This window comes from Hypanus sabinus, chromosome 25 (genome assembly GCF_030144855.1).
Source record: "Hypanus sabinus isolate sHypSab1 chromosome 25, sHypSab1.hap1, whole genome shotgun sequence".
Classification (NCBI taxonomy): domain Eukaryota; kingdom Metazoa; phylum Chordata; class Chondrichthyes; order Myliobatiformes; family Dasyatidae; genus Hypanus; species Hypanus sabinus.
The window spans coordinates 23,691,428-23,835,606 of NC_082730.1; positions in this window are offsets into that span (position 1 = coordinate 23,691,428).

The following is a 144,179-nucleotide window of genomic DNA, read 5'->3' on the forward strand; positions in this document are numbered from 1 at the left end:
CCAAAAATGTTTACAGAAGAGGACAATAGGGAATTTGTGTGAGTAAATAACTTGATTGTTTCAACCATTCTGGGCAGCTATTAAGCTTGAGTGATATCAGTCTCTTTATATTTTCCCGCACCATGTGTCACTTGGATGAATCTGCGGGTATTCAGCCAAGGCTGTCACTACACAGCCAACAAAACAGGCAGGCACACAAAAGTAGACTTATAAACAAAACCTGATGACAACTTTGTCCTCTTTTTCTAAGTCTAGACAAGGTACAATATTTCACCAACCAATCTGCTGTCACCAAGTATTGAAATGAGATGGAGGGACTTGTGATCTTGTCAACAGGGTCCAAGGCCTGAGTGACAGCAAATCAATAGCTGAGATCTTGTTGACAAACTAATCTTGTTTTATTAGACAGATCAGCAAGGAGCGAGGCACTGCCAAGCATTCTGCGCTAAAACTTTCCTTGTCGAAAAGCAGGAGCAATTGAAATGTGTTTAATTGGCTTCAGTCAGAGTCAATGGGGAGACAGAAAAAGAAATAAGCCTCTTCACCTGTCTTCTGTAGTCTTTAAAAATCTTTACTCAACAACACTCTTTCCATTTTAATATTTAATTCATTATTTTACCTCGAGCCTCAACAATAGGGCAGCATGGTAAATGTAGCTGTTAGCGTAACACTATTACAGCACTAGGAACCCGTGTTCAATTCCCACTTCCCTTTGTAAGTAGCTTGCATGTTCTCCTTACAACCACATGCATTTCTTCTGGGTACTGCCAATTCCTCCAACATCCCAAAGACATACAGGTTAGTAGGTTAATTGGTCACATGGGTGTAATTGGATGGTACGGTCTCATTGGGCCCGAAAGGCCTATTGGCACACTGTATCTCTAAAGTATATTAAAAAATAAACTTGTTGGTGGACAGGGTTATAAATTGTGTGAGAAGATGCTACCTGACATCATTCCTGCTATAATTTTAAGAATATGACCAAACATTCGTGAGTGTAAAATTGGATTTCCTTTTCTATTTTATCATATCCATTTTAACATTTTAAACTCTATCATCAGATCTCCCATCAGTCTCCTACCCTGAAAATAAATTATTGTGACTAAATCTGATCATCACACTATAGGAAAGAATTTGCAGCAATAGAGAGAATGCAGAACAAGAAAAAGATATTCAGAGTCCTTTTCCCCGTGCTCAGGAATCTAGAACTAGAGGCCGTCGCTTTAAGGTGAGTTGGGGAGGATTTTAAGGGTTACTCAAGCTGTTTGTTTGCATAGAGAAGGTGGTGAATATCTGGAATGAGCTGCTAGAGGTTAAGGTAAAGTACCACAATATTTTACCACAAAAATACCAGAATATTTTAAGGAGTGAGTCTATCATTGATACATACGGTAACGAGCGTCGTTTTGTGTCAACGATCAACGAGGTCCGATGATGTGGTGTATTTAGACAAGTACTTGTGTAGGAAAGTAGAGGGACATGGATCTGATGTGAGCAAATGGAATTCACATGTATATACGTTTGTACATCATGGTCAGCAGGGACAAGGTAGGCAGCATGTATCTATTTCTATGATCAGTTCTTCTAGGAGTTTGAGGTGGAAGAGCATGATAAGAATAGTTTTGTGTTCAAATTAATACAGTTTATTTAGCTAACTTGTACTTCCAGTTCGAGCCCTGTTTTATTCTGTGAATCAGTCCTGCAATCGTTCTTTATAGAGGTTCAGAGCCTCTGGAAAAGTAAAGGGTATTTTTCCTTGTGAACCTTTTTACTTAGAGTTGCAATACCTGATTAACAATTTTTAAAATATTTGTGTCCTCTCCCCCTTCTATCACTGTAACCCTCCATGTTCCAATTCTGCGCGTTTACAGTTTACTCCGTCATTGGTAGCTATGTCCGCTAAACTGTAAACTCTGAATTAGGTTCTCTAAATCCTTTCACCACTTCACCCTTTTTTTTTTGCATGCTCCTTAAAACCAGCTTCTTTGTTGATTATTTTCATGTAGCTTGGAGCTGAATTTTATTCAACACCGGTCCTATGAAGCATCCAGAGAGGCATTTTATTAAGGTAAAGGTGCTAAATAAATGCAACTTGCTTTTGTAATAAAACTGGAAATGCTGATGATATTAACCACAGCCATGAGTGAAACACTGCAGTTACACCCACAGTGGCTGAATAATAAAATATTGCACTGCTATATTTAAACAAATATAGAAAAGGTTGAATTTAAATAAAAGGTGTGAACAGAGGGGTGTGAAATACTCACTGTACAGAGGAAATGTTAAACTGCATATAAATAGTATTTTTCTTTAAATTCTGCCTCCTGGAGCTGTGAGAGAGGATGGACAGTGACATCATCTTGAAATGCTGTAATCCTCACAAATACATCTGAATATTTTAACTCTTTGTCTTTGTTTAGTATTTTTACACACAAAAAAGATTCATTTGGAACATATAAGAAACTCTTAGGCTGATAGAAAATGGTGCGCTCCGTAGGAGGGAAAGGTTAGAATGATCTTTGGTAGATTAAAAGGTCTGCACAACTTCCTGGGCTGAAGGGTGTGTACTGTGTTGCAAAGTTCTATGTTACATGTTTTAAAACATCCTGAGGAGCTTTGACACAATACAGAGCTAAACTACAAGAAAATTATCAGAGCAGATTCCCGATCTAAGTACACAGATTTAATTAAGCAAAAAAATCAACTAATAAAGGTTCATAATGTTTGTGAAAATGGGGAGAGATGCAAAGATTTAGGCAGGGAGCTTGCAGGGAATGGAATTTGTAGATACAGTCACAATCTCAATTTTTTTCTTGCAATTTCTATTCTGGGATGAGGGTAGCACGGCCAAGGTCAATGTCTCTCATTTAGAAGGTGATGATAAGCTACCATGGACCTTTTGACGATGTTACTCACACAGTGCCCTGGAGTAAGAAGTTCCAGGATTTAGACTCAGCAACAGTGAAGAACTTGAAATATATTTCCAAGTCGTGATAGTGTTTATCTTAGATCCAAACTTGCAGATTGTGATGTTCCTGGATCTGGTAAATTGTGAAGATTAGGAAATGGGGAAGGACAGAAGGTACAGAAAAGTTGGATAAAGTTGACAATCATGAAAATAAGGACAGGAGAATGAAACCGAAATAAGGGCAAATTGAGTCAGAAGGAAAATAGAGTGTATGAGATGGAGTGATGGTTAGAATACTTTAATGAACATAGTGAATGAAAGGAAAAAAAGGGTATGTTTGAGAAAGTGTGTTTTGTTTAGTAACTTCAAAAAATAATCAAAAGAAAAACATGGGAGCCCAGGATACATATACGTTTAGTGTTACTTTCAGTGAGACCTCACATATGACATGGTGGTATAATGATATATACCATTCACATAGTTTTACATAAAATTTGTAATGAATTATGTAAACAAGAAACAATTGAGCAATAGATCAACAATATTATTCAAATATAACTGAAATATTTGATACATTACTCTCCTCCCTTTTTAACTAAAAACTCTAACTCAATACACAGTACAATACAGCTACAACACAGACATTCAAAGTACAGTAAATTTTAAATCGTACCATTCAGGCTAAGGATTTAATTGTTGTGGAGGATTTATCACTCTTCTGGGGTAACATTTTTCCTGACTGGTGAGGAGGGTGGGGTGGTCACTCTGCTTGGCAGGACAGAATTGTGACTGTGAAACAATTTTACGTTCTTCATGGTGGTTGTAGGAGTTGACTCTGGGACTCTGGGCAAATCTTTCTACCAATCAAATTGTAGCTGCGGTGGAGATATATGATGTGTCTTATTTCATTCATTTTCAGGAATGACTGAAACTGCTTGACAATAAACTGTGGCCTATTGTCACTGATTAAGTTTTCTGGAGCACCAGTCCTTGAGAACAAGTTTCTCGACACATCAACAGTGAGTGAGGCTGTAGTGGAGGCTATTGGCAACACTTCCGTCCACTTTGTTGCTGCATCCACTACTACCAGATATTTGTGCCCAGCAAAATCCACATAAGTCCTCTGCCAGGGTAATGCAGACATTTCCAGGGATGGAAAGTCATTGCTCTAGGCTTTTTTTGCATTTGTTGCCATCCTGCACAGTGTATGGGGCAAGCTGCTTGATCCGCTGATCCAACCCATGCCACCAAACAAACCTTCAAGCCAATATTTTCATTTTGACCAAGGCTAGATGACTGATACATGGCTCCTCCAACACTTCAGCTCTCAGCTTGGATTGTACCGCAACTCACAATTCCCATATAAGGCAAAACCATCAAGGACAAGTGGGAGAACTGTAGTTTCTGCTGCATATTCCAGCCATTTTGCATTACCATGTAGACCTGAAACAGTATGGGGTCTTTTCTGGTTTCTCTTTGTATTATGTCTGCCATAACAGAGAGCCTTCTGATTTGCTTTAGGGAGAATATGTCAAGAAAATAGTCTTATTTTGTAAATTTTTCAGGTATTTCCTTTTCCAAGGGTTAACTGGACAATCCATCAATATTTCCATGATTAGTTGTCCTCTTGAATTCAACCTTGTAATTGTGTTCTCCAAGAAACAGATTCCATCTCTGCATTCATGCTGCTGCCGTTAGTGAGAAACACTTCTGTGGATTGAGAATGAAGACCCGTGGTTGATGATCAGTAATGAGGGTAAGCTCAGTACTGGTTGAAATATTTAACACCACAAACCATAATGAGGGTCCCTCTATGAATCCGTGAGTAATTTTTCTCTGCAGTATGTGATGCAAAGGCTAGCTCACTTCCGTCACTTGTAACATGTCACATTCCAAAAGGAGAGGTGTCAAGGCAAACTTCACTAGGCAATGTGAATCATAATGTATGAGACGGTATTTGGCATTACCGTTTCCTTTGTCTTGTGGAAGGCCACCACACACTGCTTTGTCCATTGCCATTTCTCTCCAGTTCTGAGAAGTGAGTTCAAAGGGTGAAGCACAGTAGTCAGGTTTAGCAAGGATCTCTTATAGTAGTCAACAAATCCACAAAGACCACAGCTGTGATAACCTATTAGCTTTGGGGCATTCACCACTGCTTGAATTTTCTCAGCACACTTGTATAAATCTTGTGCAACAGTGGTGTGACCACAGTAAGTGATGCTTGATTTAGAGAATTAACTCTTGATATGTCTTGTTCTAAGACCTTAATCTTCTAATCTTTTTAATAATGTTTTGAGATTGTGGAGACATTCCTTGTCATCCTTACTGGTAACAATGATATCATCCAGGTAACATGAGTGCCTAGACACCCTTGGAACATCTGGTCCATAGCTTTCTGCAAGAGTGAAGGTGAAGATACTACTCCTAAAATAAGCCTATAATAATGATAAAGCCCTTTGTGAATGTTTATATTGAGAAACACTTTAGACTCTTCATCCATTTCCATCTGTAGGCAGGTCTTGGCTAATTCTACTTTGCTGAAGTGTTTTCCTCCAGGGAGGTTTGCAAAGAGAACCTCTATCCTGGGCAGAGGTTATTGATCTACTTTCAGTATTGGGTTGACAATGACCTTAAAACCACCACAGATCTTGACAATCCCATTCTTTTTTGTCACTGGGACCACTGGTGTTGGCTATGGGCTCCACTCAACCTTGGAAAGAATTCCTTCAGCCTCTAGTCGATCTAGCTCACTGGCTATATTGTCATACATGGTATGAAGAAATGGACATACTTTGTAAAACACAGTGTGGCATTTTCATTTAACAGTATTTTACCCTTGATATGTTTGAGTTTTCCAATGTGATCCTTGAACACTGCTGTGGCATCATCCAGTACCTTCCATAATCCCCTTTGAGTTGACTATGTTGCAGGGGATGTGACATGCAAATTGTAAATGAATCTCCAATCAAATTTTAGTTATCTCAGCCAAGCAGATCCACACAATACTGGCCCTCCTGTTTTTACCACATACAAGCTCAATGTGACTTGTTGGTTGTTGTATTTCACTGTTATGAATATCATTCCCACAGGAGTTATCTCTTCTCCAGTATAAGTTACATATCAGCAGGCTTCAGTTCAGTGTCTTTGAAATGCTGTTCAAACTCCTTTTGTGGAGTGAATGAAACATCCAAGCCAGTGTCCAATTTCATTCTAATTAAGTTGCTGTTTACTTCTGGTGTAAGCCATATTGCTTGTTTATTGTTAGTTTTCATATTGTAAATCTCAAGGCTGCCAGTCCTGAGTCATTCTCATCGTTATGAGATTGTTCATCAACAGCATAGAGATTAGTGCTCTTTTTGAAACTGCAACTTCAAATTTTTATCCTTTTCTCTTCCTCCTGCTGACTATTTACTTTTGTCTGCCAGCATGCACTTCATACGTGACCTACTTTGTTGCATTGTTTGCAAGTTTTGCCTTTAAACCTGCACTGGTCTAGTGTATGTGAGCCCCGGCCACAATGGTAATACAATTTGTTCAGCCAGGCAGGATTCTGTTTAGACATTGTAATTTTGCTTACACTCACTTTCATTCCTGACTGCAACTCAATTTCTTCTCTGTCTGCTGTTTCCACGGATGCAGCAGTTTTAACTGTGCTTTTAAATGTGAGTTGTGCTTCAGTATGGAGGCATAGTGTAAGATTTCACAAAATAAGTGAGCTCTCAGTACATCATTAAGCCCATTACTGAACTGACAATCCTCAGACAATCTCTTTAATTAGGCCACATAAGTAAAAATGGACTCCCTTTTGAGTCCGATAATGAAACCTAAAGTGTACTGCAATGAACAATGGTGTCAATTCCTAAATTATTTTCATAATACAGCAAAGCTTATATCAGCTGGTTTGGTTGGACCAGTTAAACTTCTCAGCAAATTGTATGCCTTTCCAACAATTGCACTCACTTTTCATTGGTTATTCCATTTGTTTCAAAATACTCATCAATTTGTTCAGTATACATCATCTAGTTATCTGTTGTGCAATTGAAAGCATCTATCTTTTAAGCCAACCATTTTGCTTTGTTTTCTACTGTTAATGAACCTGCAAATTTTGTCAGTTTTAAAACTTGACCATCTTTCTCCCCTCGCAAAGAAAAAACCTGCATTTTTTAAACTCAAACATCTCCCTCTCTCCTTGTAAAGAAAAAAAAATGTGCTGTGCTTCAACAGAAAGGCAGTCACCTTAGTTTCATTTTAAACCTTTCCCATCACCACTGTTATGTTTTGTAATTCCAGAAATCAAAAGGAAAATATGGGATGCCATGATAAGACCATAAGACATAGGAGCAGAATTAAGTTATTCAATCATGTCTGAATCTTTTTGTCCCTTCCCCAGTGCCACACCCCGGCCTTCTCCCCATAACCTTTGATGCTGTGTCCAATCAAGAACCTTTCAAGCTCTGCCTTAAATATGCCCAACAACCTGGCCTCCACAGCTGCCTGAGGTAATAAATTTCACAAGTTTACCACCTTGTGGCTAAAGAAAGTTCTCTGCATATCTGTTTTAAACGAACAACCCTCTTTCCTGAGGCTGTGCCCACTTATCCTAGACTCCCCCGCCAGGGAGACATCCTTTCCACATCTACCATGTCTAGGCCTTTCAACATTTGAAAGGTTTCAATAAGGTCTCCCCTCATCCTTCTAAATTCCAGTGAGTACAGGCCCAGAGCCATCAAAAGTTCCTCATATGATAACCCTTTCAATTTTGAAATCAACCTGCTGAGCATCTGCTGAACCCTTTCCAATGGCAGCACATCTTTTCTTAGATGAGGAGCTTTAGGGTGTTCTGTACAAGGACTTCCAAGTCCTTCTTTATCTCAGATTTCTGCCCATTTAGAAAATATGTATTTCTACTATCAAAGAGCATGGCCATGCAATTTCCAACATTGTATTTCATTTGCCACTTTATTACCCATTCTTCTAATCTGTCTAAGTCCTTCTGCAGCCTACCTGTTTACTCAACAGTACCTGCCCTTCCACAAATCTTCATATCATCTGTAAACTTGGCAACAACGTCATCTATTCCATTATCTAAATCATTGATAGACAGCATAACAAGAAGCAATCCCAACACCAACCCCTGCAGAGCACCACTAGTCAATGACAGCCAACCAGAAGAGGATCCTTTTATTCCCATTCGCTGCCTCCTACTGATCAGTCAATGCTCTAATCATGCTAGTAACTTCCCTGTAATACCATAGGCTCTTAACTTGGTAAGCAGCCTCATGTGTGGCACCTTGTCAAAGGCCTTCTGAAAATCTAAATATACAACATCCACTGCATTTTCCTTATCTAGCCCAATTGTAATCTCCCCAAAGAATTCAGGTTCATCAGACAAGATTTTCCTTTAAGGAAATCATGGTGACTTTGTCCTAGCTTGCCCTGTGTCACCAAGTAATCCATAATCTCATCCTTAACAATTGACTCCAACATCTTCCCAACCACTGAGGTCAGGCTAACTGATCTATAATTTCCTTTCTGCTGCTTTCCTCCTTTTTTAAAGAGTGGAGTGACATTTGCAATATTCCTGTCCTCTGGCACCATACCAGCATCCATTGATTTTTGAAAGGTCATTACTAATGCCTCCACAATCTCTACTGCTACCTCCTTCAGAACCCTATCTGGTCCAGGTGACTTATGTACCCTTAGGTCTTTCAGCTTCATGAGTGCCTTCTTCCTTGTAATAATAACTGCATTCATTTCTCTTTCCTCACACTCTTCAACACCTGGCACACTGCTAAAATCTTCCGCAATGATGCAAAAAGCTCATTTAGTTCATCTACCATCACTTTGTCCCCCATTATTATTTCTCTGGCCTCATTTTCTAGTGGTCCTATATCCACTCTTATCTCTCTTTTATTTTTTATATACTTGAAGAAGCTTTCACTGTCCACGTTGACATTATTTGTTAGCTTGCTTTGACTTCCCCTGTCAGCCACGGTTGTACTATATTGTCATTTGAGTATTTATTCATTTTTGTAATACATTTATTCTGCACCTTCCCTATTTTTCTCAGAAATTCAATCCATTGCCGATCCGTTGTCATCCCTGCCAGCATCTCCTTCCAATTTACTTTGGCCAACTCCTCTCTCATACCAGTGTGACTTCCTTTACTCCACTGAAACACTGCTATGTCAGACTTTACTTTCTTCCTATCAAATTTCAAGTTGAACTCAATCATATTGCGACCATTGGCTCCTAAGGGCTCTTTCACCTTAAGCTCCCTAATCGCCTCCGGTTCATTACATAACATCAAATCCAGTATAGCTGATCCCTGAGTGGGCTCAATGACAAACTGCTCTAAAAAGCCATCTCATAGGAATTCAACAAACTCACTCTCTTGAGATCCATTACTAACCTGATTTGGCCGATTGACCTGCATGTTGAAATCTCCTATGACTATCATAACATTGCCATTTTTACATGCCTTTTCTATTTCCCATTGTAATCTCTGGTCCACATCGCAGCTGCTGTTGGGAGGCCTGTATGTAACTGCCATCAGGGTCCTTTTACCCTTGCAGTTTCTTAACTCAACCCACAATGATTCAACATCTTCTGATCCTATGTCACCTATTTCTATAGATTTGATGCCATTCTTTACCAGCGGAGCCATGCCAACCCCCACATACCTTCCTATCTCTATCAACTCCATGCAAGCTTCGACATTCTGCTCTCAACTACAACCACGATTCAGTGATGGCCACAACATCATACGTGATAATCTGTAATAGTGCAAGAAGATCATTCACCTTATTTCTTATACTCCGCCCATTGAGATATGACACTTTGAGTACTGTGTTTGCTACCCTTTTTGATTCTGCATCCCTGATGCACTGATCCTCACCCTGCTGGCTGCAGTTTTGTCCTATCGTTTTCCTGATAGTCTGATTGCACACTGTCTTTCCTTTTTTTACCATCCGTCATATCCTGAGATCTCTTCCCTCCCGTTTCCAACCTCACTGCCAAATTAGTTTGAACCGTACCCAACAGCTCTAACAAACCTACCCGTGAGAATATTTGTCCCCCTTGGATTCAAGTGCAATCAGTTACTTTTGTACAGGTCATACCTCCCCCAGAAGAGATCCCAATGTTCCAAGAACTTGAAGCCATGCCCCCTACACCAGCTTCTCAGCCACACATTTACCTGCCAAAGCATCCTATTTCTACCCTCACTGGTACAGGTAAAAATCCAGAAATTGAAAATTTTCAACCTGTAATTGATCATTATCTTACTGAACGTTCATTCGATTGACACCAAAGTACAGATTTATAAACTCATAATATTCTGAAACAGGGTCTTTGACTAATCAAGTTCATACTGACCATTAACCACTCATGTACACTAATCTCATTTTATTCTCCTCACGACCCATCAATTACGACTCATTAGCTACCCCTAGATTTTACCACTCACACTTTAGGAGGAATTTAGAGGGGCAAATTAACCTACCAAGCTTTGGACTAAGGGAGGAAATCTGAGTGCCCTGAGGAAACTCGACAGATCATAGTAAGAACATGCAAACTTTATACAGAGAGAACTGGAGGTCAGGATTGAATGGAGGTTACTGGAGATGTGAAGCAGTGATAATCTGCCACAGTTAATATCTGGTGAAATCTAGGTTCTGGAGTAAAGCTGCTACATACAAATACAGCAGGATATTTCTCATGGATATATTAGCAACTCCATTTCAAAAATAATTCATTTGCTGCAAATCTCTGAGCTTATGAGAAACACTGCAAAAGTGTAGCTCTTTCACTGCTGTTTCTTCTTCAGTGCTTACCCCAGTGCTTCCAACTCTGGTCAGCCTGGGCTGCATGAGCAGGAAATTTTTTTACTAAGTAACCAATGTTTAACCAATCTATTTTTTCGAAGAGGTTACCAGGAAAGTGGATGAAGGAAAGGCAGTGGATGTTGTCTACATGGACTTCAGTAAGGCCTTTGACAAGGTCCTGCATGGGAGGTTAGTTAGGAAGATTCAGTCATTAGGTATACATGGTGAGGTAGTAAGTTGGATTAAACATTGGCTCAGTGGGAGAAGCCAGAGAGTGGTAGTGGAGGATTGCTTCTCTGAGTGGAGGTCTGTGACTAGTGGTGTGCCACAGGGATCAGTGCTGGGTCCATTGTTACTTGTTATCTATATCAATGATCTGGATGATAATGTGGTAAATTGGATCAGCAAATTTGCTGATGATACAACGATTGAAGGTATAGTGGACAGTGAGGAAGGTTTTCAAAGCTTGCAAAGGGATTTAGACCAGCTGGAAAAATGGGCTGACAAATGGCGGATGGAGTTTATTGCAGACAAGTGTGAGGTATTACACTTTGGTGTCTGGAACGGGGGTCAAATGGTCCCAAACGCAGGACGCAGACAATGATGTACTAGGGGGAGGACAGGATGGGGATGCCATGGCATTTAAGGGTCAATGCAGGCGGGGCTGGATCCAAGAGTTCAGACAAGGCAGGCAGGCAGGAGGATCCCGCAGTTCGGGGCAGGCAGGCGGACAGATCCCTCATGGCGGGCCTCATGGATCCAGGGCAGGGCCGCCTCCCAGGCAGAAAGCACAGAGGCCTGGGCCAGTCGCGGACACCTGGGCAGGTGCGGGGCACAACCCTTGGGAAACAAGAGGAAGAAAAGGCAGAACCCCCGCCGGGCAGCGGCAGTCCGGCCAGATCTGCCCGACAGAGGCAACAGGTAGGAGGGGGCAGAGCCCCCACCGGGCAGCGGCAGTCTGGCCAGATCTGCCCGACAGAGGCAACAGGTAGGAGGGAGCAGAGCCCCCGCCGGACAGCGGCAGTCCAGCCGGAACTGCTGGACGGAAGCAACAAGTTAAAGGGGGCAGAACCTCCGCCAGGCAGCGGCAGTCCGGCTGGACCCGCCCGACGGAGGCAACAGGTAGGAGGGGGCAGAGCCTCCGCCAGGCAGCGGCAGTCCGGCTGGAACTGCCCAACGGAGGCAACAGGTAGGAAGCTGGGTCCAGGGTAAGCAGCAGAAATACAGTGATCCACCGGGTACTTTGCTAAAGGCAACCGAAAGCACAGGTAAGACGAATAAGACTGAACGGCAGGGCCAGCGCACCCGAGAGGAGCAGGCAAAGCATGACAAACCAGGTAAAACAGGTTAAACTGACTTTGGCGCAGACAAGAAATGGACAAACCAGGTATAGAGCTGGTTAAACCAGCTTCAGAGCTAACAGGATGCAAAACAACCACCCACCAGGTCTCTGTCCCACGGCCCCTTATAAACACCTGCAGCCGAATTGGCCACAGCTGTGTCTCCTTGATACAGGATGATCTTAACAGGCTCAAAGGGGCCGGGAGGGACAGCTGTAAGACCCAGAGTCCAGAGCACTAGTACCGGATCGAGACCCGGAATGCAGATTCTGGACCGGACTGAACCCTGACATTTGGAAGGACATACCAAGGTAGAACATACAAGGTAAATGGTAGGACCCTGAGGAGTGCAGTAGAGTAGGGGGATCTGGGAATACAGACACATAATTCCCTAAAAGTGGCATCACAGGTAGATAGGGTCGTAAAGAGAGCTTTTGGCACATTGGCCTTTATAAATCAAAGTATTGAGTATAAGAGTTGGAATGTTATGCTGAGGATGTATAAGACATTGGTGAGGCCGAATCTGGAGTATTGTGTGCAGTTTTGGTCACCTACTTACAGGAAGGATATTAATAAGGTTGAAAGAGTGCAGAGAAGGTTTACAAGGATGTTGCCGGGACTTGAGAAACTGAGTTACGGAGAAAGGCTGAAAAGGTTAGGACTTTATTCCCTGGAGCGTAGAAGAATGAGGAGAGATTTGATAGAGGTGTATAAAATTATGATGGGTTTAGATAGAGTGAATACAAGCAGGCTTTTTCCACTGAGGCTAGGGGAGAAATAAACCATAGGACATGGATTAAGGGTGAAAGGGGAAAAGTTAAAAGGGAACATTAGGGGGAGCTTCTTCACACAGAGTAGAGGGAGTGTGGAATGAGCTGCCAGTTGAAGTGGTGAATGCAGGCTCACTTTTAACATTTAAGAAAAACTTGGACAGGTACACAGATGAGAGGTGCATGGAGGAATATGGTCTAGGTGCAGGTCAGTGGGACTAGGCAGAAAAATGGTTCGGCACAGCCAAAAAGGGCCAAAAGGCCTGTTTCTGTGCTGTAATGTTCTATGGTTCTATGGTTCTAAAAAAATCCATCAACCTTAATTGACAAAACAAATTTTGGAACAGAAATTAAGTCAGGGAATCATAAATAAGGCATGTTCTAATTACCATACATTGACCCTCCAAGAAGTAGGTCTGAGCAGATGTTACTGCCTCCTCTGAGTAGAGAATAAATGCTAATATCATCAGTATGGTGGTATGAAGATGATAAATCACAAGATATGACAATAAAATTAAAGTCAGCTGAAAGAGAAGGGTCTAACTATCTAAAATTCCCTTACAGGTCATTTAGCATTCCATAGTAAAATCAGAAAAATAATATTTATTTAAATGAAATTCTGCCTGCCAAATCTAAGTCCCCAAACTCTAGGTTAATTTGATGCATGTTGTGTGAAGCTTTGCATAAAGCATGCATTTCAAACTTATAGTCTAAAAAAGCTCTGACTCCCTTCCCATTTTTTACTCAACACTGTGAATTACTGTGATTCAAAATAGTTACTCAGTGTGTAACTTTGTTTGAAATAAATAGAACGGTTAAGATTAGATCATACAGAAAGACTGATATCGTGCTCTAAACAGCAGTAACATTGAAGTTGGGGAGACTTCAGAATTCAGCAAAACCTGATCTGGCTGATAATGAAAGGGAAAATAGAACAATCTAATGAGAATAATAAAAACAGACTGTAAGCACTTCCATAATTATGGAAAAAGGATAAGATTAGCAAAAGTCAATGGGGCTCTCTTACAGATTAAGACAAGAGAAATCATACAGGGGAACAGCAAAATAGCAAAAAAAAAGGATAGAACATTTGGAAAATGCAGAATTCTTGGAGAAAAGGATCAAAAGAGAACAAAATTCTGAAAGAAATTAGCATTACCAAAATAAAATAATGTATATCGGAGAAACTGAGGACTAAAAGCTAATAAATCCACAGGAGGTGATGATTTGGATCCCAACGGTTTGAAAGAGGAGGATTAGGAAATCGTGGATGCACTGGTTGTCATCTCTAATTGTCCATAGATTCTATAATGGTTCCCACAGATCAGAAAGCTGCAAATGTAGCTGCATTATTTTAAAAAAGAGGCAATGTAGAATCACAAACAAGTTCGGCTGACATCAGCAGTAGGGAAATTGATGGAATCCATTATTAAGAAAGTGGTAATGGGATACTTAGAAAATAATTATAAGATTGGTCAGAGTCAGCATGGATTTATGAATGGGAAATGATGTTTGACAAAGCTATTAGAGTTTCTTGAGGTTGCAGCTCACAGAGTGGATAAAGGAGAACCAGTGGCTGTATATATAGCATTAGGAAAGATGTTTGGCAATTGGACAGAATACAGAGAGTAGGAAAAAAACAGATGATTTTCAAGCTGGTGGGGGTAGCTAGCATGATGCCACAGAGCTCAGTCTGGGGTCTCGGCTGTTCAAAGATTCGAAGTACATTTATTATCAAAGTATGTATGCAGTATTCAAAGCTAAGATCCGTATCCCTGCAGACAGTCACCAAACAAAGAAACACCATGGAACCTGTTTAAAGAACACATCAAACTCTCAATGCGCCAAAAAAAGAACAAATCACTCAAATGGCAAAAATGAGCAAATAACACACAGAATATTAAACATCAAACTGTAGAGTCCTTGAAACAGTCTAGGAATGTTCAGTTCAATTCAATTTAGCACCGTGTTATTTGTTGACTGCAGGCCGCAGAGCCAATCTGCCCCGATTAAAATCATGCAAAACGTTAATTAACGAAAAAGAGTAACCTGAAAGCAGAAACACATATAATGTGAACTGCAGAGTCCTCTAAAAATGAGTTTAATCCACAAACCACGCAGATCAAGCCTTGCCCAAGACCCAAGACTCCTGCACCTTCCTCCAGCAGCAGCAAGTGAGTGGGAGAGAGAGAGAGGGACCGGTCAAATGTAGACAGACAGCACTGAACACCTGCTCGCCTTCCCTTCTCATCCTCACCGATTTCAATCTTTGCCTACGCTTTAATCGGTGTGATGGTCGACAGTTGGAGCTAATCATGGGTTCTCACTCTGCCATTAGGCTGCACACCCCATTCCCAACCATGCCAAATTCCCTCAGAGACAGCAATTGCACCAATTTGCTCAGTCAGCCCGAGAACACAGTACAGGCTCCAACTGCACGCCTATTAGTAGTAGATTTAAAAGAAGGAAAAGAAGAAATAGGTTCATGAACTGCCTGCAGGATGCTGCTCTTAGTCATTGTTGCTGGCTGCATCTTGTTCATCTTTTTCACAATCTATATCAAGGATTTGGGTGAGGGGGCCTAGTGGAATATATCCAAGTTTGCTAATGATGTAAAGCTAAGTTGATACATATATTGCAATAAATTTGTAGAAAGGCTTCTGGACTACATGTGTGGAAGAAGACATAACGGGTGAAATACAATATAACAGAAATGAGAAGATAATTATTTTTGTTCAAACAAATAAACAGGAAGGCAGTGCATGTTTTGAAAGGAAGTAAGTTGGAAAGTGTTAGTCTTCAGATGGACCTGGGTATCCTTGTGCACAATTTGGTATTGGTTTATGGTTGTCACATGTATCAAGATACAGTGACAAACTTGTCTTGCCTACTGCTTATATAGTGCATTGAGCTAGAATAAGGTAAAACATTAAATGCAGAATAAAGCTACCAAAAAGCGCAGTGCAAGTAAATGATGAAGTGCAAGACTTACGAGGTAGATTGTGAGGCCAGGAGTCCATCTTATTGTGCAAGATGTCTGTTTAAGAGACTGAGAAACAGAGGGATGGAAGCTGTCCTCGAGTCTGATGATACATGTTTTCAGGGTTTTGTAATCACTGTTCGATGGAAGAGGAGAAAAGAAAGAAAGTCCGGAGTAGGTGGGGTCTTTATTTATGCTGGCTGCTTTACTGAAGCAGCAATAAGTATTGGTAAAGTCCATAGAGGGGAGGGCAATTCCTGTGAAGTGCTGAGCTGTGTCCATATTTCTCTGTAGTTGCTTGTAGTCACGTGCAGAGAAGTTGCCATAACAGGCCATTATGCCTCCAGACAGACGCTCTCTATGGTGCAATGACCAAAATTGTATAGAGTCATCGAGGACATATCAAATATCTTCAGCCTCCTGAAGAAGTAGAGGTGTTAGTGAACTTCCTTGGTCATGACATCAGCGTGGTTAGACAGGTTGTGAAATTTAGAACAAAGAAATGGACTCAGAATATGGGAGAAAGCAGTCTAGGACTAAGATGAAGAAATAATTCTTCACTCTAAGGTTAGAGAATCTTTGGCATTTTCTACTCAAGAATGCTGTGGAGGTTCAGTTGCTGAGTGCATTAAAGAGAGAGGTTGATAGATCAGATATAAAGAGAATCAAGAATATGAGGGTTGTGCTAGAAAAGGGCATTAAGGTAAAAGATGAAGAATTATTTTTTTGAATGGTGGAGCATTCAATGAGGGGTAAAATGACCTAGTCATGGTTTGACTTAAATCCTACAAGCTTTCAAAAAAGATGTCTATTCTAGCACAATTTCTTGCTAAATATGGAGTTAGCTATATATTGTATTTAGTATCAGCTGTTAAAGGTGTCTGAATCCTTAATGCTGCTCCATTATTAAATAAAAGGTCAGGTGATCTTCTGCATTCCAGGTGCAGATGGTAGCATTTGGCTGTCATAAAATGTTGAAATTGTTGAAAGAGCCTCTTGGAATAACAGTCATGTTCTGCCTAGCCGTTGGTTGGGAGTTTGTTCAGTTCCTCGCCTTTGAGGTTATAGAAAGAACCCGGATAGTCTGCAGGTTGGTGTAGTCATTGGCATAATGCTGCCTGGCCTGCTAAGTTCCTTTCAACTTTTTGTGTGTGAACATTGTTATTGAGTCAAGGGGTACCACAGCAGAGAAACAGGCCCTTCAGCCCATCTTGTCTGTGTTGAACTATTATAATGCCTAGTCCTATCGACCTGCACCCAGACCACACCTCTTCATGCCCCAGCGCATGCATCCAAATTTCTCTTAAATTCTGAAATCGATCCCATAACTATTAATTCTGCTGGCAGCTCGTTCCACACGCTCACCACCCTCTGAGTGAAGAAGATCCCCCTTATGTTCCCCTTAAACCTTTCACCCTTCATCCTTAATCATGACCTCTAGTCTCAGTGAAAAAAAAACTGCTTGCATTTCACCTATCTATACCCCTTTGTTGGGTAATAGCTCCTTCATCTCTGATCCCAAAACTTTGAAGGTCTCACCCCATACCAGGAGCTGAGCACGTGATCCAGGCTGACAGCCCAAGCATTGCTAAGGACACCAAGAGAAAATGCACTTACCTATTGCTTTCTACATCTTAAGTGCGATATTGAACTCTCTGCTGGCAATGAAGGACATTTGAAAGGCACTCCATGTTGTAATGCAATGAAACCAAATTACATGCAGCCTGCTCCCACAGACACCTATGAGACAATTGACCCAATAATCTCTTTTTAGTGGTGTTGATTGAGGGATAAGTACTAGTCAGGACCCTCGGGAGAACCTTTCTGCTCTTCTTACTTGGATTACCTTGGCTGGGCAGTTTGTCATCTGACCCCTCTTAGACTTTCCCTGCAAGAAAATCAATAATCAATAATTTCAAGGTTAAAAGAACTGAGAGAACCAAACACCAAAGACACAGAAAGAGGCCAAACAACCAACATGCCCATGACAGTTAAAAAGTTCAAAGTTCAAAGTAATTTTTTTATTAGAGAGCTACCCAGCTCAATCCAGCTCAATTCCATCTTCTGTCTCTAGGTCTGTAGATCTGCAGGTTTTATCTCATGAGAAGGCCTTCCAATTTCACTAAATGTTTATTTGACTTTGTGACATAAATAAATGTTGCCCTTTTCCTTCATTTATTTCCAGCTGACCACACTAGTTGATAAATATATTTACTTCCTTTGACAGTTCTTGAAGTTAAGTGAACACTAACCTCAGTAGTATCCAGGACATCTTCAAGGAGCGATGCTTCAAAAAGGCAGTGTCCATCATAAGGACCCCCATCACACAGGTTGTGCCATGTTCTTATTGTTGCCATTCAGGAAGGAGGTACAGAAGCCTGAAGGCACACACTCAATGATTCAGGAACAGCTTCTTCCCCTCTGCCATCCGATTCCTGAATGGACATTGAACCCAAGAACACTACCTCACTACTTTTTAATTTCTATTTTTGCACCACTTATTTAATTCAGTTATTATGTATAAATATTTACTGTAATTCATAGTTTATTTTCTATTACGTAATACATTGTACTGCCGCCGCAAAGTCAACAAATCTCATGCATATGCCGCCGATATTAAGCCTGATTCTAATTCTGATTTTGAGGTAGATTATACTAGTTAGAAAGAGTATAAAGCTTCTACACAGTCCCAGCAAACACTCATAATAGGTACAACATAGATTTGACATAAAGTAAAGCTTTCCACATTTTCCATTTGCTCTTTCAGCCCAGCAATAGCACATTAAATATTAAATAAACCTCCTTTACACTGTCACTGCAAATATTCTCAGGATGGGCACAGTTTGACAAAGTTACAAGATAAATCATTTTATACTGAACTAACAAACACTCTTACCTCAATGCAGCTCGGGTAAATACAGTACTGTGTCTTAGACACCCTAGCTATATATTTGTGCCTAAGAATTTTGCACAGTACTGTGGTAATTTTATGAATTGCACTGTATTGTACTGCGACTGCAAAAAAAAAAGACACATGAGTGATTGTAAACCTGATTCTGATATCAGTCTCCATTGTGGACTGAGAGTGGTAAGGGGGCAGGGAGAGGGGAATCATGTTTGAAAAAAGGGGAAGGGAGATGGGCGGGAGTGGGAAGCACTGGAGAGACGTTCTGTAATAACCAATAAACCAATTGTTTGGAATCAAATTACCTTGCCAGGTATCTCAGGGTTGGGTGCATCTGCACCCACACCACTCCCCACCCCCGGCACCCCTTCTCTGCCACCTGTCCCACACCCCTCCTGCGGCACCTCACCCTTGGCATTCCCAATATCCTTTGCTCCCACCAGATTTACAAACTCGCTCCCTGCTCTACATTGAGAAATACAGTACTGTGCAAAGATCTTGGGCACTCTAACAATATATATGTACCTAAGGCTTCTGCACAAGATGTACTAGGTAATGTTCTTTTTCTACTTTTTTTTTAAAGACTCCCATGCCCAATATGGGTTAGGTGCTGAATAAAGCCTTACAACAGCTCAGGTAACATAGAAAGTATTGCTCCCTCCACACCAGGGGTTCCCAATCTGGGATCCACTGATTCCTCGGTTAAAAACAGGGGTTTATGGCATTAAAAATATTGGAAATCCCTGCTTTATACTGCACCCAAACCTCTCATTCATGCCTTCCAGTTGAATGAAGTTGCTAATTTAACACCAAGCATCAATTTCACTCCATGATTCATTTTGAGTAGCAAATATCTATCTAAAGGAATGTCAGAATTACACTTCATCTTCTGACACCCAATTTAAACTCCTGTACCTGAAGCAACCAAAGCTAGTTTTTATCCTCATCATCAATATTGCGTATTTTCATTTTACAGCCAGTTTTCCTCTTATATTTACTTGAGACAGTCAAACTCATCAAACTCAAAGATTCAGGTTAGCACTTGAGGTCCAGTGTCGTGAAAAGAGTTGAAGTCTACCAAGTGAAGCTGGAAAATGATATCAAGCAGCTTCTACAGGAAGTGAAGTGAAGGATTTGAGATTCAATGTGGTCGATCATTAGCCCTTTGTGTTCCAAAGGGTCTGAAAGTGGGAAGAGTGCAGGAGAATGAGGCTGAGAGGGATAATAAATCAGCCATGATAGAATGGCAGAGCAGACTTGATGAGCCAAATAGCCTAATTCTGCTCCTTTTGGTCTTATGGTCACATGGTATCCAATAGTGTACAATTTTGCAAAGTAGGAAATAAGGCAGCCTGATTGTGAATGTCAAATGTCAACAAGCAGAAGTGTGAAAGTGACCAGATATTTTATTGATTGATATTGATTGAGCAACTTTCTTTTTCTGAGGCATGACTTGCTTACATTCCTGTTTTAGATCATAAGAGATAGGAGCAGAATTAAGCCATTTAGTCCATTGAGTCTGATCTGCCATTTCATCATGGCTGATTTATCTTCCCTCATAATCCCAACCTCCTGCCTTCTCCCCACAGCTTTTGATGCCATTGCTAATTAAGTGCCTCTCAACTTCTGCTTTAAATATACCCAATGACTTAGCCTCCACAGTTAAGTCTATAGATTCATGACCCTCTGGAAGAAAAAATTCCTCCTCATCTCTGTTCTAAATAGACATTTGTCTATTCTGATGTTGTATCTTCTGGTCCTAGATTCTCCTGCTATTGAAAACATCATCTGCATGTTCTAGTCCTTTTGATATTTGGTATGTGGCAATGAGATCACCCTCATTCTTCTAAATTCCAGCAGGTATGGGCCCAAAACCTGTGTTTTGTTGCTTCTGATGTAGTTTATGAGGTTAATTGGGTAAACACAAGATGAGGCAAGAAGTAACTAAACGAGCAGGAAAGTGAGTGATTTATGAGGTGGTGTACTGATTTCACCACTTATGCAGAGTATGTTGCTGATGCATACATTTGTAGATCTTAATACCATCCCAAATGCTGCTTCCCCCCTTTGAAGAGTCCCAGGAGTCCTTGGGAAGTTATGTTTCTAAAGGAGGCTTTAAGCAGGTGACATGGTCTGCTCAACATAAGCTCAAGGTTGGGGATGTTGAACAGGGAAGGACATACCTGTCTATTCATTTTTCCTCCTGGTGAATTTGGAGGACTGATGAAGAGGACATTAGTAGTCCCCTTCTTGTGGCTTGAGATTGCTGTTGTAAGTAGTTTGAGTCTCTGGTGCATATGGGTGGGTAGGAATCACTGATGAACCAGTAGGACATGAATTTTGAACCAGATCTGGCAACTTGGCCTTCAAATGACTTACAGCCCCTTATGCTGCAGGTGTTCAGGGATTCCTTCATCATGTCAGTCGCTTCTTCTCAGTTTTCACTACCGTCAGTCATGCAGGTCCAGGGTGCAGACTCTGAAATACCGTCACACTCAGATGCAGAAGGATTCTTCATTGCTGTTTCCATAACAACTGTTTTATCAGTCAGGGTTCTTAGCCAGAGCTGAACCCCCGAACCTGGAGGACTGGGGATCACTCTTAGTCTGTCCTCTACCCTTTGACCTGTTTGGCTCCTGGTAAGGTCACCCATGCCAAAGCACAAAGCCCTGGCTCCAGCCAACATAGCTGTCTGGGTCACTGAAGCACGCAAGCCTCCAAACCACAAACAGGTTGTGGTCCTCTTGCAAGAAGCCTTCAAGTAACCTTTATCTTAACTGACTAAACGTGTTCTGAAGCAAGGAGCACCAATGGTTGCTTTCCAAGTCATTGTTAACTTGTTCACTGAAGTATAAATGCGGATGGGCTTTCACTCATGCAAAAGAAAAATGGTCTGCCAGAAAGCCCCCGCTGCACCACAGCGCTTTCCAATGACAATGGTTCATGACAAGGCTCTGGAAAAGGCTGACCACCTCCCACGTCTCAGCTGCCACCTGTTGGCGAAGGCAGGTGTCAATAGTTGAGGAATAGATAGTAATGAGAGCATTTTGCCCTTAGGGTCATATTCATAAGACAATGTGGCACGGCAACTGGACCTTTGGCCTAACTCATTCATACCAACCAAGTTGCCTTTCTAAGCCAGTCCCATTTGCTTGCATTTGGCTCATATTCCTCTACACCTTTCCTATCCATATAGATCTCAGGTAAAATAATAACAATAACCACCCAGAGATAATATTTCAAGATAAACAAGCAAGAAAACTTATTTAATAGATACACATAGCTATTCCAAACACAATAACTTACAGAAATCAGTAAGTGAAAAACACCAGAAATATGCTGAATTAGAAGACTTTGGAACATGAACAGGGTATATATATACATTGTCCCAATATTAGTACCTACAACTGGTATCGTCCCAAATTCACTACACAATAACATTAAACTATTAGGGCTACAAAGCAATATTTATGTAACTCTCCAGAAAGCCACAATACTAAGCACCACTAGAATAGTCCAAAAGTTCCTAGCAATTGAGAAATGAGTGTGCTTGGCTATGCCTGTATCTCAAGTTTTACCAGCTTGAGCTGAGAATAAATAAATAAATAATAACAATTATAATAATGTATTTATAAATACCTTTCATACAGGTGATATAGTTCAAAGTTCTTTACATGAAGTACAAACATGAAAATAAAATACAAAAAGATGTTAGTAAAAAGCAGGGTGAAATAGAGGGTGTCTTTTAAGTGTTGTACTGGCCTTAACTACTTCCTCTGAAATTTGTTCCATATTATGCACCACCTTCTGCAGGAAGAAGTTACCTCTTAGATCCCTTCTAAATCTTTCCCCTCTCATCTTAAACTTAAACCCTGTAGTTCTTGATTCCCTTTCCCAGGGGATAAAAGTGTGCATTCACTCTATCAATGGTCCTCATGAGTTCCCCTTCAAAAGTAGTGCTGGGCTATGTATACATGAGTGTTTTGCTATAAAAATATTAGACAAAAATCTGAACAATTCCAAGTGACACTTTAACTCTTTGTGAGCTCGCAGCATGTAGGTGTCTGTACAAGTTAAACATTTTAGGGTTGTTAAATGTTTGCTAATAGCAGCTGTATTCTTACTGGCCTCAGGCACAGTAGCATGAGTACAACAGATCAAATAGTTTGTCTTCTCTGAAGGGTCTTGACAATGGGTCTCAGCCTGAAACGATGAATGGACTTCTCCCTATAGATGCTGCCTGGCCTGCTGCGTTCCACCAGCATTTTGTGTGTGTTGCTTGAATTTCCACCATCTGCAGATTTCCTCGTGTTTGAGTTTGCCTTCTCTGTGTGTATCGCTGTGCTTTTGGATTAAATCCCTATTTACTGAGGCGCCTACCGCTCAGTTCTTGGGACTTCACCTAGAGTGAGGAATAGTGATCGATCGGTGTCTGGGACAGACCCAGGGTGATTTCATGAGTTGGAATTCGGAGTTCCCCTGGCAAGAGGGACAATCAAGCCACCCCAACGTCAACCACAATTAAGTGGAAACTAAGAATTGTGAGCACTGAAATCTTTGTGGAAATCTTTGTAACTTACTACATAGTATTTTGTGTGTTTTATTTGAGCTTTCTGTTTTATGCTAATAAATTGGACTGAAGTTACTTTGTTGTACTTGTACACTTATTACATCTCCTGGCCACTTCAAATGTTTGGGTCTCCTGGGTCTGATCAATCCAGCCCATTACAACATGCACTGAAAAAATAGACATGCTGCCAAGAAAAGCAGCTCTCCCTTCTGGTTTTCCTAAAAGTTCCCTGAAATCTCAATTTCTCTCAAAGTCTAACTGTTCGACGTAGCTCAAATCACCTGTCAAGCTATCTACTTATAAGGGCTGCTATTACATTTCGCTTGATAATGTACCTGAGAGGAGACATTGTACTTTCAGTTTTGTAAAACGTGCTATATAAATGCAAGGTGTTGTTATGGCACCAGCTTACAGCTTCATCCTAATCGGCAGCATTATTAAGAAGCCATACACCATAATTCTGAAGAATGTTTTTTGCTTTTGAAGATAAAATTCTGCAGTAATTAGAAGATTTTGCATCGTTTGCATTTTGTTATTGCTGGATAAAAACTGGAAAGGAACCCAGCTAATTAGCTGAGATAAAACATTTTTCCACTGCACATTCCATCATGTTTTGACTGTAGCTATTACATTTCAAGGAAGCGGTGTTTTAATTACAATAAATTCAAATTACACAGTTGCCAATATGGTAGTAAAATTCCCCCAACACATAATTATCCATGTCTGTGACATCTTATAAATAATTAAATTTAGATTGGATAGTCAGATATTCCCATAGCAACCTCCAACACTTGCTTCTTGGGAAGTTATTGGCTCTTTCTGATTCCTGACTCCTCGCGTGTCAGGAACGTGGCCGGATGGACCCAAACGCAGGACACAGACATTGAAGTACTAGGGGGAGGACAGGATGGGGTTCAGGTCGATAAAGTGTCTGGCAGGCAGAGCGGAGCAGGCTCCCGGAGTTCGAGTTCAGGTAGACAGGCTCCCGGGGTTCAGGCAGGCAGGCAGACAGACAGGTCCCCGGGGTTCAGGCAGGCAGGTCTAGGTGGCTAGATAGGCTGGTGGAGAGCCCTCCCTGGGTGGGCCGCATATATCCCGAGTATCTGCACCAGCCAGGTAAATTATTGGTCTACCAGAGGAAGTTAGATGCTAGTGACTCATCTGGTGACATCCCATAGTCTTTTAACCATCAGGATTATGATGAAATATTCTCAATTTAAAAGACTAGCTTTATTACTTATACATTGAAACATTGAAATATACAGTGAAATGCATCACTTTGCATCGACGACCGTTGCAGTTCAAGGATTCTGTTGGGAGCAGCCTGCAAGTGCCAGCACGCTTCTGATGTCAACGTACTGCAGCATGCCCACAACTCCCTTGCCCTAACCATAGATCTTTGGAATGTGGGAGCAAACTGGTGCACCCAGTGGAAACTCATGCAGTCATAGGGAGAATCTACAAATTCCTTCCAGACAGCAGTGGGAATTGAACCTTGATTGGTGTTCACTGGCTCTGTATTGTGTTTGCGCTAACTACTACATTACCATTATGCTATCCTCCTTTCCTTACATCTCCGTTCTCGGGATGTATTTGGCTTCACATCTCCTACTACTCTGAAGAACCACAGGGAAGACCAACATTTATAATTTGAACCCCACCTGCTAACCAAAATATTAATCACCTCTCCCATGTGCCTTGTGGCTGTAGTATGTACCAACTATCAAATGTGCCAGTGTTACTCATTGAACATAGAACTTAGAACATTAAAGCATACCTAGAGGCCCTTCAGCCTGTAATGCCTGTAATGCTGTGCCAACATTGTAACCTACTCTAAGACCAATCTAACCCTTCCCTCCTACATAGCCCTCCATTTTTCTATCAACCATGTGTCTATCTAAGAGTTTATTAAATGCCCCTAATGTATCTGCGTCTACCACCACCATTGGTATTCCACGCATTCGCTAATCTCTGTGTAAAAATATTACCTCTCACACCCTTCCTATACTTTCCTCCAATCACATTAAAAGTATGCCCCCTCGTATTTGCAAACATGCTTGTAATTTCTACCACCAAGAAGGACCAGGGCAGCAGGCACATGCCAGCCCCCATTGGCATGTTCACCTCCAAGTCACTCACCATCCTGGCTAGGAAATATTATTGCCTCTGGGGCTAAACCCTGAGACCACCTACCTAACAGCACTGTAGAATCTTTTTTTTTGTGAAAGGAAGAGCACTTCCACCTGCATGTGGGCATTTAGAGATCATTGGTAAGTGCCAGCCTTGCCGGAGTTACCCGCTTGCTGATGAATAAATAAAGGAAACCATCGGGGAAAGTTTAAGAGAGGTGTGTGGGGCGGGATTTTTTTTTCACACAGACAGTGGTAGGCCCTGTAATGGTGGAAGCAAATACGATAGTTGTGCTTAAGAGAGACACATGTCAATGCATGGAATGGAGGGATATGGATTGTGTGCAAGCAGAGATTTATCTTCATTTGGCATTGTGTTCAGCATTGTCATTGTGGGCCAAAGGGCCAGTTCCTATGCTATGTTCATTGTAGAATAAACCAGCATTCAGCTGACCTACATTCATGTGTAGTTGGGTAATACCTCTATTCTTAGAGATTGCCCCTTCTCTTCCTCTGTGACCTCCCCCCACCTCTGAGATCATAAAGACTCTCACATTTTCCCTCAAATACAATCCTTAACTTCCTCATTCCACCTCTAGTGTTAAAGTCTGGAAATGCCTCCTCCTTTCCCTCTCGTTCATCAAGAAACTCCTTCTTTAATCTATTGTTACATCTTCTTCGATGCATCAGTTTCAAATTTTGTCTTATAACCAGGTTTGTCAGATGCCTTGGGATGTTTACCTGTTAAAGGTGCTGTATGAATGAAAGTTGGTGCTTGATAAGCTACCCCTGCGCTCTTCTGCAGAGGTGGAGCTGATGAATTTGGTGACTCAGAGTTTAATTATTCCTCTACTTGAGCTCTGATAGAATGTGAGCTGTATTCCCTGATGGCTCAGCCTGTTTACAGTGCCCCCCCCCACCCCCCCAGGAACTCTCCAACTCAGAACAAATAAATACCCTGGGATATTCTGCACATACACAGATGCACAAACTTAATAAAAATTAATCTTCCGCTCCATACTCCAAAACATTTCTGAGGCACCAAGCTGAGACTTGAGAGTTACGCCCAAATGAATTTAAAGAATGAGTCTCTAGTCAAGATTACAAGGGAAGAAAGGGGAAGGAAAACAATAAGCTGAATCAATTTTCATTGCTGACGTACTGAGTAGATGGTTCTGTCTGAGCTGAGCAGGGAGATTTCCATCAAGTAGCACTGTAGACAAATGTGCTCACATTACAAAGAATGGTGTTAAAGCATTTTGTTGAGAAGACATATTTTGCAAAGGGAAGAGGATGGATTGAACACGTGGGGGAAATTTGGCAGAAGGTACAGAATGCGAGGGGGAAAATTAGGCTTCATCTTCACAATAGAGGACGCCATGGATAGACATATCAGGTTGGAGGAACAACACCTTATGTACCGGCTGGGTAGCCTCCAACCTGATGGCATGAACATTGACTTCTCTAACTTCCGTTAATGCCCCTCCTCCCCTTCTTACCCCATCCCTGACATATTTAGTTGTTTGTTTTTTTCTCTCTCTCTCTGCCCATCACTCTGCCTGTTCTCCATCTCCCTCTGGTGCTCCCCACCTCCCCCTTTCTTTCTCCCGAAGCCTCCCATCCCATGATACTTTCTCTTCTCCAGCTCTGTATCACTTTTGCCAATCACCTTTCCCACCCCCTCCGGTCTTCTCCTATCATTTCACATTTCCGCCTCCCTCTCTTACTTTCAAATCTCTTAGTATCTTTCCATTCAATTAGTCCTGACGAAGGGTCTCAGCTCAAAACGTCGACAGTGCTTCTCCCTATAGACGCTGTCCGGCCTGCTGTGTTCCACCAGCATTTTGTGTGTGTTGTTTGAATTTCCAGCATCTGGAGATTTCCTCATCTTTGGAGGATATTTAAAAGGACTTGATGATCAAAGTCAAACAAAGTGAAAGTAAATTCATTGTCACTACCTTGATGACTTTCCCTCTGATAGACCACAGAAAGACCCCTCTATAATTATCACGAGATGCTTCTTTTCTGAAAGAGGGTCACCATAATAGCATCACATTGTCCTGCAGAATATCCTCCTTTTCATAATAGAAGGCTGAGGATTGGAGATTAAAGCACTTCACCAGCAAGTTTTAGGATTTCAGAAAGGTGATAAAGGCCTGAGGCATGATTGTTCCTTGATATAAGTGTCCTTGATGTCATCCCTTGTCAGCCAATTCAGCTACATATCATAAAGGGTAGTGCAACACATTTCCTTTCCTAGAGGGCGATTGGTTAGCCTATCGAGTTTTTAAATGATAACCTGACAACTTCAAAGTAAGATTAACATTTCCAGAGTCACAAATAAGATGCATAAAACAAAATAGTCATTAATATATTCATCAAGTAAATCTGGTAAATTTTATTTATTAAGAAAGTGGTTAGAATATAGTAGTAGTTACCAGTGAAAATACTTGAAGCAGATAGTTTAGATACTTTTTAAAATGAGAATAGGCATTAGAAAGATATGCAGAAAGGCTATGGTGAGTTGGCAGGGTTTGTATGTAACGTACATATAAACACCAGCACAGATAGGTTGGCCTAAAGGTTTTATTCTCTCTCTCTCTCGCCATCTCAACTTGCCATCTCAAGAACAAATCCATAATTTTTCATATACTCTTGACCGAGGAAGAAGCAAGAATTCCAAATGCCCTGTTAATGTTTGGTATTTTTGCAAGAGTATAACGCATTTGCATTTTATTTTACGACACTGCTGACTAAACCAATTTGAAGAATCGTGTATCACTACAACCTAGGGAAGGTCAAACACTGCCAGCCTGGCCAGCAAAACCTTCATCCTGAGAAAAATAAAATACCTCGTCATATACTTATGGCCACTTTATTAGGTACACCTGCTCCTTAATACAAATATCTAATCAGCCAATTGTGTGGCAGCAATTCAATACATAAAAACATGCAGACATGGTCAAGAGGCTCAGTTGTTGTTCAGACCAAACATAGAATAGGGAAGAAGTGTGATCTAAGTGTTTTCGACTACAAAATGATTGTCAATGCCAGACAGAGTAGTTTAAGTGCCTCAGAAACTGTTAACCTCCTGAGATTTTCACACGCAATAGTCTCCAGAGTTTACGGAGAACTTTCTCACAAAGATAGGAAAACATCCAAAGAGCAGCAGTTCTTTGGGCAAGTGCACTTTGTTAATGAGAGAGGTTAGAGGAGAATTTGCCGGACTGGTTCATGCTGACAAGAAGATGACAGTATCTCAAATGACCATGAATTACAACAGGGGTGTGCAGAAAAGCATCTCTGAACGCACAACACATCAAATCTAGAAGTGGAAGGGTCACAACAACAGAGAACCATGAACATACACTCAATGTCTACTTTATTAGGTGTAGATGGTGCGTTATAATGTGGCTGCTGAGTGGATAACAATTACTGGCACTTGCCATTACAAGCTATGTATTGAAGTTAAATGTAGTCTACACCTGAGGGAAGCCTAGATTGAGCAATAGTTTGACTTCCTGCTTTGAATCTGCAGGATTGCCATTGTATAAAGCTTTGGCATGGGGAGTGGTGGAGAAATAAGGTTGATTGAATCATAGAAGTTTCACTATCTAATCCCCCAAACTGAGCTGCTACAGCAGTGATTGGAAGGTATATTTACAGTGTGACAGGACTAGGGAGGCATCACCCGTTTTAATTAAGGTAAAGCAAGTTACAATGGTGTCAGTTAGAATAAAAGAACTCTTTCCACTGGCAGAAGGATTGTTAGAATTACAACATAAATTTATGTTGATTTAAGAAGTAAAAACTGCAAATTTGCTTATGCAGCATGTAGTCATGAGCTGGAAAACATTGCTGAGAAGATGGTGGAAGTAGATTCAACATTAACCTTAAAAGGAGAATTGGATACACGCTATAGCAGAAGAATGACAGCAAATGGCTTCTTTCCACCTTGTATCATCCTATGATCCTCTGACAAATAGAATGCAGTTAATGATAATCAGGATAAACTGTTGGAATCTTGGCACATCATCTCTGCGGCAGAAGGTGAAAGTATCAGAGTTCAGGTTGTAGAGGGCTTCATTTTTGCTAGGTCTGTTGATATAGGGAATTGTGTTGCAAATCAAACAACCACAACACAGATTAGAAATGGTTTTCCTGATAAGCAGCTCAATACAACAGCCCACAAAATTCTGGAGCAAGTCAGCAGATCAGGCAGCAACTACAGAAAGGAATAAAGGGTTGATGTTTCAGGCCGAGATCTTTCCAAAACATTGACTCTTAATTCCTTTCCATAGATGCTACCTGACCTGCTAAGTTCCTCCAGCATTTTGTGTGCGTGTTACTCTGAATTTCTAGCATCTGAAGAATCTCTTGTGCTTATTCAATACAACATCATGTATTTTACTTTAATCATCACTGTCCTGTTTTTCATTTACAAAAAAACTTCATTGTCAAATTCCATAAACCAACTCATAATTATGAGCAAAAGTTAATTAATTATGAATATGTATAATAATTACTGACAGGCTCACGGCTAGAAATCAGTTTTGAATCTAATCAACTAAAACCTTTCCAACTAATCATTAAAATAATTAGCTGCCTGACTTTGACTGACAGGCACAAAACTGAAAGAAAATACAACAGCATTTCAAATCATTCAGGTGAAGATTAAAGACATCTCTACAATCAGGGGTGTGACTTGAGGGAATTTACCCACAGCAATCTGAAAATGACCAGATAATATGTTCTGGAGATATTGATAAGGAGAAAATACCAGACACCAGTGAGAATACCCTCTCTGGGCAGTGTAGTGGTACAATCCTGTGCCTCAAAATGTCAGAGATCCCCATTCTTTCTTGATATCAGGTATGGAGTTTGCACAATCTCCCTGTGACAATAGACAATAGACAATAGGTGCAGAAGTGGGCCATTTGACCCTTCGAGCCTGCACCGCCATTTTGAGATCATGGCTGATCATCAACTATCAATACCCGGTTCCTGCCTTGTCCCCATATCCCTTGATTCCCCTATCCATAAGATACCTATCTAGCTCCTTCTTGAAAGCATCCAGAGAATTGGCCTCCACTACCTTCTGAGGCAGTGCATTCCAGACCCCCACAACTCTCTGGGAAATGAAGTTTTTCCTTAACTGTGCTGGTTTCCTCAATTTCCTCCTAGACCCCCAAGACTTGTAGGTCATTTAGTTAATTGGCCAACCTTTACTGTTTAATTGGCTAGTGTTAACTGCCCTAGAGTTTAGCTGCTTGATAGAATCTGAGGAAAGGTGGTACAATTGTAGAGTAAGTAACAAACTGGGAATTATGTACAATTGCTGTAAATAGGAGGATGATGTTTGATGGTGTCTCAGCAGGTCAAAGGGTCTGTTTCTCTTCTGTATATCTCTGTAATTCCATGTCCTTTCAGACATTTGTCAAGGGGTCTTTAACATCTACTTAAGGAATCAACAGTTTAAAATCTCATGCCCTCAGCCTTTCACTAGGAGTTCTTGTGTTGAATATGGTCTCCATTATTGGAACTGACTCTAAACTTTGCTGATTTAGAGTCAGGCAGTTTGATCTGATCCTAATTTCCAATTTCTAAACAGAACAGTTTAGTCCTGCCGTCTGGTCTGGGCCAGTGCTAAGTAATCTCTAATCCAGAATTAGACCAGGCCTGCAACACACACAAAATGCTGGTGGAATGCAGCAGGCCAGGCAGCATCTATAGGAAGAAGTACAGTCGATGTTTTGGGCTGACACCCTTCATCAGGACTAACTCGTATTTGCGTTAGACCAGGCCTAACTCTAATTCTGATTGAGCTGGACTCAAGTGGAGACCAGCTTGGAATTATCTTCCTCTCTAATCCTAAAAAAGCATGGTTTAAATGCTACACTTGGGTTAGCTTTAGTATCTTCAATCCTGCAATTCTTTAGGGCATTCATTAATTACAGGACATCATGATTTCATTTCTAATTCCAGATCATTGAAATCTAATGTTCAAAGTTCAAAGCATTTTTATTATGAATACCATATACAACCATATTCATTTTCTTGTTGGAATACTCCATAAAAATATAGAATAATAACCATAATAGAATCAATGAAAGACCATCCAGCTTAGGTGTTCAACCAGAGTGGAGAAGACAACCAACTGTGCAAATACAAAAAGAGAACTAGTAAAAAATAAAAATGCACTAAATATCAAGAGTTCTTGAAAGTGGGTCTATTGGTTGTGGGATCATTTCAAGGTTGGGGCGAGTGAAGTTATCTTCTTTGGTTCAAGAGTCCGATGGTTGAGGAGTAGTAACTGTTCTTGAACATGGTAGTGTGAGTCTTGAGGCTCCTGTTCCTTCTTCCAGGTGGCAGCAGCAAGAAGAGAGCAGGTGGTGGGGTTCCTTGATGATGGATGTTGCTTTCCTGCAACAGCTTCTCATGTAGATGTGCTCAATGGTGGGGAAAGGCTTTATCCATGATGGACTGGGCCATATCCACTAATTCTTTATACCAGGTTGTGATGCAGCCATAATCTCCACTAAACATCTATAGACATTTGTCAAAGTTTTAGATGTCGTGCTAAGTCTAGACAAACTCTTAAGGAAATAAAGTGTTGCTGTGCTTTCTTTGTAATTGCATTTACCAGGAGAGGTCCTCCAAAATAATAATACCAGGGAAGGTAAAGTTGCTGACCCTCTATCTCAGATCCTCCGATGAGAACTGGCTCATGGACCACTGGTTTACTTCTCCTCTTTGGTCTTGCTGACATTGAGTAACAGATTGTTATTGTGCTACCACTCAGCCAGATTTTCAATGTCCCTCCTGTACGTTGATTCATCATCACATTTGATTCAGCCTAAGTCAGTGGTGTCATCAGCACAAGTGTAAAGCGAGTAGAGCAGGGGTCTAGGCATACAGCTTGTGATGTACCTGTGCTGATGGAGATTGTGGAGGAAATGTTTTCACCAATCCAAACTGACTGGGTCCTGTGAGTGAGGAAATTGAGGATCCAATTGCACAAGGAGGTATTGAGGCCAAAGGCTTAGAGCTTATTAATTAGTTTTGAGGGGATGATGGAATTAAACCTGATGTATATATCTTTGCTGTCCAGATGTTCCAGGGTTCAGTGAAGAGCTAATTAGATGTCAAGTATCAAGTTAGACATCATTATCTGACATAGCCCTGTTCTCTTATGGCAGGATGTGGCAGCTAGTGGCCAGTCTTAGGTGAGCCTAAACTGGTCCCATTCTCTGTGTCTGTGCAAGTTTGTGTACAATACCTGGATAATGTTGATTCATCCTTGGGGACCACCACACACTGTCAATAACCCTTTAAAGAACATTTCTTTTATGAGATTTGTCAGCAAAAAAGATATATCTAGATATCTGAGGAACACTCAAAGTGCTGGAGGAACTTAGCAAGTCTGGCAGCATTTGTAGAGCGGAATAAACAGTTGACATTTCAGGCTGAAACTCTTCCTCAGGACTGGGCAAGGAAAGGGGAAGAAGCCAAGTAAGCAGGTGGGTGGAGTGGAAGGAGTAGCAGGTGATAGATGAAACTAGGTGAGAGGGAAGGTAGATGGGTGGAGGAGGGGGGATGATTTAAGAAGTTGGGAGCTGATAGGTGGAAAAGGTAAAGGGATGAAAAAGGAATCAGAGAGAGAAAGGTAGGGGAGAAAGGGAAGGAGAGGTTAATCAGAGGGAGGTGATGGACAGGTGAGGAGAAGAGAAGGGGTAAGAGGGGAGCTAGAATGGGGAATGGAAAAAAAAGGAAGAGAGGGAGAAATTACCAGAAGTTAGTGAAATTGGTGTTCATGCTATCAGATTGGAGGTTATCCAGACAAATCCAGAAATTTAAAGCATTGACCCCTTCCCTGGTGTTGTCAGAGTGGTGGTAAATGGCAGAACTGGCTAAGAGCTGAGAATTGAATCACCAATGGAATCAACAAATTTTGAGTTCTGAGTATGTGGTTCCTTTAATCCACATTCATTGTCATCAAGCTTGACTGGTCAAAACACTTTCAGTTTGTTGAAATAAATCAAGAAATTAACCTGTAATCTCAGAATGCAAGAAGCATAATTAGAGAAAGGAGATTTCCTGACAGGATTTGATTGAATTCAGGGATATGCACTTGAAATCCATGACTATTTTAAAGGACACAGTGATTTTTTATTAAGCTAGAGGTTTTAGTGACCAACATTGAAGCAGGGTATTAGGATTAATATGGGACTCTTGATTCACCAGACTGACTTGCAAAAGAGGGATTTCACTCAGAAAGCCATGTGTATGAGAATATGAGATCAACAGAACCAATATGAGATGAATGTATTTATAAAAGAGAAAATGTATGAGTGAGTGTTAAAGCATGAGAAAGGGAGAGGGTGAAGAAGAGAGCATGTTTGAATGTGAAAGAGGAGAGCATGCATGCAAACTGTGTGTGATAGAGAGAAGTCTCGTGAGTGAAGAGGGAAAATTGTGCTTGTGTGTGTGCTTTGTATAGATGAACAGTGCAGAGAATTCTATTTGGTTGTGTCATGGTCTGGCACAGAAACACCAAGGCCCAGGAATGAAAAATGTCTACTGAACGATGTGAATACAACCCAACCCATTACAGGTGAAGCACTCCCCACCATTAAGCACATTTACCTGGAGCACTGCCACAAGAAAGCAGCATCCACCATCAAGGTCCTCCACCATCAACGCCTTGCTCTCCTTTCACTGTTGTCAGATCTCAAAGAGAAGGTTTGGAAATTCTAATTGGCTGCATTGATGATGAGCTGCAGTAAAATAAGGAAAAATAATGTATGTTCAAGGGGATTTGGTTTTGATTCTAAGTATCATTTCACTTTCATGATTTCTTCATGAGGTGGAATCACACTAACATTTCCCATTGGCTGCTGTTCTATTCTTCCCAGCGTACTGGCTCTAATGAGATTCTAGAAATTTGTTTCTAGGATGTTTGAGTATTAGCTTCCTTCCCAATCAATGCAACATTAGCGACAAAATTTTTTAAAATGATTTATTTCTCTGCATCTTTCCATTCCTGCCTCCCACTTTCCATTCCTATCTCTCATGTTCACTTACTTCTATATCTTCATCTTTAAGTCACTTCGTTTTTCTCACGGCCTCTATCTTGCCTCTTTCTTGATAACTTTTTTTTCCATTTCTTAATTTGTTCCCTGTTCAGTAAAAAAAATTCTGAAAATGTTGGAAATCTGAAATGGAAACTTAACTAATGCCAGAAATAACTGGCTTGGAGAAAGATGTTATGAAACAGCATCATGTCGTTATTTTTTTTTTACGGGTTTTTCAAGCACGTGGGGAAGGTTGCCAACCCTGGCGATCAGCAGACCAGAGGTTTCCTTGTGCAAACTCCCAATTTGAGTCATCTTGTCCTCATCCTCTTCCTACTGTCCCATCCATTAGGGACGATTCTCTCCAACAATAGTAGAAATATGTGATGAAGGGAAGGTTTTGCTATATTCCACACTATAATTATATTCCGTATTTAACACTGTAACACGCATTCTGTATTTGTTTTGCCTTTTGTACTACCTCGAAGTACTTATGAATGGAATTCTCTGTCAGAATGGCACACACAAAGCTTGTCACTGTTTCTCATTACTTGCAACTATAATAAACCAACTATCAATTCACTTGTGAAAAGGAAGAAAGACTGGATCTTATCAACTGCCGGGAAACAAGTGAGTCATTGAATAAAAGTCATAGTACATGAGATTGTAGAAAGAACCAAAAAGTCTGGGATCAAGATAAATGATCACAAATTTATCAAGAGGAGAATCTGACCCTTTCTTTGGAGTGCTGTTCACACTGGAAATAGTTAAATTGAGCCTAAGGATTGAATCAGCTAGTTCGAGATGAAAACATCAAAAGAAATGAAGGACCTGGAGCTAATCCAATACCTGAATTCTTTCAGTCACCACATGTTGGACTGAAACGTAAAGGAGGAAAATAATGAAAGGCTGCGCCGAATATTAGCAATCAGAATCCCACGAAACAAATTTTAACAAACTCAAGGACATACTGTGCACTTAAACAAACCTGTTATGTTTTGTTACTTCAAATCATTAAACTAACTAAAAGGAAGACATGGGAGTCCAAAATGTGAGTCTAACTTTGAGTTTACTTTAAGCAAGGTGCACACATATCACATGATAGCGTGATGATGTTTAAAATTGACATATTTTATATAACCTGCAATTAATATATAAATAAACAAGAATGCTTAATCAAACAATATATGTATAATATTACTTAAATATTAACTGCACAACAGAAGCTGTCATACTCCAGCAGAAATAAAAATCTGATATCTCACAGTTGGAAACATTTTTTAAAGGCCTTGGAGCACGTTTACTACAAAAAGCAAGCCAAAAACATTTGCATCAAAAAAATCACTGCAGAGTTATAATATGCCAAAGCAGAAAGAGCATAATTAACAGTTATATGTAGGCATGTGCAGTTCTACTGTTCTACATCTATTTCTGTGGAAGAAAACATATTGCAGAAAGTAATCACCAACCTCCAGAGCGAATTTACAAGTAAAACTTATCACACACAGCAGCAAGCCTGCAGAGATTACTCTTGGGATTTCTGAGTTATGTTTTCTTTTCTCAGGTACAAACTGGGAAAATGTAGATTCACTACCTCACTGAATCTCAGTGAGATTCTCATTATCCTCAGTGCAAAAATAAGCACGAAATGGATGATCCAGTTGTGAAGTTGCACAACAGCATGAATGTGAAATGAGGATGAAGAAGATTGGAAGTGAGACCGTGATGATTTGGGGATTGCAATATGGCGTCATAGGTCAAGCTGACAGGACATCTGACTGGGAGACGGTTCTCTCCTTGCTGGAGTTAAAGAGCTGGGTGCAGTTAAAGAAGACTGTGGCACTCAGGTCGAAACCAAGAGGACACCATTTCATGGAGAGATTCATCTAAACAATTGAACACTAATCAAATGCAGAGAGACAGAAGATGATGTAAACCTTGTCCTGCTGTAATTCTGGGAAACAGCTCTCAAGAAATTGCTAAAATAGCCAGCTAAAGACAGAAAGTACAAGACAACTGTACCTTGCAATAAATATGTATCCACACTAAACCAGGAAAAAGTGAACTGTGATCTGACACTAACTAAAGGAAGGCAAAACTGCAACAGCCTTGCTAAACCTTTACCTGAGTTGTTGAGAGGAAAAGTAATGCAGGCATAGGATTCAGTGACAAAAACCTGGAACCCAGCTAAGTTTTTGTGAAAAAATGTAATACTGCAAGTTTATATGTCACCAAGACTGAACCAGGCCAACAGATCTATCTCAAGGACTGAGATAAACAGGATATATCAGCAACACCCACAAGATACTGGAGGAACTCAGCAAGTCAGGCATCATCAACTGTATAAATATCTTGAATTAAAAAAACTAACAGGCAATAGATTACCAGCACAAAGCAGCAACTCCTCATAAAAAGGGATGTCAATGTCTATCCCGACAAAATCGAGCAAAACATCTTACCACATTTATCATACATTCAAAAGTTCAGATTAAACAATGTCCATGACAACTGAATTTTAAAATTAAGCTGGAATACTAGATAATTGCAAGAATAAATTGAGTTCCATGTGGCTTAAGGAGGCATGTACTGTATATTTTTGTGCCGTGTCACACTATAGAGAATAACAAACACTGTATCTATTGGCTGTACATGGCCTATTGTTCAATTTCTTTTACTGTGAGCCACAGGTCTGACCTTGAACCCATGATTAAATACAGAGCATAGAACATTACAGCACAGTACAGGCCCTTCAGCACACAAACTTATGCCAAACCTTCAACCTACTCTAAGATCAATCAAACTGTTCCCTCCTTTTTTCTTTCATCCATGTGTCTATCTAAGAGTCTCTTAAATGCTCCTAATCTAACACCATCTCTGGTAATGCATTCCATGCAGCACCCTTCTCTGTGAAAAAAAACTATCTCTGACATCCCCCTATCACCTTAAAATTATGCACCCTTGCATTAGTCATTTCCACCCAGGAAAATGTCCATGGCTGTCTGTTTACACCATGTCTCTTATCATCTTGTACACCTCTATCAAGTCACCTCTTATCCTCCTTCACTCCAAAGAGAAAAACCTTAGCTTACTCAACCTATCTTCTTAAGGCATGCCCTCTAGTCTATGCTGTGTTGGGTAAATCTTCTCTGCACCCTCTCAAAAACTTCCATATCTTTCCAATAAGGAGGTGACCAGTAACAAACACAATAAAACAGAAACTAAAGCTTTTAGTGAACATTTAAAAAATCCAATAATTAGTTGGAAAAGAGCAGATGAATGCACCTGTTCTACTACTTAGCCCTTTACCCCCACAACTAATATCACTAAATATCTAATATCTAGGCTTTATCACACTGTCTCTGGCTCCTTGCTATCTTAAAATTGGCAACATGTTTCCTATATTTGAATGATGGTAACATTTCAAAGAACATACATAAACATAGGACATACATAGAATGTAGCACAGAAACAGGCCATGTTATGCCGGGCTAGCTAAAAAGCAGATCACAAACACCCAAACACCGTGAGTATATACCTCCATCCTCATTATATCCAGGTGCCTATCTGAACACCTAATGTATTTGTCTAATGTATTTGTCTATCACAGCATTCCAGGCATCCAACACTCTCGGAGTTAAAATCTTACCCCTCACATCTCCCTTGAACATACACTCTCTCACATTCAATGCATGCCCTCTGGTATTAGACATTTTAACCCTGGGAAACAGGTACTCTCTGTCCTCTCTATCTACATCTCCCATAATCTTATAAACCTCTATCAGATCTCCCCTCAGCCTCTGATGTCCAGAGAAAACAATCCATTATCCAGCCTCTCATGATAGCACATGCCCTCTAAGCCAGGTAGCATCCTGGTAAACCTCTTCTGTACCTTCTCCAAAGCTTCAGCATCCGTCCTATTGCAAGTTGAACAGAACTATGTGCAATAATCCTGAAGTGGCCGAACCAGAGTTTTATAAAGTTGCAACATCCTGCCCTTTGAACTCAGTGCCTCCACCAATAAAAGCTAGCATTCCATAAGCCTTCTTAACCACCTTGTTGACCTTGTGTAGACATTTTCAAAGAGCTATGAACTTGGATCCCAAGATCTATCTGCTCAGCAATACTGTTAAAGATCTTGCCCTTAGGGGTGCACTGTCCCCTTGCATTTGCCCTACTGAGGTACAACAACTCACATTTATCTGGGATAAACTTCATCTGTCATTTCTCAGCCCATATAGGTAGAGAGATACTTTATTGATCCCAAAGGAAGTTTCAACGACACAGGTATACAAGATTTAGAAGATAAGTAAGAATGTCGAATGCCGGCTGAACTTATAGTCTTTGGGGTACTGCAAGTTTGCTGCCTGCTTGAGTGCTCAATGAGGGGGTGGTGCCAATGCTTCTTTGCTGCTGCTTACGCATGGGAGGGGGGAGTTGGGGGTGGCTTTGGGGTTCTAACATTTAACTGTCACTCATTCTTTGGAGAACTCTGTTTTTGTGGATGTTTGTAAACAGAGGATTCCACTAAACTATTCTATTTAATGTGATAGTCGACTGGAGAGAGCGAGATCAAATTCTCTTTTGTTGGTTTTCACACAGTGTAGTTCAGTTGCAATCAGGCCATTTTGGGTCTCAGCCATCTTGATCAATGGTGATGATATTTTGCAGATCTGGCCTTTGATTCCACGAGCTCTAACTTCAACTAGCAGCCTCCCATGATGGACATCAGCAACTAAATTTCTCCTACTTTACTCCTCTCCTCAAAATAAACCTAGACTGGTTCCAAGCAGTTGACATTCTATGTTGATGTGATCTGATCAGTTTGAATAGTGACCACTTTATAGGTACACCTGTATACCTGTTTGCTAATACAAACATCTAATCAGCCAATCATCTGGCAGCAACTCAATGCATAAAAGCATGCAGGCATGGCCAAGAGGTTCAGTTGTTGTTTGGGCCAAATATCCGAATGAGAAAGTAATGTGATCTAAACGACTTTGAATGTGGAATGATTGTTGGTGTCAGATGGGGTGGTTTGAGTATGTCAGAAACTTCTGATTTCCTAGGATTTCCATGCACAGCAGCCTCTAGAGCAGGGGTTCCCAAGCTAAGGTCGACAGACCGCTTGGTTAATGGTATTTGTCCATGGTATAAAAAAGGATGGGGACATCTGTCCTATAATTTACAGAGGATGGTGTAGAAAAACAAAATAATCATCCAGTGAGTGGCAGTTCTGTGGGTGAAAATGCCTTGTTAATGAGAAAGGTCAGGGGAGAATGGTCAGCCTGGTTCAAGCCGACATGAAGGCAACAGTAACTCAAATAACCATGTGTTACAACAGTAATGTGCTGAAGAGCATCTCTGAACACGTAACACATCGACCTTGAAGTGAATGGGCCACAGCAGCAGAGGAACACAAACATACTCTCAGTGTATATTATCAGTTCTTACCCTTCGATATAAACTCTGATAAGTCCCCATAATTTCTAACTCGTTCCGTCCCATTCTTACTGTTTACACTAATCATTTTATTCCTCAAAGGGAATTCTTCCTCAGCACAGACAACAAACTACTGAACAAAACAATTTGGTGCTCAATATTCTCTTATGCATCAACCTTCATTATGGAATGAAGTGGTTGTACACTAATGAACAGAGAAAGAAACTGACATCTTTAATCTCCTTAGGAGATTAAAACAGAGACAAACTAGAATTGGCTGTGTGTGATAGAATATTAAGAGGCAGAATCAGAGTGAGACGATGAAAAGGTGAAAAGCACGAGAGAAAGCGATGTGTGAAGTAAAGGATGCAAAAATAGATACAAACACCTTGGTAAGGCATGGAGATGGGGGAGGACAGGGGAGCAAGGCAAAGGTAAATCGAGTGAGATTGAGGCAAAGTGAGTGTGTGAAACCCTAAGATAGAGAGAGGCAGAGAGGGCAACAAGGAGAATAAGAGAGAGCTAATTAAAGGTGATGTGAGAGCAAGGAGAAAGGGAGAGAGAGAGCGGGAGAAATAATAGAATTAAGACACTGATAAATTAATAGACCCAGTTTCGATCCCTGGTGAGAAAATGTATGAAGAAGGTGGTAAGAGGTTATAATTTTCTGTATACGGTGACAGAATGGGCTGCCTGTAACATCCAAATCCTGCCTCAAAGCCTGCAAAGATAAAATAATGCAGAGATAATAATGAGAAACTTTGTCTCTGAATGTGCCCGGACAATGTGTGAAATGTACTCTGAACCCACTCTTCCTTGCCATTCCTATTGAGCAAGGGACAGGAGTTAAACTGACAGAGTGTAACACATGGAAAGGAGAACATAGTATAATATTGCAAGAATGAACAGGGATCTATATTCTAATACAGACAATATTCTGCCAGGTCACTCAGTATCCTGTAATATATATATTGCAATATCAACATAATGCATGATATATATACATTGTCTCTCCGAGCAACATATGACTCTAAATATAAAAATAAACACGAGGTATTCCATGGATTTGAGCTTAAATTGTAATTAAGTTAAAAAGGCATTGGGAACAACGAGACTTAGCATGAAGATGTTGACCAATCACACAGCCAACCTCCAGATTGAGAGAATTTACAAAGTAATTGCCCAGTCTACAATTGTCTCAACCCAAAACGTTGACTGTTTATTCTTTTGATTACATTGATTCTGATTGACCTTCTAGGTTCCTCCTTCATTTTATGTGTGAGTGATTCTGGATTTCCCACATCTGCAGAAACTCTTGTGCCTAAAGAGTTAAACCTGTGTAGGATGACGGTAAACCTGCTCTTGAGGCTTCAGATGTATGGCTCCTTTATGAAATACCAACCAGAAATAAAAGAATGCATTCACAGATGCAAGGGAGAAGCATTTAGGTGTGAAGATACACTATCAAGTTAATGTGATACCAACAAATCTGAGAACAGAGACCGCAAAGTAAAGTGACACATGCCTTCTCAGCAAATGATTCAGAGGTTGTTCAAATAAACAAAATAACACAGTGAACAATATCATCTTATTGGTCAGTCAGATATGATGTCTCATTGGGAAAGGGCTGGTCTCTATAGAGAGAGAGAGAGAGAGAGAGAGAGTGAATGGTACTGACATGCAGTATACAGAATGGCACAAAAAGATCAACCATTGATCATGGCTTCAATGCAAGATAATTTGATCAACATAATGAAGGCTGGTGTTCAAAGCTGTCGCCCAGAAAGGCAAGCACTCATTCACCAGGAGGCCAAACCAAGTAAAAAGCAATTCCAAACTTGTTTGCAAGCTTGAAAAGAAGGATGGGGAATACAGGTCTGAAAGATGTTGTGTTTAAGTGCACACTATATATGAAATAAGGCAGATGAGCTTGTAGCTCAGATAGAAATTGGCAGGTACGAGGCTGTGGGCATCGTAGGGTCATGGCAAAAGGAAGATCACAGCTGGGAGCTAAACATCCAAGGATGCACATCCTATTGAAAGTAGAGGCAGGTGGACAGAGCGGGTGGAGTGGCTCTGCTGGTAAAAATTTAAATCACATCCTTAGAAAGAAGTGAGGGAGGATAAGAAAATGATTGTAGATCCTTGTGGGTAGAGTTAAAGAAAATGCAAGGGTAAAGAGACCCTGATGGGAGTTATATATGGATGGCTGAATAGTAGCCATGATGTGGGGTACATATTATAATGAGAGATAGAAAAGGCATGTAAAAAGAGACATGTTACGATGGTCATGGAGAATTTCAATATGCAGGTTGAAAAATTAGGAAAAAATGAAGTTGATGCTGGATCCCAAGGTAAGGAAATTATGGACTGTCTGAGGTAGATTTTTTGGAGCAATTTGTGGCCAAGTCCACTAAAGGAAAGTCAATTCTGGATTTGGTATTGTGCAGTGAACCAGACATGATTAGATTACTTCAGGTAAAGGAACCCTTAGGAGGCATTGATCATAATATGACAGATTGAGAGAGAGAAGCTACAATTGAATGTCTTGATATCACAGTCAAGCAAAGGTAACTTTGGAAGCATAATAGAAGCAGGCCAGAGTTTATTGGAAGGGGATGCTAGCAGGGATGACAGTAGAGCAGCACTGGCTGGAGTTTCTCAGAGAAATTCAAAAGAAGCCCGATCTGTTCACACCAAAGAAGAAGAAGCATTCTGAATGAAGCAACCATGGCTGACGAGGGTACTCAAAGACAGGAAAAAACCAAGAGAGGGCATACAATATAGTAAAAATTAATAGGAAACAAAAGGATTGGGAAGTCTTTAAAAGTAATAGAAGGCAACTAAAAAAGCAATAATGAGACAAAAGATGAATTATGAAGGTAAAGTACCCAACAATATAAAAGGGGATAGCAAAAGTTTTTTTTCACCAGATATATAAATAATAAAAGAAAGGGAAGAGCGGACATTGGATTGCTGAAAGATGAAGGTGAAGAGGTAGTATTGGGGGACAAGTAACTGGCAGACAAACAGTATAAGTATTTTGTGTCAGTCTTCACTGTAGAAGACATTTATATGTCAGAAAGTTGGGGCAGAAGTGAGTATAGTCACTATTACTATAGAAAGGGTGTTTGGTAATCTGAAAGGTCGAAAGTGAGATACTGTAAGTCACCTGGACCAGATGGAAAGATGAAGCTGGAGTCATTAGTAGTGATCTTTCAAGAATCTCTGTATGCTGGACTGGTTCTGGAGAACCGGAAAATCATTAATGTCACTCCACTCTTTAAGATGAAAGAGAGGCAAAAGACAAGAATTATAGACCAGTTAGCCTGGTTTCAGTGGTTGGCAATATTTTAGAGTCCATTGCTACTTGGAGGCGCATGATAAAGTTGGTAAAATTCAGCATGGCTTCCTTAAGGGAAAATTTTCCTGACAAATCTGTTACAATTCTTTGAGGGAAGAACAGGCTGGATAGACAAAGGAGAGCTAGTAAATGCGTTTACTTGGATTTTCAAGAGTGCCTTTGATAAAGATGCCATGCATGTGACTGCCTATGGTATTACAGGAAAGATACTAGTATGAATAGAAGACTGGCTGAGTGGCAGGAGGCAAAGAGTGGGAATAAAGGGAGCCTTTTCTGATTTGCTCCTGGTGATTAGTGATGTTCTATAGGGGCTAGTGTTGGGACCACCTCATTTCATGTTATATGCTAATAATCTGGATGATGGAATTGATGGCTTTGTGGCCAAGTTTGCAGATGATACGATAGATGCAGGGGCAGATATTGTTGAGGAAGCAGGGAGTCTGCAGAAGGACTTGGACAGATTAGAAGAATGGGCAAATGAGTGGCAGATGGAATACAGGGTAGAGAAGTGAATGTTCATGCACTTTGGTAGAAGGAATGAAGGCAAACGCTATTTCCTGAACAGGGAGAAAATTCAGAAATCAGAGGTGCATAAGAACTTGGGAATCCTCTTGTGGGACTTGCAGATTGAGTTGGTGGTAAGGAAGGTAAATGCAATGTGAGCATTAATTTTGAGAGGATTAGAATATAAGAGCAAGGATGGAATGCCGAGAATTTATAAGGTATTGGTCATACCACATTTGTATATTGAGGAAGGATGTGATGGCATTGGAGATAGTCCAGAGGAGGTTTATAAAAGTGATCTTGGGAATGAAAGGGTTAATGTTTGAGAAGTGTTTCTCTCCCAACATTCAATTAACTCACTCTACATTTGTGTTCCTTCTTTTCCCCAAGGTACCCTTTCCTCATTTTGTGGGGCTATCTTTACCATTGTGGGTATAGCGGTTCTCATGGATTTTGTTTTATAAATGTGATTTTTCATGTTGATTGGCTACAAGAGGAAACAGCTTCTTTCAACATTACCCAATAAAAGCCCCTTATAATTTTAAAGATGCCCATCAAACTATCTATCCCAGAGAACAACTTCTGTCCTTGCAGATAGCATAACCTCTCTTCTGAGATTTGCATTTTCTCCGGCACCACTCTATCCTTTTCATAACATGACACATTTCCCAGTAAGAATTTTAACATGATCATTAATCCCTCACAAATAATTATCTCAAGCAAGTAAATAATTCAAGTTATTTTATTATCTGCCATTTAATGCCCATTGTTTTAATTTCCTTTCACCACCAAATTACTAACACCTTGGAGAGAGAACATTTCCTTGTGAGGATTATACCTCATTATATTTAATGCAGACTTCTAAATAATATATAAGTTCTGAAACTTTCCAATCATGCGATCCATTCTGGCAAAAACTGGGCTCCATCAATCAGAGAGACTGATGTAAATTTGTTTTTCTTTATCTATCGATGTGAGAGAACAGCTTGTAACACACACAGGTACTAAGCCTTAAATATCTGCTGTCCCAATTTATGTGTCCTACATAGTCTGTATTTAAACAGTAATTAATATATCTATCTTTTGGCCAATTGAGAGAAGGCTAGGCATAGCAAAGGACATTTCTGAAGGCCATACAAACGTAAAGGGTTGTCAAATCTTAAGGATTAGCCTAGAAGTTAATCTGTAGTGGGAATGCCCAGGAGGAAATATAGTAATTCCAATAAAAAGCTAACTTTTAAAAAACATTTCAGCTCATTAATTACATATTTGTTGAACATGAGTGAAAAAAGGGCACTTTTAAAGATATAGATTAGCTTTATTTGTCAGATGTACACTGAAACATACAGTGAAATGCGTCATTTGCTTCAAATCAAATCCGCAAGGATTGTGCTGGGGGTGTCGCCATGTTTCCATCCCACAATTCTCTAACCCTAATCGTTTGTACATCTAGGGAACGTTAGAGCACCCAGAAGAAATCAGTGGTGAGGAGAACGTATGAATTCTCTACAGACAGCAACAGGAATTGAACCCCAATCTTACAGTTGACACGGTAATAGTGTGATGCTAACCACTGTGCCACTGTGCCTCCCATCTGAGGCAATCGCAGGCTTTTAAAGTAAAAATACCTCAGCTGTAGTCTATGCACATTGATATATGGATAATGATACCAGTGGAAACTAGTAGATGTGGTCTCAATTACAACATTTACAAGAAAGTTAGTTAGGTACATGGATGGGAGGGGCTTGGAGAGATATGATCTTGGTTCAGATAGATGGGACGAGGCAGAAGTGTAGGTGAGCATAGAGTATAAGGGTTGATGGGACTGTTTCTGTGCTGTAGTACTCTATGACACCATGATAGAGAAAATAAAGCTGAAGTTTCCCAAATAACCAAAAACAAAACAGAACTGTAAAATAAGAAGCTGTTTGTAAATGATTAAGTGTGTGTCCTCAGGTTCCTGCTCCTCTCTCACTTTCTTGGGAATGTCCTCGCTGCAGGAAGAGTTGTGCCCTGCATGGAGCCGTAGAATCCACACTCTCTGCAGCCCCTTGCAAACCTGTGCATTGGAATCTCCGTGATGCAACCAGTCAGAATACTCTCCACTATACATCTACAGAAATGTGTAAGAGTCTTTGTTGACGTACTGAAACTCCTGATGAAGTCGATCGACTGGCATGCATTCTTCATGGTTGCTTCAATGGGTTGTGCCCAAGATGGATCTGCTGAGATGTTGCTCTCTCTTTGCACTGCTGACCCCTCAATGAAGGCTGGTGTATGTTCTCTTGACCTCCCTTTCGTGAAGTCCACAGTCAGCTCCTTGATCTTGCTGATGTTGAGTGCAAGCTTGTGGTCATGACACCACTTAACTAGCTGATCTACCTCACTTCAGTGCACTTGCTCATTACCATTTGAGATTTTACCAATAACAGTGGTGCCAGCTGTGAATTTACAGATAGCGTTTGAACTGTGCTTAGCCATACAGTCATGAGTGTAGAGAGAGAAGAGCAGTGGGCTCCATGAGGTGTGACTGTGTTGATTATCAGCAAGGAGAGGATGTTATTACCAATCTGCACTGCCCACGGTCTCCCAATTAAGAAGTTGAGAATTCAGTCACTAAAGGGGGTACAGAGGGCCAGGTTTTGAAGTTTGTTGACTGATGCTGAGAGGTTGAAGGTGTTGATCATAAAGCTAGAAGTAATAAACTGCAACCTGGCATTTGATCCTAAGCAGATTTGAGAAGCAGTAAGATTGTATTTGCTGCGTACCTGCTGTAGTGGTAGGCTACCTGCAGGAGGTCCAGGACCTTGCATAGGCAGCAATTAATTCTAGACATGACCAACCTCTCAAAGCACTTCATCACAGTGAATGTGAGTGCTATCAGGTGACAATTATTGGGGTATCTCATCCTGCTCTTCCTAGGTCATTTGAGGCCTTTTTGAAGCCTGTGGGAAGCTCTGTGCATAGCAGTGAAAGACTGAAGATGTCCCTGAGCAGTCCAACCAATTGGTTAGTGCAGGTTTTCAATACCCTGCCAGGTACATCATCAGGTTCTGACAGCTCGCAAGGGTTCTTCTTGAGGGGAATTCTGAAATCAGCCTCTGAAACTGAAATCACAGCGTTTCCAGATGCTGTGGGCATTTGCACAGGTGTAGTGTTACTCTCCCTTTCAAAATATAGTACAGAGTGGTTGGTGCAATACTATTACAGCTCGGGGCATCAGTTTGGAGTTTAATTCTGGCATCATTTGTGAGCAAGTTTGTGTCTTTCTTCCCATGTGCATGTGGGTTTCCTCTGCATGCTCCAGAGTCATCCCACAGTCCAAAGGCGTAGTGGTTAGTAGGTTAATTGGCCATTGTAAATTGTCCCTTGATTAGCTAGGGTTAAATCAGAGGGTTGTTGGACAGTGCATCTTGAAGGGCCCAAAGGTTTTATCCCATGCTGTACCTCATCGGGGAGCGAGGCATAAGTGTCATTTGTGATTTTACATTTCACCTGGTAGGAAGTAACAGCATGCAAACCCTGTCACAACAGCCTTCATCCAATTGTGTCTCTCACTTCGCACAGAGTTCCTCTTCACTCTCACAATGGCCTTCAGTAAGTTGCTCCTTGTAGGATTCTGGATCGCCAGCCTTGAACGCCTCAGATCTAACCCTCAGCAGGCAGCAGATCTCCTGGTTTTTCCAGGACTTCTAGTTTGGGAAAACTCAGTATGTTCTTGAGTCCACATATTAATCCTTTAAAGGGTTGATGAAGTCAGTGAAGGCTTTGGTATGTTCATTCAGATCTGAAGATGGATAATGTTCCTGAATACACTCCAGTCAACTGATTCAAAGGTATTCAATATTGGTTCAGGACACAAGATGCAATTACTAAGTGACTTTTTCATCTCCAGCATCTGAAAAGACAAAAGGGCCTTCAGTTAGTTTCTCACCTGAAACATTGAGCACCTATCCAGTTTCAGCCTAAACTTTGCATTCAGCCTCCTGAAATGGGGCTTGAGCCCAAAATTTTCAGGTACAAAGGGCATGAGGCCTTTACTATGCTGTTGACATCTTTAGTCTATGAAGCTACAGCCTGGAACTGCTCTCCACAGAAGTCATGTCTTTGATTGGGTAGAACGTTTGCCGGTTTAATTAGATTTATTATTTATTAAATAATAGATTTATTAAATTATAATTTGGATGGGTCCAGGACAAAGAAGCTGGCAGGAAGAATCACTGAGGCCACTACCCAAACTGAAAATTGCCTTTTCCCAATGCTCCCTTCTGGAAAGTGATACAGAGCTATTAAAGCAAAAAAAAACTTCACACTATCTTAAAAACATCTTTCTCCAGGTAATTAACCTGATCACCCATTCTAGTTAGACCCCACCCATCCACTTTTCATTTTTTCATTTTCAGTCTTTTTTTATTGATTTCCAAATAAAGAATATACAAATCGGAAGAGGAATTTAACAAGTAGATAATATAGAAGACATATAAACAGCAATTGTAAAAACAAAAAGTATATAATATCAAAATCAAATAAGTAAAATATTATGCTGTTATATATACAATGGTTAAAAAAACTACAACTCCTCATAGCAATCATAAAAAAAGATCATAAAAATCCACTTTTATCTATTATCCCCATCATTGCACTCTTGACCCTTTAAACCACTTTTTATAATGTTCATTACGTTGTATATACATGATAGCATTTATTTATTTATGCACATTTTATTCCATATCCCTCTTTTAACCTCTAACTTTATTGGCTTTTTATATAGTTCTTTATTGTTATATAATTCTTATTCTATATAACTGTAGAATATCGTGTTTTTTTTTGTTACACTTTGCATCCTGTCCAACAGACCACAGCAAATTCCTGATACATCAAAATGCACAGCATAGAGCAAATAAAATTGGTCCTTAATCCTTGAACTGAAAACTCTATAATAAAGTCAAAGTCATGTGACACAGAAACAGCGCCAAGGCCCATCCAGTCCATGTCAAATGTCAAGTATGCATTTAAACAAATGCTACACTAATCCATTTTATTCTCCCTACTCATTCCAGATTTCACCCCTCATCAACTAATGGCAATTTATAGCAGCCAATTAACTTACTGATCTCACGTTTTTGAGAGGTGTGAGGGAGACAGAGCGCCCGGACAAGAGCCATGCATTCGTAGAGAATATGCAAACTCTGCACAGAAAGAGTTGGAGATCAGGATTGAACCAAAGTCAGTGAAGCTGTAAGGCAGCAGTTTGAATGGTTTTGCCATTGTTTAAAAAAAATTAATACCACAACTAAATATCTGAGGTCATCTTTGGTGAATATTTGTTCATGCCTTCTGTATTTTTGCCTGAGGTTCAATATACAAAAAATTATGAAAATCACCTCCAAGGTTTGTTGGTGCACCAAGATGGAAAAGCAATGAAAGTGACTCTCAAATATAATACTGAGCTGAAATAGCATCCTTTAATGATTTGTACTTTTGGAAAACTTATCCCATAATTTCAGTTTTGGTCATATCATAAACATGTCCATTTATAGTGTGCTGTAGACAGCAACTAACCACAATCAGGGTCAACAAAGAAACTATAGATTGGATCAATTACCAGTGCAATTTTCATTTGCACAGTTTAGATTGTAGACTTAGGGTTAAATTTCTGTAAAGATCAATGTCTAATAGTTGAGCTCATTTTAATGCATGATCCAATCTTTCCTGAAACAAATGGATAAGCAATAATTTCTTAAAACTAAATGAAGATAAAGCTGAAATACTTCTGGCTGGTCCCAAAGCCAGAAGAGATAAACCTGCGAACTTGGCAGACCTTGTTAAATCAGAAATAACTTGTTGTAAATAGTAACAGCTAGTCTGGATGTTGTTCTTAAATCAGATTTTAATTTTAAATCCCACATAAAGAAAGTGGCCAGAGCAGCATTTCTATACTTCAGAAGTATTGCAAAAGTCAAGAATGAGTTTTTCTTCATCACGTGATGATACAGAAAAACTAGTTTACGCCTTTACATCGAATAGACTAGATTGCAGCAGTGCACTTTTCACTTGCCTTCCAAAGCAATCTATTGACAAACTTCAACTCATTCAGAATGCCGTTGATAGACTTTTAACCAAAATCAGTGTGAAAGAACTTATCAGTCCCATACTAGCTACTCTACATTGGCTTACTATATCTTTTAGAATTGATTTGAACGTTCTCTTACTTGTGTTTTAAAGCCTTAATGGTCTGGGACTGAAGTTTATCACAGAATAATTTTTATTTTATAATCCTGTTCGAGCTCTCAAGTCTTCTGCTGCCAGTTTCTTAAACTTAAACAATCTCCCTCACAAGATAATCACCAGCTTTTTTGAACTACTGTCCTAAACAGCTGAATTCAATACCTGAAACTAAAAAGGACGCAGACTCAGATGTCACTTTTAAATGCCATCTCAAAACCTATTTATTTAATCTTGCTTTCACCTAACATCTTTTTGTCTTTCATTTTCATGTTTGTACTTCTATCCCATTGTAAAGCACCTTGAGCTACATCATTTATAAGAAAAGTGCTCTTTAATTATAATTACTAAAACCTAAAATTATTACTATTAAAACCTGTTTTCCTGTTTTTTTTTAAATAAGTGTTCTTGTAGACATTTCACCCCAATATTAGCACAGAAGAGTGGAAGTATTTTATTTAGAGCTGCATCATTTGGTTCAAGGTTTGAATTCCCACCAGAGAGACAGAAGTTTCCTATCAAGGGAAGGCCAAAATATATCCTGGAATTCTGGAATGCCATCCCGTAGGATCCTCACATTTATGGTGGAAATGCCATATGGGTTGCAGGAGTCCGTAAATTGGTACTGGTGAAAGGGATGAACTCCCACCAATACCACTAGACCCTGCCACAAATGCTACCCAGTCATAAAAGTGTCAAATATGGACCTGGCTATGCAAGATGTATTTTCACTATGGTGATAAACGTCTAACAGAATCAGAATCAGGTTTACTGTCACTGACATAAGACATGAAATTTGTTGTTTTGTGGCAGCAGTTCAGTGCAATACATATTTATTCTAAAAATTACAATAAGGTATATGCCAGGCTGTAATGTAACCTGTCAGAATGTTCTTCACTGTGCATCTGTGGGAATGTATTGATGTTCTATATTCTGTGTCCCATAACAGCAGGATTTAAAAACTGGTGGTCAGTGTTTTTAAGCTTTTGTATCTTCTGCTCAATGAAAGGGTAAACGAGAGAAGGGTCCTTTATAATGTTGGCTGCTTTCTCAATGACAGCAGGAAGAGTAGATGGAGGCCACTTTGGAGAGGCTGCTTATCGTGGTGCTGAGCTGAGTCGACAATTCTCTATGATATTGTCTATTTCATTGTACACAACTGATGTTGATTGTCTTATATATTCTTTCACTTAGATTAATCCTATCCCTCCAAATTTATGCAGAAAACAAATTCTATGGGTTTTGACAACTGTTAAGTAGTATCTGATTCTCCAGGTATTAAATTGTAGCAAAGGCTGCTGAGTAACTTCATTGAGATCACGTTCGTGGAGCAGTCAGCAGCTGGCATTGACCTCTGTGGAATGAGTCCTGGGAGTACACAGCTGTGTAACTCCTAAGGCAGCTTGGGAGGAACCGCAAGGGAGAGCTGCTCAGGTGTGGTGTGGGTTCTGAGGCACATCTGCTAGTTACGAAAGAGCCATTGGGTCAGTCAAGATTCTCTGAATTGGAATGGGACACTAAAATCCAGCATTCAGCCAGCACATGTGACTCAGACGCTTTAATAAAAAGAAATTGTACAGACTTGGCATCCATTGTTTTATTCCTTTAGAAGATGCAGAGTAAGTTTCCATGGCAAGTCCAATGATTATTACTAGTCCCTATTTACCACTGAACTAAATGGCTTGTTGTTCCATTTTAATAGTGCAATTAAAATTTAGTCATAATGTTGTAGATCAAGAATTGTATCCAAGACAAATCAGATTTAATTCCCTAAAAGACATTAGAGAGTCTGATGACAATTTAACAACAACTAGTAGTTTCATAGCTATCATTACTGCACCAGCCTTTTATACCAGCATTTATCAGACTGAGCAATGTTTATGTTCCCTGTCAGCCATGGCTGCATTTAAACAATTTCCAGATCTCTTGTTCAGAGGTCAGAATTAAAGCTGTATTTTAACCACTATTTTTCAGCACCACTGGTATTTTCCACAGATTTGGCTACTGACGTTTCCAAGCAATGTATTACAATATCACGTAACCCTGCAATGGATTGTGAGGACTGCTAAGAGAATCACTGGTGTCTCTCTCTTCTCCCCACACCCCATCTTCAGTACATATACCAGAAGCATAGTCAATCGCAGAGTCCTTAGCATTGTTCCATCTATCCCTCAATCTCTTTGACCTACTACAATCAGGCAGAAGGTATCACAGAATAAGGACAAGGACATTTTTACTGGGTAAAGGCTTTCTTCTCCAGGATCTGAACACCCTGCAGCCACTCAATACACATTTATGACAGCTCCCGTAGCATTGTACTACTGTATATTTAACCATATGTCACATGCGCACTTACTGTCAACTTATACATCTATAGAATACTTTTTATTATCTGTTAATATTGTTGTGCTAATATTATTTTTATGTTCTGTATGTGGGTACATGTACTGCGCTTTCACCTTGGTCCCAGAGGAACATTGTTTCATTTAGCTGTATACATGTGCATGGTTGAACAATGATAAACTTGAAATGGAACTTAAAGATTTTTATCTGAGAATATTACAGCAGAAAAAAATGACCTACAACATTTCAGGCGATCCTTACTGGGCTAACTCTTTGAACAAGCTTGCAAATCAATCCCATTCCCTCTTGCGCTCTTCCAAAAGGTACTATAGATGTTTCCTTTTCAAATATTTATCACATCCACTTTAAACATTATTAATTAATCTGCTTCACCACCCTTTCAGCCATTTAAGGTCAAATTTTTCCTTTTTCCCAGTGTGGAAATGGCTAATATGTGAAGTCATAATTTTAAGGTCATTGGACAAAATTATAGTTGGAAGTCAGAGATAGGTTTTTTTTTACAGAGACTGGTGGGGGCATGGAGCACGCTGCCAGAGGCATTGACCTAGGCATATACATTAGGGCTGAAAGAAAAATGGAGGACCATGTGGGAGGGGAGAATTGCATTGATTTTGGAGTATTTAAAAGGTTAGCACAACATTGAGGGCCAAAGAGCCTGTTCGGTTCTAAATTCTTTGTAAGTTACAAGGTAAACAATTTTCCACATCTAGACTAGAAAGTCTGCAGATGCTGGAAATCCAAGCAACACACACAAAATGCTGGAGGAACTCAGCAGGCCAGGCAGCATCTATGGAAAAGAGCAAACAGTCGACTTTTTAGGCCGAGACGCTTCGTCAGGACTCCTCTCGACCTTTTGTCAATCAGCTTGAGGTTATGATCTCTGGATGGCAACACATCTACACAAATTACAATCTCTTCACTTATGTATCAAAATCTCTCTCGATTTTGAGCACCTCTTTAAATTTTCTCTTTGTTACTTTACTGAAGGAGGACCTCAGTTTTTCTGATCTGATCTCATTTATATTTGTGTAAGATGTGAATTTAATTCACATCACAAACACATCACATTCAAGTTATGTGTACATTCATGTTCGACATATCTGAATGTTTTACGAACCTATGAACTTATTTACGTTTCCATTCAGATATGTGCATTTCTGACAATGTGCGTATGTCATTCTTAAGTATGGAAAATCAGTAAGGTCTGATTGTATGTATTTTTTATGTGGCTTTCTGGTCACCCAATTGTAGGAAGGATGAGGTAGATTTGGAGAAGGTATAGAAGAGGTTCACAGCTGAATGCCAATAAAATTGAATTTGAATTTGAAGGGATTTTCATCTGAGAATATTACAGCAGAAGAAAATGTTCTAGAACATTTCATGCAATCATTACTCTTTGAATGAGTAATCCAATCAATCTCACTCCCCCTTGCGTTCTCCTCAAAGATACTGCAAATATTTCCTCTTCTGGTTTACAGGTTTCCTCACACAACTCTCCTTGACTTGACTTTATGTACTACAAATGAATTTCCTGTTATTCAGATAAATACTCAATTTAGCACATGAGTAAAATCTCTTCTCTCTGCCCGGTTCTCTCTTTGAACTCTTTATAAGCTTGCCAATCACTACATTGCATTAAGTGTAAGAACAGATATCAAAAGGAATGTGTTAATCACATTGTGTCTTTCAGTAGTCCAGCACTCTATCACTTTTTCAGTATCTCAGTAAAACTAACCGTGGAGTGAAGGGTCTCGTGAAGAATCACACTGCAACATTAAAGCGTGAAAAACAATTTTGATTCAAGTCCTTGAATAATAAATGACAATATTAACTTGCTTTTACAACCAGTGGCCACTTTATTAGGTACAGGAGTGGAACCCAATGTGGTCCGCTGCTGTAGTCCATCCACTTCAAGGTTCGACGTGTTGTGCATTCAGAGATGCTCTTCTTCACGGCACTGTTGTATTGCATGGCTATTTGAGTTACTGTCACCCTCTTGTCAGCTTGAAGCAGTCTGGCCATTCTCGTCTGACCTCTTTCATTAACAAGGCATTTTCACCCAAGGAAGTGCTGCTCACTAGATGTTTTTTGTTTTCCACACCGTCTCTTTAAACTCTGGAGATTGTTGCGCATGAAACTCACAGATCAGCAGTTTCTGAGATACTCAAACCACACTATCCCCCAGTAGTCATTCTCTGGTCAAAATCACTTAGATCACATTTCTTCCTCATTCCGACGTTTGGTCTCAACATCAACTGAACCACTTAACCTAAAGTGGAAAAATGCTTTTCAGCTGTACAATATCAAACACAATTTGATATGAAGTAGGTATGTTACTAATTAGAGGAAGTGAAAGGTTTTATAGAACATTTGAATAGAGGAAAAGAAGAGAAGTCAAAGGTTCAGGAAGGGAATTGTATCTACCATGCTTCTGGTAAAGTCAAGGTAACTCTGAAGAAAACCAGAACCTCTCACATCATCATGTGACAGATTTCTGCCTAAGTGGAAGGCAAGAGTGTATAGTCGATAGCTGGAAAACAATGCTGGAATGTTAGTAATGGGGGACAAAGAATTGGAGACCGAAATTAATAAGTAATTTGCATTAGTCTTCGCTGTGGGAGGTAATAATGGTATAGCAGAAATTTGAGAGTGCCGTGGGGCAGAAGTGAGTGTAGTCGTTATTACTAAGGTGAAGGTGCTTGGGAAGCTGAAGGGTCTGAAGGTAGAAAAGTTCCCTGGACCAGATGAACTTCACCCCAGGGTTCTGTATGAGGTAGCTGATAAGATTGTAAGGATCTTTCAAAAATCTCTAGACTCTGGAATAACTCTGAGGACTGGAAAATTTGCAAATGTCACTCCATTCTTTAAGAAGGTAGGGAGGCAGAAGAAAGGAAATTACAGGCCAGTTAGCCTGACTTTAGTGGTTTGGAAGATGTTGGAATCCATTATTAAGGGTGAGTTTTCAGGTACATCGAAGTCCAAAATTCAAATTAAATTTATTATCAATGTAATACATGCCACTATATACAAACCTGAGTTTCATTTTCTTGGGGGCATTCACAGTAATTACAAAGGAACACAAAAGAATCAATGTAAGATAGTACCCAACAAGTTGGACTAACAAGCAACTGTGCAAATACAAAAAGAAAATAATCATATTAAATAAATAAGCAATAAATACCGAGAACATGAGATGAAAAATCCTTGAACAAGAGTCCATAGGTTGTGGGAACAGTTCCGCAACAGGGTGAAATAATCCCCTATGGTTCAAGAGCCTGATGGTTGAAGGGTAATAACTGTTTCTTATCCTGATGGTGTGGGTCCTGATGCTCTTGTACTTCCTTCCTGATGGCAACAGTGAGCAGAGAGCATGGCCTGATTGGTGGTGTTCCTAAATGAGGAATTCTGCTTTCCTGCAATAGTGCACCATGTAGATGTGCTCAATGGTGGGGAGGCTTTACCTGTGATGAACTGGGCTGCATCCATTAATTTTAGTAGGCTTTTCCTTTCAAGGGCATTGGTGTTTCCATATCAGCCCTGATGCAGCCAGTCAACATACTGTCCACTACATATCTGTAGGCGAAGCACAACTCCATTGCCAAATTTAAGTTTGCTAATACCACTGCCATTGGCCAAATCAAAAGTGGTGATGAATCAGCATATAGAAGGGAACTTGAAAATCTGGCTGAATGGTGCCACAACAGTGAAGTAGATACTCCACCCTGCTCTCTGGGAGTAAGCTGGCATCACGGATAAGACATCCAACTAACAGAATTCAATTTCTAGTGAACAGCTTAAAGAACTGGAAAACAACTCTTTCAACAATGTTCCTTTGGTTCATTAGACAACCTTGATGAAAATCTACAATCACTATTGGAAAAAAAAGCTGACGAAAATTCACTCTCAGTATTACTTGCATTAAAATGCAGTGTTGCAGTAATTTAAAACAATTTACTAAATTTATGTATTTCTTAACTGAACTAAATTTTTGTTATGATTCAGTCAGTTCTGATGTCGTTTTTCTCTATATCATCGTGTGATTCACGTTCAGAGTTTCTGCTTCTTTATGGGTTTATTAGCTGAAAGATCACTGTTAGCCATTGCAGATATCAGTGAATGCCCTTGTATTGTTTACCCAGCGCTGAAGCAGAGTTATTCTCCAGTCTTGAAAATGCCCAAATGTCAAGTATCCAAATGTCAGTGCTATTATTGTTGCTACCTGATACATTTTGCAAGCTATTTTATGTCAGAAAGAAAGAGTGAAAAAAAGAGTAATAAAAAGGGAGGATTTGCATATATTTGACTTCTTGTGGGATCTCAAAGCATTTTCATAATCAATTAAATATTTTTGAAGAGCCATCACCACAGCATACAGCCAGAAAGAAATCTGGAAATAAGGATTTTTAAGTTGAGGTATTACCACACTGGAGATCAATGTAGGCTCACCACCAACTGCTCAAGGGCAATTAAAGACATGCACTAAGCACCATCCCTGGCGGGGATACCCATATCCTGCAAAATGAAGGAATTAAAAAGCAGGCCTCTAACCAAATGGAATAATGGGATATGGTCTGAAATGAACATAGAGGTTTTCATAAGCTCATATTAATGGAATGGGCAATGTGGCTTGCGTATAGGAGATAGCAGAAGTGTGGCTGAGACTCAGCAACTGATTGAACTGAGGTGATAGTGGAGAAGTGAATACCCTTGGGTCTATGAATGTGACAAATTCTGACAAAGGTTTATGCACAAAAAAAATTATGGTAATATATGGCACAGTCCATAATGATATTTGTACCAGTGTTTGTGCTACCTGTCTACCAAAATAAAAGAGATGACATATTGGAGAGAAGTCTTTCCTGAGGGGAACGGGAGAAGTTAAGATGAAAAGCTTGCAGTTGTTCTATAGATGTTCTCAGGAAATCCCACAGCTTGCCTCTGCCAACACTTTATGAGCTCTTGGTAAATGAATGCAAGATTATCAATGCCATCCAGAATTCTCCATTATTTTATCCACGTCAATTACTTGGGACAAGGGGGCTTTGAGAACAATCCTTGAAAAGCTTCCTCCACTCAGAAAAGAATATCTGTTGTAGGTGTCTGGTGTCGAGCAGGCAAATGATATAGCCAGCCTATCATAACCAAATTTGTGTAACCAGCACTCTCGACACTGGAGATTCTCAACTGGGAGAGGACAGTAATGCTGGCTCATTCGTCCTTCCAAAGGAGTTGGAAGAATTTTTTAAATTTCTAGAAACTTGATGACCTGTACTCATTCCCTTCCCCTCCCCTTTCTTATTCTGGCTGCTTTGCACTCTTTTACCAGTCCTGATGAAGGGTCTCGGCCAGAGATGTGAAGAGTCTATTCCCCTCCATAGGTGCTGCCTGACTTGCTGAGACCCTTCAGAATCTTAAGTGTGTTGCTCTATAACAGGGGCTCCCAACTTTTAAAATAGAGCTGGACAAGTACATGGATAGGAAAGGTTTAGAAGGATATAGGCCAAAGACAGGCAACTGGGTCTAGCTTGGATGAACATCTTGGTTGGCACAGACCAGTTGGACTGAAGGGCCTGTTTCTCTGCTCTATAGAAACATAGAAAACCTACAGCACAATACAGGCCCTTCGGCCCACAAAGTTGTGGCGAACATGTCCCTACCTTAGAAATTACTAGGCTTACCTATAGCTCTCTATTTTTCTAAGCTCCATGTACCTATCCAAAAGTCTCTTAAAAAACCCTATCGTATCTATCTCCACCACCATTGCCAGCAGCCCATTCCACGCACTCACCACTCTCTGAGTAAAAAACTTACCCCTGACATCTCCTCTGTACCTACTTCCCAGCATCTTAAACCTGTGTCCTCTTGTGGCAACCATTTCAGCCCTGGGAAAAAGCCTCTGACTATCCACACGATCACTGCCTCTCATCATCTTATACACTCTATGATTCTATGACTCTATGATTTTGCAGAGAATTGTGGAATCTCATAACCAAGAGAAACTCTGCAGATGCTGTAAATCCAAAGCAACACATACAAAATGCTGGAGGAGCTCAGCAGGTCAGGCAGCATCCAAGTTTCTGGCCGAGACCTGCTGAGCTCCTCCAGCATTTTGTGTGTTTTGGTGGTATTTCTCTAGTGCCATGAAGCCCACTGTAGATAAATTAAAATTCAGAGGTTTGCAGAAGGTAACAAAATCACAGTGTTAGGTTTACAAACAAGAGAAAATCTGCAGATGCTGGAATTCCGAGCAACACACACAATGTAAGTTTTGCTTTTCAAGCGCTCTTTTTCTCAGATGGTTAAAGGCTGTACTGGTCAAATAGCCACACTATGCAGCAAATTATTCTGCCCTATTAGTGATATGAATAATTGAGAATTAACCAGTCATCTTGCCATCTTTAAATTTGTACTGGTGGCAAATAAGCTAGTGTGATATCTGACAAACGATCCTAGTTAACAACAAAGCTACTTGGTAATATTCTATATTAAAAAGAATAAAAAACAAACATTTCCCCTAAGATTCATTTCCAAATTTATCTAAATCTCTTTGAGACTGTGCTGTTGTTCTGGGTTCCACGGAATGAGACCAAAGAAATTAACCTGAGTGTGAAGAAAATTTCAACTTATTTAAGGTTGAGATTAAGAGCTAAACTTATGGAACTTAATATCCGTTCCCTATATCTTGTTGCCTTGTTGAATGAATATTGGAATTTGGATATGAAATATTGGAATGAATATTGACCTGGATTACAGCAGGGAGAGAGAGTTACTGAAGATCTTGGCTGAGGTACAGTTGCCTCTTTAATGGTTAAAAGATTTGAGGAATAAAATAACAGATGAAAACTTTTAGATAAAACTTCTGAGTGTGGATTAGTGAATTGAGGGAATGAATAAAACGTGATTATGGGACTTTATTCTCAGAAAGGGTCAGATTTATTAGCTCTAATGATTTTCTCATCTTCCTAAGACTTTTCATATTAATTTAATAAAAAGAAAAGAAGAAATCCAAGGACCAAACAACACCTACACAAATAACAAACATTTTGTACTCTCATCACGTTAGACATGAAGCTCCTATTTTTAGCACAGCCATCTACTTTAGCTGCATGAAATTGTTTAACCAAATCATTGTTGCTTTCTGAAGAAGAGAAAAAGCAACCTGCATACTGCCTCACAGCAAGTCCTCATACACAACAATGTGACAGTGACCAAATTAGTAACACCAGAGATTTTACAGATGCTGGAAATGCAGAGCAACATACACAAAATGCTGAGGGAACTCAGCAGGTCATGCAGCATCTATGGAGAGGAATAAACAGTCAACGTTTCGGGCTGAGACACTTCATCAGGACTGGAAATGAAGGTGGAAGAAGCCAGAATCATATGATGGGAGGTGGGGAAGGAGTACAAGCTGGCAGATGATAGGTGACGCCAGGTGATGGGGAAGGAGGGATGAAATGAGAAGCGGGGAAGTGATAGGTGTGAAGAGAATTTCTACTTACTTATTTTCACCTATCACCAGCCATCTTCTATTCCTTCCCCACTCACACCTTCTTATTCTGACTTCTTTGTAGCCCTGTTGAAATATTTTGGCCTGAAATGTCAACAGTTTATTCCTCTCCATAGATGCTGCCTGGCCTGCTGAATTCTTCCAGCATTTTGTGTGACCAAAGTTGTGATGTTGATAGTGTAATATGCATGGGTTTGGATATTGGGAATAATTATCCCTCCCTTCCTTGAAATAGCTTGATGGGATCTTGCACACTTACCTGAAAGAGCAGATGTGATTTCCGCTCAAAGTCCAAATTTAGGATTTCCAGCAGTGCACCCTTGCCTCAGTACTACACCACAGCGCCAGCCTGGATTGTTCTGCTGGAGTTTCTGCCTTTATTCGGGGATTGAGTTCAAGAGTCAACTCTTGAAAACTCTGGTTAGACCACACTTGGAATAATGTGGTCAATTCTGGTTGTCTCATTATAGGACAGATGGAAGCTTTAAAAAGAGTGCAGAGGAGTTTACCAGGATGCTGCCTGGATTAAACATGTCTAATGAGGAAAGGTTGAGCAAGCTAGAGCTCAACGTTTAGAGCTCTGATGCCAATCATCATGAGGTGCTTTGAATGGCTGATAATGGCACATGACAAAAATTCCAATCCTGCCACATTAGACACTCACCAATATGCTTACCAACAGATGCCATAGCATCTGTCATGCACCTGTCCCTGACACACCTAGAAAACAAGGACACTTTTGTCAGAATGCTGTTTCTGGATTTTAGTTTGGCATTCAACACTATTGTCCCACAGACCTTGATGAACAAATGCCTACTCCTCAGTCCAAATACACGACTGTGGAACTGGGATTCCAAACAGACAGATAGTCAGGATACACAATTGCTCCTCCCTCCCTATCATCCTCAACATGGGTGCCCTTGCCCCAGGGCTGTGTGCTGAGCCCATTGCTGTACACTGTACTCACACATGACTGCTCGGAAAAACGCACGAGCAATAACATCGTCAAGTTCACTGATGACACAACAGCTTATCACCAGCAACGATGAGACAGCCTACAGAGAGGAGGTGGAAGAGCTCGAGGCCTGGTGCCAGATAACGATCCTCTTATTAAAGACAACATGACAAAGGAGTTAGTTATTGACTTCAGAAGAACTCGAACCACTTACACCCCCTGCCCTTTTCATCTATGACAAAACAGCGGAAACTGCAAGCAGTTTCAAACTCCTGGGAATGCAGGTCATACACAATCTTGCATGGTCCCAGAACACATCCTATCTAGTCAAGAAAGCTCACCAACACCTCTGCTTTCTGAGGAGGCTGAAGAGAGCCGGACTTTGCACATCCATACTCACGTCATTCCACAGGTGCAAAGTGGGGAGCATCCTGACAAGCTGCTTCACTGCCTTTTTTTAATGAAAATTGCACTGCAGCACCACAGGAAGGCTCTACAATGGGCATTCAAAACTGGCCTATGCATCACTGGCACCAGCCTACCCACCATCAAGGACTTATATAAATTGAAAGGTGTTAGAAGAAGACCAGAAACATCATAAAGGATCACACACACCCTGCTCATGGACTGTTTATGCCACTCCCATTGAGGAGGAGGCTATGTAGTATCCACCAGACTCAAAAATAGTTATCTTCCCTAAGCAATTTCCAGCATCTGCAGATTCTCTCTTGCTTGTGATCTTCCCTAGGTAGTAATGCTGATCATCACCTCCACCCATTAACTCTACCACCACTTTATCATTTCCTGTCAATCACCTTACATACAGCCCAGCATCACTTTGTGGACACACAATCAATCTATATATACAAGCTATCTTATGTATTTATATTTATTGTACATTTTTATTATTATTATTTTATTCTTTAACTTTTGTAGTTTTTTTCTGCTGCATCAGAATAAAGGTAACGATTATTTTGTTCTCCTTATGCTTATATAAAGGAAACAATATTAAACAATCTGAATCTTTATACTTTAGAATGAAGGAGGATGAGAGGCAATTTGATACAGGTGTAGAAGATTACGAGATGCATAAACAGAGTGGACATTCAGCACCTTTCTCCTGGGCCAGCAATGGCTAGTCCAACAGGGCATCCTGTTAAGTTAAGTGGAGGAAAGTTTAGAGGAGATTTCAGGAATAGGTTTGCTACTTAGAGATTAGTAAGTGCTTAGAACATACTGCTGGGTAGCAGAGACTGATGCATTAGGGACATTTCAGGGATTCTCAGATACACACATGGATGAATGAAAAGCGAAGGATAATGAGCTGAATAGGAGGGAGAATTAACTTAATCACAGAGTAGATTAAAAGGTGGGCATAACATTGTGCACCAACAGCAGCATACTTTGCTCTATGTACCTTGAACCCAGAACCCAACTTAGAGATACCCACTATGCCATGGCCAGCAACAACTTGATTAAAACATCTTTTTTTATATAGGGTGAGGTTTGACTGGTTCCTAAGGTTGTCATAGCCAGGGCGGTAGTGGGAATAAGCTCCCACTGCCTATAAAGTGCTCCAAAAGGCGTGAGTCTCTAATCACCTCTAACAACCAAGTCCAACTCTTGGCCTTCTCTTGTGGTTTGGCTACTAGGCCTGTCAGAATCGTTTCTACTGACAAGAGGAGGGGCAAAGGAGGACCACTGGTGCCTCAAAACCAGTTGCTTCGGGCAGGTGGGCTCATCAGCCTCGGACGGCAGCCCACCCAGGAGAAGGAAAACTATGATTTTAAACCTCAGCTGCCTTGCGGCCAGACCCACCCATGGGAAAGGCTTCAGGAGTATACTCCAAGGAAGAAATCCAGAGTTGGGGTCCCTAAGGCAGTTTGATGGTGTTTACAACTTCACTCTGGCAACCTCTGCGACGACACTGGTGCCGAGTTGTATTGGCGCTTGCCCTTCCCTCGGACTATATCAGTGACGTGGAGAGGGGGATCCCGCTGCATGGGCAACAGCCGGTTCTTCAAACCTTCCTGTCCAGGCTTGTGCCCTGGAGATGATCCCCCAGGATCGATGGCTGCCTCCAAGGAGGTTTGATTATCCCAATATACAGTAAAGCATGTGTTAATCTATGCAGTTATCAACAATTTTTGAACTACCTTTATTTTACAGTTTATGAAAGATATCTATTCAAAAGCCAGTATACTAAAGAACAAAATTTGCTTAGTTAACAACCCCACAAAAGAATCGGCTACCAATCACTGAACTTAAAGTCCAGAATTATTTTTAGTTATTTTGTTGGTAAGTATTTTGGACAATAATCTCCAGATTGAAGCAAGATCATCAAATGGACTCCATGTGAAGGTTTTTTGTCATTGAGATCAGCAATTTCCTCTTTCAAATGACAAGTGAGAGTTGTATTAAAATCCACAGATCCTATATTGTGAAATGATGAAGGTTTTGCACTCCTTTGTGAAATAAGATATCGCAAGAAACCTGACACTTCAGTTCAATTCAGGAGAAACAATGCAGAAAATAACTGATGAAACTCATAAATCCTTGTTGCACTTCTCCAGATAGTTTTTTTCCTATCTACTTGATTTCAAAAAACTATCTGTTTTCTTTCAGAACCTCTTATCAAAAACCATGTCGCTGGTTTGCTACAGTATTAAACACTGAAAGTGGCATTGCTGTTTGATGGTAGTGTGTAATGGGCAAATGGGAATCAACAAACCATTGGTTGCAAATGGAATAAGGTAAGAAAGGAGGCTGTGTGCGAGTGGGAGGCCAGTTTATCATAACCTTTCTTTGTGCTGCTGTCAATAATGTATTTCCTTAAAAAGTAGAAACAAGAATGATCAATTCAGCCCTTCATGGTGGTTCCTCCATATCATAGGATTATGACTGATCCTTTCCATCTGTACCACTTTCCTACACTCACCCAAAATCTCTTGATATCCAAAACTCTATTAGAGTCATGGATTCGTAGAGCATTGAATCAGGTCTTTCAGCCTGTGTAGACCATTAAAATCTCATTTACAGTACAGTATTCCTATCCTCATTGTACTCCACCGCTCACCTATACTACTAAGGCTAATTTACAGAGACAAATTAACATACCATCTGCACACCTCTGGGACATGGGAGGAAGCTAGAGCAACTGTGCGGAGACGTGTGCAGTCACGGAGAGAACATGCAAACCTCACAGAGTCAGAACCCAGGGTCAGGATTGAAACAGGGTCACTAGAGTCATAAGGCAGCAGTTCTACTAAAGACACCACTGTGCTGCTCAGTTACTGAATTGCTACAGTACTTCTTGGATAGAGAATTCCAAAAGTTCACTGTCCACCAGGTGATTAAATTTCTTCCTATTTCAGTTCTGAATCATTCATGCTTCATTTTGAGACCACGACCTTTGTTTCTTGACCCAGCAGCCAGAAGAAAATACCTGTGTAAACTCCGTCAGGTACTTCAATTAGATTTCTTGTGATTCTTCTAAACTCTAGAGAACGTTAGCCCAGTCTGCTTGCTCTCTCCTAACACAACAAACTCCCATTCCACTAGGCAATTTAGTAAGCCTTCACTGCACTCCCACTGCTAGAAGTAGATCTTTCCTTGCTGTAGCCAGGGGACCAGACATTAATGCACCAAGGCCTTCATGATTGCAGCAAACCACCTTTAAATTTGTAATGGAAACCTCTTGCAGTACAGATCAGCATTCTGTTTGTCTTCCTAATTTCTTGTTGTATTTGCATGTTACCATGTTGAAGAATACCAAGGCCTTCCTGTCTGTTGCGGAGAGAAGGCAGGAGAATGGGGCTGAGAGAGATAATAAATGAGCCATCATGAAATGGCAGACCAGAATTGATGGGCTGAATGGCCTAATTCTGTTCCAATGTCTTATGGTCTTACCATTAAAAGAAGGTCCGCATTTCTATTTTTTCTCCCAAACCAATGACCTCATATTTTTTCTCACTATGTTCCATCTTCCATAATTTGTCCATTCACTTAACCTGCATCCATATCTCCAAACACAAAATGCTGATGGAACACAGAAGCACTGTCAATGTTTCGGGCCGAGACCCTTCATCAGTCCTGACGAAGGGTCTCAGCCCGAAACGTCGACAATCCTTCTCCTTATAAATGCTGCCCGGCCTGCTGTGTTCCACCAGCATTTTGTGTGTGTTGTTTGAATTTCCAACATCTCCAGATTTCCTTGTGTTTGCTCCATATCTCCAAAAGTTGTCTACAATCTCCTTACAACTTACACACCCGCTCAGTTTTGTATCACCTTGTACCATCATCCAAATCATTGATAACAATTGTGAGTTTCTGAAGCCCCGGCACCAATCCCTGTGGCAAAATGTTTGTTTAGTTTTTTACCATTTCGTTATTCTACATACAATTTTTCTTGTCTCAGTCTGTAAGGGACACACATAAAATGTTTACATTGGAAGAAGATTTTACAGTATGTTTTCTAACTTATTTCTCAGTAAATTGTTCTGATATATTACATTCACTTTTCTTATCAATATATTTGTAATCCTCTTCTGAATTCTGATTTTTTTCCAGTCCTCAACTCATTTTTTGTGGCAACATTATATGCCTTTTCATTTGATCTATTACTATCTTTAACTTTTTTTATATCAGCCACAGTTGGACCACTTTTACTGTTGAATTTTTGTATTAAATTGTATATTGATTCTTTAAGTGTTATCAATTGTTTGTTTGGTCTCATATCTCTTAATGTATCTACACAGCTATTGCATTCCTCATTTCTTAGTAGTTTACTTTGGTTGGTTTCATACCGAACTAAATCAGACTTCGTACAAAATTTTGTCATTTTATGCTTATACTTCCTTAAAGGCCATCTAACTCCAAAACTATTAATTAACCCTTTTTCTTTGAACAATATCACATTAAAAATAAACTTTTCCCTCGATGCTTCCAAAAATTACCAGCGTTGAAAACTAGCTTGCCTACAACCTGTTAATCAGTCCTCATAACATTCCTACTAATTTGGTTTGATCAATCTTTCTGTAGATTAAATTCTTCAATCATTATTGATTTACCTGTTAAATGTGCCTCTAATATCTTTATATGTACTATGGCCAGACGTTAGCACTACTATCTGAGATACCATAAATAAACATCACCAGTGTTTTCTATCCCCTGTACTTCCTTAGTTACATCCAAACCAATTCAACCTTTTGATTTTCTAAGTCAAGATCCTTTCCTTACCTGCTTTTAACCTATCATTTATTATCATGGCTATTACAACTCTTTTTCATTTTGCCTATCATGGAAAGATGAGCACTTAGTGTTTAACAAGATCTTTCACTGACCTGAAATGCTGCATGTTATTCCTTGCAGATTCTGCTGAGATTTTCCCTGGTATTTTCCAGTTTGATTAGAGATTGCCAGCACCTGCAGATTTTCTTCTGTATGTTAAGCATTGTGGCAATTAGATTATTTCTATTTATTACTATTGGCACAATTCAGTTGTCTATTGTGCTGCTATTACTGACTTTGAATTTAGATGTTGGGTTTCTACCCTTTCTGCCTCCTCTTATTCTTACTGCTGGCATACATTTGCTTGTGTGAACTGTCAATGCATTACACAATCAAGTCATTATCATTCCTTTGATTATTTCACATTATTGCTTTATTCTCTCTTTTTAACTTCCTAAATTTTCCTTCACCAAAACCTGTTGCCCCATTTCACCACCAAACACTGATGTCAACCTCATCCCAACTCCGAACTGCACGCACCACCACAATTTCATTTAAGATATATTTACAACCCTAGTTATTCGATGCACCAGGACTCTGATCCAAACCTGATTCAAGTGAAGTGTATTTCAACAGAACCACTTTCCCCAGTACTAGTGCCAGTGTCCCATTATTTGAAATGCATTTCTCCCTTACCATCTTTGAGCAGCATATAAATCTCAGGCCAATTTGCTCGTGGTTCAGTTAGTAATCCAGACGTAGAGGCTAATATTGGTTCTGCTTTTACTTTGGAGTCTAACTGCTCATACGTTTCTGTCTATGTCTTTGGTTGGTTGGTGAGGGGATTAAGGGTTGCGGGGAGAAGGTGGGAGAGAAGGGCTGGGAAAAAATCGACCGCAGTTAAATACGAGAGATTCTGCAGCTGCTGGAAATCCAGAGTAACACACACAAAATGCTGGAGGCAGCATCGATGGAGAGGAATAAACAGTCAAATTTCAAGCCGTGACCCTTCTTCTTCAGACCTGACTCACTGAGCTGCTCCAGCATTTTGATTGTGTGTTGGCCATGATTAAGTAACAGGGCAGACCCAGTGAGTTCTGCTCATATGTCTTATGGTTCCTACACAGGACAAAACAACTGCATCTTTCCCCTCCAACACACACTTTTCTCTTTAGCTCTGGAGAGATGTCTTTACCCTGGCACTGGGCAAATAACATTGCCTTCAGCCCTGAACCAGGTGCAAAGAACGGTATCTATCCCCTTAATTAAGTTGCTCTATCCCAACGACATTCTTCCACTCCCCCACTGGGAAGGATACTCTGATGTATAGTCCATGCTCGTTTCACTCATCCTCACTGCAGACTGTGCTGCTGACCACACTGACCACAAGAATTTCACACAGCTTGGACAAATGCGAGGATGAAGGCTTCTTTAAAGCTACTTTTTGGAACCCTGGACCAATTTCACTCATAATCAAACTTCCTACCCATCATGGCTGATTTCCAGTTTAAAACAATGCTACCAAAGGCAGGCGACTGGTAGTTTGAAAGCAAAGAAATTTGAATAAAAACACGACTAATAACACTTTTTTTGAAGTAAATTGTGGTGATATATCAGTGCAAACAATGAAGAGGTGAGTGAAGGTGAGGCAAATTCGAGAGATGAGCGCGCTGGTGCGCTGCACAATCAATGCAAATAGAGTTGGAGTGAGCGATTTCAAGGAGGATTGTCGAGGCAGAGAAATTTCCTTGCCCATCCAATTAACTCGGGTGTGAGAATGGATCATTCAAAGCATCGAGCTGATTTGGAGAGTTTGAGAATGGCTTCTTCAGCAGCAAAATCTAGGCCCAAAGTGAATCACTGGGCAATGTGTTCTAGGCCTGAAAAGATTTGCTGTGGTGGAGCCCGGGTCCTAATGCAAGGTACGATCAGCTCTTTGGACAATTTAGACACTGGCCCAGATAGACTGGAAAGGCAGGATGTCAAGAGTTGGGCCAATTGCATTTGCTCTCCCATGACGCTCACTCCTCTCTCTGTGACACTAACAGTGTGAGACAGCCTCTAGCTGCTTTCCTTCATGTCTACGATTTTCCCCACTAATATGAAAAACTGAATACTGTGGCTTTGTGCCTACTCCGGGCTGCTTTGGGGATTTGGATCTAAGGACTCAGTTTGGTTCGGAATGCTTGTTTGCGTGATTTCTTTATTTATCTCCTTCTCTTGGGGGTTGGTCTTTACATTTTTTTGATTGGGTTCTTTTGGGTTTCTTGCTTTGTGGCTGCCTGTAGGCAGACGAATTTCTAGGTTATATAATTTATACATTCTTTGATCATGAATGTACTTTGAATCTTTGACCGGTTCTGCAGTGTAGAATGGTGAATGTTTCTTGGAGTAAGGTATCTAGTGACATTCCCCCTTCCTGATGCATTGTAATATCGGAGTCATGGACTCCAGCTCATCAGCAGCGAGTTAGTTCCTAGCGCTGTAGACATTTACTGTAGAGATGGTCACGAATTATCTCATTGAACTCATCATACTTCAGTTACAACACATCACCTGTCCTGCCATGCTTGTTTTAATTTAATTTACTTATTTAATTAGATAAAAAGTTATCAACTGGCAACTTGCACCTGTTAATTATAATTCTGCTTCATCAGTAATCTCGTTATAAGGGAATGGTTTCAGTTAAGTATACACTAAGTGGCCACTTCACTAGGTACACTTGAACACCTGCACATTAATGCAAATATTTAATCTGCCATTCATGTGGCAGCAGCTCAATGCATAAAAGCATGCAGACATGCTCAAGAGGTTCAGTTGTTGCTCAGATCAAACATCAGAATGGGGAAGAAGTGTGATCTAGGTGACTTTGATTGTGGGAAATGATTATTGGTGCCAGATGGGGTGGTTTGAGTATCTCAGAAACTGCTGATCTCCTGGTATTTTCACACACAACAGTCTTTAGCGTATACAGAAAATAGTGTGCAAAGCAAAAAGTATCCGGGGAGCGGCAATACTGTAGGTGTAAATGCCTTGTTAATGAGAGAGATCGGAGGAGAATGGCCAGACTGCTTCAAGCTGACAGGAAGGTGACAGTAACTCAAATAACCATGCATTACAACAGCACATGCAGAAAAGCATCTCTGAATGCACAACATGTTGAAACTTGAAGTAAATAGGCTACAGCAGCAGAAAACCACACCGGGTTACACTGCTGTACTGAAAAAAGTGGCCACTGAGTGTATATTCCCATAATATTTCTCTTTAGATTTTCAAGCTTATTACTTTCCAGAAAGTGCTACAGATAAAGAATATTGCAGACATGTCTCTTCATTTCCTAAGTATCCACAACAGACTGTGAAGATGCACAGGCTGTTTAAACAACATGGCTTCCATCTGTCAAATCTATTTGTAGGAAACAAATAAACATTGAACAAATGAGTAAATCATCTCTTAAAACCTTGGGACATCTCAAAGCACTTTGTAACCAATAAAGTATTTCTGGAATGTTGCTTCTGTTATTTCTTTAAAACACAGCAGGGCCAGAACCTACAATAAGCAAAGTGACACAGCAAAATAATATATGTTTTACTTCAAATATTGCCTGAGGGGTTAATATTGGGAAGACTGAAATAGAAGTTCGGGATATTTTGAAAGTATCAGAGATGATGGACAGGGATTCAATTTAAACTACTGTCCAGATGTGACACACTCGTACGCTGCCACATTGGGAGTGTCAGGTCTCTGGAATGGGACATAAACCCACAGCTTTTAGCCTTTGAGCAACAGACCCGCAGAGCCAATGTGACCCGCAGAGCCACAGCTGAAGTTAATTGAATTAACACAGGGCCACCCCCCCCCCCCCCCCTTAGCTAAACAGCCCTAGGTTCTGCTGGCAAAGTTCATTTTCTTATTTTTGTGTATTTATTTCCAACGCTTCCACATCCTTGAAGGAGAAAACTCTCACTTTAGTTCATCAGCCGCCCAAAATGCTATTGGCCCCATCTATGAAGAATTTCATTATAATCCAATTTCAGTGTATTTTAAATGGAAAATAGATTGGTGCTAATTGGTGTAATTTGATTATGAATCTAAGTACATTTACTGTAACAACAATCTACAAGGGTTAATTGAGGGCTCACAGCGCCCATGCATGCTGTAATTAAGTATTTCACAATCGTCTCTATGCTTATTAAGTAAATGAAATCTCCATAGAGGAAGGTGCAAAGGAAGAGTTATAAAAAGGCAGCAAAGAAGAACATTTCTCAAAAGAATTATCTGCTGCTGTTCTTAACAAACTTGTCTCTTATGATCTATGGAGTCTGGTATTTGAATTTGATGCTTCCAGACTGATAGGAAAGCAAAGTGCAGGCTTCTGGCTCCTAATAAACAATTGATACTGGTCAGTGCGGTAATGCCTTGTGGATTAATGTAACATTATCATCTCCTCAGTACTAATCGCCAAGCTTCAAAACCTGGGCCTCTGTACCTTCCTTGGAAACTGGAACCTTGACCTCCTTATTGGGAGACCGCAATGTAGATTGGTAGTAACCTTTCTTACTAACTGACAATCAATCAACACAGGCACACATTAAGGATGTATGCTTACTCTCTTGACAGTCATGACGGTGCGGCCAAGCACAACACAAACACCATCTTTAAATTCGCAGATGACACTGTTGTTGTAGGTGGAATCTCAGATGGTGACAGGAGTGAGACAAGTGGTGTCATAACATTAACTTTGCACTCAAGATCAACAAGGTCAAGGAATTGATTCTGAGAGGGAACTAGGGTAAAGACACACCAATTCTCATTGGAGGGGCAGTGACAGAAATGGTGAGCAGCTTCCTGGAAATCAGCATCTCAATGGGCACAACACATTGATGTAATCATGAAGATGGCAAGCCAGCAACTCTGTTACATTTGAAGTTGGCGGAGATTTGACAGGTCACCAAACACCAATGTTCCCTAAAAGGTGTGGGCGTGTGCTTCTGCACTCTTCATTTGCTACCAACAAACAAAGGAATTTAAACTTATTTTAATTCCACATCCCATTCCCATTCTGATATGTCAATCCATGGCCTCCTCTACTGTCAAGATGAAGCCACACTCATGTTGGAGGAACAACACCTGTTATTCCATCTGGGTAGCCTCCACACTGATGGCATGAATACTGATTTCTCTAACTTCCGTTAATGCCCCTCCTCCCCTTCTTACCCCATCCCTTATTTATTTGTTTGTTTGTTTGCTTGCTTGCTTGCTTATTTATTTATTTCCCTTTTTTCTCTCTCTCTTTTCTCTCTCTCTGTCCCTCTCACAATCACTCCTCGCCTGCTCTCCATCTTCCTCTGATGCTCCCATCCCCCTTTCTTTCTCCCTAGGCCTCCTGTCCCAAGATCCCCTCCCTTCTCCAGATCTGTATCCCTTTTAACAATCAATTTTCCATCTCTTAGCTTCATCACTCCCCCTCCTGTCTTCTCCTATCATTTCGAATCTCCTCATTCCCCTCCCTCTTTCAAATCTCTTACCATCTTTCCTTTCAGTTAGTCCTGACGAAGGGTCTTGGCCCGAAACGTCGACAGTGCTTCTCCCTATAGATGCTGCCTGGCCTGCTGTGTTCCAGTAGCACTTTGTGTGTGTTGAAAGGAATTTAAATGTTGTCACACTCTACCTCGCTGGCATGTTAAGTATATTTCACAATCATACACAATCACATTTCCTATTTCTGCTTTCTGACCCGGATGGTGTTGACAACATGGAGTTTGCAATGATTTGTCTGCAGATTTTATAACTGGCTTACTTATACCATTTTATTGAAGAAATTATTGATTCACTATGTCAAATTCCAAAGAAACAAAGGGCGTGAAGCATAAAATAACCGCTAGTTCATTTAAAGTAAAACAGCTTAATGAAACAGCAGAAACTGTGGCACCAAAAACTCACGGTGTCAGGATCGTGCAGTTATGTGAAATATTTATGTACAACTCAGAAATTGGTGTTATCTGCATGGATTATTGTGCTGCAAAAGTTGCTGGAGAATTTGCAAGTGGGAAGAAATGGAGTGATATTTGGAAACTTGACTTTTTAAAGCATCATATAGCAAACAAAAAGCTCCAGGGAGAAAATCCTTCATAACCTGCTACATGTCTGCTCTATATATTTAGCGAGGGTGCAGATGGTCAAGAGTGAAACTAATCAAACCCAGAGAAGATCAAAGTTCTTATTGTCAATTATTTTACTTCTTTTAAACAATAAACAACAAACTGGACTTGGTAGTTTACTATCCTTAGAACAGCTTCAGATTTAATTCCACTTAAAAATTCAGTGCGCACATGTTGGTGTCGCTGAGCAAAAAACTGCACAGCACAAGATTTTTGTGCACATTGGTCATTACAAATTAGAGGGAGCATTGCCAAAGACTCTTGCAAATTGCTACAGTGGGGAGCATTCTGAGGCTCCAATGTATAGGATCATAAGCGGCTGCAGAAGGTTGCAAAATCAGCCAGCTCCATCACAGGAACAATACTCCACACCACTGAGGACATCTTCAAAATGCAGTGCTTCAAGAAGGCACCATTAAATTGAAGAACCCTCACCATCCATGAGATGCCGTCTCCTCATTACTGCCAGCACTCCTTCAGTTACAGGAGCCTGAAGAGTCAAACTCAATGATTCTGAAGTAGCTTCATCCCCTCCACCAGCAGATTTCTGGAGAGTCCGCGATCCCATGAATACTACCTCCTTCTTCCTTTCTGCACTATTTATTTTATTTTGTAATTTATAGTAATTACACCACCACAAGCAAACAAATCTCAAGTAATATATATCAGAGTTAATAATGGCTTATGAAACCTTGAAGCCACACTCAGGTTGGAGAAACAACCCTTATATTCTGTCTGGGTAGCCTCCAACCTGATGGCATGAACATTGATTTCTGTTAATGCCCCTCCTCCCCTTCTTACCCCATCCTTTATTTATTTATTTGTTTGTTTGTTTGTTAGTTTGCTTGCTTGCTTATTTATTTCCTTTTTCTCTCTCTCTCTCTTTTTTCTCTCTCTGTCCCTCTCACAACCACACCTTACCTGCTCTCCATCTTCCTCTGGTGCTCCCCTCTCCCTTATTTTCTCCCTAAGCCTTCCGTCCCATGATCCTCTCCCTTCTCCAGCTCTGTATCCCTTTTACCAATCAACTTTCCAGCTAGCTTCATCCCTCCACTTCCTTTCTCCCCCTATCATTTCGAACCTCCCCCTCCCCCTCCCACTTTCAAATCTCTTACTGTCTCTTCTTTTAGTTAGTGCTGATGAAGGGTCTCGGCTCCAAACTTTGACTGTACTTCTTCCTATAGATGCTGCCTAGCCTGCTGTGTTCCACCAGCATTTTGTGTGCATTGCAGATTTCTTCATGTTTGAGCTCATTCTAAATAGTGCAAAATTGAGATTAAAATAACTAATTATTTTAACGTGACTAAATATAGAGGGGATGCCTAATCTGACAAACCTGCTGTTGTTCTGGCTCAGCCAGATTGCTTACAAATATATAGAGATGTACAGTGGAGAGTATTCTGACCAATTGCATCATAATCTGGTGTGGAGGCTTGAATGTACAGCAACACAAGATGCTTCAGAGCGTTGTCCAGTTCCATCACCGGCACAACCCTCCCAACCTTTGACTTCAACTCCAACAGATGGTGCTGCAAGAAGGTGACATCCATCATTAAGGACTCTTACCCCAACAAAGATGTGCCATCTTCTTGCTTCTACAAGGAGTACAGGAGCCCGAAGACCCACACTCAACATTTTGGAAACAGCTTCTTCCTCTCCACCATCAAATTTCCGAACGGTTCATGAACCATGAATTTGTCACTCCTTTTTTGCATTATTTCTGTATTTCTATCATTTGGAACACGGGTGGCACGGTAGCATGGTGGTTACCTCAACGCGTTCCTGTACAGGTGACCTGGGTTCAATTCCGGCCGCTGCCTGTAAGGAGTTTGTATGTTCTCCCTGCGACCATGTGGGTTTCCTCCAGTTTCATCCCACAGTCCAAAGGTGTACAGGTTGGTAGGTTGTGGCACAGCAGGAAGGGCCAGAGGGGCTATTCCACACTGTATCTCAGTAAATAAATAAATGTCTTATGGGGGAATGTTGAGTGAGCTAGGGCTTTTCTCAATGGAGCGTAGGAGGATGGGATAGAGATTTATAAGACAGTAGGTGGCAATAATGAATGAAAGAAAAATGGAGAACTATGTGGGAGGGAAGGGTCCGATCGAATTTGGAGTAGTTTAAGAGATCACCATAACATTGAGGGCTGAAGAGCCTGTATTGTGCTGTATTGTTCTGTGTTCTATGACAATTTTATGCCCCTTTAACGTACTGCTGTCACAAAACAACAGATTTCATGTAATCTAAGTCAGTGATAATAAATCTGAAACAAGAGAAGATCTGCAGATGCTGGAAATCCAAGCCACACACATAAAATGCTGGCCAGGCAGCATCTGTGGAAAAAAACACAGTTGACATTTCATGCTGAAACCCTTCGGCAGGACTGGAGAAAAAAGCTAAGGAGTAGATTTAATGGGGGGGGGGGGAGAGAGAGAGAACCACCAGGCGATAGGTGGAACTTGGAGGGGGAGGGATGAGGTAAAGAGCTGGGAAGAAGATTGGTGAGATGAGGTGATAGAGGGAAAAGGGGATGGGAAATAGAGGGGGGCAGTTTTGGGGGCTTAACCAGAAATTTGAGAAATTGGTGTTCATGGCATCAGGTTGGAGTCTACCCAAATGGAAGATCAGGTGTTGTTCCTCCATTCCAAGTGTGGCCTCATCACGACAGTAGAGGAAACCATGGATGGACATATTGGAATGGAAATGGGAAGTGGAATTAAAATGGAAGGCCACTGGGAGATCCCGCTTGTTCTAGTGGACAGAGCGTAGATGCTTGGTGAAGTGGTCCCCCAATCCACATTGAGTCTCAACGATGTACAGGAGGCCACACCAGGAGCACCAAACACAGTAAATGACCCCCAATAGGCTCACTGGTGAAGTGTCGCCTCACCTGGAAGAACTGATTAGGGCCCTGGATAACGCCCATCTTTCCCTCCCCCACGTTCTGCTTTCTGCTGGGTTCGCTCCCTATGCGTCTCCTTTGTCCATTCGTCCCTCCCCACTGGTCTCCCTCCAGGCACTTATCCTTGCAAGCGGAACAAGTGCTACACCTGCCCCTATGCCTCTTCCCTCACTACCATCCATGTCCCTAAACAGTCCTTACAGGTGTGACAACACTTCACCTGTGAGTCTGGTGAGGTTCTTTTACAGTGTTCGGTGCTCCCAGTATGGCCTCCTGTACATCAGTGAGACCCAACATAGATTGGGAGACCACTTCCCCGAGCAGCTACACTCCATCCGCCAGAACAACCGGGATCTCCCAGTGGCCATCCATATTAATTCCACTTCCCATTTCCATTCTGATAAGTCCATCCATGGCCTCCTCCACTGTCGTGATGAGATCACGTTTAGGTTGAAGGAGCAACATCTTATATTCCGTTTGGGTAGCCTCCAACCTGATTCATGAAAACCGACTTCTCAATCTTCCTGTAATGCCTCCCAATTCCACCCCTTCCCTGCATCTCCCATCCCCTTTTCCCTCTCTTACCTCATCTAACCAATCAACTTCCCAGTTCTTTATCTCATCCCTCCCCCTCCAGGTTTCACCTATCTCCTGGTGGCTCTCTCTCCCTTCCCCTACCTTTAAAATCTACTCAGCTTTTTCCCTCCAGTCCTGCCAAAGGGTTTCGGCCCAAAACGTCTACTGTACCTTTTTCCATCGATGCTGCTTGGTCTGCTGAGTTCCTCCAGCGTTTTGTGTGCGTTGCTCTGATAGTAAATCTGATTCTGATTCTGATGTGACGCAGTAAGTAAACATCCCCACTCCTGAACCTTGTCTACAAAAATCCAGGTTGATATGGTAGGGCTTAATCTTGAGATAAGATAATAAACTGAACTCTGAGATGGTTGTAAAAGATTCTAGAGCCCTGTTTCAAAGGAAAGCAGGTAAATACTCAAAACTGTGAAGGCATAATAACACCACCCAAAAAACTCCTGTTTATCTTTAGTAACACACACAAAATGCCAGAGGAACTCAGCTGGCCAGGCAACATATGTGGAAATGAATAAGCATTCATCATTTCAGGCCAAAAAGCTTCAATAATTCAGAAGTTCCATTTAACATCACAGAATGTATACAACATACAGCCTGAAATTCTTGCTCTTCGCAGACATCCACAAAACAGAAGAGTGGCCCAGAGAATGAGCGACAGTTAAAACATCAGAGCCCCAAAGCCCCCCCCCCACTCCTCCCATGCATAAGCAGCAGCAAAGTAACGACCCTCCCCCTCCCCACTTACTTCAGCACCCTCCACCCACCGAGCAAGCAATAGCAAAGCCCCCAAGAAAGACCACGATCTGCAGTAGAACAAAAGCAAATCCGTTCACCGGACAATTTGACCTGCCACAGGATCTCTCCGTCCCTAATAAAGGGGCAGAGAGATGTCACCCATTTACAGTGCAAGGGGGGAGACCAACAAAAACAACAAACTCACTGATTTATGTTGTTAAAGTCTGCCGCATTCCCTTTTCTCCCCTGAATTCTCCAAGCATCAGCAACAAACTCTCCCCCACCAATGAGAGAAAGAGAGAGAGAGGGAACAGGAGAGAGAGAATCCTCCAACTGCTTATCTGCTATTGCCGATATTCCGCTTTCTCCCGCAATGCTTCAGTCGGCGGCACCGGCATAGAATGGGCAGGTTCCCAGGACCGCAGGGACTCAGAAACCCGAAGACACACTCATCTTCTAGGCTATGTCCTTGGGATATCGAAAAATGGCAGGTTGGTTTTTCAAAACTCAGAAGGAAAGGGAAAGACACCAGAATAAAAAGGTGTGGGGGGGGTGGTGCGTGAAGGAGGATAGCAAGAAGGTGATAGGTGAAGCCAGGCGGGTTAGAAAGATAAATGGCTGGAGAAGAAGTAATCTGACAGGAAAGAAGAGTGGACCATAGGAGAATGGGAAGATGGAGGGGACCAAGGGAAAGGTGATAGGCAGGTGTGAAGAGGTAAGTGGCCAGACTGGGGAATAGAAGAGGGGAGGGGAGTGAAAATATTTTCCATCATCTATCCTTCTTCCTCCTTTTATACTTCTCATTTGTACATTGCTCTCAGTAATAACACCAGACCAGAACCAGCACTACTTGCCTACAAATGCCATGATCCCACTATTATCGCTAAATTATTAATCTGCTTGATCAAAAATTGCTTCCAACTAAATGTTAAAAATATTAAACATGTTGTCTTTGTTCCATTGTAAACTTTTATTTCTTTCCGCTTCCTGGCAATATTTGGTAAACCAGCTTGCTTAAAGATGTCATATTCCACTTTGAGATGACCATCTGTGTCTGCTTTCATCCATGCATCATCATTCAAATTACTCCTCTCCAACTTATTTGTAAAACCTTCAACCTTTGCTACCTCTAGATTTGAGTATTCTAGTACATTTCCACATAGCGTTCCTCATCCCTTGCTCTGGAAAAATGAGGTAATTCAAAGCTTTTTTGCCAAATTTAAAGCCTCTTGTTTGAGCATTGCTTTCAGTTAAACAATACCTTGATTTTATGAACTCTCAGCTCTCTGCGCTCCTCCAACTCAAGATCACCAATTTTAATTCTCCACTGATGGTGGCCAGGCCCTTTGCTGGCAAGCAATTGAACTCTAGAATGCAAAATTGTTCATCTGCCCTGTTTTCTCCTTTGTAAAACTCAGTGTCAAAGTTTGTTTGAGAATTCTCCTTTGGGATACTTCACTACATTAGAAGTGTTATATAAATAAGTAATTGTCATTGTTGTTACACAAAAGTGTCAGACTGAATTAGGTCCCAACGTGATAGAACACAAAGGTGGTGGCATATTTCCGTTTAGAATCGCATTTGCTTTTCTGATATGCTACTTGTTTTGTTTCATTTGGAGGATTAAATTAGCATCAGATCGACCACATTCTGGATTTATAAATCATGAGGCATCAACTCAAACAGCAATCTGTTAGGACCTGTACCAGGAGATATGTAAATGATGGTTTTACCCCATTGCCCTGAAGCTGAACTCTGAACAATGTGCATTGAAAAATTGCTAGTAATTAATTATTCAGTTATGGCTCAGCTTGCACAGAACTACCAAAACAGCAAATAAAGAGGCAAGGAGGTTTCTGATCATTTGAATACAACTATCATAAAAGTAAGTAATTCCTTCAAGAGGACCTCAACTTTATCATGGTTTGAAGGCTTGCGTACCTCAGTGATCTGGAGAGCCACAACTGGGTTGAGTTGACATGATGAAGGAGTGAACACTGCCAGGGATGGGGAACCTTCATTGCTGCCCTAAAAGCCAGCAGCATAACAGACAATAAGCTATTTGAAGGTCAAGTTGCCAGACCTGGTGCGAAATTCATGTTCTACTAGTCATCAGTGATCCCTGCCCTCCCATGATTTCTGAAATGGATGGTTGATTCTGAGCTCTGTCATAGGAAGAGTGGATGAAGGAAAAAGACTCAAAGGATTGCCCAAAGCCTCCTTTAGAAATGTAACATTCCCAAGGACTCCTGGGACTCCTCAAAGGGGGGAAGCAGAATTTAGGATGGTATTAAGATCTACAAATGTATGCATTATTAACATACCCTGCATAAGTGGTGAAATCAGTACACCACCTCATAAATCACTCACTTTCCTGCTCGCTTAGTTACTTCTTGCCTCATCTCAAGTCCATGGAGGAACTCAGCAGGTCAGGCAGCATTTATGGAAATGAATAAGCAGTTGACATTTCAGGCTGAGGCAGTGTTCCTCCACCCTGAGGATGGCCTCATCTTGGCACAAGAGGAGGACATGGACTGACACGTCAGAGCAGGAATGGGAATCAGAATTAAAGTATTTGGCCATTGGGAAACCCCACTTGTGGTGGATGGTGCAGGGGTGCTCTACGAAGCGGTCCCCCAATTTGCGACGGGTCTTACCAATGCAGAGGAGGTCACATCAAGAGCACCGGACACAATAGACAACCCCAGCAGATTCACAAGTGAAATGTCTCAACTGGAAGGACTGTTTGGGGCTCTGAATGGAGGTGAGGGAAGAGGTGAATGGCAGGTGTAGCATTTAAGCCACTTACAGGAATAAGTGCCAGGATGGAGACTAGTGGGGAGGGATGAATGGGCAAGGGAATTGTGATCCCTCCAGAAGACGGAGAGTTGGGGGAGGACGGTAGAGGTATCTTTAGTGGCAGGGTCCCTTTGGAATCTACACCTCCCTTTATTGGGTCTCATCAAAGATTACAGCACAGTGCAAGTCTAGGCACTAAAGTATTAGTGAGACAGTGTGAAGTTCATCCATTATGTCTTCTCAAGTACAGAGTACAATATGTGTCAAATACAGTGTAAAGTGTACTCAATATTTTTGAACAATATAGAAAAACCCATATGAGCCAACCAGTCTAAGCTTATACCACTGAATTAATTCTACCAACATAACCTTCAGTTTGTTTCTCCAGCTTTACTTATCTAGCACTTCCCTAAATTCATCTGTATGGTTCACCTCAGTTATTATTTGTGGCGGCAGGCTCTTTATTTGACTACTAGAAGTAGTGCAATCACTCAAGTCGAGTATGATATTTTCCTAAGGAGTTGTCTTCCGGGATATTGGGTGGATTCCCTTAACAGGGAACGCCTGTGTGTGGCTTTGTTTACCCTGGTGAGACTGATGAACAGGCAGCATCTCATGGCCCTAGACGGATCAGAGTCAGGGTCCAGTGGAATCGAGGGCAAGACAACCTTTCATAGCTGCAGCCTTCCTCCACCTTCCCTGCCATTGTGATGAGTTATCATCTTCTGCCAACTCCACCACTGAGGTGTTGGTTGGATCGCCCTCTGGCTGAAGCCTCCTCCTTGACCTTAGCGCCATGATGTCTCTACCAGGAGCTACAGTAAGTGCCAAGTAGCTAAACTCCAGATGATATCACTCTTGGGATCTCAGGTATACACAAGCCTCTCCGCCACAATAAGGTGATGATTGTCAGAGAAGAAATTTTGACTACGATCTCAATAAGGAAGGAATGTCTAACTCTCTATTATGATTTCATGATCACCAGTAACATGTGCCTATGTCAACAGCTTTCATAATTCTGACAATCTCCATTAGGTTATTTGCCAGTCTTCCTTTTTTAAAAGTAAGGAGGTTTTTTAACCTTTCCTGACAGATACAGCCTCTCAGTATTGGTAAAGAAAAAGAAGCATCTTAAAGGGAGGATGAGGCAGCCATGACTGACAAGGAAAACTGACAATGGAAGTAAAGGTATAAAAACAATAGAGAAGGTATCCAATAGTGCAAAAATTAGCAGGAAGCTTGGGGACTGGAAACGTTGCACTTCAAGATCCCCTTGCTGCTCCAACATATTCAAATCATTTTTTCTAGTAATGCGAGCTTCAGTAATACCTCATAGTTACTAATGTTGAAGTTCAATGGTTTTTCATCCCATTTGGCAACTTTATGTCTTGTAATTCTTTGCTTCATTTTCAATATTAACTGTTCTCAGGTCAAAGCTAATATAGAGAAAATTTAAGTTCAAGCTCTAAGTCATTGATAGAAATCTTTGAACATCAGAAAGTCCTGAAATGAGCCCTGTGGAGCCCATTTCCACCATCTGACACTTTTAAAATGATACTCTTTGACCTTTGCCTTCTCTCTGCTTTCAGCTCTACCAGCCTAACTTTTCTGAGGTGGAAAAGGCAATAAAGTCCTTTCCAAGAATAAGTTAGAATGATAAAATTATTTGCAGACGTAACAGAAAAAAATAGATGAGGATACAGTGGATGAGTATGTCTGCATTATGAAAGGTGTTTGAGAAGACAGACCAAATCTGCTGATAAATATAATCAGCCAGGGCAAGTAATTGAATGGGGAGCTTACTAACTGTCCCAGGAAAATCTATCACACAATTTAGGTACAGAATAAATTTTCCTCTATATTAATTGATCAGTTCAGGCTGGATACAGCATTGGTTGAATAAAGTTTGATGTTTCGCTGCATGTTCCAACGGTAGCAGAGTGCCGCCCGGTGAAGGCTCAGAGGAAATCTAACTGCGTAAATCTGTCAATTGCTCCCAGTGAAGGTACGGCACATACTAGAAATAGAGAACAACTGCACTTTGTGCCGTTTCATCAACATTCCCAGAAACAGCAAAAGCAAATGGTACACAATGAGTAGAGCTTGTTCTTCTCTGTCCCATCAATCATCTACTTTGCAGATACAACAATGGATGGATTCAAAGTAAAACTTGCTGTACGTCCCGTAAAACATTCTCAGGGCAAGTAGAACAATTATGATGTAACATCTCTCTGAGACTGGAGCTTCATGTTCAGCGACATGCTGAGTGGTAAAGTTCACAGTAGCAGTAACATATGTAGTCTTGCACTACTTATTTAATTTATCTTATATACACTGTATAGTTTTATTGTAATTTAGAGCTTAATTTATATATCGGACTGAACTGCTGCCGTAAAACAAATTTCATGACATATATCAGAGATAATGAATATGATTCTGATGTGGGCAGGGATCTCAAGCTCCACACAGGCATGCCTGCATACCCACACACACCAACATGCACATGCACACATGTGTATACACACGCTAACGTACACACACGTACTCATAAACAATACACACATGATCAAATCTGTCACACAGGTGATCCACTTACTAAACTACAGTATATTACACTGCTTCCTTTATTTCAATGAAAAAAGAAATAAAACGGAACTAGTGTACGGTAGCCTTCAAATGTAGCATAACGATATTGCCATGCCAGCAATCTGGGTTCAATTCTGTCATTATCTGTAAACAGTTTGAACATTTCCATCATGACCATACAGGTTTCCTCTATGGGCTCTGGTTTCCTCCCACATTCCAAAGACTTATAGGTTAGTAAGTTACACACACAAAATGCTGGTGGAACACAGCAGGCCAGGCAGCATCTATAGGAAGAAGCACTGTCGACGTCTCAGCCCGAACCGTCGACGGTGCTTCTCCTTATAGATGCCGCCTGGCCTGCTGCGTTCCACCAGCATTTTGTGTGTGTTGCTTGAATTTCCAGCATCTGCAGATTTCCTCGAGTTAGGTTAGTAAGTTAATTGGCCACTGGGTGTGATTGGACTGCTCTGGCTGGGTGACCGGCAAGTGTTTGTTACTGCACTGGATCACAAAATAAAATTAAAAGGCAAACTAATTATTTCCATATTTATGCAATTACCTGGATTTTGAATTATTTCTGTTCCTTATAAATGTAATGTTAATTTGTATTATCACATGTTAGTATAGACCACTGGTTTGCTTTTGGAAACTCAGCAGAGGCTGTTGATGCGGCATCCTTAAATTTCTTAAGTGTCTTGATGGTTTTTGTTGGCTTTTTTTAAATTTGTGCCAACCTGTGGGATTGCTCCAGTTGGTGAAGAACTTTACTCCTGCCAGTTCAGTACATGGATGCTATGATTTGGGCAAAGATGCTCTTCATTGTCTATGAATCATTTGAGTGTTACCTTTGAGAGTCAATTCTATTTTAAACAACCAAGCTACTCATTTTTTTTTTGACCAGCCCTTCGTGTCAATAAAAATTATTCAAATTCACCTCTACTTGACTTCACAGGGAGTGGTACCTGTTTAGGCTTGCAGAAAATTGCTCAGGATTTGGACTAATGCATGTGTGAACGTTATGCCCTCAATGTTTGTGCATGAGTCTTTGAACAAATTCGCCTGAAAACTCAGCTAGACATGGTTGTAGAGTGCTCACGTAAAATATATTCCTCCAATCCATTCTTAGTTCTTTCTGCTTATCTTTTCCTAAGTGAATTAGTCTATTGATGTAGGCATTTAATATAATTGGTAGATATGCATATGGGCCATTCTGAGAAACTACACACCACATCTGGCCTGAAGATTTTAGTGCATCACCAGATAAGCCTTCAAACTTAGCATGAATTTTTTAGTTAATAGCATTTGCTGCACTTCTTGGTGTACATAATCAAATAAGCTGCAGTTATATTGCTGTTAATATCCGTATACTGGTCAATAGCTTCCACTTCAATTTAAAATTTGCTGCATTTCCCATTACTGCTGTTAGTGAATATTTATCTCTTTGAGTCTCATTCTTCACATTGCCCACAAGCTTCAGGTTCTCCTTTGTGACATTCTCCTATTGTTCTCCTGCAGGGAGTTAAGTTTTATTTTCCTTTCCATTGTCATTGCCAATCAAGAGTTCAGTTACTTTCAGCGTGTGTGGAATAATACATGAAATCATAGGAAAAGTTTAAAGCTCCTATCTACCTGAGGTCTTCAGATTGTACACATATACACAATACACATAAATTCTGATACACCAGTTGTGGTTGTCACACCTACTTACAGTTGCTACAAAAGATAAACAAATACACTCGGTACCTTTATTAGGTACTTCCTGGAAATAATAAGGTGGCCACAAAGTGTATGTTCGTGGAGCATATTCACTTCAAGGTTTGACGTGTTGTGCATCCAGAGATGCTCTTCTGCACACCATTGTTGTTACGCTTGACTATATGAGTTACTGTCACCTTCCTGTCAGCTTGAGCCAGTCTGGCCATTCTCCCTCTGAAGTCTCACATTAACAAAGCGTTTGCAAGATTCAAGGTTCAAGATTGTTTAATATAATTTCCAGTAAACAAGTGTAACGGAGAACAAAATATTTGTTACTCTAGATCCGACGCAGCACAAGAGAAACAGACAGAATAAGATCTTAAAAACACAATAATAAAAAAAATAAATACATAAGATAGCATATATACATAGATTGATTGTATGTCCAAAAATGATGCTAGGCACAAAAGTATCTGTAAATAAGGTGGCTATGACAGGAAATGATAAAGTAGTGGTGGTGGGGGGCTTTGGAGGGGTGGGTTAGTGGGTGGGGGCTCCTTACTGCTTGAGGAAAGTAACTTCTTTAGAGTCTGTTGTTCCTGGTGTGGATGCTATGTAGCCCCCTTCTTCCTAATGGGAGTGGGACAAACAGTCCATGACCAGGGTAGGGTGGGATCCTTCATGATATTACTGGTACCCTTTTCTGGCGCCTTTCTGTATAAATGCCCCTGATGGCATGCAGGCTGGTGCCAGTGATGCATTGGGCTCTTTTGACCACCCATTGTAGACCCTTCCTGTCGGCTGCAGTGCAGCTTCTGTACCAAGCAGTGATGCAGCATGGTAGGATGCTCTCTACTGCGCATCTGCAGAAGGACACGAGTATAGATGTGTGTTGTCCGGCCCTCTTCAACCTCCTCAGGAGTTGGTGAGCTTTCCTGAAGGTGCAGGATGTGCTCTGACCATGAGCTTGACCTGTGTGTGGTGTGCACTCCCAGGGATTAGAAACAGCTCACAGTTTCCACTGCTGTGCCACCCGATGTACAGAGGGGTGTGAACGGTGCGAGTTCTCCTGAAGTTGATGACTATTCCCTTTGAATTATTGACATTGAGGAATGGTATTTCCCTGGCGCCAGGCCTCGAGCTCTTCCACCTCCTCTCTGTAGGCTGCCTCATTATTGTTGGTGATGAGCCCCACCACTGCCGTGTCATCGGCGAACTTGACAACGTGATTACTTGGCTGCTTAGCCATTTAGTCATGTGTGAGCAGAGTGTACAGCAAAGGGGTCTGCACACAGTCCTGGTAGGCACCCGTGTTGAGGGTGGTAGGGAGGGAGGAGCTAGTTGCATCCTAACTATCTGAGGTCTGATCGTTAGGAAGTCCAATAGCCAGTTGTATTTAGACTGAGCTTTCTCTGCAAGGTCTATGGGACAATAGTGTGGAAAGTTGAACTGAAATCCAGAAACAGCATTCTGACATAAGTGTCCTCGTTTCTTAATTAAATTGACTTTATTTATTACATCCTTCGCATATGTGAGGAGTAAAAATCTTTATGTTACTTCTCATCTGAATGTGAAAATTATAGTAATTTGTAATAAATAGTACGTACAGTAAGATGTACAACAGAACAGTCAATATAGCTTAGAAATACAACTGTGTCAGCATGAATTAATCAGTTTGATGGCCTGGTCAATGAAACTGTACTGGAGCCTGTTGGTCCAGGCTTTTATGCTGTGGTACCATTTCCCGGATGGCAGCAGCTGGAAAAGTTTGTGGTTGGGGTGACTCGGGTCTCCAATGATCCTTTAGGCCCTTTTTACGCACCTGTTGCTGAAAATGTCCTGAATAGTGGGAAGTTCTCATCCACAGAAGCGCTGGGCTGTCTGCACCCCTCTCTGCAGAGACCTGCGATTCAGTGAAGCACAGTTCCCAGTGACGCAGCCAGTCAGGATGCTCTCAATTGTGCCCCTGTAGAAAGTCCTTAGGATCTGGGAACTCATACCAAACTTCTTCAACCATCTGAGGTGAAAGAGGCACTGTTGTGCCTTTTTCACCACACAGCCAGTATGTACAGACCACGTGACATCCTTGGTGATGTGTATTCCCAGGAACTTAAAGCTGTTCACCCTCTCAGCCCCAGATCCAGTGATGTCAATAGGGAATAGCCTGTCTCCATTCCTCCTGGAGTCCACAACTAGCTCCTTTGCTTTTACGACCATGACGGAGAGGTTGGTTCTTGTCACCACTGTGTCGGGGTGATGCAGGCTGCCTCATTATTGTTTGTGATTAGACCAATCAGTGTAGTATCGTCTGCAAATTTAATTAGCAGATTGGAGCTGTGGGTGGCAACACAGTCATGGGTGTACAGAGAGTAAAGGAGGGGGCTTAGGACACAGCCCTGGGGGGCTCCTGTGTAGAGGTTCAGAGGGGCGGAGGTGAGGGAGCCCACTCTTACCACCTGCTGGCGACCTGACAGGAAGTCCAGGATCCAGCTACACAAGGCAGGGTGAAGGCCATGGTCTTGTCAAGCCTGGAGGAAGTTATGGCATTGAATGCTGAACTGCAGTCCAAGAACAGCATTCTCACATAAGCATCCTGTGTAAGGACGTGTAAGGACGGTGTGTAGAACTGTGGCGATTGTGTCATCTGTCCATTGGTTGTGTTGGTAGGCGAACTGTAGGGGTCCAGTGTGGGTGGTAACAGTCTGCTGATGTAGTCTTTGACCAGCCTCTCAAAGCATTTGCTTATTATTGAGGTGTGTGAGGGAGAGGTGCTCAATGTGGCAGGAATGGAGTTTTTGAGATGTGTCTTTATCTGCCATTCAAAGCACTTCATGATGATTGGCATCGGTGCCACTGGGTGGTAGTCATTTAGTTCAGAAGATGTAGAGTTCTTTGGTACAGGGATGATGTGGGGACAGCAGCCTGAATGAGTGAAGTGATGAAGATATCCGTGAAGACATCAGTGCTCACACTCCCTGAGCACTCAGCCTGCGATGTTGTCTGGCCTGGCCACCTTACAGCAGATGACTCTCTGCATGTCTGGTGCTGTGGCTGCTCATCTGGGAGAGGGGTAGCGTTTGTGCCTGGCATTGTGCTGCATGCCTCGAAGATTGTATAAAAGTTGTTTAGATCATCAGGGAGGGAGCATCACTGCTTCAGTCAACTCTGTCTTTCCTTGTATAGTCAGTAATGCCCCTGATTCCCAGCCACATATGCTAGGAGCTATTATCGGACAGGTGTTCCTGCATTTTATATGCTGTCTTGATGCCTAAGATGAGGATTTTCTTGGCTGCACTGAGAGCTATTCTACCTTTAGACTTGAAGGCATCCCACAGAACTGCCGCTCACTGGATGATTCTTTTTTTGTTTTTCACACCATTTTCTGTAACTCTAGAGACTTTTACGTGTGAAAATCCCAGGAGATCAGCAGTTTCTGAGATACTCAAACCACCCCATCTGGCACCAAAAATCATTCCATGGTCAAAGTTCTTCCTTGTTCTGATGTCTTGTCTGATCACCACTGAACCTCTTGACCATGTCTGCATGCTTTTATGCATTGTGTTTCTGCCACATGATTGGATGATTAGCTATTAGCATTAATGATCAGGTGTATAAATGTACTAAATAAAGTAGCCACTGAGTGTATATCCTAAAAGCACTGTGCACTGTTCTTTTACACTCTCAGGTTAGATCAGTGATGGAAAGCTGTGATCTTTGTTCCACCAATCTGTCTTCAGGCAGTTTGTGACAATGGACAGATATGTCCTAGAACTTGCTGAATACTAACAACTACCTTGAACTTGAAGAACAAATGCGCCATTGACCTCATTGTGTATGTTTGCAACTTAGTGCCAATGGGAAGTAATTTGATTCTGAAGGCCCATAAGATCACAGATACTGTGCAAGTGCATTTCAGGATTTCTCTTGCAATCTGTAAATAGATGATATTTAATCCCTTTCAGTCTGAGTTGGAGCACAGTCTGGTCTACTGAGCTAGACCAGAAATATCTAACTTACTGCACCAATCAGTGGCCAACACAGGAGTCTGGATTGGGTTTCTTGATCTAAAACATAACTTAGCATTGAGTCTAAAGAGCCTGCTTGGACATTAAATTACAAACGTAGATCAAGTATGATTTATGTAAACTTCGCCATGGCCATTCCCAAGCCCATGCTGAGAAAGGAGGAGAGTTGAGCATCTGGCTAGCAATTTGGCCTTATAAAATCAATGAGCACTACAGAAACAGCAAGCAAAACTCTCAATGGATTCCATTAGATGACAAAAGGAGATGCAGAAGACCTAAGAGGACATGGCACAGAACCTCAAGTGGGTGATGCCAACGCCACTGCCGGTGACCGTTCCAATTGGAAACAGCTTGCCACCCGATGTGCCAATTAAGGTGGGGGAGGAACTAAGTCCAAGTAAGAAAGGCCATTTATGTATCCTAACTCGAAATCCTTCAGTACTTCCACTCAACTAAAACCTTTCAATCTCAATCTTGAAATCTCCAACTGACCACAACATCCAGCGTCTTTTAGGGACAGTGCTCCTGATATCTGAAGCATTTTGCACAACACTTTTTGTGGAGAATTTCCGACTGATTGCTTTCCTGAAAGGCCCCCCTCTAATTTTCTGATTAGCTCCCTTGTTTTTGATCCGGTTGCTTAGAGAAATAGTTTATGTCAATCCTATAGAATGTTTTTTAACGTTGTTAATACCTTGATTAGGTCACCCCTCAATCTTTCGTGCTCAAGGGAAGGCAATGAAAGTTTATACAACTCTTCAACTACAATTCTGAGACTCTCCTGCCCTTGGGCAAATTTGACATGCACTGTTTCACTCTGAATTTGCCAGTTCTATCAATCTAAGGCTATAGTATCATAAGGACTATACTTAGTTTATAATTAGACTTGAATTGTTGTCAGCCTGTTACTGGCTTCACTTGCTTCAGAATGTCATTGTAATTGGAGCCACTTTTTGAAGTCACCTTCAGTCTGAGTAATTACTTCAACCCTTTTTACACAATATTTTAGAAATCCAGGCTAGAAGAGAAACTCTAATTATTGAAATTCATTACAACATTGGACAGATGGCATGTTCTTTTCCTGGTGGTACATTATTTAAGTTCTTTATCTCCAGCATCAATTAGTTAAGGTCATATTAGGTAGAATTAATCAACAGAGTCAAAGGATTTATAGATTGATTGCTGTCTGATTATTAAGATGTGCGTGCAGAGCTAACTCTTGTTTAATCATGTGAGGTCACTGTCAGAGCTTTAGTCTCCGACTCCCACCACTCTTTTTTTCTCATTCCCTCTCTGTCCTTCAGCATCTCAATTACTGAAACCCAGGTTAGACAAACGACCTGGAGAAATCGTGCTATACCTTCATGTTTCGCTGCCCTTGAAATTGCAACAGGCTTAGGAGAAAGTTAAGATCTAGCTTTTAAAACTTCCTCTTCTTAGGTAGTCTCTCAAGATTGAGGATAATTTGCTTCCACTCCAGTTTTGTGATTCTAACATGGTTAATGAGGTCATGTGGGAACTGCATTCACATTAACCACTTCAGAACCCGTATTATGGGATGACAGTCAGCTTGAATATGATGGTCCATAAAGCCTACTTCTCTGCCGTGAGACCCAATGACTCAATGAAGAATCAGCTATGTACCTCGCAATCCTGCTCCATCAATCGGTGAGCTCACAACCTCAGTTTTTTTATTTCCCATCACTCCTAATTATTGCATTATCTATCAGAATCAGAATCAGGTTTAGTAACACTGCAAATGTCGGGTAGTTTGTTAAATTTACGGCAGCAGTACAATGAAATGCATGATCGATAAATATAGAGAAGAAGGACTGAGTCACATTAAGTATATTTATGTCTTTTAAATATTTAAATAAGTGCAAAAAAAAACAGAAATAAAGAACCTGTGAGGTAGTGTTCATGGGTTCAATGTCCAAATTGAATTGCAGAGGGGAAGAAGCTGTTTCTGAATCGCTGAGTGTGTGCCTTCAGGCTTCTGTACCTCCTTCCCAGCGGTAACAGTGCAAACAGGGCATGTCCTGGGTGATGGGGGTCCTTAATGGTGGATGCCGCCTTCCTCAAGTACCACTCCTTGAAGATGTCTTAGATAGTGCAGAGGCTAGTGCCCATGATGGAGCTGTCTAATTTTACTAGCTTCTGAAACTTACTTTGATCTTGTACAGTAGCTCCACATATCACATAGTGATGCAGACAGTCAGAATGCTCTCCCTGTTAGATTTGTAGAAGTCTTTGGGTGGTTTAGTCAACAAAACAAATATCCTCAGACTTCTAATGAAATACAGCCACTGTCTTGCCTTCTTTATAGCTTCATCAATATTTTGCATCCAAGTTAGGTCCTCAGAGATTTTGACACCCAGGAACTTAAAAATGTTCACTCTCTCTACTTCTGATCCCTCTATGAGGATCGGTTTGTACTCTCTCATTATACCCTTCCTGAAGTCCACAATCAGCCCTTTGGTCTTGCTGACATTGAGTGCAAGGTTGTTGCTGTGGCACCACTCAACTACGTGGTATACCTTTCTCCTGTACCCCCTTTTGTCACTCTTTTGTTCTGCCAACAATGGTTGTATCATCAGCAAATTTATAGATGGCATTTGAGCTGTGCCTAGCGACACAGTCATCGGTGTGGAGAAAGTAGAGCAGTGGGATAAGTGCACATCGCTGTGGTACACCAGTGCTGATTGTCAGCAAGGCGGAGATGTTATTTCCAATCTACACATATTATGGTCTTCTCATTAGGAAGTCAAAGATCCAGTTGCCGAGGGAGGTACAGAGGCCTAGGTTCTGTAGCTTTTCAACCAGGACTGTAGGAATTATGGTGTTAAATGCTGAACTATAGTCAATAAACAGCATCCTGACATTGCCCAGGTGATGCATGGAGAGCCATTGAAATCGCATCTGCTGTAAACCTATTGTGATGATAGGCAAGTTGCAGTGGATCCAGGTCCTCCCTGAGACAGGAGTTGATTCTAGCCATGACCAACCTCACGAAGCATTCAATCACCGCAGATGTGAGTGCTACTGGACGATAGTCATTCCGGCACTTCAAGCTGCTCCTCTTGGACGCTGATATAATTGTTACCCTTTTGAAGCAGGTGGGAACTTCCAACTGTAGCAGTGAGAGATTGTAAATGTCTTTGAAAACCCCTGCCTGTTGGTTGGGATAGGTTTGCAGGGCCCGACCAGGTACTCCACTGGGCCCTGCCGCCTGGCAAGGGCTCACCCTCTTGAAAGACAGCCCCAAGACAGAGATCACAGAGTCTTTGGATGCGGCAGGGATCCTCGTAGCTGTGGTTTTATTCTCCCTTTCAAAGCCAGCATAAAAGGCATTGAGATCATCTGGTAGTGGAGCATCACCGCCATTCATGATGTTGGGTTTTTCTTTGTAGGATGCAATGTCCTGCAAACCCAGCCAGAGTTGATTTACGTCCAGGGTCGCTTCTTTCATCTCCCGGAATTGTTTCTTTGGGAATGTTTTCTTAGGCACACGCTCATCCACACAGGTTTTAATGCTGTCATTGACAACTGTGGCATACTCATCTCAGATCAAAGAAGACTCCCTGGACTCAGTCGAGTTGATTCAATGTGCCTCCCTGGTCCTTACCTTATTGATTCTCACTGCTGGTGCTGCAGTCTTCAGTCTCTGCCTCTACTCAGGCAGTAGAAGTACAGCCAGGAGATCAGGCTTACCAAAGTGCCGGGTGTGGGATAGCTCAGAAGGCACTCTTGAACTTAGAGCCACAGTGATCCAGTATGTTAATTTCTCTGGTACTACAGGTGATTTCTCTATAATAATTGTTTAGTGACTTTATCAAGCTGGCCTGGTTAAAGTCTAAATAATCTATAAGGATTTCTCCCCTATTCCTGTATACATTTCATAACTTCTAGGAGTCATAACCCTTGAGATAAGAAACTTTTCTCATTCACAGCCAGTGGCTTATACAAGGACTAAGCCTCTGATTCTAGATTCCCCCACCGAGTCATGAAATACATTCAGGACTGAGATAGAAACACTTATAGATAATGGAATTATATAGAGTCATGGAAATGTATGACTCTAAAATGGGCCCTTCGGCCCATCTAGTCCATGATGAACTATTTAATCTGCCTAGTCCCATTGGCCTACACCCAGACTATAGCCCTCCATAGCCCTCCCATTTATGTACCTATCCAAAATTCTCTTAAATGTTGAAATTAAGCTTGCATCCACCACTTGCACTGGCAGCTCGTTCCACACTCTCACGACCCTCTGAGTGAGAAAGTTTCCCTTCATGTTCCCCTTAAACTTTTCACCTTTCACACTTGCCATGGCCTCTAGTTGTAGTCCCATCCAACCTCAGTGCAAAAAGCCTGCTTGTATTTACTCTATCTATACCCCTCATAATTTTGTATACCTTGATCAAATCTCCCCTCAATCTTCTATGTTCCAAGGACTAAAATCCTAACATATTCTATTTTTCCTTATAACTCAGATCCTCCAGTCCTGGCAACATCCTTGTAAATTTTTTCTGTGGTCTTTCAAACTCATTTACATCTTTCCTTTAGTCAGGTGGCCAAAACTGCACACAATACTCCAAAATAAGCCTGACCAATATCTTATGCAACTTTGACATAACAACCCATTTCCTGTACACAATACTTTGGATTAAGAAGGCCAATGTGCCAAAAGCTTTCTTTATGAACCTATCTATGAAGAATGGACCTGTATTCCCAGATCCCTTTGTTCTACCACTCCCCTCAGTGCCTTATCATTCATTGTGTAAGACCTACCCTGTTGGTCCTATTGAAGTACAACACCTTACACTTGTCTGCACTAACTTCCATCTGCCATTTATCAGCCCATTTTCCGTCTGGTCCAGTTCTCCCTGCAAGCTCTGATGGTCTTCCTAACTGTCCATTACTCCCCCAATCTTGGTGTCATCTACATATTTGCTGATCCACTTAACCACATTATCATCCAGATTGTTGCTATTGATGACAAACAACAATGGACCTGCACCGATCCCTCTGGTACTCCCCTAGTCACAGGCCTCCCAGTCATGGAGGCAATTGACTACTACCACTCTCTGGTTCCTCCCTCAAAACCAATGTCCAATCCAATTTACTACCTCAACTTGAATGTCAATGACTGAGCCTTCCTGACCAACCTCCCATGTGGGACATTATCAAAGTATCCATTTCCTTGCCTTCATCAATTTTCCTGGTAACTTCCTGGAAAAACTCTATAAGATTGGCTAGACATGAACAAAGCCATGCTGACTATCCCTAATCAGTCTATGTCTATCCAAATACTCTTATATCTGTTCCCTTTGAATACCTTCCAAAAACATTCCCATTACTGATGCCAGGCTCACCAGCCTCTAGTTACTGGTTTATTTTCAGAGCCTTTCTTAAACAGCAGAAGAACATTAGCTATCCTCCAATGCTCCGGTACCTCACCTGGTGCTGAGGATGATTTAATTATCTCTCCCGGTGCCTATGAAATTCCTGCACTTGCCTCCCACAGGGTCTGAGGGAACTCCTTGTCAGGCCCTGGGAATTTATCCACCCTAATTTGCCTCGATTTGCCTCCTCATCTCTAATCTGTATAGCGTCCCTGACCTCACTGCTGCTTTGCTTCACTTCTATAGACTCTGTGTCTATTCCCTGAGTAACTACAGATGCAAAAAAATCCATTTAAGATCCCCCCCTCCCATCTTTTTTGGCTACTCACATAAATTACATTCTGATCTTCTTGAGGACCAATTTTGTCCCTCACAATCCTTTTGCTCTTAAAATATCTGTAGAATCCCTTAGGATTCTCCTTCACTTTGTCTGCTAGGGCAACTTCATGCTTTCTTTTAGCCCTCCTGATTTCTTCCTTAAGTGTTTGCTTGTATTTCTTATACTCCATAAGTACCTCATTTGCTCCCATCTGCCTATACCTGCTATGCACCTCTATTTTCTCTTAACCAGAGCCTCAATATCTCTTGAAAACCAAGGTTCCCTAAACCTTCTATCTTTACCTTTGATCCTGACAGGCACATGCAAACTTTGTACTCTTAAAATTTCATTTTTGGTGGCCTCCCACATATAAGTAAACCTTTGGCTGAAAACAGCTTGTCTGAATCCACACTTGTCAGATCCCTTCTGACACCATCAAAATTGGCCTTTCTCCAATTTTGGAAACTCGGACAAGACCTATCATTTTCCATATTTACTTTGAAACTAATGACCTGATGATCCCCTACATAAACTTCTGTCATCTGCCCTGTCTCATTCCCTAACAACAGATCAATTATTGCACACTCTCTCATTGGGACTTTTATGCACTGATCAAGGAAACCTTCCTGAAAACTTTTGACGAACTCTATCCCATCTAGTCCTTTTATAGTATGAGAGTCCCAATGAATAGGTGGAAAGTTAAAAGCACCTACCATAACAACCTTATGTTTCTTGCAACAGTCTCTCTACAAATTTGTTCCTCTCAATCCCTCAGTCTGTAGGGTGGACTATAATATAAACCTATTAATGTGCTCAATTGTTTTTTACTTCTCAGTTCCACCTATAAATCTCACTATATGTGTTCTGTAGTCAGTCCTGACTGAACATTGGTGTGAGGCTTTCCCTGACTAGTAATGCCAACCCCTCCTCCTAAACCCTCCCACCCTGTCGCCTCTAAAACAGCAGAACCCCGGAATATTGAGCTGCCACTCCTGTCCCTCCTGTACTCAAGTCTCACCAGTGGCTACAATATCATAATTCCTTGTGTTGACCCATGTCCTGAGCTCATCTGCCTTTCCAACAATACTTCTTGCATTGAAATATATGCAGCACATAATATTTGTTGCATAATGCTCAACCTTTTGAATTCCGATTTTATCTGAGGTCTTAACAACATCTGTCTCCACAACCTCTGTTCTGGCACTTTGGTTCCTAGCGCCTTGCAACTCTAGTTTAACCACACCCCCACCCCAGTGCGGAACAATCTGAGGCATGAGTTTATGAAATGACGGAGCAGGTTGAGCAGTATTTGACTGATTCCACATTGAGACGTTGAGTCTTGCTGCGAGAAACAGGCCCTATGTCCCCATGAAGGGGGAAATATCCTCACAATATTTACCATCACAGCAATATTGTTGTAACAAGATCACCTCTTGATCATCCAAACCTGCAATAGGTCAAACCAACAATCTTTCCTTTTAGGAAAATGCTTTGGCCGAGCAAACTTGCCTCTGATGCACGTACAGTATATCTCTCTCTAGATAAAAGGATCAAAATTCGATATAGCACTTGTCTCCTTCTCAACTCCATACAAGTCTAACTCAGCATTTGTTTTCCTAATTACTTTTTATACCTGCTTGCAAATTTTCTGTGTTTCATGTACAAGGTCACCCAGATCACTCTTTATATAGCATTGATTAGTCTTGTTCGGTTTCAATAATATTCTGCCTTTCTATCTGCCACCTCTTACCCTATAGCCATTTTTCTTTCTTTATTTTATTTTATTTAGAAATCAGAGGGGAATGGGCCCTTCCAGCCCTTCAAGCTACATGGCCCTGCAACCCCTGACAACCCAATTTAACCCTAACCTAATCACGGGATAATTTACAATGACCAATTAACCTATCTGGTATGTCTTTAGACTGCGATGAAAATCACCCCCCCCCCCCCCAGACACTGGAGAAATCCCACACATTCCACAGGGGAGACATACAGGGATGCCGGGACTGAACTCCAAATTCTGACGCCCTGAGCTGTAATATTGTCGCGCTAGCTGCTAGGCTACCGTGGCTCCCTCCAATACCTAACCAATTCCCCTTTGCTTCCGTCATTCTTTCAGCAAGGAATTCCAAAAGCTGACTCTGCAACTGTTCCCAGATAGTGTTCTGGATGAATTTGTATCAATGCTGAACTTTGAGGGATGGCATCAGGTTTTGATAGCACAGAAGCGGGAAGACTGTACACTATAGAGCATAGAACAGCGCGGGAGCAGGGCTTGAAGCTGAGCTTATCTGTGCTGAGTTTGATGCCAAATTAATGTAAGATCTTGAGCCTGCACATTTCATATCCTCCACAACCTGGATCGATACGTTGACATCGTGTGGAAGCTTGTGGGCTTTATCGGGCGATGGCAACTCAGGGTCACCCATGTTGGAACCGCTGTGGATGAGATTCCAGATGAAGATTGATTCAACCCCGGCTCAAGGAACGGACAGACTCACGCCTGTCCCTCTCACCTTGACAAAAGTGTGAAGAGGAAAACACCTGCCACACGGAACAACATCCATATCACTGGGTGGCACGGTAGCGTTGTGCTAGTGCAACGCTTTACAGCACCAGCGACCCGGGTTCAATTCTTGCCGCTGCCTGTAAGGATTTTGTATGTTCTCCCTGTGACTACGTGAGTTTCCTCCAAGTGTTCTGGTTTCCTCCAACAGTCCAAAGACGTACCAGTTGGTAGGTTAATTGGTCATTGTAAATTGTCCTGTGATTAGGCTAAGTTTAAATTGGGGGTTGCTAGGCAGTGTGGTCAAAAGATCCGGAAGGGCCTATTTCATGCTGTATCCCAAAATGAGAAATATCCCACCATATTTATGTACCTCTTGAATATGACTATTTTACCAGCCTCCACCACCAGACCTGGCAACCTGTTGTAGGTGCCTACCATTCTCTGTGTAAAAAGCTTGCCCCTCACATCCCCTTTAAATGTACCCCTCTCATCTTAAACCTATGATCTCTAGTATTCAGCATTTCTTCCCTGGGAAAAAGATGCTGGCTGTCTGGCCTATCTAATATTATAAGCTTCGATCAGGCCTCCCCTCAGCTAGTATCAATTCAACACACTCTATTAATTTTTGGATAATTAGAAAACTTGAGATTCTTTCAAGGCAATAAATAAGACTCGATGAAGTTCAGCTTCAGTACGATGGCACAGATAATTAGAATGAAACAATTTTAGAATGAGCCCGTTTGTCAGGAGCCAGGAGACTCCCAGCCATGTTGCTAATTGGTTGAAGTTGAATTCAGTTCACAGTCTCTTAATGAGACTTGGACATCGAGCTGATAATGAGACAGACAGGACGAGGAGAGTTCTTTTTGTTTTCATGGTCATTCTGCTGACTTGAAGTGATAATTAGAAGAGAACACGTCGGTTTTACATCAATCAGAATCAATTCTCTCTATTTCTCTATATGTTCTCTATATGTTACAACACAACAGTCTTAACATTTTTTGATTAAATGCCCCTTCACTAGGTATGGTAGGATTGTGGTTAAGTTTCTGGGTTATTAATCCGAAGACATGAGATCAAATTCCACTTCAGATGCTGGGGAATTTAAATTTAAATTCTGGAATTAAACGGCTTCTGTCAACAATGGTGACCATGGAATTAAGGGCTTATCATAACATCTGGTTCATGAGTAACCTTCAAGCAGGGAAAACAGCTGCTCTTACCTGGCCTGGTTTATCTATAACCTCCAGCCTCACAATAATTCTCAACTGTTCTTTGGTCAGAGATCAAATTAGAAATGAACGATTGATGCTCATCTTCCAGTGATATCCATATTACGTGAAAGATTTTTCTAAAGTCCTCTCTCTCAGAAGGATCATATGGGGGATTCTGAAGAAATGCAAATGAGTTATCCCAGGTATCACAAACAATACATATCCCTTTCAAAAATCATGTAAAAATTAACTGATTATTATCACCTTACTCTTTGTGAATTGTCCTGTGAGCAATTGACATACTTTATTACAGATTAGACTCCAATGGGAATTTCAGGGAGTGGAAGGTGCTTTAGCACTTGATGGTAGTGTATATAATTTATGTAGAATTATCTATAAGTGGATGTGTGCAGTTGACAGCTATTCTCCTTCAAGCCAACAGGGGTCATGGTGTCTTTGGGTTTCATAGAAGCAAAGACTTCTTGGGATATAGAGCACAAAAAAAAATGCTCGCCAGATTGTCCATGCTAAGTTGTCAAACTGAGCTAATCTCATTTGCTTGTGGTTCACCGATATCCCTCTAAACCCATGAAATAGTCCCAATGCATTTTAAATGTTAATAATTGTACCTACCCCAACCAATTCCTCTGGCAGCTTGTCTGACATGCCCAGTATCCTCTGTGAGAAAAAGCTGCCACTCAGGTCCCTTTCAAATCTACCCCTTCTCAATTATAGCCCATGTTGTCTCGTTTTGGACTCCCCTACAATGGGGAGAAGGCTTTGGCTATTCCTTTATCATATCTTATCTTGTACCTTGCCTATGCCATTAAGTTGTGTTACTGCGTTGAACTTTGTTAGATATCACTTTGGTTGATATGTGTAGGAACTGCGTTTACAGAGACGTGCACTCAGCTGGGTTGAACAAAATAAATATACTTAGACATAGAGCTCTAGCGCACAGAGACAGGCCCCTTCGACCCATGTAGGCCATCCAAAACTATTATTCTGCCGAGTCCCATTGGACTGAACCTGGATCATAGCCCTCCAGAGCCCTTCTCATCCAAATACTTATTCTAAATGTTGAAATCAAACCCACATTACCCACTCCCACAGGCAGCTCATTTCACACTGTTCACCTTCTGAATGAAGAAGACCTTCCTCATGTTCCCCTTAAACATTTCACCTTTTTACCCTTAACCTGTGAGCTCTACTTCTAGTCTCATCCGACCTAAATAGAAAAAAAGCCTGCTTGCATCTACCCTATTTATTTTTGTCATGGGGTGGCAGGATGGTAGGGTAGAGTTATGTCTCTACCAAAGGAGGTGTAAGGCGTTCCTTCCTTCCATTAACCTGCAGGTCACCCTTGGGCAAGGTGTAAAACCTACTTAGTCCCCCCACCCCACCCGATCAGGGTCACGTGAAAACATGGGAGCAGGTGGTGGATGGTCGTAAGAGCAGCTGGTGCACATTCCAAGTCCTGGTTATGCGCCCACTGACACCAGGAAGACAATCTCTGAAGAGTATGATAATGGTTGGGATCACCCATCTTGTAAAGACACCACCCAGAAGAAGGCAATGGCCAACCACTTCTGTGGGATAATTTGCCAAAACAATTATGGTCACAGATAGAGGACCATGTTCACCCACACCATATGGCAGGCACATAATGATGATGATAATATTCCCCATAAATTTGTATACCTCCCATTCTACTATGCTCCAGGGAATAATGTCCTAACCTATTTAATCTTTCTCTATAACTCAGGTCCTCAAGTCCTAGCAACATCATTTTCTCTGCACTTTCTCAATATTATTGATATCTTTCCTGTAGATGGGTGATCAAAACTGCACACAATACTCCAAATTAGGCCTTGCCAATATCTTACACAACCTCAACATAACATCCCACTCCTGTCCTCAATACTTCCATACTTTGAAACCTCATAAAAGACAAAACTCAGCCTCAAACAGTTTTGCACATTAACATAAAACTGATGTCCTAAGGTCACGAAAGCCAACTCAGAATCAGAATGAGAGTTGGGTTTATTTTCACTGGCATGCCGTGGAATTTGTCTTTTTTTTTGTGGCAGCAGTACAATACAAGACATAAAAATTATTCTATGTTACAAGCAATAAATAGATTGTGCGAAAATGGAATAATGAATTAGGGTTCATGCACTGTTCACAGATCTGATCGTGTAAGGGAAGAGGCTGGTCCTAAAATGTTAACTGTGGGTCTTCAGGCTACTCTACCTCCTCCCAGATGGTAGTGTGAAAAGAAGGCATCTCCTCGGTCTTGAGAGCCCTTAATGATGGATGCCACTTCCATGAGGCACTGCATCTTGAGAATGTTCTCATGGTGGGAAGGCTTCTGCCTGTGATGGAGCTGACTAAATTGTTATGTACCCCTAGGGTTCAGTTTTTCTGTGGACTGTCACTTTAAAATGCCGGAAGTATGAGACTGACTCCTGGACACTTGGATTTCTACTGGTTACAAAGTTGCTTGGTTACTATGGTGAGAGAGGTGGAGTTATTTGATGGACAATCGATGTTATGGTTTCTCTGCAGCTTGTTTTGAATATACAAGGACACGGAGACACACACGGACACACACAGCTACAGTCAAGATGGATTCGGTCAATGGAAGACACCAGTGAGTCGGTCGCTTTCAGTAGCCCAAAAGGGGTGAGTTGAGATCGATCCAGAGCATTGATAAATGACTCTCACAAGTTTGCTGCAACTAGAAGAAATTTGCAGAGAAGAGAAGAGAGAAGAAGGTTTGAAACAGAAGAAACCTAGTGGCAAAGAGGTTACTGTTTGGACTCTCTCTCTAAGTAGCCCATGAGGGCGAGTTTGTTTTCATTCGGCTATGAAAGTGTGAATTAGTCAATCCACAGGAGTGGGTTCTCTGGTGAGGGGAAAACCTTTGTGAATACCACATGTGTGTTTACCCTTTGTCTGGGTGTGGTAGTTCACTGAAGAAAGGCACCCCAGTGGCAAATCACTGTTGGAGTTATTTTGTATGTCGTGGAACTGGATAAGTGGCTATCACATTGTGTGTTTGGGGTAACCTTGTGGAATCTACCGGTGTGTCGACCCTTGCCTGGGTGGTGGTTCCCTTGAAGATGGTCCCTTTGTGATGAGCTACTGTTGGTGACAATCCATACGTGGATTCTGTTTGACTATCCTGTGGTCATCACTTTGGGATGTCCCGTAGCTGAATTTGGGTGTACTACCACTTGTGTTGAAAGGACATTCGTTGAAGATCGCTGTCGGTGATACTTCGTGTGTGTGGAGTGGAACAACCTCGGAGATAAAACCTACTGCTATTGTTATTTTGTATCGTTGTTGTGGAATCTGTGGAGTATCAATGTAATTGCCTTCTCACAACATTCGCCTTTGGATTACAAACATCTCGCATTAATTAACCTGTGCATTTGAACTGGACTTTCTTACGTACCATCGTAAGACTGTATCACTTACCACCTGAGCTTGAAGACGATTGGGAACTTCTTATATATGCATAACACCGTTAACTCTTGATTTACCTGGTTTAAGTTACTATATTACATAGTTACTAATAAAATAGTGTTTTGTTAACAGCAAAACCAGACTCCAGGTGCATTCTATCGTTGCTGATAGTTTTACAGTGTTGCGTGTAAGTAAAGAATCTACAACCATCTGTATCCGTTTTCAGTCCTGCACTTTGGAGCCTCCGTACCAGCAATGATACAACCATTCAGATGCTTCCCTTATAAAAATGCAGATCTTTTTATATTCTTTGTCATTATATTATATAAACTGATGCATCTTTATTGGAAATATTTCAAACATGTATGCTTATTATTTGCACAATCATATTGATCTTATAAATATTGTGCTCTCTCACACCACACATATATTCCTTTTTGAGTAAGGACAAGAAGACAGAATCCTGCATTTTATCAGCAAGAATTTGATGGAACTGAAATGGATGTTATCATTTGCATTGATAGTTATACGGCTGAACAAATAGGTATCAGTTTTGGCTCAGTGGGTTGCAATCCTCTGCTTTTCTTGTGAATGTCGCTTATATGATTCTAAGCACCCATGATGGTGCTACAAGGAAATTTTTCATTGTATTCATGCACCCATTTGCTTCTGTATATGACCATAAACTCGTCTTTGACTCTAACTTTAAAACAATCCCCCTCCCATTCAGAGTGCTTTTGAAACTACAACTCACAGTGCCAATTTCCCGTCATATCCTCCCGAGCCCATTTTTCCAAATGCCTTTCCTATTTCTTTTCACACATCGTCAGCTGTACCATCCATAGAAAAAGATATTTCTATCATTACTCTTTCAAAACCTGTGACGATTTTTAATACTTGTTTTTAATCTCCTCTGAACCTCCCCTGCTCCAAGGTGATCAACCACCACTTATCTGCAGTCTGAGTCTAATAAATAGGTGTGCGCCTTCTCCTTGTGTGTTACCCAGCATTGGACAACACTTTAGTTGATGGATATCAAGTGATTAAAATCTGGCATTATATCGTTGCTTTTGTAGTAGTTATAATCCCACATTTTATTCTTCCTCCCAAATTGCATTAGCTAACACTTCTCTTTATTAAATTCACCCCTGTGACCTATCATACTTCTGTCTGTTTCACCAGTTGATGTCATACGTTACAGCACAGTGCAGGTCCTTTGGCCCCTGATGTTTTGCCAAACTTTCAAGCATGTCTGAAATCAATCTGACCCTTACCTCCCGCACAGTCCTCCATTTTCCTAATATCCACGTACCTATCTATGAGTTTCTTAACTGCCCCTAATGTATCTGCCTCTACCACCACCCCTGGCAGGGTATTCCATGCATTCACCATTCTCTTGCAAGCAGCCTTCTTTCCACTGAAGTTGAGTAGGGTTAAGGGTGAAAGGTGAAACATTTAAGGGGAACAGGAGAGGAAGCTTCTTCACTCAGAGGGTTGTGAGAGTGGGGAATGAGCTTCCAATGCAAGTGGTGCATGGGTGATCAATTTCAACGTTTAAGAGCAGTTTGGATAAGCGCCTGGATGGTAGGGGTATGGAGGGCTATGATCCTGCTGCAGGTTAATGACAGTAGGCAGTTTAAATGGCTCAGCGTGGACTGGATGTGCTGAAGGGCCTGTTTTGTACTGTACTTTTTTATGATTCTATGGCTCATTGTAAAGAACTTACATTCCCTGACATGTCCCCCCCATACAATCCCCCAATCACCTTAAAATTATGCCCCTGCTACTTGCCATTTCCACCCTGGAAATAGGTTCTGGCTATCAACTCGAACTATGCCTCTTATCATCTTGTACATCTTTGTCCATATTCTACTAGTCTCTGCTACTGGCCTCCATCATCTTCACTACATTTCAGAGGCTAAGGTTGATGTATGTATGTCGGATGGAGTAATTATCCAGGATGGACATCGTTAAATACCTTCCTTTGCTCTAAACTGGTTTTTATATTCTGTCTTTCCGCTCAGCTCTGAATTTTAATCATTGATTGACATCCATGCCTGCCATAGCCACTCTAATCCAATTATATTGTGATCAGTGTTTCTTGAATGCTCCCCTAGATTACTGAGTGGCTCACTGAATCCACATACACCATCAAGCACCCTATACATTAATTCTGCTTTAATTGAATTTTATTCTCTGCACACTCTCATTAGTTCCCCACAGATTCTGCTACTTACTTACATGGTAGAGGCAATTTACAGTGAATCACGTATCTCTAAATAACCACATCAAACTCACAAAGAGAGCATGCAAACTCTACAGAACAGCACCAGAGGTCAGGATCAAACATGGATTACTGGAGTTGCAAAGCATCACCTCTGTTAGCTGTAGCACTCTGCTGGCCAGCAAGTTAAGTTTGTTCTGTTTTCTGTCTTTCATTCTTCAACCTTAATCATCTTTACCTCCCTTCTTCTCTGATCATTCTACCTCTGGACACATCATTCAAACTTTCTTCCTTCTGCACTTCACACCGAAAGTACTTCAGCTATTACCGGGACTGAAATCTGCCATAATCACTCTTGCAATATTTTTTTACAAATTACTGAAAACTGTGCACTCTCCACCTCCATCATACTATTTGGTGATCTGTAGTTTACACCAACACTGTAATCGCCTTACTATTCCTTCCTTCTAACCAAACACCCTCCCTCTCCCCTCTTCTTCTATTCCCCACTGTGGCCTCTTAGCTCTGCTCACCTGCCTATCACCTCCCTCTAGGACCCCTCCTCCTTCCTATTCTCCTATGGTCCACTCTCCCTTCCTATCAGATTCCTTCCTCTCCAGCCCTTTGTCTTTCCTACCCATCACCTTCTAGCTATCCTCCTTCCTCTCCCCCCAACCTCTTTAATCTGGCATCTTCCCCCAACAGTTCCAGAAGAAGTCCCAACAGAAGAAGGGTCTCGGCCCAATGTGTCAACTGTTTACTCATTTCCACAGATGCTGCCTGCCCTGCTGACTTCCTCCAGCGTTTTATATGTGTTGCTTTGGATTTGCAGCATTTGCAGAATTTCTTGTGTCTTTGATCCCTCCTCTGCTATCATGTTGTTTTTGACTAAGAGTGTTGTATCCTTCCATAGATCCACTCATTCACTGTCCTTCAAATGCTCTGAGAAGCTGGTCAAGGATTACATCTGCAGCTTTCTACCACCCAAACTGGATCCCCTATGATTCATCTACCAACACAACCAATCAATAGCCACTGCTCTACATACCGTACTTACACATCTGGAGAAGAAGGATGCTTGTGTGAGAATGCAGCTCTTGGACTACAGTTCAGCATTCAACACCATAGTTCCAGCCAGGCTCAACAGCAAGCTGAGACCTCAGCCTTGACCCTGCCTTGTGCATCGGGGTCCTGGGCTTCCTGTCAGATTGCCAGCAGGTTGTAAGAGTGGGCTCCCTCACCTCCACCCCTCTAACTCTCAATACAGGAGCCCCTCAGAACAGTGTACTGAGTCCCCTCCTTTGCTCCCTGTATACCCATGACTGCCACCCCCACCCCACAGCTCTAATCTGCTAGTTAAGTTTTCTGATGACACTACATTGATTGGCCTTATCTCAAACAATAACGAGGTGGCCTACAGGGAAGAAGTCATCTCTCTGACACAGTGGTGTCAAGAAAACAACCTCTCCCTCAATGTTGCGAAAACAAAGAAGCTGGTTGTGGATTACAGAAGGAATGGAGATGGGCTAACCCCTATTGACATCAGTGGATCTGGGGTTGAGAGGGTGAACAGCTTTAAGTTCCTCGGCATCCATATCACCGAGGACCTCATGTGGTCTGTACACACCAGCTGTGTGGTGGAAAAGGCACAACAGCACCTCTTTCACCTTAGACGGCTGAGGAAGTTTGGTATGGGCCCCCAATTCCTTTCTACAGGGGCATAATTGAGAGCATCCTGACTGGCTGCATCACTGCCTGGTGTGGGAACTGTACCTCCCTTAATTGCAGGACTCTGCAGAGAGTGGTGCAGACAGCCCAGTGCATCTGTAGTTGTGAACTTGCCATGATTCAGGTCACTTACAAGGACAGCTGTGTAAAAAGACCATTGGGGGCCCAAGTCAACCCATCCACAATCTATTGCAGCTGCTATCATCCGGGAAACGGTACCACAGCATAAAAGCCAAGACCAACAGGCTCTGGGACAGCTTCTTCCACCAGGCCATCAGACTGATTAATTAATGCTGATTTGAGTGTACTCTATATTACATTGACTGTTCTATTTATTATAAATTACTATGATTGCACATTGCACATTTAGACAGAGACATAACGTAAAGATTTTTACTCCTCATGTATGTGAAAGATGTAAGAGATAAAGTCAATTCAATTCTTGAATAAATTTAGCCAGAAATATCTAGTTCCACGTCCTCTGTTTGGTGGATGGTGCACTGGAACTCCAAGTGGCAACTGACATTGACAGCTTACATACCTACCATTTCACACTCGATGTATTTACACACATGAGCCTAGAAAGTTTAATGCACACAACTGAGAACAGTAGGTGGTTATAGCAGCAGTATTCACGTACAGGTTCATTTATTTATCACATGTACATCGAAACATGCAAAGAAATGTGCCGTCTGTGTTAACAACCAACACAGCCTAAGGATGTGCTAGGGGTTGCCTGCAAGTGTCGTCAGAAGTTCTGGCACCAACATCGCAAGCCCACCATGTGTGCAGGACAACTCAGAACAGAACAAAAACAACAACAGCTGTCTCCTCCAGCTGCCTATCACCTCCCTCGTGGTTCGGCCTCCTACCACCCATTATTACATTCTTTCTTCACCTTTCTTGCCTATCCCCTCCCTGCTTCCGCTCCCCCACCCCTTGATCTTTCCTCTTACTGGTTTTTCACCTGGCACCTACCAGCCTTCTCCTCCCCACCCTCTGCCCACCTTCTTTATAGGACCCCTGCCCCCTCCCTCTTCAGTCCTGACGAAGGGTCTCGGCCCGAAACGTTGACTGCTCGTTTCCACGGATGCTGCCCGACCTGTTGAGTTACTCCAAGGTGTTGTGTGTGTTGCTTTGACCACAGCATCTGTAGAGTATTTTGTGTTTACGAACAGCAAAACAAGCCCCTTCCCCCCCCCCACACACACACACACACACACACACACAGAAATAGGCCTCCAACCCCAGGACATCACCTCTGGTCCTCCCCTGAACTTGCAGTATACCAGGGATCATTTGGGTTATAAGAGTCAGGGCTCAAGGACTATTCGAAGGATGTTTCACACGTTTTCATTGACAAAGGTGAAGGAGGTTGAGAGAAGGTTCCTGGGTAGACAAAATTGCAGGGGATCGGCAGGCAAGGCCAGAAGCAAAGAATGGGAGAGGGAAGGGCATCTGCGACATGATTAGGAAAGGGTGGGCGAGGGGGTAGTGGTAACAGTGGCTCAGCCCTTAGTTCTTATACCTCACACTTTCAATGGCCTGGATTCAATCCTGACATCGACTGTAGCCTGTGTGAGGTTTAAATGTTTTCCCTCTGACTGTAGGAGATTTGTTAGGTGTCTGGTTTCCTTCCATATCACAAAGACGTGGTTAATTGATTATTATAAATTCCCCTGATGTTGATAAGTAGCAAAACAATTAAAAAGGAGTTGAAGAGTGTGCAATGCAATGGAGAATAAGCTTCAGGTTTACATTTGGGGCATGTGACTAATGGGGCTGCTCTTCTGAAAACCAGCATGGACCCCAATGGGCCAAATAGCTTCCTTCCATCTTACAGTTTATAAGCTAAGCGAACTTGACAGGGATGGTGAAGACCAGGGTCTCCAGCAGAGCAAAACAGGAGGATCAGGTCCTAAGATTTGGAGGAGCACAAGAGGTAGATCAAGAAGTTGAGGGGTGCAGTACAGGTCAAAGGTAAATCAGGGTCATACACGTGAGCACTGCAGTGTCTAAGGAATGCTAAACCGTGATTGCTCCTGGGAATATTTAGTTAAATTCCTCCCACTGTACATCAGAACGAGAGAATAACATCACACTCTGCTCAGGTGATGTGGAAGTCGCCTCAGGCATGCAAGGGCGAAGCACCCAATCAAATTTCCAGAGTGACCCGATTTGACCCTGAAATAGTCATTATTGCGTTTCAGTGTAAAACGATTTTCTACCATTGTAATGCAGAAAAAAAGAGCATTAGGCAATTGAATTTCAAAGTCACCTTGGACTTCATTATCTGTCTGATCTCTTTCTGAACCATCCTTTATTCTGATGATATTTGTCTCTCAGCACTCACTGCTTCTCGTTTCTCCTCACCGATGCTTTGCTCTGTTTTGTATTCCCCTGCAAACTTAGTTTAAACCTTGGAACTGCCATTAATTTAACATTCATACCATCGAACATTGCAATGTAATTTCAGGATATTTGCTTTGAAATCTTCTAAAGAGCTTTAAACTAACACATCTGCTGATACAAAGAATTAAATTTGGTGTGAAAATGTTATGTATCAATGTATAATACTTAACATGTTCAATCGTTATATATTCTATAATTGTGTTAAGCATAATTTTTGTAAAGTCTCTCATTGTTATGACTTATTTCCAAAATATAAAAGTCATTGGATGAATCTACATTATTTGCCATTAATAATCGCTCCATCTCTCTCCTCTAGCTGATGTCAAGAGACCTTGTCAGGTCAGTGGCCTAAATAGCAATGTGCTGAGCACCCAGCCCGAATTCATTCACTTGTTGAGGCTATCTTTTAAGACAACACCTCTGCCTTGTTTGAGTTTAACTGCAGGAATCTGCAGCTGCACTTTTTTACTTTCCAGACTTAACTCTTCCTATACACTTCCAGTTGCCTTCCCAACCTGTACTTTGAGCTGAACTTTCAAAAATGTGATTTCTATTTCCTGACTCATAGTGTCTCCCACGAGACTGCACAACCCCTGCAACCTGTTCCATCTCTCCTCTTCTACACCATCAATTATCTTTGCTCCGTGGCTTCTCTATTCGGTACTCCTGTATGCCTGTATGTTAATACAAATATCTAATCAGCCAATCATGTGGCTGAAATTCAATACATAAAAGCATGCAAACATGATCAAGGGGTGCAGTTGTTGTTCAGACCAAACATCAGTATAGGGAAGAAATGTGACCTAAGTGTCTTTGCCCGTATATGATTATTGGTTCTAAATGGGGTGGTTTAAGTATCTCAGAAACTGATGATAAACATAGAAACATAGAACATAGAAAACCGACAGCACAATACAGGCCCTTTGGCCCACAAAGTGGTGCCAAACATGTCCCTACCTTAGAAATTACTAGGCCAACCTAAAGCCCTCTATTTTACTAAGCTCCATGTACCTATTTAAAACTCTCTTAAAAGACCCTATCGTATCTGCCTCCACCACTGTTGCTGGCAGCCCATTCCACACACTCACCACTCTTTGCATAAAAAAACTTACCCCTGACATCTCCTCTGTACCTACTCCCCAGCACCTTAAACCTGTGTCCTCTTGTGGCAACCATTTCAGCCCTGGGAAAAAGCCACTGACTATCCACATGATCAATGCCTCTCATCATCTTATACACCTCTATCAGGTCACCTCTCATCCTCTGTCGCTCCAAGGAGAAAAGGCCGAGTTCACTCAACCTGTTTTCATAAGGCATGCTCCCCAATCCAGGCAACGTCCTTGTCAATCTCCTCTACACCCTTTCTATGGTTTCCACATCCTTCCTGTAGTGAGGCGTCCAGAACTGAGCATAGTACTCCAAGTGGGGTCTGACCAGGGTCCTATATACCTGCAACATTACCCCTTGGCTCCTAAATTCAATTCCACGATTGATGAAGGCTAATACACCATATGCCATCTTAACCACAGAGTCAACCTGCTTTGAGCATCCTATGGACTCGGACCCCAAGATCCCTCTGATCCTCCACACTGCCAATGCAACATGTCCTGGGATTTTCACATACAGTAGAGCAGTCACAAGAGTTTACAGAGAATGATGCAAAAATCAAAAAACATCCAGTGAGCAGCAGTTCTGTGGGCAAAAATGCCTTGTTAAAGAGAGAGGTCAGAAGAGAATGGCCAGACTGGTTCAAGCTGACAGAAAGGTAATAGTAACACATGCAAGCACTCATTACAACCATGGTGTGCGGAAGCACCTCTCTGAATGCACAACATATTGAAGCTCGAAGCAGATGGGCTACAGCAGCAGAAGGCCACAAACTTGCACTCCGTGGCTATTTTATGAGGTTCACAGGTAGCCACTGATAGTTTATCCATCTCAGTAATTTTCATTGTTCCCACCTCCAGGTCTCTCATGTCGCCTTTAGTAACTTCTGACAAATTTTGTCCAATAATGCTTCAGCTTGGAATATCTTATTTCATTAAAGGCATTCTATGAATGTATATTTTTTTGTTGTTGTTAGGAAGGTCTGAGAGTAACAAAAGAAAGTGACAGAACGTAGAACAATACAACACAGGAGCAGACCCTTTGGCCTTGACATCTGCAGGGAGCATGATGTCAAATTAAATGAATCCCTTTGGCCTGTACATGATCCATATCCATCCATACACTGCATATCCACATGGCTGTCTAAAAGCCTCTGGAACATCACTGCTGCATCTGCAAAGTTGCTTCTGTTTTATCAGTTCCTGAGAGATTAAGATCGTTCAAAGAAGGATTAGTCCCAATGCCGTTTTCTTTGGGTTCCTGATTAAATTGCTGTCAGTGATGGGTCAGGGCCTAGTGATTTCTTGGCTTTGGAGGAAGTAGAAAGGCCATGAAGCAGTCGCAATAATAGGCTATGAAGTTGGGGAAGGTCAAGCCCCATTCCAGGACTGTGATAAATACTCAGTGGAGTAACGTGCTCCATTGTGCTGGTTTGGGAGTAAATGCTTGGCTGCTTCCATTAATCATTGTGTATTAGTGTTAAGCAAGAGAGGTGTGAGCGTTACCAAGGGCCCACTTGCTGACCTGCACAATCTCTTCTTCTGAGTAATGACCAGCCTGAGCTTTAAGCTCCTGCAGTATCTGTCAGCAATGGAATTCATTGTTTTAATATCCAGCCACAGATCAACATCCCAACTTAACTCTGAAATGCTCAAGGGTTCCAAAATGAAGGGGAAGAACTGGTAGGTTCAGACTCTTTGCCGTGGAACTTAACCCTATAAATGCTCATATTACTTCATCTTTAGCTTTCCTCCAGTTCATCATCATTCAGAACACTGCATAACTAAATACATGTTTTATGATGCCCCACCAGGGTATTAGCTCCTGCACCAGTAGCTACGTTGTTGTTCCTTTCTGCATCTCGTGGGCACATCGGGCGGCAGCCTTGCTGTTTGTTTAACATTTTGTTTTGTGTTTTTATGAGGCCGAGTTGCTAGCTCGACACTCAACTCAGCACAGATGGAAAGCATGCAAGAAACTGGCCGGATTGGAACCCGGGACCACTTGTTTCGAAGTCCGGTACAGATGCCACTACACCATTGGCCAGCAATCACCAGCTATGTTGGGCTATATTTAAGGGAGAGTTTATTTATTTATTGAGATACAGTGGAATAGCCCGTTCTAGTCCTTCGGGTAGTGCCGCCCAGTAACCTCCGATTTAACTCCAGTCCAATCATGGGACAATTTACAATGACCAATTAACCTACCAATCAGTATGTCTTTAGATTGTGGGAGAGAATGAGAGCAGCCGGAGGAAACCCACGTGGTCATGCGGAGAACGTACAAACTCCTTACAGACAGCGGCGGGAGTTGAGCCCAGGTGGCTGTCACCGTACAGCATTGTGTGAACCATTACGCTACCATACCATGATGCAGAATGATGCAGAATGCATAGATTGCATAATCAAGTATCTTTTTTAAGATACACCAGCAGGATATTAGTTCCTATATCACCAGCTATATCAGGGTATATTTATAGGTGAATAGATTCCTTAAGACTCAAAATCATACTCCCATTCTTCCCCCTACTAGCCATCCTTAACCCCAACCCCCATACACAAATGATGAATAGAAGTGTGCGTTGATTCATGTTCGGGTTAAGGGAATACACAGGGCCCCATCAGACATTTCTGTGCCCTGGAGTACATGTGATCACAGTAAAAATTGGAGGTCAAAGGTAAGTGAATGATCTGGAGCTTCATTTTATTACACTTAATGGTTCTTTGACTCTTTGTTTAGAACATTCTCTTGAAAGAATACATGAATTTCTGTGAAGGTTTTGCAATAAGATAGAATATACCTGGTGTATTCAACAGAATTGTGGGTGTTCATGTTTCTGGAAGTGTCAGACTGCCAGTGTCCCCATTCTGCTCAATCTTCCCACTCACATAATGTCCTACACTTTCTGTAATAAGCCTACGTTCTCTCTTTCTGCTCAGTCCCACCCCACCTCATTCCAGTCCAACGAGGCATGACCCCATGTTGAGAACAGATCCCAATGTGGACTAACGGGTGTCAAATCAAAGTTTTCCACAGATGATTGGTCTTATTGGTATGCATTGGTTGTGTCATCTCTACGTCAGGTTATTGTGCATTCAAGGCCCACTCTAGATCTTAGAATCCCAGCCTGACACTCCCAATGTATTACTGAAGAAACTCTGAACTGAAGTTCACTGGGAAACATAAGCAGCATGGACAAGTTGGGCCGAAGGGCCTTTTTCAAAGCTGTATGACTCTATGGCAGTATAACCAACAGGCTCCAGCAAGCATTCAGTTCTATATCCTAATTTACAACAGCAACCAAAGTTGATTCTCTTCCTTCTGTTCACTCCTCTTTTTTATTCTTCCTTTACAAATTAATTAATTACATAGAACCTGATTTAACAAGAGTGTGAGGAAGAAGAGAAATTCATTTCCATGGGAGTTTAAATGATGTGGAACACAATGTCCAGGACTGGTGGAACAGATTCAATAGTAATGCTAAAAGGAGAAATGGGTAAATGCTTGAAAAATGTACAGGCTATTGGGAAGGAGCAGAGGAGTGGAACAGATTAGCTAGCTCCAACAAAGATCTGGCACAGGGACAAAGGCCCATTTTCTATGCTGTGGGATTCTGTGAGTAGTTTTGTGGCAGAGCAATCATCCGTAATGGATTTACATTCGCTCTTTTTGTTCCACTAAAATATATGGATTTTCATTCTTATTTCATTTGTCAAAGACAATGGGAGGCAAGAAAATGCTGCTATCTCAAACTCCAGCAATCCAAATTCAATACCATATGCTATCAGTGTGGAGTTTGCAAAGACGCACTGGTTTCCTCCCACATCCCTGAGATATGCAGTTCCGCAGGATAAACTACCCCTGTATATTGCAATGCAACGGGGAGGGGGAGGAGATGGGAATGTGGGAAGATTATGGAGGAATGAGATTTCATTGGGAGAAGGCGAAGGTTCAGTGACGTCAAAATGGAAATTTGACATAGGAAAAGAATTGACATTTTTGAAGTGCATGAATGAATAACCTGGAAGTGGATAATGTTGCCACTCACTCAAATCTCAGGAGTGAAAAAACCTACTCAAAAATAATTATAAACATATATTACTTCAACCAAATCATGCGTCATTGAAATAAACAACACTGTCAAGGCAAAACTCCAGGCCCCGGCTTTGTATCCCATGCCTTTAAGCTACAAATGCAAGTTTTCAGAGATCTCCACTGCATGAGAAAGTCCATCTACAAAAAAAAATGTATGTTCTTATCAATACTCTGTTTTACTCTCCTGTCAAGAGAATCTGCTTGGGTATAAGATTAAGACCCACTCCTAATATTTTCCTAACCTGATTAAATTCAACCTGGCTACCTACATGCCTTTATTTCTATTTCTTTGCCATCCTCTCTGCCTTCTTGCCTCTTACTTCCCCTTTATCTGCAACCCTCAGCATAGTTGTATCTATCTGAACTAACCAGTAAGATGTGTAGGTTCCTTTGAGCTCAGGCATTTAGCCATAGTGTGGTGAATAACTAGTCCACAGGATGGTTCTAGTCCTGCACTCACCCTCCCTGACAATCCCCGGCTGTTAGCATGGATCTGACCCTTAGGTCAACAGTTCTAAGGCAATACCAAGACAATTTCTACTTGTAGAATGGAGATACTACCAGGAATCTAATCAAATATCGGAAGGATTGCAGTAGCTTTTATGAAGATCCAACACAGCCTATTATCTACTCAGTATTCTCCTAACTACCCCAGCAATCTGCCTGGTGCCAGATCAGTGGCATTCAGGTTTGATAACCGAGTAAAGTACAAGAGGTCCAGGTCCAGAAAGCCATCTCACAGGTGAAGTGGCAATTCCAGCCCAAACTTGAATCACCAATGGATGCTCAACAGCTGTGGCAGGGCTTGAATACTATCACCTCCTACAAAGTGAAATCAAGCAGCATGAGTGACAACAGGGCTTCGCTTCCAGATGAGCTCAATGCTTTTTTATGCTCTATTGATCATCAAAACACGGAGGCACTTTCACAAATTCCCACAGCTCCCAATGACCCTGTGATTTCAGGCTTTGTGGCTGACATGAGTGCATTTTTCAGGTGGGCGAACCTGCGGAAAGCATCCAGCCTATACGGGCTACCCGGCCAAGTAAAAAAAACCTGTGTTGATCGTGTTCACCGATACCTTTAAACCCTCACTTCAACAGTCTGAGGCATCCACCTGCTTCACGCGGGCCTCAATCAAGCTGATGCCTAAGAAGAACGTGATAACCAGCCTCAAGACTATAGTCCAATAAAACTTATATCCTCTGTGATGAAGTGTTTTGAGAAACATATCAACTCCTGCTTGGGAAGCAACTTGGATCCACTCTGGTTTGCCAACCCTTACAACAGGTCCACAGCAGATACCATCTCATTGGCTTGTCACTCAGTCTTGAAACATCTGGACTGCAAAGTTGCATACAACAGGATGGTCTTCATTGACTACAGCTCAGCATTTAATACTATCATCTTCTCAAAACTAATCAATAAGCCTCAAGTCCTAAGCCTCACTCCCTCCTTGTGCAACTGGATCTTTAATTTCATTACTTGCAGACTCCAGTCAGTTTGGATTGGCAACAACATCTCCACTATCTTCATCACCACAGGGCTGTGTGCTTAGCCCCCTGCTCCATTCACTTTATATTTCTGACTGTGTGGCTAAGCATCCTCCAATACCATATGTAAGATTGCCAATGGCACCACATACAGGAGGGAGATTGAAAATCTGGCCGAGTGATGCCGTATCAACAGCCTCTCACTCAATTTGTCAGCAAGACTAAGGACCTGATTATTGACTTCAGGAGGGGAAAACCAGAAGTCTATGAGCCAGTGCTTATAAGGGTATCAGGGGACTGATGTAAAGCTTTGTTGTTATACAGAATATCAGCAACTTTGAATTCCTTGGTGTTATAATTTCAGAGGATTTGTTCTGGGTCCAGCACGTAAGTACAACTACAAAGAAAGCATTGTAGTGCCTCTACTTTCATAGAAGTTTGCTAAGGTTTGGCATGTTGCCTAAAACTTTGGCAAACTTTTATATCTGTGTGGTGGAGAGTATATTGACCGGTTGCATCATGGCCTGGTATGAAAGCACCAATGCCCTTGTATTTAAATGCCTACAGAGAGTAGTGGCTACAGCTCGGTCCATCACGGGTAAAGCACTCCCCACTGTTGAGCACATCTATTCAGAGTACTGACACAGGAAATCATCATCCATCCTCAAGGAGCATACTCCCCCTCCCCATCACTTCCAGGACATGCTCTCTTCTCACTGCTGCCATCAGGAAGAAGATACAGGAGCCTCAGAAACTGTTATTACCCCTCAACCATTAAGCTCCTGAACCATAGGGGATAATACCACTCAACTTAACTCACCCCATCACTAAACTGTTTCCATAACCTATGGAGTTATCTTCAATGACTTTTCATCTCATGGTCTTAATATTTATTGCTTATTTATTATTATTATTGTTAATATTATTTCTTTTTTCTCTTTCTTTTTGTATTTGCAAAATTTTTGTTCACATTAATTGTTGTCCATCTTATTCAGAGTGGTCTTTCATTGATTTTATTGTGTTTCATGTATTTATAATGAATGCCAGCAAGAAAATGTATCTTTATGTATGAACATATATATTTACAGTACTTTAATAATAAATTTTCTTTGAAAGTTGAACATTGAACCCTAAAATAGGCCTCATCGATCCAACATCTGATTAGATACGGGAAAAAGAGCTCAGAGGTGCAGTCCTAAGGATCATGGACCCAGGGCCCACATTGGACTCAGTATGGTCCTTTGGGTTGGAGACCACATCCAGCTCTAGACTCTTTTGTCCTGACGAAGGGTCTCGGCCCGAAACGTCGACAGCGCTTCTCCCTATAGATGCTGCCCGGCCTGCTGCGTTCCACCAGCATTTTGCATGTGTTGCTAGACTCTTAGGAACAAATCCATCACAATAAAAGGGTAACATGTACTCCACTGGGGTACAGCACTGATGGGGAGAGATCTGTTGCTGTTTAGCATTGGAGTACAGTAGTCATAGGCAATGTTCTGTCACTGTGTATTGGGTATGGTCCTCATGATATGTTGCTGTATAACATTAGGGTACAGTACTAGTGCGTGTATTCTACCAATATATAACACAGGGATATTGTACTGGTAGGCAGTAATCTATTACACAGGTATTTAGCACTTTGTGCGCAAGCTCAGATCAGGGGAACAGCATAGATGAGCACAGGTCTAACACTGATATACAGTACTGCTGGGAAGAGGCACACTGGAATGCTGTGTTCAACAGGCACAAATCTGTTGCTGTGTGATTCTGGGGTACAGTACTCACATGCGCAGTGTCTAGGTGGCATGTAATCAAATATTTTTCATTTCATCTTAGTACACGTGACACACCATTTAACAAGGGGTTACATTACTTGGACAAATTCTTTCACAATTTAACACTGGGGAACAGATCTATCTTCATTTAACATTAGGGTACAATACTTGGACGCTATTTACACTGGGGCACAGTGCTGACTGGTATGAGTTTGGCAAGTAGAAAGGAGCACCAGTGATATCGTGATTGAAGTATATAGGTAATTGCAAGGGAGAGCGGCAGCTGTGCCCTTAAAGTGAATGAAAATCAAATGCTTCCAGTTATACAATATTAAAATAAGATGTATTGTTTGCAAATGGCCTTCAGAGGTTGCTTGGATAGTATATGTGACCCTTTCCAAAATGGGTGTGCACGATCTCTCTATTAAATTTTTTAAAAAGCTGTTGATACAGTACATACCTCAATCACTTCAGTAGACAAGTTGGACTCTGACTCATAACTTCCCTTACAATTTTACACTTTCTCCCTCAGTGCCTCCTCTCCATCTACCTCTCTCTTAGTTGCCATTTTTCTCTTCCAATCACTCTCAAGTTTATTCCCAATTCCCGTTCGCCTCTCTAGAGCCTGCTGGTGCTCTCTCTTTCATTGTTCTGTTGCATCAACCTGTCACGTCGATATGCATCATATTTATCCTTGAATCTTTATCCACAGTCTCATCTTACTGATGCACGACTCAGGAACTCTGCATTTCTCTCCCTTTTCCTTCCCTTCTAATGAAAATGTGGTGCCTCTTCTCTGTTCAGATGTGCCTTTGTCAGTTTTCCCTACGAATCAATCTATTCAGGGATCAATCCCTTTATTAATATAACCATGTTTATATAATATTTGGAATGAAAGGTTTATGAATGAGCCAATATGTAGTATGTTTACTGCTTCATTGATGATCCATAAAACTGTAAGCAAATCCAATCAGTCTTTATTGATGGAAATCTTGGAAGCCTTAATGGTATAGCTAAAGACGGAGAACGAATTCACATAGATAATTTACGTGGACTGACTTCATTTGGTCATAAGCCTGAAAATGAGCAGGGATATGTTGTGGCTTTAGAGTGCCCAGCATGACATTGATGCTTAGGGTTAAATTGTAAAAGAATGTACAACCTTCTTTGTATTCCCTCGAGTTTTAATGACTAAGAGGAGATCTGGTAGTCTTTTATTAATTATTAAGGGGCCTGAATGAATAGATGCATTATTTCCTCTCTTGAGGGAGAATCCAGAACAAGGGAGCACCATTGTAAAAGTACAGCCAGGCTGTTAGGAGTTAAGTTGAAAGCACTTTCTCACAAAGTCTGCAACTCTCTCCCGGCAAGCTTTCAAGCCTGAAATCGATTGATTATGGGCATCAAGGGATATGAAGTAAAGGTAGGAAAGTGGAGCTGAGGCAAAAGCCAGACGTGATTGAATGGAATTGCAGAACAAGTTCATGAGACAGAATGGCCTATTCCTCTCCCTACGATCAGGTCATCAGACATATAATGGGGTGAGATGTTTAGTTCGCCACGTCTCTGAAGATATCCTCACGAGTGCTTGAATAGAACAGCTGAACTGTGTGGAAATGTTTATTAGGTCAGGCAGCATTTGTGGTAAAAATAAAAATGCAGTATCGCAGATTGGTGATCCTTTATCCAAACTGGCAAAGGTTGGAGATTTAGGAAGGGGAGAGAAAGTGGATTCTCTATGACAAAGTGTATGTCAGGAGAGGCTAAATAATCAAAGGTGTAAAGGAGATACAGAGCTCAGGATCATGCCTACATGCTGAATGGGATTGTGTTAACTAGCCAAGCTGTGGGTCAAGTGGTGGTGCATATCCTCATCTATGTGGTACTGTGTGACATTGTGATGGCATGTAATTTTATTTTAAATTATTTTATCTGTTTAATTTTATTTAGAGATGCAGCACGATAACAGGCCCTTACAGCCCAAAGAGCCATCGTCACCCGCTCACAGCCATGTGACCAATTAACTGACTAACCCGTACATCTTTGGGAGGTGAGAGGAAACCAGAGCACCCAGAGGGAGCCCACGTGGTCACAAGGAGGACATGCAAACTCCTTACAGACAGCAGTGTCTTGCAGAACAGAAACAGGCCATTTGGTTCACCGAGTTCAAGGCAACCATTAAGATTTAATTTCATGTTCATCCCATTTTATTCTCCCCACATTTAATTTTTTATTTATTAGAGATACGGCACAGAATAGGCTCTTCGAGCTACACCATCCGGCAACCCCCGACAATCCCCAATTTGACCCTAATCTAATCATTTTCTTCATCTGCCCAAGAGTTAACCACATATCTACACTCGAGAAGTAATTTATTGTGCCAATTAACCTGCCAACCTAGGATGAGGAAGGGGCAGCATCCCTTCTGACTAAAACCTCCTGAGTGCTGACATGAGGAAATCTGCAGATGCTGAAAATTCAAGCAACACACACAAAATGCTGGTGGAACGCAGCAGGCCAGGCAGCATCTATAGGGAGAAACACTGTCGATGTTTCGGGCTGAGACCCGTCATCAGGACTAACTGAAAGAAAAGATAGTAAGAGATTTAAAAGTAGGAGGGGGAAGGGGGAAATCCAAAATGAGAGGAGAAGACAGGAGGGGGTGGGGTGAAGCTGAGATCTGGAAAGATGATTGGCAAAAGGGATGCAGAGCTGGAAAGGATCATGGGATGGGAGGCCTAGGGAGAAAGAAAGGGGGGAGGGGAGCACCAGAAGGAGATGGAGAACAGGCAAAGAGTGATGGGCACAGAGAGAGAGAGAGAGAAAAAGGAAGGGAGGGGAAAAAAAGGGATGGGGTAAGAAGGGGGGGACAGGCATTAATGGAAGTTAGAGAAATCAATGTTCATGCCATCTCCTAACTTTGAGGAGATGCGAAGGGATTTAGAGAGAGTGGATTGGGTCAAATTGTTTTATGGGAAGGATGTAATAGAGAAATGGAGGTCATTTAAGGGTGAAATTATGAGGGTACAGAATCTTTATGTTCCTGTTAGGTTGAAAGGAAAGGTTAAAGGTTTGAGAGCACCATGGTTTTCAAGGGATATTAGAAATTTGGTTCGGAAAAAGAGGGATCTCTACAATAGATATAGGCAGCATGGAGTAAAGGAATTGCTCGAGGAATATAAAGAATGTAAAAGGAATCTTAAGAAAGAGATTAGAAAAGCTAAAAGAAGATACGAGGTTGGTTTGGCAAAGAAGGTGAAAGTAAATCCGAAAGGTTTCTACAGTTATATTAAAAGCAAGAGGATAGTGAGGGATAAAATTGGCCCCTTAGAGAATCAGAGTGGTCAGCTATGTGTGGAGCCAAAGGAGATGGGAGAGATTTTGAACGATTTCTTCTCTTCGGTATTCACTAAGGAGAAGGATATTGAATAGTGTAAGGTGTGGGAAACAAGTAAGGAAGTTATGGAACCTATGACAATTAAAGAGGTGGAAGTACTGGCGCTTTTAAGAAATTTAAAAGTGGATAAATCTCCGGGTCCTGACAGGATATTCCCCAGGACCTTGAGGGAAGTTTGTGTAGAGATAGCAGGAGCTCTGATGGAGATCTTTAAGATGTCATTAGAAATGGGGATTTGCCGGAGGATTGGCGTATTGCTCATGTGGTTCCATTGTTTTAAAAGGGTTCTAGAAGTAAGCCTAGCAATTATAGACCTGGCAGTTTAACATCAGTGGTGGGTAAGTTAATGGAAAGTATTCTTAGAGATAGTATTAATAATTATCTGTTTAGACAGGATCTGATTAGGAGTAGCCAGCATGGATTTGTGCGTGGAAGGTCATGTTTGACAAACCTTATTGAATTTTTTGAAGAAGTTACGAGGAATGTTGATGAGGGTAAGGCAGTGGATGTAGTCTATATGGACTTCAGCAAGGCCTTTGACAAAGTTCCACATGGAAGGTTAGTTAAGAAGGTTCAGTCGTTAGGTATTAATGCTGGAGTAATAAAATGGATTCAACAGTGGCTAGATGGGAGATGCCAGAGAGTAGTGGTGGATAATTGTTTATTGGGATGGAGGGCAGTGACTAGCGGGGTGCCTCAGGGATCTGTTTTGGGCCCAATGTTGTTTGTAATATACATAAATGATCTGGATGATGGGGTAGTAAATTGGATTAGTAAGTATGCCGATGATACTAAGGTAGGGGGTGTTGTGGATAATGAGGTGGGTTTTCAAAGCTTGCAGGGAGATTTATGCCGGTTAGAAGAATGGGCTGAACATTGGCAGATGGAGTTTAATGCTGAGAAGTGTGAGGTTCTACATTTTGGCAGGAATAATCCAAATAGAACATACAGGGTAAATGGTAGGGCATTGAGGAATGCAGTGGAACAGAGAGATCTAGGAATAACAGTGCATAGTTCCCTGAAGGTGGAGTCTCATGTAGATAGGGTGGTGAAGAAGGCTTTTGGAACGCTGGCCTTTTTAAATCAAAGCTTTGAGTACAGAAGTTGGGATGTAATGTTAAAATTGTACAAGGCATTGGTAAGGCCAAATTTGGAATATTGTGTACAGTTCTGGTCACCAAATTATAGGAAAGATATCAATAAATTAGAGAGAGTGCAGAGACGATTTATTGGGATGTTACCTGGGTTTCAGCACTTAAGTTACAGAGAAAGGTTGAACAAGTTAGGTCTCTATTCATTGGAGCGTAGAAGGTTGAGGGGGGATTTGATCGAGGTATTTAAAATTTTGAGAGGGATAGATAGAGTTGACGTGAATAGGCTGTTTCCATTGAGAGTAGGGGAGATTCAAACGAGAGGACATGATTTGAGAGTTAGGGGGTAGAAGTTTAAGGGAAACACGAGGGGATATTTCTTTACTCAGAGAGTGATAGCTGTGTGGAATGAGCTTCCTGTAGAAGTAGTAGAGGCCAGTTCAGTTGTGTCACTTAAGGTAAAATCGGATAGGTATATGGACAGGAAGGGAGTGGAGGGTTATGGGCTGAGTGCGGGTAGGTGGGACTAGGTAAGATTAAGAGTTCGGCACGGACTAGGAGGGCCAAGATGGCCTGTTTCCGTGCTGTGATTGTTATATGGTTATATAGGTTGGAGGCTGCCCAGAAGGAATATAAGGTGTTGTTCCTCCAACCTGAGTGCGGCTTCATCTTGACAGTAGAGGAGGCCATGGATAGACATATCAGAATGGGAATAGGATGTGGAATTAAAAAGTGTGTCCACTGAGAGATCCTGCTTTCTCTGGTAGACAGTGCTGTATTGAATTTGTCAGCTCACTGCCACTGTCTGTATCAGAACTGGCTTTTCTGTTGCAACACACAGAAAATGCTGAAGGAACTCAGCAGGTCAGGCAGCGTCTACAGAGGGGATTGAACAATCGATGTTTAAGTCCGAACCCCTTCATCAGGACTCGAAAGGAATGAGGTAGAAGCCAGAATAAGAAGAATGGGGGAAGAGGAGAAGGAGTACGAGTTGGCAGGTCATAGGCGAGACCAGCGGACGGGAAAGGTGCGTGGGTGGGTAGGGGAGAGGGTATGATGTAAGAAGTTGGAAGGAGATAGGTGGAAGAGATAAGGATTCAATGAAGAAAGAATCTGATAGGACAGGACAATGGACCATGGAAGAAAGCGAAGGAGGAAGGGCACCAGAGGGTGGTGATGGGCAGGACTGGCTGAGATTCATCCGTCTGTGAGCTATTTCAGCTTCTCTCTCTCTGGGAGAAACCAATGCAGTCACAGGGAGAACATACAAACTCCACACAGACAACAGAGGTCAGGATTGAACCTTGGTCACGGGAGCTTTAAAGAAGCAGCTGTGTATCCAGTGCTCACAGCCATGTATTAATATTAAATGGAGAAATTCATATCAGAATCATAGTCAGGTTTAATATTACCAGCATATGTCATGAAATTTATTGTCTTTGCAATAGCTGTACAATGTAATACATAATAACAGAAAAAATCATGGATTACAGTAAATATGTATATTAATATATAAAATATTAATATATTGTGTATTAATAATATATAATATATTAATGGTTGATTTAAATAAATATTGCAAGAATAAAAATTTCATAAAGTAGTGAGGTCATGTTCAAGGGTTCAATGTCCATTCAGAAATTGAATGGCAGAGGGGACGAAGCTGTTCCCGAATCATTGAGTTTGTGCCTTCGGGTTTCTGAACCTCCTTCTTGATGGTAGCAATGAGTACAATGAATGACCTGGATGATGGGGGTCCTTAATGATGGATGCTGCCACCCTTAAAGATTTCCTGGATATTACGGAGGCTAATGCCCATGATGGGAGGTGTCTAAGTTTACAACTCCCTTCAGCTTATTTTGATCCTGTGCAGAAGCTCCCCCGCCCCAGCCACCAAACCAGACGGTGATGCAGCCTGTTTAGAATGCTCTTCGCAGTACATCTGTGGAAATTTGCGAGTGTCTTTGCTGACAAACCAAATCTCCTCAAACTCCGAATGAAATATAGCCACTGTCGTGTCTTCTTTGCAGCTGCATCGATATGTTGGGCACAGGATAGATCCTCAGAGATGCTGACAGCCAGGAACTTGAAATTGCTCACTCTTTCCCTCGATGAGGACTGGTGTGTGTTCCCTCATCTTAAACTTTCTGAAATCCACAACCAGTTATTTGGTTTTACTGATGTTGAGTTCAAGGTTGTTGCTGTGACACCTTGCAGCTAGCTGATCTGTCTCGATCATATACTATCTGAAACTCCACCAACAATAGTCGCGTCATCAGCAAATTTATAGATGTCACTTGAGCTGTGCTTAGCCACTCGGTGGAGAGAGAGTAGACAGTGGACTAAGCACACATCCCTGAGGTGTGCCAGTGCTGATCGTCAGCAGGGTGGAGATATTATTTCTGATCAACACAGATTGTGGTCTTCCGGTTAGGAAGGCATGGATCCATTTGCAGAGGGAGATACAGATGCTCAGGTTTGGAGCTTTTCAATCAGAATTGTGCCTTGAACTTTGAATCTGGTGAGTTAAATTAAAGGTCCTAAAGGAAACAAAGGCAAATAACCAACAATGATTGGCTGCAGCAGACGTCTGTCAGCATGCACGTGATTCAGGGATTGTACAAATGGTCCAAACCCACTCATCATCATCCAATCTGTCCCATAATTTATTTAGTTTAATTTTTTACTTATTTTGAGGTACAGCATCACAACAACCCTAAGGGCCCAACATACCTGCACCATCCAATACACCCATATTACCAATAAACCTACTAACCTGTACAGCTTTGGATGTGGGAAAAAACCAGAACACCCAGAGGAAACCCACACAGCCACAGGGAGAACATACAAATTCCCTACAGGCAGTGGGCAGATTTGAACCCTGGTCACTAACCTCTGCACTACCATGCTGCCCTAATTAGCATATGTTTGCCACGCCCATTATCTCTCCTCAATCATTTTCAGCCCTGTTGAGGCAGAAATTCAAGGTGGATTATCCACCTCAGCTTCTTCTGAGATCCTACTGTCACAATTGTTGGTCTTTGGCCAATTTGATTCACTCCATATAATATCAATAAATGCTGAATGTAACAAAGGTGTCAAAACCAAACAGTAATCTACCTGCAGTGCTGAAGACCTGTACATGTATGCAAATAAATGATACATCGTTCCCTGAAGCCAAGGTGCAAAGTACTGTGCATATGGTACACACAGCACATATACAATTCAAAGCTCAAAGTAAATTTATTATCAAAGTACACATATGTCACCATATACAACCCTGAGATTCATTTTCTTGCAGACATATTCAATAAATCCATGACAGATTTATAACCATATTCTTTTGCAGTCCATCGATTTTCGATGATGACTGAGGCCTGGGCAGGGTTGTATGGAAGACCTGCAGTTGCCCATGCTGCCACCAATATTGTCCAAGGGAAGGGCATTAGGACCCATACAGCTTGGCACCGGTGTCATCGCAGAGCAATGTGTAATTAAGTGTCTTGCTCAAGGACATAACACGCTGCCTCAGCTAAGATTTGAACTAGCAACCTTCAGATCACTAGACCAACGCCTTATCCACTTGGCCACGCGCCAAGAATTATAACCATAATAGAATCAATGAAAGATCAAACCAACTTGGGCGTTCAACCAGCGTGCAAAACACCACAAACTGCACAAATACAAAAATAAAGAAATAATCATAAATAAAAAATAAGCAATAAATATCAAGAACATGAGATAAAGAGTCCTTGAAAGTGTCCATAGGTTGTGGGAACATTTCAATGATGGGGCAAGGGAAGTTGAGTGAAGTTATCCCCTTTGGTTTAAGAGCCTGATGGTTGAAGGGTAATAAATGTTTGTGTGCCTTCTTCTTGATGGCAGCAGTGAGAGGAGAGCACGTCCTGTGTGGTGGGAGTCCCTGATGATGGATGCTGCTTTCCAGTGTTTCATGTAGATGTGCTCAATGGTGGGGAGGCCTTTACAAGTGATAGACTGGGCTGTATCCACTACTTCTTGTAGGATTTTCTGTCCAAGGGCATTGGTGTTTCCATACCAGGCAGCCAGTCAGTATACTCTCCTCTACACATCTATAGAAGTTTATCAAAGTATTAGATGTCATACTAAATATTCACAAACGCTTAAGAAAGTAGCGGCACTGCCCTGCTTTATTTGTACTTGCATTTACATGCTGGGCCCAGGACATGTCCTCCGAAATAATAACACTGAGGAGTTTAAAGTTGCTGGTCCTCTCCACATCTGCTTCTCCAATGAGGACTGGCTCATGGACCTTTAATTTCTTCCTCCTGAGGTCTATAATCAGCTCCTTGGACTTGCTGACACTGAGTAAGAGGTTGTTGTTAACACACCACTCAGCCAGAGTTTCAGTCTCCCTCCTATATGCTGATTCGTCACCACCTTTGGTGTCGTCGGCAAACTTGATGATGGCATTGGGGCTGTGCTTAGCCACACAGTCATAAGTGTAAAGCAAATGGAACAGCTCATACAGTCACAAAATAGTACTACCGTAAGTCCCCAGCCTGAAGATCGACAGGTTGACATACTGTAAAGTGCGGGCTGCTTATTTACGTGAGACAGTATGTTACTGCCACTATTATAATAAAACAAGCAGTCGTATAAATATGTGGAACAGCAGAAATAAAAGACGAAAAGTGACCAGTGCAGGATGAAGGTGAGTTGGGAGGTGGCGGGGGGGGGGGGGGGGAGCAGGAGCAGCAGGGCAGGAGGGAGCGGGAGAGGCAGGGCATTCTGACAGAGTGTACACGGGCGCTGGTGGTGGCAGGGGGTTAGGAAGTCTAACAGCCTGAGAGTGAAGTTTCTGCCCGGCCTGACAGCTCTGGTTCTTATGGTGTGGGTAAAGTACCTTCTGCCTAATGGCAGAAGGTCAAAGACGTCGTGGGAAGGACAGAAGGGCTCTCTGAAATGCTGAAACCACTGTGTATGCAACGCTTCTTATACGTGTCCTGAATCAGAGGGAGAGAGGCCCCCGTGATGTTAAACCTCTAGACATACTCCAGTGAATTTACAACACTGGCAAACCATATGAAGTATTGCTCAGGTGCATCCCATTCACAAAAGAAAAGGAGAACTGTGGTCTGGTTAATTATTTCCTAATTGCTTTTCTCTCAATTATCAATGAAGTGACGGAAAGGGTTGTTGACAATGCTCAGTTAGAGTTTTGTCAAAGCTCCAGACCTCATCACAGCCTCCATTCTAACATAAACTGAGAGCTAAATTCTAGAGTAACGCAGTCAACAATTGCGTGGAGGCAAACACTCCAATTTGTAGGGTCATAACTCACACAAAGGAAGGTGGCTGTGTTTGTCAGTCATCCCAGCTTAATGGCATCACTACACAGCAGAGTTCTCTTCCCGTTAATCCTCAAGTGCTTCATCAATGAGTTTCCTAAATATACCACATTCAGATACATAGAGCAGACACAAAATGCTGGAGAAATGCAATAGGTCAGGCAGCATCTATGGAGAGGAAAAACAATCAATGTTTCAGGCCAAGACCCTTCATCAGCACCCAACATTCAGGTATAGTTTGAAAAGTGGCAAGTAACATTGTATGCCAGGCACATATGATATCCAATAAGAAATATTTCAACCAACCAGCCTTGACAATAAAAAGGCAAACCCAGTCATCATTATCATTGTACCGTGTCATATGTCATGAAAGTTCATGGTGTGCCATTTGTCTTTAATATTCCTGGGGGAAGACCCTCTTCACACAGTTGTTCTTGCTCTTTTCTCTATCCATAATCATGATTGGTCTTCGCAAATTTTGCTACATAAGTAGTTTATTATTGGCTTCTTCTGATCAGTGTCTTTACAAGATGGATAACCCCAGCCATTATCAATACTCCTCAGAGAATGTCTCCCTGGCATCAGCGGTCGCATAACCAGGACTTGTGATATGCACCAGCTGCTCATATGACCATCCACCACCTGCTCCCCTGATTTTGCATGACCCTGATCAGTGGGGGGGGGGGTGAACAGACACTATACCTTGCCCAAGGGTAACCTACAAGCTATCCAAGGAAAGGAGTGCCCTACACCTCCTTTGGTAGAGATGTATCTCCACCCTGCCACCAAAAAACCTTGTATTCCATCATTAACAACATGGGAGTCACCATTGTCCAGAACTTGGACTATATTCAGTCATGCATGGCTGAAAGAACAGGTCAGACTTGGCTATCCTGCAGTGAGTAGTTCATTCCCTAATACCAGAGATGCTTTTCATTATTTACAAGGTAAAAGTTAGGAATATGTTGGAATATTTCCATTTACCTGGAAAAGTGTAGCCCCAATAATACACAAGTTGCCCACTCCGTCTAGAACAAAATAAGTTGCTTATTGCCTCACCTCTTTCCCTCCATGCCATGTAAATTGCAATTATATCCTGGTCAAATAAGAGCTTCCATTCATCAAGTGTTGCCAAAGAGGTGAAGGGAAATAAATAAACAGGACCACCATTAAGAGCTTCCCTTTAATGCCCAATGTCATCCATACTTGGAAATAACTCACTGTTGCTTCATTGGTGGTCCTCCACACTCAGAAGACACTTTATTAGGCATCTCCTGTACCTAATGGAGTGGCCACTGAGAGTATATTTGTGGTCTTACACTGCTGTGGCCCATCCACTTCAAGGTTAGATCTGTTGTGCATCAGAGATGCTCTTCTGCACACCACTGTTGTAGCGGTGTTTATGTTTCCTTCCTGTTTTCTTGTACCAGTCTGGCCATGCTGTTCTGACTTCTCTCATTAAAAAGACATTTTTGCCCACAGAACTGTCACTCACTCGATTTTTTTTTCTCTCTGTACCATTCTATGTAAACTCTAGAGACTGTTGTGCAGGAGACTGGCAGTCTCTGAGTGTACTCAAACCACCCTGTCTGGCATCAACAATCATTCCACAGTCAAAGACACCTCGATCACATCTCTACCCTATTCTGATGTTTTCTCTGAACAACAACTCAACCTCTCAACCACGCCTGCATGCTTTAATGCATTAAGTTGCTGCCACAGGATTGGGTGATTAGATATTTGTATTAACAAGCAGGAGTACCGGTGGACCTTATAAAGTGGCCACTGAGTGTATATCCTGGAACCCCATTTCTGAAAGCATTCTGGGAATATTCTCACCTTCAGGAGGACTGCAGCAGTTCAAGCAGGCGAGTTAGCACTCTAGGGTAGTTAGGCTGAACAGTAAACACTGCATTTGAACAGAGGGATCTGGAACGGTAAAATGTTTCGGGAGGACATAAGGGGGAACTTCTTCGCTCCGAGATGGTGAGAATGTGGAATGAGCTGCCAGCGGAAGTGGAGAGCGCTGGTTCGATTTCAATATTTAAGAGAAATATAGAAAGGTACGTAGCTGGGAGAGGTATGGAAGGCTATGCAGGTCGATGGAACTTGGCAGAATAATAGCTCGGCACAGACTAAATGGGCTGAGTGGCCTGTTTCTGTGCAACAGTGTTCGTTGACTCTATGACTCTAAGTGGCAAGACTAACTTTTGTAAGAAATAGGTACCTCAAAGCTCTCCACTGCTGAAATGTTTAACACTTCACTTCTGTTGTGGACCTATTGATCAATATTGATGTGTGATTGTACTTTGCTGTATCATGCTATCATTCAATAATTCAAATATCCAAATATAGGTAAAATGAAAAAGCTAGCATGTGAATTATAGTGAGTTAGTGACTAATTGTTAAATAAATAGATGGATCGACAGATGATTCTCCTTATGTATTCACAAGCCATTAACACTATTCCAGCCTATGCAGTATGGATGTTGGCATCATTCAATTTGCTCTGTTGGAGCCAATAGGTTAATTTACATTTAGTTTGGATTGGGTTTCTATTGTCTGACAGCATCTGGCATTGCAAACTCTGATGTTAAACTACCTAGCAGTTCAAATGGGTGTTAAACAAGACTCAGGTTCTATTGGAAGTTTGTGGAATCTTGCTGTGCAAAAAGTAGATTGCCATAGCCACATGGCTAGAGAAGTCCAGAGAGCTTCAAAGCACCTGAAACATGTCTAACATTTAGAAGAGAAAAAACGAAAAGCATTCAAAACCTTTAAACACTTCTTATTGTCCAATAGATTAATCATTGTTGTAAGATAACTTTGCATTATAGGTTATAGAATAATCTGTTCACTAAAGGTGTCTGTAAAAACATCTTAGCCACCTTCGCCTCAGACTTTTTTTTTGCATTAGGTTTTTGGATTATCATGAGAATTGACCTATAAAGGTCATAATTAATTAAAAGATAAAATTACTGATGAACTCAGTATTTATGCACGGGTGCCCTGAATCAGCTTGAGAACATGATTTAACTGTAGTTTAAATTATGAAAAATAATCCCTTAATACCTTCATTGGGGTCTGTCTCCTCAAACCTCTTCTGTACCTATGCCAGTGGGTACACATAGCCTCTCAAATGATTCAATATTGATTCTTACTCAACTTAAAACCTTTTTTTTCTTGTATAAATTAGTTGGTTTATTGATGTAGATGTAACTTCATCTTAGCATTGAACTCATTATTTCCTGCTGTGAGTTTCTCTCTCTTGGGATCGAGTTTAACACTGGACAGTCTCACTCAGGTGAAACTGGATGCCTTCATTGAGAAACCAGCATTTTATTCTCCCCGGATGAACTGCAATTTAATTATTCTTTAATTAGCTCCTTTTCACTTCTCTCAAAGCCATTCCTCAGGATGTGCATTTCTGCATGAGTGTATGTATGTTATGCTTGTGTGCAGCATGTTACACGTGCATTGTGATTGCATATCATACACACGTTTGTGTGCATGTGTGGATGCTAATGCATACATATATGTGTACATGCGTCTGTGTGACCACGCGCTCTGGTAATCTGTGTGTACAGTTTTACATGGGTGCACCACAGGTTAGGCAGCTTCTATGGAGAGGTCTTGATGAAGGGTCTCGGCCCAAAAGATTGAGTCTTTATTTCTCTCCAGTCCTTATAAAGGATCTTGTCACAAAACATCCACTCTTTACTCCTCTCCATAGATGCTGCTTAACCTGCTGATTTCCTCCCGCATTTTCCATGCGTTACTCTGAACTCCCAGCATCTGCAGAATCTCCTGAGCGCCTATGTGCGTATAGGTTTATGTGTTTATATATCTGCACTTGAATATGCGATGTACGTGTTAACCAGGGATGAGCCAAGGAAAGAGTATGAGGTGACATTCCCACGTCACTCTGCCCTCTCAGATAAAGTACTGTATACTCCATTAACAGATAGGAAATAATGCCAGGGGTAAAAGTCAAAGGGCAGGCAATCTCCATATAATTGTACCGAAACCCATCCTCAAAATCATCTTCCTGATGAATTTTTGTGCTAGGCAGAATAGTTCAAAGAAATGTGGATTTCCATAATGGCAGGAGAAGAGTAGGTGAATTGTTGCTAAGTAAAATTGAAACTAAGTTGAAAAGTAAAGGACCATTGTACATTGCCAGCAAACTTCTTGAAAGTGCTATTAGATCAAGGCCTGCTAGCTTGTACAGATTCAGACTACCCACCCCACTATAGTGAAAGAGCCACTTAGTTTTGCTGATGATATTAGCCAATATTCAACCTTCAGCTAACACCACTAAAAGATAAATTATTATTCATTGTTCACAGCGCTTGGGGTGTATGGGGTATCCAGGGAGAGGAGGGGTAGCATCTCTGGTGAAGGGGTTTGTCATGTCCGTTCTGGGGCAGCTCATTTGCTTTAGGTTCTCACTGGACACTCAGCTCTCCCCGAGGCTCCAAGTAGCAGTTCAAATGCAACAGCGGCCACACCCCCGGTACACAGCTTGGGTAGCCGGCGGCCTCATACCCCGGTGATATAGGAACACACCTGTGGTCAGCTCTGGGTGGGTGAGATATGCAGTGGGATCCAACGGCCAGGAAGTCGGTACTGCAGTGCTCCATGAAGAGCATTGAAGATGTCACGTTCATCCATTGCAACCAAGGAAGACCCAGTTTTTGATGCTTGTTAGAGCCACTGGACCAGGACTTCTGAGGTCAAGAGAGTGGAACTACCCCAATGCGACGGCTTTCCACTGTAAAAAAACCTCCGGTACAGGTCTCCTGTCATTGTCAGGCATGATGGACAACCACCATTCACAATGGGTCTTGCAGGATCATGCTGTGTCCATTGAGCTCCTAAGTAACTCAGAAGGCTGTGTAAAAGTGAGTTGTGCTATTTTATGCCACAGAGGAAGAGTATTTGGTTCACCATGCCATGACTGACTCTTCAGAAGATCTGTCCTCACTCTCTCACCCCCACTTCTCTTCCTGTGACTCCCAGCTTTCATGGGGCCCCTGTAAGAATCCGCACCATCAGGAGGAGAACTGAGGAGAGTGAACCTGTCACATCGGACCCCGGTCATTGGGCGCAGTGGAGAACTTCTTTGTCAAAGCTACAATTTGTGAAGCCAGGATAAAATGCTGCATCGCACACAACTTGCAGACGTGAGAGAGACTGAAGTGTCAATCAGAGGAGAACAGCTGCCGACTGTCCACAGTGAATGAAAGATTCAATTCCACTCAGTGCACACAGCACACGCTATGAGGCAAAGTTGCCGCATTTCAAATCTCAGTTTGCACAAGACAATTTGTCGAATGCAAAGCAACAGATTTCTTACTAGAAGTGACAGGTACTGGGAATTCCCTATTTCATGAAATGCCTAGTTACGCGTTGTGGAAGATCAATGTGTTATTGCTCACAGTCCAATAGGTCTGTTTTACAAGAGTGTTGAACATTTACAAACACAACAATGTCTTGACAGGCAGTAGATTTCTTGTTTCATGACTTCTGGTGTCACCTTTAACTTTTTACATCAGGTTATAATTATTCCGTAAGCCCAGAAATTTCCTCCAAATTGTCTAATCTAAAGGTCCAACAACAGCAATAACTTGGCTTTGTAAAATACTTAATACACAATAAAATGCCTCTGGCCATGGGTCCATCAAATAAAATTTGACATTAAACTAGAAACAGTGGAAGAGGTGACCAGTACTTTGCCCTAGAACCTTGTTTTGAGCCTTTTCTTCGAGGAAGGAAATGGAGGCAAAAGGAGAGAATAGTGCTGATTGGGACTTTACAGATGGCAGTGCTACAGTCAGTGACAAATGTCAGTAAACCAGTAAATAAAGATGCCCAAATCAGAAGAAGGCAAGCGATCAAAGAGACTTGTTTAGCTGAAGGAAGGCAGTGTGGAATATTGAGAGCATTAGAACAAGTGGCCAACACCTCTGAGTCTGGTTTACTGTTCATCAGCTCCACCTCTGCACTATCTTCATTTCTCTTGATTTTCTTGCCTTCCAGAAATCCATCGATCTCTATTTTTTAATGAACATGTTGACTGAGCTCTGGGGGCGAGGGTTGCAAAGACCCTCTGAAGGACTTTCTCCTTGTCTCAGTGATTCCAGTGATTCCTTGATTCACTCTGTGACTCCTAGTATTAGACACCTTAGCCCAGGGAAACTCTCTCTCTCTCTCTCTCTCTCTACACCAAAAAGGCAAGAGTTTTATAAAATCACTCCGTTCTTCTAAACTCTAGGGAACAGAGGCCTAGATACTCTCCTGATAGAGGAAACCGACCATTCCAGGAAGCTGCCTGGTGAATCATCACTGCTCTTTTTTCACAAGTTATTCTTGTTTTAGAAGATACACAATACTGTAGGTATATGCTCGACAATAATTGCTATAGGCTCTCTTTAATTTTGAACTCAAATCCTCCAGCAATAAAGGCCATACAGTAATTTGCTTTCCTAACTGCTTGCTTCACCTACACTTTACTTTCCCTTTCTGGGCAGTCCCCTTACCTGGCAGCAGGAACATCAACTTCTCAAATTTCTGTAACTCACCTTTCTCTTTTCTCTCTCCTTCTGATCCACCTGGGCCCTATCATTCTATCTCTTCTCTCTTCCCCACCTCTCCATCTGCCCCTCACCCACACACTCCTCCCACTGTTTCTTCTCCCATTTCCCTCCTTTTATTCCCTGCTCCACTGTCTTCTCCTGTCAGATCCCATCATCTTCACCCTTTTGTTACTTCCACCTACCACCTCCCAGCTACTGACATCCTTCAAATTCCTGTCCCCCTTCAAATGCCTATCACACTCTTCACTTGGATCCACCAATCATCTCCCAGCTCTTGCTCCATCTTTTTATACTGGCCATCTCTCCTCTTTCTTTGAGTCCAGGTGGAGGGTCTCAACCCAAAACAACAACTGCCCATTTCCCTCTGTAGGTGCAGAATCCCGTTAGCATCTTTCTACCTTGCTCCAGATTCCAGCATTTGCAGGCTATTGTGCCTTGTTAGCTTTTGGTAACTCATGTTCACAAACCTGGATACCTTTTAATATCACTTCCCAAGTTGTCACCTCTATACACTTATACTGCTTGACTGTTTTGTGCACCTAAATGGGTGATATTCAGTGTGTAGAGCATATACAGACATGGTCAAGAGGTTCAGCTGCTGTTCAAACCAAAGATCAGAATGGGAAGGAAATGTGATCTAAGTGATTTGATCATGGTGCCAGATGGGGTGGTTTGAGTATCTCAGAAACTGCTGATCTCCTGGGATTTTCATGCACAATAGTTTCTAGAGCTTACAGAGAGCAGTAAAAGAAACAAAATAACATTCAGTGAGCCACAGTTCTGTGGGTGAAAATGCCTTGTTAATGAGAGAAGTCAGAGGGGAATGGCCAGGCTGGTTCAGGAAGTTGATACTAACTTACGTAGCTGCACATTACAACAGTAGTGTGCAGAAGAGCTTCTCTGAATGCACAACTCGTCAAACCTTGGAATGGAGGGGCTACAGTAGCAGAAGACGACGAGCATACACTCAGTAGTGAGTAAGAGTGCATATCTTAGGTACCTCATGCCTCAAGATGTACCTAATAAAGTGGCCACTGAATGTATCGTAGCAGAGACAAAGCGGGTAGAAAAACCGGATCCTTAATTTTTAAAGAAAGGCTGAATGTTTTCAACGAAGACGCCACAGATCAGTTAGCCATTTAACCCTCGGGCTGCTCTTGATTTGCGTGTTGTGGAATCTCACAGGAGTCTGATTTCAGTTTCCTGACTGCTGCCTTTATACCCTGCATGTCTTTGCCTTTCCTCGGGAACCCAGTGCCCCGTATGAAGTAATTGGAACGCATTAGCAGGCAACGGCGATGGACCGCTGATCTCTCTGGGAGTTTGAATCTGCTCCCCTTCACTTACATTGGGATCAGTAATGTACTTATGCATTGCATTTTACCACTGCATTAGGAAGAAATGGACTGTAACAGAATCTGACAGATTACCAGTGAAGTTTGAGCCATTGCAGCTTGCAATGAAAAGGTGTGTTTCAACAATATTGTTGCGTTAATAAAAAATGAAACAGACAGACACAGGTCAATGGTTGGCTTACACAGAGCGAGGGAGGGGCACGACCAATTGGTTCAGTCTTGTATTTCAGCCTTGAGTGTTCACTGTGAAAACACTGGGAGCTCGTTCCAACAGCTTTTCTTTGCAAGGTCAATAATTTCTTTTATTCAAATTAAAGCTGCAGAGGAGTTAACTGATGTTGCATGGAAACAGGATATTAAGCGGCCACGGAAGTATCGAGACAATCCAAGGGACAAGTGGGATCAATTACAGGTCAAGTGGACAATTTGAAGGCTGAACTAGGGCACTGGGACTGGAAACATATTGGAGATCAGGTGGTGGGTAGTCTGAGGGTCGAAAAGAGGGGTAGGATGGGGGAGTGTTAGGTGAGATGTTTCAGGATAAAGCAGCAATGAGCAGGACAGGGGAGGGAAAAGCCCAGAACAAGAGACCAGATCAGGCTGGGTCAAGTCCTTGGATATATTTACAGAAGAGGTTGATAGGTTCTTGGTTAATTCAGGGCATCAAAGGTTATGGGAGAAGGGAGGTCAATGAGGGTTAGAGGGATAATAGATCAGACATGATGGAATGGTAGAGCAGACTTGATGGGCTGAATGGCCTAATTATACTCCTTTGTTTTATGATATAATGGCAGAACAGAGTTAGACCTGTTACTGGGGATATTAACCGAATAAGCACGAGTATAGGGTAGAGATTTAGGAGAATCATGGCAAGGTTGATGGATTGGCAAAGGCAATACCAGTCAAGGACAATGTAGGCTGGGACAGGGTGGGCAAAAATGGGGGTACCAACCCCTTAAGAATCCAGTCTCAGTTGCTTCACCTTGATCCTGGCCCCTCAGCGTGGATAATTCAGTGTTCTTGCACCTCAGTAACAACGATGTAAGAAACAGAAAAGACTCTGCAGGTGCTGTAAATATAAAGCAACACACACAAAATACTGGAGGAAATCAGCAGGTCAGGCAGCACCAGTGGAGAGGAAGAAACAACTGATGTTTTGGGTAGAGACCCTTCATCAGGTCTGCAAAAATATAATTATCATTTGATAATAAAATGAAATGGGAGCTTTGCTCAACGCACTATATCTGATGTGCTTCATCTTGGATCATTTACTCTGAGAATGAAGAGCCAAATTTACTCTCCTTCCAAACCACACTGATCTTTGCTATTTAACAGAACAAATCTGAGGGAGATTTCCACTGTACTTCACCCAAGATACACCTGCCCCAGGAGAAATTAATGGGGTAAGGGTGAGGCAAGTTCACTCTCTTTCCAACACGTCCTGAATCTGATCTGGAGTGTTGCATCTGATTCAAGCCCATGTTGATAACTTCACTCACTACAACTCTGAACTTATCTGGGGACGTTTCAACTCATGCTCTGTATTATTTATCTACGTTTTTTTTGTATTTGCACAATTTGGCTTCTCTTTGGTTTGTTTGTCAGTCTTTCTTTGTGTTTAGTTTTCCATTGATTCTATTGTACCGCTTTATTCTACCGAGAATGCCTGTAAGAAAATGTATCTCAGAGTTGTATATGGTGATATATACGAACTTTGACAATAAATTTACTTTGAACTTTGTATTTATCCTGGGGGTGACTGGTACTGATGCACAATGTCTTTAATGAAAAGTGTTCTATATTGCAGTGAGAACATCGTTCACACTTATGCGTCCAATCCTTATAAGAAAATATTTCTAAAAGTTAAATAGTTGTACAAAAGTTTCAATCACCTTCTTTGTAATTGGTGAGCTTGCATTCAATTCCTAGTGGCTACGTAAGCTTTTTTCTGAACCTCCCATATTTGCCAAATCCAACGCACATTGTTAAAATGCAATGTTTTTGTGTGCTCTTCGGTGCACTGATAGTCAGACTTATTGTGTATTTAATATTTCAGTAACATATTATTTGATTAAGATTCTTTGTTGTTTACATAAATCATTACAGGATATATGTAAAAGTACATGAATGGCATACGTCATTACATCACCACATCACAAGAGAATGCCTCACTAAAGGAAGAACGCAATAGAACCATAGAACCATATAACACTACAGCACAGTACAGGCCCTTCAGCCCTCCATGTTGTGCCGACTCATATGAACCTTAAAAAAGAGTACTAAACCCACACTACCCCATAACCCTCCATTTTTCTTTCATCCATGTGCCTATCCAAGAGGCTTTTAAATACCCCTAATGTTTTAGCCCCCACCACCATCCCTGGCAAGTCATTCCAGGCACTCACAATCCTCTGTGTAAAAAACTTACCCCTGATATCTCCCCTAAACTTCCCTCCCTTAATTTTGTACATATGCCCTCTGGTGTTTGCTATTGGTGCCCTGGGAAACAGTTACTGACTATCCACCCTATCTATGCCTCTAATAATCTTGTAGACCTCTATCAAGTCCCCTCTCATTCCTTTACGCTCCAAAGAGAAAAGTCCCAGCTCTGCTAACCTTGCTTCATTTGACTTGTTCTCCAAACCAGGCAACATCCTGGTAAATATCCTCTGCACCCTCTCCATAGCTTCCACATCCTTCCTATAATGAGGTGACCAGAATTGAACACAATACTCTTAAGTGTGGTCTCACCAGAGATTTGTAGAGTTAATGGACATGTTATTCCCAGCTCCATGTCCTTCTTCAATTAGTGTTATGTTTTAGAATTACAAAACTTAACAAGTCTCTCTCCATTCACCTGGTCTTGCTAATTGCCCCACAGCTTCTAAACCTTGTGCTTCTCTCCAGTCATCACTTCCCATAATCTGCCGTCAAGTTGCCAATGCTCAGAGGCAATTATCATGATCTTACACTCTCTATATTTGCTGAAAATTCGCTTCTTCTTTGACCTTTGGCTTCTTTGACTGACATAGAGAGGAAAAATTACCCCGATCCAGACCCTTACTGCATTCAGTCCACCCACTGCTTCTCCTCTCAGAAATAAAATAACCTATAATGGATTAATTAACTTTTTCACCAGATCATAAAACCAGCATTCTATTGTTTAATTATAGTATTATATGAACTGTAAATATTCTTGCCATCAATGCTTTGACTGCAGTTTTATAAAAAGGCATGTAATTAGCTAATGTCTTACCTCTCACGGTAAAGGATATTAAGCATTCACAACATAAACGGAGCACAACATAATTTCGTGAAAACATAGGGAGATTTCAGACTTCAAAAGTGTTTAGTCAGAGTGTTTAAATACAATGGTCTTGACCTTCTGCAACAACACATTAAGTTGTACAGCAACCTTGACCTGTGAAATGGGAAGGCTGCTTCCTGACAAAAGGACGCACAGCAGAATCTGTGTGCTGAGTAAAGCTGCCTTTTCATTGCTTTGTCAAATAGTAATCATAGTTTTTGCAGTCATGGTGAAGGTTCTCTATCCGAAACGTCAGTTGTTTATTCCCCTCCATAACTGCTCCTGACCTGATATTTTCTGTGTGTTGCTCTAAATTTCTGACTCCGACTCCTCATCTCTGTTCCTCCAGTCCTGATGAAGGGTCTTGGCCCGAAACATCAACTATACTCTTTTCCACTGATGCTGCCTAGCCTGCTGAGTTCCTCCAGCATGGTAAATTTCTTGGGAGTAATTTAAGACTTTCATTTGGTCAGCTGAGCAAAAGCTTTGTCGAAGAGGAAGAAGCATGGTGGGGGTAGATTTTAAGGGTGGCATGGTGGTGTAGTGGTTAGCGTAAAACCATTACCGCAAAATCGGGGTTCAATTCCAAGGGCTGCCTAAAAGGAGTTTGTATATTTTCCTCATTTTCTTCAATTTCCTCCGGGTTCTCCAGTTTCCTCCCTCATTCTATGGTATAGGGCTAGTGAATTATGGGCACTCTAAGCATGGCGACACTTGTACTATCCTTGCTGAAGTGATTTGATGCAAACGACATATTTCACTGTATGCTTCGATTTACATGTGACAAATAAAGCTAATCTTTAATCTCTTTAAGCACATTGTAGGGAGAGGGGTAAACAAGACAAGAACTCACTGGTTGCAATGAAAATCCAGTTTTAAAATCAATCTCCCTTCTCGGAGTGGGACGGAGTGTTGCTGGGAAAGGGTTTGGATGTTTTGTGTGAGGCTAGGAAGGTTGGGAGAAAATTTAAAAGACTGTTAAAAGATGGCAATCAAAAGATATTCTGGTAGTCTGAGTGATAACTAGCTTGTTATTTTTACATTCACATCCAAAAATAAAAAGTACAATGTCATAATGAGTCCATCAATTGTAATTAAAGACATGAGCTATTATGGGTGACAGGCGTCAGGGCTGACGTGTGGGCAGCGGGATTCAAATAAATGTGAGTGGTAATGTTCCACAGCTCTGCCATCCTCTAAAGTGTGAGTGTGGCCCATCGCACAGAGCACACTGGCTGGCACTAAAGACCTGTTCACCCCTGGAAGGGCAAGATGGCTCTGGCATACCCTGCCCAGTACAGCCATGTCAATCTCGTCAACAGCTGTCTGCCTCTTAAAGGGTCATTTCCCCAGCATCTCTGCAGCCTCACATTCAGCAGGGAAGCTGTTCACTTTAAGGTTGTTAAATCTAATAGAATATTGATCTTTACCTCGAGGGGGTAGGTTACAGAGACATGGAAATTAAACTTCTCTTTTGTGGGCTCAATATACTGCTTTCATTTCTGGTCATCTCAGCCCATGAAGGATAAAACTGATCTTGTCGCCAGTTTGGTAATTATCTCACCAGAATATTAATAAAAAATTGAAAGGTTATGTTGAGAGGACAGATTGCATAAACTGGTCTTGTAGTCCTTTAAGCTTGTAAAATTGAGAAGAGATTTAAGGAAAATTAAAATATTCAGCAGAATTAATACTGAGGGACTACTTCTTCTGTTGAAGCGAATCTAGGCCCGGATCCATCCATCACCTTAAACATTCGTTCTCCCAGACACAGACACACAGGGTGCACAACAAGTACTTAAATATTTTTTGACAGCATCTCCCAAACTAAAGATCCTAACATGTAGAAGGGCAAGATCAGAAGGTGGTTGTGTGCAACACCATTTCCATATCCTGACTTGGAAATATATCACTTACCTACTTCTTTAATTATTTATCTACTACGTGTTATGCCTCTGGCGTTTAGGGCAGCAATGAAGGTCCTCCATGTCTGGAGGTATTCGTGTCTTCCTGCATCATGTCAGCAGCTTCCTCTCAGTTTCCACTGCTGTCAGTCCTGCAGCTCCTGGGTGAGAACTCAGGAACATTGTCACACTTAAATGTAGAAGGATTGAAGAATCGTTCTACATCTGAGTGCGACGGTATTCCTGGGTCTCCACCTGGGACTTGCATGACTGACAGCAGTGAAAACCGAGAGGAAGCTATTGTTGCTTCCGTAACAATTTTGTTTTACCCAGCCAGGGTTGTTAACCCTGAGCTGAAATCCTGCACCTGAACGACCGGTGGACCACTGTTAGTTTGTTCTCCATTCTTCGACCTGTTGGCATGGGTGACCCTATCACGAGCCAAAGCATAGAGCCCTGACTCCAGCCTACATAGCTCTGCAAGTTATTGAGGCATGCAGGCCTCCAAACCATGGCCAGGTTATGGTCCTCTTGGTGGAGTTCTTGGTGGCAATGGTAAAATAATTATAAGTCCCTGTTTAGTACCAAGCTGTACATATGGTATCACTCAGATTTTAGCAACTTCACAAGACAGCTCTGCACTAACTTTCCAGGAATAATCATGCACAGATAAGTAATGCTGCTGATTCCAATGAAGACCATCCTTTGTGAATGTTTTTTTTTAAATGGAACATAACATAAAGTGAAAGCTAGACTCATTTTACATGGACATCCTGGGGTCTAGTCTCGAAGGTCAAACCCATGACGTCCTCATGGGGTAAAGTTCATAGTTGGGGGCTCGATGCCGGCCAGACTGAGAATCCATAGACAAGGACTGGAGGCCCAGTGGTGACTAGTCCCGGGTCAGCTTCACTCGCCTCACTACTGGACTGATGCCACAACCTGTGGACTCTAGGGCTGCCCCCAGGACATCCTTGGGTGTGTTGGTTGCTAATGAAAGTAATGCATTTCACTGTATTTTTTTTATATGTGCTGTACACGTGATAAACAAATCTGAATGTGAAGCTGAATCTGTTTAGGAGTGAAAATTAAGAAGTGTTTCTTTTTCATTCGATCGAAATCCGCAGCCCTTCCTGGACGTCAGTGATACTTGGGGTGTCGTCTGGATTACAAGTTGAGAACTATTTGAGGGCAGGTAAATGAAGCTGTGGCACAGATCGGCCATGATCTCATACACAGGCTCGACAAGCTGAATGATTTATGCTCAGCTCCTTAAAGTGGAAACACAGCGGAATGTCCAGGCGGCTTTCCTGACATGATGATGTCATGGTTTACCTACTTAAATGCAATTCCTGTAAATTCTGATTCCAAAAAGCAGGAAACTTCATTAGAAGCAAAACTCCACTTTCCCACATCCACACCTATAACTGTATCAGAGAGAGATAAAAACATTTTGGTGATTTAACATGATTCCATAATAAATAATCATGTTTATATTTAATATTACTCTAAAGGGATAATTAGCCATTTGAAAATTGAAGAAAAATTGTGAATAATTAGATTTAAGTGGCAGTTTCTGCTGTGAAAACTTTTCTGTGATTAGCTTGTAGTTTCACCCATCGGTAATTATGGCCAAAATACCAAGATGATTCTTCCCTTTATCCCAAACTTGACTTGTTTTTTATTGTTTCAGCATCATGGGCTCAGGCGAAAACAAGCAGATCTCATTACCGAACAGAGTTCTTGTTATGCAAATACTGGAATAATGAAAATGCACAAATAAAAACAGAATTTGCTGCAATCACTCATCGGATCACATAGAGAAAAAAAAACGATTGATGTTCCCAGGATCCTTCATCAGAATTTTTTCAGTGATCTGGATGGCAATGTTAACTGGATCAGCAAATTTGCGGATGACCCCACGACTGGGGGTATAGTGGACAGTGAGGAAACCCATCAAAGCTCAGAGCAGGATCTGGACCAGCTGGAAAAATGAGCTGAAAAATCGCAGATGGGACTTAATGCAGACTAGTGTGAGATGTCGCTCTTTGGCAGGAACAACTAGGGTAGGTCTGACACAGTGAGTGTTAGGCACTGAGGAATGCAGCAGAACAAAAGGATCTGGGAATACAGGTCCATTCTTCCTTGAAAGCCTCACAGGTAGATAGGGTCATAAAAAAAACTTTTTGCACATTGGCCATAGAGTCAAGTATTGAGTACGGGAGTTGGAATGTTGTGTTGAAATTGTATAAGACATTGACAAGGCATAATTTGGAGTATTGTGCACAGGTTTAGTCACATGCCTACAGGATGGATGTAAATAGATGTTTAAGGGGAACATCAGGGAAAATATCTCCACTCAGAGGCAGGTGAGCTTATGGAATGAGCTACCAGTGCAACTAGAGGATGCGATTTCAATTTCAACAGTTAAGAGAAGTCTGAATCTGTACATGGATGGGAGGGGTATGGATGGTTATGGGCCGGATGCAGGTCAATGGGAATAGGCAGTTTTAATGGTTCAGTACAGACTAGATGGGTTGAAAGGCCTACTTCCGTGCTGTAGCTCTCTATGACTCTATTGCTCTAATTGGAAACAGGAAGAAATCAAGTTAGTTTGAAGGTAGCAGAGAACGTGGAAGAGGGATGAATAGAACAAGGGAAATATCTATGCAAGGGTGAAACTGAGTGAGCTTATGTGCCAGTTGGGAAGTAGCTAAAATCAGATTTAATTTGTTGTTTGTACATCGTGTTGTTAATGGTAAGGCTATGGGACATAACAAAAAATAATTCTGTTTAAAGTTGGAAGTTTAGGGCACATTCATATGGGGATTTGTCATCACACTTGACTCACAGAAAGAGCACATGTAAGCTATTAAGAGAAGATACAGTTGACTGTAGAGGTTGGAACCTGGAGCAACAATTCTCTGGAGGAACTCAGCAGGTAAGGCAACATCTGTGGAGGAAACAGTGGTGTTTTTGATCAAAACTCAGCCTCAAGAACTAAGAGTGGTGAGGTGAGACAGGCAAAATGAAGAGGCCAGAGGGAGTGGTGAGACAGAGGCCAGAGGGAGTGCTGAGACAGAGGCAAGAGGTGATCCCCTTCAATTAAAGAGAAGTATGGGAGTTGTTAACTCAGGGGTACGGAGGAAGCAAGTCTTGGTACATTTTAGTTAGAAAATTATTTACAATAAATGAAAAGCAAAAATCTATAGATGAGGGAAACCTGAAATGAATGCAGAAAACACTGTCAATGAGTCATAGACCACAACAGCACAGAAAAGACCCTTCAGCCCATCTAGGCTATGCCAAACTGGTATTCTGCTGAGTGTTGTCAATCCACACCTTGACCATGGCCCTCAATAACCCTCCCATCCATATACTTGTCCAAGCTTCTCTTACATCTGCTATCAACCCTGCATCCGCTTCTTTGACCAGCAGCTCGTTCCACACTCACGCTACCCTCTGAGTGAAGATGTTGCCCTTCAATTTCCCCTTAAATATTTCACCTTTCACCCTAAACCTATGACCTCCATGCCTTTCATCCTGAATCCCAAGCACTTTTTATCTTCAGAATCAACCTACCATAAGGAACCATATCACACGTGGAGAATGAAACTGTACTAACATTTCAGCTCGATGACCTTTGGTCAATATTTTATACAGATGGAATCTTAACCGAAAAGGAACTTTCCTTGGTGATGGTGCCACTAAACCGCTTGGACAAAGAGTAGTCTTTTGAGGAGAGATAGAGTAGAACGGACCCACCTACTTTCTAGATTAAATAAAATAAGGAAAATGAGAGGGTGATTGCTTGGAGTCAGTTTCCAGGCTTACAAGATATACTTAGGATAAAGGATAGGCTATTTAGATGCTCAAATTTCTTCTCAGGCATATGTGAGACATTGAAATTCAGTGATCTGTGAATGCTCTTTTGAGAAATAGTCTCTCAGTCTCGTCTTTGGATATTTAAGACTGAGAGTGATAGATTTCTGTGCGTCAAGAGACAGGGAATAGAGAAAATATTGGCAAAAAAAACTAGAACACATATCCTATAAGCAAAGAGTGTGTGGTCTGAGGGTAACTAAGCTTTGCTCTTCTTTAGTGAAGATTTAATAAGGTCACACCTGAAATATTATATACATCTGCAACCTTGCAAAAAGAAGAATCCACATGCTTTAGAGGTGGTGCCACAAGGGGCCAAAAGAGTTAGAGATCAGCCAAGATCTAAGCTCAGAGACCTCTTTATTTGGGTCACCAGCTTGTTACTGCAAATATCTAATCAGCCAATCATGTGGCAGCAACACAAAACATAAAAACATGCAGATACGGTCAAGGGTTCAGTTGTTGCTCAGACCGAACATTAGAATGGGGAAGAAAGGTGATTTCGGTGCCAGACAGGGTGGTTTGAGTATCTCTGAAACAGCTGATCCCCTGGGATTTCCATGCTCAACATTCTCTAGAGTTTACAGGGAATAGTGTGAAGAACAAAAAAAAATCCAGCTCTGCGGGCAGAAACAACTTGCTAATGAGAGAGGTTGGAGGAGAACGGCCAGATTGGTTCGAGCTGACAGGAAGGTAACAGTAACTCAAATAACCACGTGTTATAACTGTGGTGTGCAGGAGAGCACCTCTCAATGCACAGCACGTCAAACCTTGAAGCAGATGGGCTACAGCAGCAGAGAGCCACAAATGTACACTCAGCGGCCACTTAATGAGGCGCCTAATAAACTGGCTACAGGTGTCCCCCGCTTTACGAATGTTCGCTTTATGAAACTTCGCTTTTACAAAAGACCTACATTAGTAACCTGTTTTCACATTGCAAATAGGATTTTCACTTTTATGAACATTTTTCCCATATGAATTAATGGCTCTTCACTTTACGCCATTTCGGCTTAAGAAAGGTTTCATGGGAACATTTTAGCTTTGTAAAGGGGGGTATACCTGTACTGAGTGTATATAATTCTGGAGCAAGTTTACCAGCTGTGATGGATTTTCACTCACAGTGTTATTTTGTGAGTGATGTGATCTAATCTCCTGGTTGGCCTCATAAGGTGTGTGTGTGTGTGTGTGTGTGTGTGTGTGTGTGTGTGTGTGTGTGTGTGTGTGTGCGTGCGCACCCGCACACACACACTCATTTCTTGCTAATAATGCACTAAGGAATTTAAACTGCGCACGAAAGGTTGTCACCCTCTACATCGTTGGCATGTTTAAGTATATTTCACAATTGTACATAATCACATTTCCTTTTCTGATTCCTGACACAGACAATGTTGACCATCTGGAGTATATTTCACAATCGTGCATAATCATATATTAAGTATATTTCACAATCGAATATAATCACATTTCCTTTTCCGATTTCTGACACAGACAATGTGGACCATCTGGATGGTCAAGTCAAAATCAGTATAACCAAGCCAAATGATCTGCCTGCAGATTTTAGAACTGGCTTGGTTATACTGATTTTATTGAAAAAACTATTGATTCACTTTGTCAAATTCCAAGGAAGCAAAGGACGTGAAGTGCAAAAGAACTGCTAGTTCATTTAAAGCAGATGGCTTAATGAAACAGTAGAAACTGCCACACTGAAAGTTCATGAGGTCAGGAACGTGCAGCTGTGCGTGATATTTATGTACAATACAGAAACCAGGTACCTGCGTGTATTGGCACAATGTGAAACTTATTGCAGAGTGATATTTGGAAACTTGACTTTCTAAAGTGTCATTTAGCAAGCAAATCACATTGGATGGTGTACAAAAGTTCCAGTGAGAAAATCCTTCATTACCCACTGTAGGCCTGCTACATGTTTTGTTACAGTGCAGATGACCAAGACCGAAACCGATCAAACCCAGAGGAGA